This window comes from Elgaria multicarinata, chromosome 3, assembly GCF_023053635.1.
Source record: "Elgaria multicarinata webbii isolate HBS135686 ecotype San Diego chromosome 3, rElgMul1.1.pri, whole genome shotgun sequence".
Lineage (NCBI taxonomy): Eukaryota > Metazoa > Chordata > Lepidosauria > Squamata > Anguidae > Elgaria > Elgaria multicarinata.
This window is the reverse complement of record NC_086173.1, coordinates 117703261-117805091: the sequence shown is the minus strand read 5'-3', so window position 1 is coordinate 117805091 and position 101831 is coordinate 117703261. Positions and strand designations below refer to the sequence as shown.

At 43.0% G+C, this 101831-nt stretch overlaps 1 protein-coding gene across 1 annotated transcript; it reads left to right on the top strand.

Moving 5' to 3' along the window:
* Positions 1 to 17335: 17335 nt before the first annotated feature.
* KBTBD12 (kelch repeat and BTB domain containing 12) lies at positions 17336 to 84533 on the top strand. Its single transcript, XM_063121372.1, has 6 exons — positions 17336 to 17462; positions 27877 to 29055; positions 31567 to 31837; positions 38160 to 38310; positions 60597 to 60794; positions 84345 to 84533. Exons 2-6 carry the CDS (start codon positions 27986 to 27988, stop codon positions 84512 to 84514), a joined length of 1860 nt encoding a protein of 619 aa, XP_062977442.1. The 5' UTR covers positions 17336 to 17462; positions 27877 to 27985; the 3' UTR covers positions 84515 to 84533.
* The last annotated feature ends 17298 nt before the right edge of the window (positions 84534 to 101831 follow it).

Sequence of the window (101831 nt, the reverse complement as noted above, 5' to 3'; positions counted from 1 at the left end):
CTGCACGATTGTTTTGGCACTAAACCAGAAGCAAGGGGAATACATGAAAAGAATCTCTTACAAAACAGATACCATTTCCACCCCTTGTGAAATCAGAAAGCCAGTTATGCAGACCATGCGGCCACAGTATAGTTACTTAACCGACTCTTTTATGCGATGTGGACTGGCAGGAACAGAAAGAGACCAAGAGACTCTGCACCACCATTCACACACACACTGCCTGAAATATACCTCCAACCCTTTTCAGAACCCCATGTTGATGCTCTATAACAGAACTCTATGTTTGAACAAAATGAAGGGGAAAGAAATGCCTCTAAAGGCCCCATCCCAACAGTATTCTGACATTTTAAAACATTTTTCATTGATACATTTCATTTTTTCTTCCTGTTAATGTTTAACAAATGATCTCTCATACTTCCCTCTCATTTTAGACCTTTGTTTTGAAGTAAGGCATTATCCACTTGGAAGACCTGCACAGTCTCCATTGAAATGAATGGAAGCAGCATAAGAAACCATCAACACCAGCAAATTTGTTTGTATAATCCCCATTTAAATTCATGGGAACTGTGCAAGGCCATGGGCTCATCTACACCAGCAGGATATTCTAATATGAAAGGAGTATGAAAGCGGTATATAAAAGGCAGGAGCCACACTACTGCTTTATAGCGGTACTGAAGTGCACTGACAAGTGTTGGGGCCCATGACACATCTGCACCAAGCAGGATATAACACTATGAAAGTGGTATAAAAGTGGTATATGGTATGTGTCAATGGGCCCCAACAGTTGTCAGTGCATTTCAATACAGCTATCAAGCAGTAATGTGGCTACTGCCTTTATATACCGCTTTCATACTACTTTCTTAGAGCAATATCCTTCTTGGTGTAGATGAGCCCCATGTGTTCTTGTGCAGCTCCCATTCACTTCAATTAGGCTTGTGCAGAAGAACTAAACTTCAGTAAATATTCTGAGGAATCACTTCAAAGGAAGTGAGGCAGGTGGCTACTAGGAGGAGGGCTTTCTCTGCTGTGGCACCCCAGCTGTGGAATGAGCTCCCAAGAGAGGTCCGCCTGGCGCCTACACTGTACTCCTTTCGTCACCAGCTGAAGACCATTTTATTCTCTCTGTACTTTAACACTTAATTTTAACTTAAATTTTACTGTTCTAACTCTGTATTTTAATCTTATATCAATTTTTGCTGTGTGGTTTTATCCTGGTTGTGCTTTTTATACTGTATTTTGTATTTGTGTTTTTAAACTGTTGGTTGTTTTATTATGGTTTTAATTTTTGTGAACCGCCCAGAGAGCTTTGGCTATTGGGCGGTATAAAAATGTAATAAATAAAATAAAATAATAATAAAAATAAAAATAAATCTTTGATATTACCTTTTAAAGGGCCATCATTTTGTTTTGTTTTTTAAAAAAAGTTTTTAGAAGATGGAATTTATCTGGAGCAAGAGGGCGCAACATAGTATTTAGGCAATATCTGTTTGTGTTCTTTTCAACACAGCTTGCATGGGAGTCCTGCACATGCCAGCTCCAAATGGATGGAGCTGAGTAGTATTTAATGCAGTGTAGGGAAACCGTGCCAATGCTTACGTTTGGGCACAAGAGGGCGCAGTAACAACTTCACTTTGCCAAGGGTATCCACTGACATCTTGAAGCATCTTTGTTTTTATAAGCCTCCTCTGCCATGTGCTTTTCTTGTGTTTCCTTTCTCATCAGGATCTTTTGACTCGACCTGCAGAAGCTTCCTGTGTCCCTCTACGTCATGCAGTTAGCGTCTCTGCCGCATCGTTTCCTAAACCAGAGGAGGGCTTAAAGGAAGTGCCTGGAAGGAGATCTAAATGTCTTCATTGTGGATACAGACATCATGTTCAACAGATCTGTCCTTTGATGACATTTCCCCTGTTGCCATGGCGGGGCTTTGGGAATTCTGAGAAGCTGTCAATCACTTCATCCGCCGCAGTAGTTTTTCAAAACATCTTTCTATTCATTTACATTTATAACTTAGCCTGTCGCTAACGTTCATCAGCATAATTTTGCAACATATAACACAATACTGAACTTTAGCTGTGCATCATAATTATTAGTTGAGGGCCCATCATTCTGTTGAACATCCTGCATGGCTTGACTTGTTGCTGAGCCTATTTTGCTCTCACTTTTGCTCAATGGTTCCCTAAAGACAATAAAACTCAACTAGCTGTTCCAGTTACTTGAAGCACACAACTCAGATTGGGGCCTGCAAGTCTCTGGGCTCATCTACACCAAGCAGGATATTCCAATATGAAAGTGGTATGAAAGCAGTATACAAAAGGCAGGAGCCACACTGCTGCTTCATAGTGTTATTGAAGTGCACTGACAACTGTTGGGGCCCATGACATAGCTACACCAAGCAGGAAACAACACTATGAAAGTGGTATGAAAGCAGTGCCAATGGGCCCCAACAGTTGTCAGTGAATTTCAATACAACTGTAAAAGCAGTAGTGTGGCTCCTGCCTTTTATATACCGCTTTCAAACCACTTTCATAGTGGGATATCCTGCTTGGTGTAGATGAGCCCTTAGATGTGGGTCTTTTGTTAATCTTGCAAATAAAACATGTGCAAGTTTAATTCACACACCCATCACTGACACGTCCACTGGCTGCTCCTAGCTCTGGAGCTCTAAGTCTGTGTTGTCACAGGGGGCCTTGCAGGACTTAAGCAGCCCCCAACTGGTTGATCTGGCACCGCGGGAGAAACCCTTAAGAAACTGGCTGCACATGAACTGCTGTGGAAAGCAGCTGGTTTTGACGTTAGAACCCAGGAGGCCTCTTTCCCACTGTTATCGCAGCAGGCAGGCAAGGCCAGATTGGCTTGAAGCACAGGCTTGCTCCTTGCTTTTCCCTGCCTGCCAGAGAAGGAGAAAGCCCCAGCAAATCAAGAAAGCAGGAACAGCTCATCACTTGAGAGAGAGAGTGAGAGAGAGTCATGCCATTGTTTTTTGCTTTTGGCTGGACTTTCCCCCCTCTCCATGTTCTGCAAGCTACTCCACCCCCAATCAACACAAGACAGTAGTGTGACATCTCTTCAACAAGGGCCTATTCTTACTCCATTAACTCATGAAGGTTCTTTCAGTTTCCTGGAACAGCAGAAGAAGCCGAGGGTTGAGTCATCGCTTCAGGCTACTTTAGCCTTCTCTGCTGCTGGAAACCTTGGAGGTGGGATTATAAAGAGTCAGGGCTGGCTATTTCCCACAACCGAAACCACAACACATTCTCATTTCCAGAGGAGCAGTCGTGTTAGTGTGTTGCAGCAAAGCCAACAAAGAGTCTAAAGATTAAAAGATTAATAATCTCTTTAAAAATTATTATTATTATTATTATTATTAATAATAATAATAATATATTTCTTACTCGCATCTCCAATTGGATCAAGGCGGGGAACAAGCATAAAATACACAAAATACGAATTAAAAATACAGCATACACTGTCAAAAACATCCTAAAAGCATATTAAAAGATGAAAAAATTATTCTGGCATAAGCTTTTGTGGACACTGTCCACTTCATCAGATGTAGTCAAGATTCTCATTTCTCATTTTGTAAAAAGGTAAAGAGTACTCTGCTCCAGTCATCATCCTAGAATCATCGAAAAGTAGAGTTGGAGGGGGCCTATAAGGCCATCGAGTCCAACCCCCCAACCCCAGTAGAATGGGATAGCAGGATGGAGATGGGAGCTATATTCTAGACTGTTACATTTGTAGCACTAGTGAATCTAGACTAGTGAATTTGTAGCACTGTTACATTTGTAGCACTAGTGTAGCACTAGGCCATTTCTACACCTAAGGGTGATCCCAGGAAAATGGAGGGATCATCCCTGGCTGCTCCCGGGATCCCCCATGTGGCATTTGGATGCACAGGAACAATCCCGGGACAATCCTGGGATATAGGGCTGATGTAGACATAGCCTAAGAGAGAATTAAAGTACAATTCCATGGACACTGGAGGGCATCTCATGGGCCATAGGATATTGCAGACTGCCCGGTCTGTGGGCAGAGAAGGAAAGTTGTACATGGCAGCAAAGTTTTCCTTAAGGAGGCCATAATCTTTCAGCATCAGCTGCCCCATCACTGAGATAATGACCAGGAGTCACTTTGAGCACTGTAATGTACAATCTAAATGCTATTAGTAGGAGTAGGGATGGAATTCCATTTCTGTTCAGTATTGATAAGAATCCACCAAAGTTCTCCATATTCAGGCAGGAAAGAACTTGAGATTTTTTAAAAAACTGAATGTGTGAGAAACCAAAACCAAAGTTGACATATTCATCCATCCAGGCTCAGAGAGTGCTTTGCTTTTAAAGTCTGGGTTTGAATCCCTGTCTATTAAAGCATCTTAGTGCTTAATTAGAGCAGCCACCACTTTTTTCTGGTAGGTTCCTCATCACTAATAGCTATATGGCAGACAGGTCCATCATGGCCTTCTTCATGCCGAGAATAGCTGTAACTATTGAATTTGGCTGGTGCAGATGGTGAGGATTTCCTTTCAGTTTGTTGGGTTTTTTTAATAAGAATTTACCAAAAATTCACAAAGTTCTTTGTATACAGGAGGGAAAGGACTTGAGATTTTAAAATGTCAGGCCTGGCCCAAGGCAGATCGCCACCTGAAGTGAGATCTGCTGTGCCACCGTATCCCCCCACCCAAGAAACAGCCACTCACTTGACGCTGCCGCGCCTCCCTGCCATACCTCACGACTCTGCCGGCTTACTTTCCCTAGTGCTGGCTTGCGCGCTACCTGTAAGATCTTTCGGCCTTCAGCCACCTGCATGTCCAAAAAAGTATTGCGAGAGATCCCAGGACTTCCAGCGATTGCCCAACCTTGCGCAGGTGCAGCGCAGCTCCTGAATGCAGAAAAACCTTACAGGCAACGAAAAGGCCTGCGATAGGGAAAGTAAGCTGTCTGGTGAGGTGGGAACGCAAAGGGTGCAGCCAGCCAGTGCGTGGCGAGGGGGTGTGTGTGAGTAAGCAGGCGGAGACTGATTCTTGATCCTGCCAGCTGCCTGCATGGTCAGCCATGCAGGTGGCCAGTGGGACCAAGCAGTGGCAGACCCTTTGGAGGGGGGAAGCACCACTCTTCCCATCCTCCACTGCCTACTGCGCCTGCTTCCTATTGCTTCATCATAAGGCTGGCCTTGAAAAAAATCAAATGTGAGAGTAAGTAAAACTGACAGATTCACCCATCTATAATTAGTAGTAAGGCTACACGCTCCATCACACCGGGGGTTAACACGCTTCCTACCTTTGCTTCTCTGCCCGTGTTTTCAAAAGAGGAAGTACCCAACGAGCACAAGGCCCATTGAGTCCACTGTTCTAATGGTGCTGCTTCTCCTGCACACAGCAGGAGAGAGCAGCAATTCCGAATTTAAAAAAACAACGGACTTAATGAGGGTATTTTTTGTCACGCGAGGAAAGCCAGAAGGGGAGGAAGGGGCACGAGAGGCAGATGACGTCATGTGAGGGACCTAAGCAGTTTCTTCTTCATTCTAAAAGGTTGAAATACTTCTTCTAAGGCTTATCGAAGAGCTTTAAGTGAAGATATGCTGGGTCTTTTTTTCTTTTGGCCCTGCTCCCGTTCTGCTTTTGGCCCCGCCCACCACTGGAATGCAGCTCCTGACATCTTCTCCAAAATGGAATTCAGCTCTTGGTCTGAAAGAGGTTCCATACCCTGCCTTAGGATAAGGACTAATATACCTTACAAGTAATATCAACTATGAAGAGGCAGAGTTTGTGAAAAGCCAATCAAGGAATACAATTCAGTGATGAGGTTCCCATCTCCCATGCTGCCATTTCAAAATTCAAAGCAGCAAGAAGGGTATCTAATTTTCACCCCTCTAGGAGGCCAGGAATTGGGACATTCCTTTGAGAGATTAAAGATGAATAGGCAACCATTCACCATTTGCCGTACACACAGTAGAAAAGGTAAAGAGCTAGGTTTTGCTGTCTGGGTAATAATAAACAGTATATAATGAACAGGATGACTGTGCAGGCTTTGTGGTCTCCCAAAATGGAGCCTTGTCAAGCTCCATTTATCATCGTACCACCAAGAAAGATGAAATTTCGAATTCTGAACTTTGTTAGAGGCAGCCTTGATACAGGCTGCAGGGGAAGTTGCTACTGCACTTGTCCTTCCTATGGGCATCTTGGAACCAAATCCTGAAGTAGAAAGGCTTGTGGACTGATCCAGCACAGCTCTCCTATTGCTCCTACGTCCTTATGGATTAAATGTTTCAGGCTCTTCCCCAAGCCCCAAGCATAGTTCATGATTCAGTTGTCCACAAAAGAAATAGATTATCTTTGAAATATTAAATTCATATGGATAAATATAAATTATCTCAAGTATTTATAGTTTTTCCTTTCGAAAGTGCTTATTTATGCTTTGTCTCATTTTTAATACCGTGGAGGACTCCATAACCTACTTTACAAGTCCCACAAAACTAATATAACAGAGAGAAAGCGGGAAGAAATGGTAATTCTTTGTTGGACGGCATGTTGCCGCATTTCAGCAGTCAAACTGGACACAATCAGACAGGAAAGGTTATTATTGTGCAGCCTGCCTCTCTCCTGCTGCTTTCCCAGTTGACAGAAGTACCATCCATTACGCTTTGCATTCCAAGTTTTCTGTGTGTTTTCTTTTCCAGCTCATCATAACACAATTATGACTCTTCAGTTTCTCCCAGCCAGGGACCGATACTTTTCTTCTACTAAGACAACAGCTGCACAATACAAAGTCGACAAATTGGCAACAAAGGTAAAAATGTGTCTGAAACGTGTCTAGGGTTATTTCCCATATTGCATACTTTATAAATGCTGAGACGTGGCATAGGTGATTTTCAAGGAAGTGGTCCTTGCCTGCTGGGAGATCTTAATAGAAGAAGGGGTGGCAAACTTCACAGAGGAGGTTGCTGACGATCGCCTTCTCAGCTTCTCTAGAGCTGTCCTATTTTGTGAAAATTGTAGCAGCAGGGAATCAGATGCTTGCAGCAGAATCAAGGAGCAGAAGACAGGCCAGTAGCATTCACACACCCAAGGAAGATCAGTGTCCTGCAGATGCTTCTACATCCCCATGAAAGTAACAGCCACCTTTTACTGGGAGGATGAAAGCCACAGAAAAGGTTAACTACCCTAGTAAGCCATGGGATTTTGGAGAAGGTTTTACCAAAAGGACTACGTTCACTACTGTTAGGCACTTGTGATGCATTGTCAGAGAAGAGAGGACAATTATTGTGGCATGTTATCTTTTACACTTAGGGGTGACCACATTACACCAGTTTTAAAATCTCTTCACTGGCTGCCAATTAGTTTACGGGCGAAGTATAAAGTGTTGGTTATCACCTTTAAAGCCCTACATGGTTTGGGTCCAGGCTACCTGCAGGATCGCCTTCTCCTGTACAATCCGCCCCACGGATTGTACAGCTCAACTGATGGGGAAACATTATGTGAAATTTTTTGCAGACAGTGGTGTCCATCTCAGTATTGTTAACAAGACATTATAAATGATAGTGAATGGATATTAAGAACAAGAGGGCTACTACTTCTGCCTCGCCTCTTGCTTTCTCGTCTTCTCTTTCTCACTGTGAGAAACAGGTTGCTTGGCCTTAAATCTGATCTAGGGATGTTGGAGAAATCCATTTGGGGTGGTAGTGAAGTTTGACACATTTTCCTAGGCTTGGCCCCCTGGATTTCATTTTAGTTCCCACTGTGGCACCTGACACAATCTGCAGCAAATCGAATCAGTTTGTGGACTTTCCAAGAATTTTGCATATGGTGGGAAGGTCTTGAATTTAAGCCAATTTCTGAGCAATTTGTGGAAATTACAGCTCAATTTGCGCAAATTATGCAAATAATGGTCGAATTTGCATATTTTGTGCAAATTTGACTGTAATTTGCACAAATTGCTCAGAAATTTGCACAAATTGCAGAACCTTAAAAGAAATGCAAAAAAAAAGTCCCCAGAGTTTTGGGAACAGGCCACAATTTAGCTCGCAGACACCAAGTGAGTCGTATATGCTGTGGTACTTCATTGAGCCAAAAAAGAAACGGATTTCCCAGCGACAGACACCCCTAATGTGGCCACTTACACATGGTCAAAAAAGAAAACAAAAGAGGAGAAAGATTTGCGTAAGGTTTGCATATGCTAATTTATATGTATAGATGTTTATTTAGAAATAATTACTATACAATACATCTCACCACAGTGGAACAGACTTTGACCAGTTGAAATGTGCACCTGCTCTGTTTGCTGGTGGGCAATTTCAAGGCCATAACTCTCTCTTCTTATGGTTCTCTGAATCGGATTTGGACTGGTTCTTTAAACCATCCTTCAAACAGAAGACACCTTCAAACAAAGGGCTATCCTCTGTAAAGCAGTACACATTGCCACTCTAGATCCAGTGGGGGGGAATCCGCACATCGTTCCGAGATCGCTTCTAAGCGACCCCAGTGCGGCATGAAAGCGATCATGTAACTGGCCTTTGGAAGAGCCGATGAAGAGACGTCCTTCCCGCCGCCGCTGCCACCCACAGACCTCCTCGCCGGCTGGGATGGAGAGCTTGGGGGAAGAAGGCGGGGTGGAGAGCTTCTTCTGCTCTCAACCCCGCCTTCTTCAGCCGAGCTCTCCTCGCCGGTTGGCGAGGAGGTCTGTGGGTGGCAGCGGCGGCGGGAAGGACGTCTCTTCGTCGGCTCTTCCAAAGGCCAGTTACACGATCGTTTTCACGCCGCACTGGGGTCGCTTAGAAGCGATCTCGGAGCGACGTGCGGATTCCCCCTGTGGCTCTTCTTATGCCCTTATGAAGAAAGAGTAAGCCTTTGCCTGACTGAACTGATGTGGGAGATAGTTAATAAAATCTGAGAAGATCTGTGTTAAAGATGGTTGTGGACCTTTAAAGGCACTGCTCTGAGAATCCTGAGCTTTCACCTCACTTACCCAGAGAATTCTGTGTCTGAATACACTTTACTGTGGCACAATGCCAATGAGAAGCTGCAGTTGTGCTTTCTGCCTGGCTTGCTGCCCTCACTATAAGCTTTTGAGCAAGCAAATATCAGCTTTTCATCTATCATCCTGTAAGTTCATTGCTCCTGGGTTTATCTTTATTTTATTCTGCGCTGTTTTTAGTTTACATTTTAATGTATCGTACACTGCCCAGAGATCTTAGGTTGTTGGGCAATTTAAAGGTAAATAAAGAAATACTTAATAAAATAAAATATATACTAAATATACAGAATGGAATGCTGTGAATACATAATTTAAACTGAAATCCTATGCACATGCCCCCGGAAGTAAGTCTCATTGAACACAGTGGGGTTTACTTAATGAGTAAATATGCAGAAGATTTGGCTGTTAATGTTAATATAACTATCAATATATTGCATGGCTTTTGATTTTTGCATCCCTACCCAGTTTTGCCCAGGAAAAATGCACATAACACCTCACCTGACTCACATTGCTGCCCACCTTGGCTGCCATCAAGAGCCATCTGGCTATTCTAGGCATTGACTGGAAGGCCAGGAATTGAGCAGCTACTCCCTCCAGCTGCTACTTGTAATGTTACCAATCTGGTCCTCAAACTGGCACTAAAAGAGTTTTCCCATCACTATATAGAATCAGTATATTTCCATGGTCAGCAATAATTTTTTAAAAATATTCTGAGTCAGTACGGTGTAGCCATTGAAATGTCAGAGTAGGACTGAGGAGATTCCGGTTTAAATCCCAGCTTAGTTGGGTGGCCTTAGGTCATACTGTCTCAGCCTGAGCTATCTCACAGGGTTGTTGTGAGGATAAAAAGGGAGGGGAGAATCATGTACGCCGCCTTGGAGAAAAGGTGGGATAAAAAATGGTAATAATAATAATAATAATAACAATAACAACAATAAATGTGGTGCCAAAAGCATCTATTGCAGTATACCTTTCATTGTTTCATTCTAAAACGGCATTCATTCATACCTTTTCTCCCTTCAGTTAGTAGAGATGTGTATCATTTGATCTGAGAAAAGAAAAGCTAACCCAGGAACAATAAGGACGATGAAGAGACCAAATTCCTCTCAGGTGCACAATATTTTCCTTCCCAACACCAAACTGACAGTCATTAATAATTAGTTGTAAGTAAATACACCCCTGGCACCTGAAGCAGGTTTCTAAATAAACAAGCTTACGCTGCTGAGCCATTCCAGGGGTACATCTGAGTTCACATTTTTCCTCCCCCTGGTTTGGTGGTTTTAACCCCAAAATGAAAAAGCTGATATGATGCAAACAGGTCAGTCAAATGAACCCTACCATGGAATGTGAGGACAATGGAGCTTGCGACCATGCAAATAGGCAGTAGGCCAGCAAAGCCACACACATGGTGTGTGTTCCGTGTATGTGTTAGGGGGTGGGGGATCAGATGTGTTTCATGAGTGCCTTTGATTCCTAACTAAAGTTCTGTACCAAAATATTAAAGTGCATGCTTTAATAAGATGAGTTAATTTTTTAAAAAGTAATATGTGGCAATGATAGAACCTGCTATAAGAGCATTTCCATATTAGATTATTTCAGATTAGTGCCAATTTGAGATTTCTGTTATGCACATCTAGGTCTAAACTACACCAAGCAGGATATTGCACAATGAAAGCGGTATGAAAGTGGTATATAAAAGGCAGGAGCCACACTACTGCTTTATAGCGGTACTGAAGTGCACTGACAAGTGTTGGGACCCATTGACACATACCATATACTGCTTTCATACCTCTATATCCTGCTTGGTGTAGCTCCTGCCTCTTATATACTGCTTTCATAGTATCCTGCTTGTTGAAGATTAGGCCCTAGAGCAGTGGTTCCCAAAGTGGGCGGTACCGCCTCCTTGGGGGTGGTGGGATTGCATAGAGGGGCATTAAGAGGCAAGGGGGCGGCAGGGAGGTACTCGAGGTGGTCTTTTCTGAGAAGCGCCTCTCCAGAAGGTCTTATAACCCAGAGACATTTTTATGAAAGAAGGAAGTTTGGTCCCAAGCCATATAGGGGAAGAATCCACACATGTATTAATACCGTTTAAGAACAGTCCTTTTAACGGTGAATTGAAATGTTTCAAGAGCACCAAAAAACTAATGAAGAGACATACTCTGCTTGGTGTGCCTCGTCATGCTGGCTGCAAAACAGAGGCGTTCACTCTCTTTTCCCTCCCACCCTCGGCAAGCCTGCGGTGGGTGCTTCGGATTTTGAATAAATATTTGATTAATTGTTACTATTTTGAATTTTATTGTTATTATCTTCCTTAGTGGGTCGTTGAAAACCGCTATTCTGAATAATTATTTTTATAGTGTAGGGTAGGGGGCACTGGGCATGAGTTTGTGGAACCAAGGGGACGGTTACCTGAAAAAGTTTGGGAACCACTACCCCAGAGGCTCATCAGACAGGGGAAATCATGGGAAATCATGTTTCCTTACCATGGGGCTCTCTTGCTGGTTCACTTCCACTTTTGAAACGAACACTTTTCATGGAGAAGAGACAAGTGACCACATGGCATGTAGATTTCAATGGGGACAGAGCCCTCTAGCAGGCATTTTATAGCACAATCTCCTCAGAAGAGTGAGATTAAAACAGGTTTATTTTGTGACCCTGAAACTGACAGAAGAAGCGAGAGACGTGCAGGAGGTGGATGTGATCGTCAAAAGGACCCACTAACATATGTAAGTGGCCAGTAACGAGCGTGCTATAAAATGCTTGTCTGATGAGGTTCCTAGTCTGCTGCATTGCTGACACTATACTACCCATCTGCTCTATTGCCCTCCCCCAAAGGCAGCTGACTGCTCTACCAGGGCAGGAATGGGAACAGAATTATCTTTCTTTCCTTCTCATAGAAAGGAAAGAACTCGATCCCTCTCCTGGGAAGAGGGCAGTCCTCAATGACTAGAAACAAAACAAAAGGTTGAACAACAACCTTTAATTTCACAAATCTCAGCAGAGACTTTAAAGCAGGGGTGGGCAACTTGTGGCCCTCCAGATGTCTTGGCCCAAAAACCCCATCTTCCCTCACCATTGGCTATGCTGGCTAGGGCTGATGGGAGTTGCTAAAACATCTGGTGGGCCACAAATTACCTGCCCCTGGATTAAAGAAAGGAAAAGAGATTATGGATAGGATAGGAAAGAAGCTGTGGTCAGACATCCCCAAAGATACCCCATTCCCCCATGCCAAGAAGACGCATGATAAAGCAAATATGTCAGAATCACAAATTATCAGGATCATATCCTTTTTCGTTTTGCTTTTTTGAGAAGATTAAATACACCTCATTTTGTATGCAGAGTCACAGACACCACTTGCAAACTGATCCTATGCATATTGACCCAGACGCATGTCCCACCGTGCTTAGTAAGGCTTACTCCCAGCTAAGCATGCATAGGAATACATCTTTAGAATCATGCACTGCAGAGGATCTACCGCTGGTGGAGGCAGGATCATGGGCTGCTAGCTGTTCAGTTGCTGTGTTGTTTGGCTTAGAGACGTCACCTGCAATTCAGCAACTACTTCCTCATGAGTAGCTTTCTAGCAACAGCTGCATAAGGGCCTTGCTTCACGGTAGTCCCAATATGGATCCAAGTCCACCAAATATCGAGGCACCGCATGAACACAGCAGCAAGCACTGAATTTGCTGACGGGATTTTGAAACTCTGGACTGAAGATAGAAATGCCTGTACATGCTGGGCTTGTGCGCGCAGGGCCTTTTTATACCATCAAATAGCCCCTTGTGGGCACAAAGGGATCAATCCATGCCCAAACATCATTTTCAGCTTGCAGATCACTCCTTTGTTGAATAGCAACTACAGATTACATTTCATGTCAAAATAAACAGGTGATTTTAAAACTACAACAGAATCAAAACATTAGGTTTGATCCCATTCATTTTTTTAAATTGTTCACCATTGTACATGGTGAAACTGTAGGCAGTTTCATGCGAGCACTTTTGACAGCTGGTGACATTGTACTCCCACCCTTATCCTATCCTGCCCCATAGGGAGCGAATATAATAGTACGAGGGCACAAAAGAAAACATGTGGCTGTGTAATGCGCTTTTCAAGAGCATGTAGATAAACCCATACAGCCATGCTAAACCAAGACAAGTAAAAGAGCAATGAGAGCACTACAGAAGTAAAAGAAATGAGTCATAAGTTGTACAGCATTGAGATCATATGAATTTGCCTTATACGAAGTCAGATCATTGGTCTATTCTAGCCAAGACGTGACTCCTTTGACAGCTCTCCACTCTGTCATCTCAGTCAGAGGTCTTTCTCAGGGCTGTTAGCTCTGAGATCGTTTTAACTGCAGATGCTAGAGACTGAACCTGGACTTTTGCATGCACAGTATATGCTCCATCACTGAGCTTTGGTACCTCCACATGCCGACCATAAAGGGCCAAAGCATAGTAGAGGACCGAATCCCTAATGAACGAATGAACCAATTCTTTGGCTCCAGTCTTCTCGTATGGGGACAGAACACAGAACCAAAAGCAAATGTACTTTCTCATCAAGGGTAGGTTTTCACATTACAGACTGATATAAGCAAAAGCTGCTTTAATCTTTCCAATTTTGTGCCTTCCAGTGCAATAGCTCTATTCTAGTCATTTATTCCACTGCAAAGCATTATCAGCACAGACTTTAAACAAAGGGAAGGAGACTCAGGATTAGAAAGAATCATTTTACCAAAAAGAGGAGGAGGAGGAGGAGGAGGAGGAAGAAAAGGAGAAAGCTATTATTAGTTCAGATTCTGAGCTATTTTCATGTTTATGGTTGTTGTTTTAAAAAAATGCACGTGAAATGATCCAAGTATTACATTTAGAAACAGAGACTGTCCACCAACTCTCAAAATGCCTGAGGATGATTTCGTATCTTCCAAAGAATTTTTTTAACAGAACATACGTTGTTGAATAATAATAATAATAATAATAATAATAATAATAATAATAATATATTTATTTGTTAGCCGCCTCTCCCTCTGGACTGAGGCGGGGTACAACACAAATAAAAACACCATAAAATACATAAAACTAATTCAAACATTTAAAACCAGTGCATCATTATGGCTGATGGGCAACTCACCATGGACTTAGTAAACTTGCTTCCTGGTTTTGCTTCCTGCCCACCTGCAAAAACTAAATGGGTTGTCAATCATCTAGCAGGCCACAGGCCTGTGTTCAAGTGATGCAGGCCTGGTTTAAACACAACTAGGTCATCTCACAATTTTAATAGGCCACGAAGAACCGTGCAACTAGTACCTCCAGCCAAAAGGGGTCTTTAGGCCTGTGCTCCTTCAATAGCAGCTCCCCATGCTGCATGACAAGCGGCTTCCCAAACTGAAGGGAGCTTCAAAAGTGGTTTCTGTTATGGAATGGTGGCCTGCTGTTCTATGGAACAAAGATGAAAATCCCACTGGTTTGTGCAAGCCCTTGAGCATGCCTAAAAAAGTTCTCTGAATACCAATTTGCAGGCATGGTCATTTATAGTTTCCAGCAAAATCATCATCATGATATTTAGCCTAAATAATTTTTTTATTAATAAACCCACTACTTTAACTTAATACTACATGTTACAAATATATAAAGTTACAGTGTGAAAAGACCAACCTGCCTTTTTTTGTTACGTCATTTTGCAGTCTTCTGCAATGCTCTATATTCACAGTTGCAAAGGAAAAGACATTCACAGCTAGAGCTTAGGAGCAGTAAGAGTCTGTAAGATAACAAAGCCAGGCAGAAGGATAGATTTTGGAAAAAGAAAGCCAGGCAGAAGAACAGATTTGTGGGGGGGGGTGGGGCAGATTTCAGAATCAATGTTCTGAGAAACTATTATAATGAATCAGCTGAGGGCAAAAGAGAGGAAGGAAGGAAGAAAAAAGAAAGAAAGAAAGAAAGAAAATACTCAGTTTTACATTATGAGAATTGCTTATCTTGTTAAAGAAAAGATGTGGGTGGGTGCTATATTAATAAATTGAGTAAGGCTAATTCTAAATTAATTTTTCTCTCTTACTTGTTCAAAATATATCGAAATGTAAATGTGAAAGGCCTGTGCGTTTCCCCCCAATGGCATTACTAAACTGATCCAGATGGTACAAAATGACATCACTTGGTTCATTTGGCTCCTTAATCTCAATGGAAGTACTTCTGACTTGCACCTCTGAGAACCAAGGGAGAAAATTTAGTTTCATGTCTACACAGCTAATTCTATGAGCTTAAAGAAGCTTTCCCCTTTTGTGGGTGTTTCTGCTCAGAGCTGATCTTTAAAGCGTAATCTTATTATGAATATATCTTTAATCTTTAATTATGAACAGATCTCCAAACCAACATTTTCTTTCTAGTTTAATCCCCACCCGCCTCACACTCACAAACATGGCTACTACAAAATTCCATGAGCTAAGCAGGTGGGAGAGAGGATGCATTCATTGTCTGTTCAATCTTTATTGTATTCAGGCTCCATACAATTGTTGGCCAAAAAAAGGGGGAAATGCATTGTCAAAAAAAGACAATGACAGCCATTTTGTGATGGTGCCCATGACACGCTATCAAAATTCCAAATGTGCCCACTAATCAAAAATGATTGGGGACCCAAACATCACTCCATAATGGAGAAGACTATGACTAGGGTGCGTCTATCTGGCGCCACTTAACCCACTGATAAAACCCTGTAGTATTGCTAATGCAAAGGGGCATCCATAGGGTTATATGGCAGGACTGAGCGCAGGCTATCCAGCTAGGAAAATTTGCAGCGCTGTTGCCATCAAATATTGAGGGAGTGAAAACCACCAAAACCTTTTTTTGGTTTGTTTTCTGCCAACTCTGCATAACATTGTACCTTTGAAAGCCTGCATCTGCACATCTGCACTGCTAGTTCACTGAATTTATGCATTATGCATAATAACTACCCTTAATTTAGTTCCAGACTGTACTATCACCATGGCGGCCAATACTAAACTCGATCCCCGCCTTGCATTCCCATGCCTACCCTACACCGAGATCCACCTTCTAACTATGCCCACTCTCTTCATCCGAACTGAAGCCACCACTGACACATGAACAAACAACCATGGTGACATTGGAGCAATGTAAAAAGTAGTGGTAAAACGACACATCAAAAATGCGCATCTTCACAGGAAATAGCATGATGTAGCTGTGAGTTGGCGTTGGTGTCATATAAACAACGGGTCGCAACTGCACAGCCACGATGGGGCATATAGACAAGCCCTAGGTGATCTGTGCCTGCTTATCCCAGGACAACTGAGAGGTCATCCCCAGTTGACCCCGGGATGCCCTGTGCGTCATTTGGACGCACAGGGATGACCTCGGGATAAATGGCAAGTGTAGATTAGACCCTAGTCTATGTGAAGAGAAGGGAAGGGATAGAAATGCCGGATATATGCCAACTTTTAGTAGGGATCAGGCAATATTTATTTAGACGTGTGACTCAGTTGCCACCTTTCTCATTCTTTCCACCCTTAACTGTTTATAGTGTAAAAACTGCACAGTTGTCTGATGCTACATAATGAATCAAATTCCTTAACTGCCAATCCAACCAGAGCAAAAGTTGCTAGATGGATGTGGAAGTATGACAGAGTTCCTTTCCCACTATGGCCAGGATGGCTTGATGCAAAAGAGGTCAGGGCTCCTGTCACTTTAATAATTGTACAGAAAGGAAGATTTCCCTCTTCTGTGTAACTATTAAAGGGCCAGGAGCCCTGTCCTCTTTCGCATCTGGCCACCCTAATGCCGGTACAGCAACAGCATGACTAACCTGCATCGGTAATTACAATCCAGTTTCTGGACCAAGTTCTGATACAGTCTCTTTAAATGGGTTCCCCAAAGATTATTTTCATAGCTACATGTCAACTTATACAGTATGAATAAGGCAATATTTATTTAGATATGTGACTCAGTGAACATCTCTGTCACCCTTTCCAAATTTCCAGAAAGCCAGTATGGTGTTGTGGTTGAAGTGCTGGACTAGGGGTTCTAGTCCCCAATCTTCCATAAAGCTCACTGGGTGACTTTGGGCCAGTCATTGACTCCCAGCCTAACTTACCTCACAGGGTTGTTGTGAGGATAAAATGGAGAGGAGGAGGACCATGTACACCACCTTGGGCTCCTTTGAGGAAAGCTGGGGTATAAATGTAACAATTAAATAAGTACAGGAAAAGCAAAAAATGCCAGTCTGTCAGTGTCTCGCTGAGTCCCAATGTGCCCCTTTTATGTGACATCAATACAGAGCCAAGTCAAATAATATTGAGTCACGCCTATTTATATCTTCTGGCTTTCATTCCATCCACATGAGACTCTGATGTAAGCAGCAGGCATAGGAGGCACGGCTTCTCCTTCTGTGTGTTCAGTCCTTGCCTCTCTACCTCTCTGCTCCTCCCATCTGGTTTTCCAAAGAAGTAAAGAGCCAGACGGAACAACAGACAAGTGGGGGGGAAAGGTAAATATGCCTCTCCTTTTGAAATGAATAAATGAGGTAGTTTATCATTGAAGGCCAGAATAATAGAAGGCTGTGATGCTGAAGGTTGTTTTTAAGGCAGCAAGGTGATATTGTTATATACTAGACTGAAGTGGAGGCTGTAGGTAGGCCTTGAGAAATATATAAAAAAATAAGGGCTTGCTCTATTCTACAGGGAGGAGCTTGTCAGCATGTAGGGACACTTTGAGTCTAGGACGACTGACAAAGATAGCTATTTAGAGCGTTCCTTAGCAATGATCACTATGAGGCCTTCTCACTTGTACATAAGCTGCATGATAAGTTATACAACACAGCCCTTTAGATTAGATGAGATTGCTGCAACTGAAGACAAAATTAGTACGTTTGTGCCTGTACAACCCCTTACTATTTTGTCAATTGCTCCCATTCCATGTACAAAAGGCAACTGAATTAGCAGTCGAATTTTACTTCAACAGTGGGGATGGGACAGCGCCTAGTTAAGCTATGGAATTCGCTACCAAAAGACATGGTGATGGCCACCAATTTGGATGGCTTTAATCACTGATGCCTGTACTGATGCCTCTATGCTACCTCCAGAATCAGAGGCAGTATGCCTATGTACACCAGTTGCTGGGGAACATGGGCAGGAGGGTGCTGTTGCACTCATGTCCTGCTTGTGGGTTTCCCATTGACAGCTGGCCAGCCACTGTATGAACAGAATGCTGGATTAGATGGACCCTTGGTCTGATGCAGCAGGGCTCTTCTTATGTTCTTATCCTTCACAGCACCTGAAGACCATAGGCTAGCTTAGGGAGCACAAAGCAGGCCACATGACACACAGCTCTGTTGCCTCCTAGCATCTCCCACCTGAGGTGACTGCTTCTTTGCCTAATGGTAGGGCTGGCCCTGCGGGAAACCCTGCCCCAGATACAAAAGATGAATTCCTAACGCTACACTAGTTGACAAGAAGACAATTAGAAACACAGGCATTAATTTCCTTTACAGAACTGCTTTCACAGGCAAGGCTCTAGGAAACCCATTTCTCTGTAGCAACTTTGCCGGTCATGATCATAGAATTGTGAACTCAGCTTGAGACCATTATTGTGCAATGTGAGATTACAATACGCACGGATAGGTGTGTTATGTGTTATTTTATTGCTATATTTCTGATAATGCTGGTTATAACTTGTGGGTAGGTTACAAAAGGACTAAAGTTACATATACATGCCAAATACTGCCAGTGGTAAAAGAACAGCAACTGACAAAATAGTAAAGGGTTTTTTTGTTATCAAGAAAAATTAAAGGACGTGGCTGCAGAAATGCTCCTTCACAGGAGCCATTGCCAAAAGTTGTGCAGCTGTGTTAATTCATTGTGTATATGGCAGAGGTTCTTTACTACACATGGTGTGTGAAACCATTAGCTAATGAAAATCCTGGAAATGTCTGAAATCTTTATGTCATGTATCAGCTTTTTGAAATTTATACTGATGTCGTGCCATATATCATTTAGCTATAAATAGTGGAAATAGGGGCGACATTTGGAAATTTATTGAAGGCACTGAGGCTAGATCTACACCAAGCAAGATATAGCACTATGAAAGTGGTATATAAGAAGCAGGAGCCACACCAAGCAGGATATATCGGTCTGAAAGTGGTATGTGGTATGTGTCAATGGGCCCCAACAGTTGTCAGTGCACTTCAATACCCCTATAAAGCAGTAGTGCGGCTCCTGCCTGTTATATACTGCTTTCATACCGCTCTCATGGTGCTAAATCCTGCTTGGTGTAGATCTAGCCTGAGTTTGCATTTTCTGATATTTTCCAATGAGCTTACTGAACTGTTAGGATGTACCAGTAAATGTCAACGTTCACCAATTTTTTGACATATACTGTAACACATGCCATTCTCTCAGGAGTTAGCAGTACTGGTATTATCATTACTGTAAAGCTGTATATTTGAATCCAATGGGTTTTCCCCCCCAGTCTGAGAGTACTGGGACATCTAGGGGAGTAGGAAGATTGAAATAGTAATGATTGAAAATAGACATTGCTTGAAAACTGGCAACAACATTTTGGAAGTTGAAAACGTTTCTTAAAAAATATTTATTTATTTATTTATTTATTGCATTGCTATATCGCCCAATAGCTGAAGCTATGTTTGAATTACAGCTAAGATTATCTTTAATACACTGCTACCACAGTAAATATCAAGTCAAATGGGTATGGTTTACTCGTTTTTCTGATTTCAAAATAATATAGGCAGACCGATGCACCTATATGAAAAACTAAAGTGCTAGTTATTGCCTATAAAGCCCTGAACAGTTTGGGACCAGGATATTTTAAGGACTGCCACCTCCCATAGAAGTCTGCCCACTCGCTGCAATCTTCATCTGAGGCCCTGCTGTACATTCTGTTGCCTTCATAGCTTCAGCTGGTCAAGATGTGGGACATGACTTTCTCAGCTGGTTCACAACCAGGTTGTGAAACAGGTTGCCTTTGGTTGCCCAGCTGGCTCCCTCTCTGATATTCTGGCATTCCATAAATACCCTTTTGTTTCTTCACTGTGCTTTTGCTTTGTTTTTCTCCACTCCTGTTGTATGTTTTAACATCTGGCTTTGGGTTTTTTTAACTCTCTGTTCTATTTTACTGTTCAGGTTGTGTTTGTTTTAATCTTACTGTAAGCTGCTTTGGGCCTCTGGAGAGCTAGATAAGATTAGATAGCCAAGATCTGACCTAGTGCCCTTCAGCACTAGAAATCTTCATAAACCATGAAAATTCAGGCTGAATCTTCATTTTACCAAGAGGTTTACACTTGAGTTTTATCATGGTAAGAGTTAAAATAAAAGTTTCTCAGCTACAATGAAATCAATAGCAGTCTATATCCATTCCTCTGATCTGATTCCTGTCAATAAATTCACTTCAGTGTGTCAGATCACTCGAAATCCTTCATTTGAAAATGAACCAGATCGTCAAGTCTTCAATGTACACAAGTATACCCAACATTACAGTAAGCAACCACTGAACTCCCTTATGGGAGTTCTGCTGACCTGCACCATTCCAGAAATGAGCATTTCCGCTCATTTCCAGTTGCTCCTGGAAGCGCTAAATCTCTGTTGCATAAGTGGTGGGATCTGCCTGCATAACAGACTCAGTGGGAGGTGCCACTCATGCAACAGACCCATTGAATTTTGTGTGAGTGATGAAGAAATCCTCCAATCCCTCTAATACATGGCAGATACCCTGCATAGTCCCACACAAACTTACATTTTCAATACATTTTTCCCTCCTGGCTGAGATCCAACTGAAAATTATAGTCTAAAAAAGGCAAAAGAAAATACACCAGCAATGCAATCCTATGCAAGTCTATTCAGAGGTAAGTCCCACTGAGTGATTACTCCTAAATAAGTATGTATAGAATTGAAGCTAAAGAGCATCTAAGCTCTCAGACAGAACTACACATTACATTACCTATTGCCCAGATCTTGTGAGATTTGCTGGAGCAAGCAATGTTAGAGCAAAATGATACATTTTCAACAGTGATTTGCTGGGCTAGACTATTTTCTAGAACAGAGAAAGTGTAGCTGTACAGTTATAATTGGAACGTGTTGTTTGGGAGACAAATTTGTACTTCCCTACTGGATATATGCTCTCAAGAACTACCAGACCCAGTGTTCCTTGTGCTGCATTGGCATGAAGGCAGGCAGTGGTAGGAAGAACTAAGCACCATAACGGTCAGGGATATTGATCCCAGGGACAGTGGAAGGCAGTGTTTCTGATAGAATTTACCGGACCAGCATATATGTGAGTAAACGCAAACACACACACACACCATATTGCATATTTGATTATAAATACAAATCATTGGATTGTGTGTTTGTGATGGGAAGTGGTATGTATGAAGGTTCATACTGCAAGTTTGTACTGCCCACCCACTCCAAATTATGCTTGGGCTCTGGTCAGATCAATTGTCCATCCAGCCTCATACGGTGGCTGGCAGGCTTTCTAGAGATGTAAAAAAAACCAGAACAAAAACCCACCTCTGTCTGAGGAACTCAAGCAGAGATGTTTCACAGCCCCGACATTTGAAAGCCTTCAACTGGAGATGCCAGGGATTTAATTTGTTTACCCTCTCCATGCAAAGCATGTGCCCTACCACTGTGTCATGGCCCTTCAACTAAACACTAAATAAACAATTCATTGCAGAAATAAGGGCAATATTACAAGGTTCTACAATTACACTTGTACCTGGACAGCACTGAGGTATTGTACTAGCAATTTCTTAATACTAGCCCTCTCTCCTAATTGTAAGTACAATTAGTATGTTGTAAAATAACAGTATGAAACCACATTTTTGTGTGTGTTCCCATTTATCATCCCTTTAATACATACAGCATCAGAAAATATCAAAGTTTCATTGTCTTTCTAGAAGATAGGCAACACCCTGACAGTTTTATGATGTCATAATCAGTTCAATAATAATGGTACCCATCCGTTACTCTATGAAAGGTGCTTAAGGGGAAGAAATGCTGATTTTATTCTCATTTCCCTTTCACACTTTTCACTGTAATCATGGACAGTTCTTTGCACCATTGTTTATTTTTCAGCACAGCTTTGATAAAAGTATAGTGTGTGGGGCAGTCTTTAGACAAAATGTAAGCCTTGTCCTCACCTTCAGTATGTGATTGGACATGACTCCACAAAGATGTGGAGGAGAGCCCTTATGCATATAGCTTTATGCCCATAGAGCCCCATTCAAGCTCTCTTCAGTCATTCAGTATCTGTAGATACTACACACACGGGGGTGCAAACTATGACCCAACCTACTTACGTTCATTCAATTGTCTGTAGAGGGTACCCACATATATGCTGGTACACATGGAGGGCTCTCTACATGCGAACAGGATCCAGTCCTGTTCCTCTTCCACATATTCTTAAGGTGAAAAAGATAAGAATGTGCTCTTGAATCCCTTTGATTGGAGATCCTCCCCCCCCCCGATGTACAATAGGTGTTCAAACAAACATCCCTTACATGTTAGTGGGGAGAGTGGGGTTTTGTCCACCAGTCACACACACACATGCTGCCCATATGTTCCTCTGTCCATACGCATGTAGAGCTCTTCCACGTGAGGGGAGATCTTGGGCCAATCAGGATCTCTCTTTGCATGGAGAAGCTCTATGCGCATATATCAGTATGCATGTGGAGTCTCTTCTCACAGGCACTGAACGCAGAACTGGTGGGATCACGGCCGCCAGGCACATTGACAGTGAGGGCAGGGCTAGCCCATAGACCCCAGAACCCTCTCATCTGACTGGGTAGTGAGGGGAAAGTACAGATAGAGTTACACTCAGATGCAGAAAAATTGTCTTGCTCCAAGCTAATTCACCTAAAGCAAATCATGGATCCTCAGACTGGTGAGATCCTGACAAAATTGTTATACTTCCATTGCTTTGGCTGTATCTTTTTCTGTTGCTTTGAGTAGCATCACATACGTAGCTGGAACATATTTGCTCACTCTCTGTGTATGAAGAGGATTCATGAATAGAATCAAAGAATAGTAGAGTTGGAGGCTATCGAGTCCAACCCCCTGCTCAGTGCAGAAATCCACCTTAAAGCATCCCTGACAGATGGCTGCCCAGCTGCCTCTTGAATGCCTCTAGTGTGGGAAGCCCATGACCTCCCTAGGTAACTGGTTCCATTGTCAAATATATTCTTATGGCCCTATGAGGTAACTTAAGCGGATAGTGACTGGCCAAAGGTCACCCAGTAAGCTTCATGGCCGAGTGGGGATTTGAACTGATGTCTACCCGGTCTTATTCTGATACTCTACTACTCAGTAGCATTAGGGGGTTCACTTGAACACTCATATGTGTGGGTGTCCATGCAAGGAGAAATCCTGGACCAATATGTCTATGATACCTGGCTTGAGAGAAGATATAGGTTTCACCTTTATCACAATCCTATACATGTCTACTCAGAAGTGAGCCTTACTGAGTTCAGTGGGACTTACTCCCAGGTAAGTCATACAGGATTGCAGCCGTATAATTTTATTTTTATATTTCTAAACAACGTTTTGAGTATTTCCTAGCAGTATTCATGGAGAGGAAATGTACAGAATACTGTCAAGGCACAACTGCTAGGGTTGGGTTAAAGAATGTGAGAGCCTGCTGTGTTAACTACCCTAATAATTACTAAATTTAAAACTGAATTACTAGAAAGAAAACAAAATTAACATTGTCAGGACACAAAGGGCAACTAATAAAAGTAATAAAGAGGGAGCTTGCAGCCTTTTTTTCTTTCCTGTGTATTAAGATGTTCACTGTGCTATTTCCATTGTATTTATACACAGCAACCTAGGTTTTGTAAGCCCTTCAGGACTTAGCAATTAGCATACTAGGGAAATGATGGTATGGCAACTGAGCAGGGCGTTAAGTGAAACTGATACAGCATTATAGTATATTGTGCATGAGACGTAGACAAGGATTTCTATGGTGCCATTCAGAGACTGAACTCTATTCACACTTCAAGAGGTTCTCCATGGTTTGATCCAGGAAAAGTCCAGAACAAATTTGGAACATATCCATACAACTATTTCACACATGACCAAGCAACACTGCTCATAGAAAAAAGCTAATTATCATTGCAAGCACTACCTGGACCATTACTACTTTTGTCATAACTAATATTGTAAATATAATTACAAAAATTACAAAGCATAATACTGAGACTGCAGTGGGTCCAAGGCATATGCAGCCACCATTCTGCATATCCAACCCCTGCTTGGGGGTTGCCGTGTCGTGTGAACCCAGCAAATGTGGATTATGCAAGGGTTAAACAACCCTTAAATAACCCCAGAACAGACTATGATTTAAACAATCTTCGAAAGGTTTGCACGCTACAACAACCCCCGAGTGGGGGTTGGAGTGGAGCCCGTGGGAGCCGCAGACCCACGACAAGCCATACCATGTCATGTGAACCAGGTCACTGGCTCACTCCTTGGAATCCATTGGACTGGCCTTGCTTTAAATCCTCTTTTTCTAGCAAGTTGGATCATTTGTGACCTTTTTGTGATGACTCCGATATTGTGGGTTTTTTTACCCTGTTTTGGATATAAGTAATCACCACCACAGAAAATAAATCATTTATAGAATGAGTAAGGGAGTTAAAATAAAAACCCTGTATGAGGCAATTCCAGAGGGGCAGACAAGAAGGAATTTATAGTTTTAAAACACATGGATATGCAGAAGAGGCGGGGATGTATGACAAGAAAAAAGTTCATACGTGCTAGATTAGATTAAGACTAAATAGGACCCAATTCTCTCCACCTCACTGACTCACTTCCTTATCCTTATTCTTTACTGGTTCCAATATTCTATTCTAGTAAATCACAGAAAGTCAGTATAGTATTTTTATATTATACTATGTTGTTCATGAGAATTATTTCTCCCTCATACTTAGTGTAATGTAAATTGATTTGTCATGCAAATAGGGAACAGTATGAAAACTTCGAATATCAGCACAAAGCAGTCTTGCTTAAATCTTTTTAAGAAATCTTATTATCTACTGTAGTTCATTTTCCTTGTACTTGTCACGAGATTCTATCAAAACTTCATATCTTACCTGTTCCAGCCTCAGCTCTGACTCCTTTCTTGGCTGCCATCCTTGTTACGTGTTCTGTTCTCTGATTAATCTCAGAGGAGAGGCCTCCAGAAATGAGAAAGCCAAAAGGAATCTGCTGTTAAATACCCTGAGTAAAAGGTAATACAGCCTTATGAGTGTCCCTACTGGCAGGAGGACAGAAATGCAGGGCATTTCCCCTCCAAGAACGGTGAATATGTGGTCTTTCTTGACCATATGATAGAGAGCCAGTATGGTGATTAGAGTGTTGGGACTGGGATTTGGGAGATCTGGGTTCTAACTCCCCACTCACTCATCAAATTCAGTCACTGACTCTCTGCCTAACCTACCTCATAGGGTTATTGTGAGGATAAAATGGAGAGGAGGAAGATCATGTAAGCCACCTTCAGTTCCTTGCAAGTGGAAAAAAGGTGAGATATAAATGTAATAAATAGCTATGGTTTTCAGTCAGCCTATGTCAGGTTTGTAAACAATATACTTAACTTGGTCTGGTTTCAGTTTTGAGAAATAATCAGCATGACTAAGTAAGGGCATTGTAACATGGCTGGAATTCATCATGGACTAACTCAGTAAGCTGCCCTAACCATGCAACAAATCACGCAGCCTAGTTCAGGTAGCACCATGGGGGAAGAGTGTTAGATGAATAGCTGTAGATGGTCATAGGCTGGCACTGGACTGACTGAAAATATTTTTTATTTTATTTATTAATAAGGCCCATAGGATACTTTTGGAAAACAGTTTCATCTGTATTTGGTGTTCTTCAAGAGTTCCTTGAAGAAGTTGGTGTTGGAAATTCCTCTTATGTTCTGTTGTCAGCAATGCAGTCTCCACCAGCAGCTTTCCAGTTTCTATGCTAAGATACATTTGTGTAAGCCCTCCATATTTCTGGTTACCAGATTTCAAGGTTTGGCCCAAAGTTTCAGGATTTTAGCCTCCTTTTCGGGATCTTCAGGGTCCAGAACGTTCAGAACCAAGGGGGTAAGCTATTTTCTTCAGGGCCTATTCCTAATCCCCCCATTTTAAAATTTAAACTGCCCTCCTTTTCCAGCATGTTGTTTCAATCCTAAGAAATGGAAAGATCTCACTGAAATCTCATGGTTACATAAGAATGCAGAAATCATATAGGAGGAATGAGATCATGTGGGACCAGGTTAGCCTCTTATGGCTGCAAACCGATTCCTATGCACAGCTACTTTGGAATCAGCTCCTTGAAATTCAGTGGGAGAATTCCTCTCTGCAAAAACAAAAAAAAAACAAAAAAACCCGGCATAGGATTGGGCTAAATACCGAGAGCGTTCTGAGATGGAGCCATGAAGGAGTGACGCAATCACATTGTTCTCTTAATGTGCAAATGTGCAAATCGGATTGTGTATTCAGGAACTTGATCTCACATCTTTACTAGTGTTTTGTCTCCCATGGCAACCTTCATGTCCAGGAATAAAATAGTATGGCTTATAAATCCCCAATCTAGTCGTTCAGTTCTCTCCTCGTTACTAGCTGTGCTGTTATTAGTCCATAACAAAGAGATGATGAAGGAAAATTTGTTATTTCCTTCCTTCCCCCTCTTCATTTTTTCCCATGAGCTGTTCAATTCTCAGTTTTACCTAGGAAACTCCCTCAAACCAGGATGTCTAATGCAAAATATTATCAAAATGTTATCTCAGCGGGAGCCTTATTTCCATGTATTAACAGCTCTTTTGCAATTTGTATCCAGGAACTGCACTTTGGCGGGGGGGCGGGGGGGAATGTCTAGCAACCCTCTTCTTTCATTACTGAAAAGACAGCAAAAGTAGGGGGAAGTACTTTCTGGTAGATGATGATGATGATATTATTATTATTATTATTATTATTATTATTATTATTATTATTATTATTATTATTATTATTTGAAATCTGTCTTGGCCACCATTCAGGGTAGAAGCAAAGACCTAATGCCAGGGTTTTGACCGGTGTGTTCCACAAATAAGCACTGAGCCTTTACTTGTTTAATAGTGCAGAGCTTGTAGATTGGTTCCCTTAGGCTGCAGAATCAACCAAACTCAATTAGCTGAGCTTTTGCCCAAGACAATTTATATTGGATACAGGATGTCAGAGTAAAGTGGCAACATCAGTTACAGCTCAGTCAGTATGTTTGTGCCAATAGTTCTTTTTGCCAAAATCTACAACAGATTTGGAAGCTAAGTAGGAAAAGAGTTTCTTTTTTAGGCATGGATATATAGATCAGCGAATGCTTTACAAAAATGCATAGGCATTTTGATGGATAAAGACTGAAGGGTTTGTGTTTTGAGTTAATTAGAATCCAGATTTGTATACTGGGTTTCGTTCAACATTCCACAAATTCTTATATTCACAATATGAATATTTATGCATTTCTATTCATATATAAAGCTGTTTGACATTAAGTAATGGAATAGTAACAATCCTTAACAACAGAACATTAACAACAGAAATTAATGAAAATATGGAAAATAAACCACCTCCAGAATCTAGACATTGTTTGTTCCTGAAAATCTAGAGTATGTTGTTGCTGTTGTTCAGTTGGAGATGGAAATAAAATATTTGCTCAATTTAGTACATATGAGAATCTATGGGTTGTATCCATATTAGTCCTACTTAGAGTAGACCCTTTAAAATGAATGGGACTTAACTCAGACTAGCATTGGATACAACTCTTACAGTCCACCCTCTTTAAGGATTTACTGCCTTTAGACTCTGACAATAACATTTGATTGTCAGAAGATTTGTTCACATTGTCTAATTATGTTTCTCCTTCTCCCTACAGGAACACGATGATGAAGGAAATTAACTCCGAGAGCCCTTGGACATCCAGATAGTCATTTCAAAACACAGCACAGCAGAAAATCTTAAAATAACAACACAAAGGTTTTACCATGGATTACAAGTCTGAGAGCAAAAGGAAGCAGCAGCATAGCTTGAATTTGCTGGATCAAATAAAAAGTATGAAAAATTTAACGGAAATGATTGATGTGGTTTTAGTAGCCGAAGGTGAAAAGTTCCCTTGCCACAAATTGATGCTGGCTGCTTTCAGCCCCTATTTTAAAGCAATGTTTACCTGCGGTTTGATTGAATGCACACAGAAAGAAGTGGCACTCCATGACATGTCAGCAGAAAGTGTGTCCACACTTCTGCACTACATGTACACCGCTGAGCTGCACCTCACAAATTGCAATGTACAGAGTGTGGCCATCGCTGCATTTTTCATGCAGATGGAAGACGTTTTTAGCATCTGTCAGGCATACATGATGGGCCACATGGATGCTTCCAACTGTGTAGGGATTTATTACTTTGCGAAGCACATTGGGGCTGAAGAATTGTCTGATCAAGCCAGGAAGTATTTGTATCAACATTTTGCAGAGGCAAGCCTGCACGAAGAAATATTGGAGATAGAAGTGCAGCAGTTGCTTGGTCTGATCAGATCAGATGATCTGAATGTGTCCAGAGAAGAGAGCATTTTGGACTTGGTCCTCAGGTGGGTTAACCACAGCAGGAAACTGCGTGCGGATCACCTCCATGAGCTCTTGAATCAAGTAAGGCTGGCGCTTGTAAGCCCCTCATTTCTAGTAGAGGCTCGGAAACGGAACACGGTCCTGCTGAGTAATTCACTGTGTTACGACATGATTGAGGGAGCACTGGAAACGATCAAGAAATCCAACCAACCTTCTCTCAGTCTCCGCTACGGCATGGAGACCACTACTCTTCTGCTTTGTATCGGAAATAACTCTCAGGGCATAAGATCGAGGCACGGTAACTACGCGGATGCCAGCTTCTGTTATGCTCCTGCAACACAAAAGGTTTACTTCATTTCCTCTCCGAAATACGGAGAAGGCCTGGGATGTGTATGCACCGGTGTGGTTAATGAGAACAACGACATCATTGTGGCAGGAGAGGCAAGTGCTGCCAAAATGTCAAGACAAAAGTCCAGGAATATTGAAATTTATAGGTTTGTATCCCCTCTGCCCTGAAGAAACTAAATACAACTACAGCCCCCTTTAACCAAATTGCAATATGTACTTAGAAGTAAAGGTTTTAAGGGCTACTTCCCTGTAATTATTTCATGCTGTGTGGCCTAAAACTCTTCCTCTGGCTCAGGTGTGGGGAACCGCAGGACCAGGGGTCAAATGTAGCCCTCTTGGCAGCCAAATCCAGTCCTCCAATTCCCCAGATGGCCCTACCTCCTTCCCCCAGTCCCATCCCCTTTTTTGCTGACGCTTATTATTTTGTGGTTTCCTGGTTTTTGTGCATTTTCCCCATTCTAAAAGTTTTAAAAGTCTCTTGTAAGGCTCAGTTACAAGAGTTTTAAGCTACAATATGCTGGCATTTTTTTATTTTATTTTTTGTATCTTTAGCCCCAGCCACAACTAGAATCTGGCCTCTGTCTCCAAAAACTGGATTCTGAAAGAAGTTCCCCACTCCTGGGCCATGGCTAGACCTAGCAATCTAGCACGACGGAGGGGGAAAGAACTCGTGATTTTATTATCACAAGATCTCCCCCTCTGTCTACACGCAGCGCACGACGTCCTGGGAGAAGGATGATGTCACAGCTGCCATTTTGTTTTTGTTTTTAAAGGGGAAGGAGTGCTCAAGTGCTCCCACTCCCCCACCCCACCCCCAATGGGCACAGAGCTCCTGAGGAGCTCTACGCCCATGCACAGTTCCCGGCTCCTTGCAGTTACTCGCGAGGAGCCAGGACGAAACTGCGACGCCCGGCCACACATCCCACTGTCTCGGAATCATCCCAAGATAGCGGGGAAAAGTGGGATTAAAGGCTATGCCGATATTCTGGGGCAAGAGAGGGATCATCCCTACCTGCTCCCCGGATCCACTGTGCATCATGTGGATGCACAGGGATGATCCCGGGGTGATCCCCAGGATATCCGCAGGTCTAGCCTGCCCCTGATCTAACATTATGATGTTCTTCCTAAGTTCAAAGTTTGGGGAATCAGTGGCCTATGCATATCATGTAGTACTGGTTAAAAAGCAGGGAAATGTAAATGAATTCATGAATTATTTTGGATATCTTTAATTCTACCTTCAACTTTATAATGGTCAGTTGTGGAAAATTAACAACACCTCACCAAGGGCAGTTTATTCATTACGCTATTGCAGAATATCAATATCTTTCATTGGTTGGATGTAAGCATGCAGGTTGTTACCAAGTTGCGTGGCTAGACTCAGAGGACTTTTACAGAGCCCTCACTTGGTTTGTAGAATATATTTAGTACATCATATACAATATGCATATAAAATAGAAAATGGAGTTTCTTCCGTTGAGGACTAAATCATTATTTGTTATCCCATTCATTGATAACGCAATGGGTAGGGCTACAGTGCCCTCTATGTGCCACATATAATTCCATAGGCTACTAGATTTTTCCCCTCTGCAATTGTTCTATCCTTGTTCCTTCACAGTCAGGCACTGCAAAATGTATCCTTCTCCTGCTTGTGTCCTGCTTGCTCACTAGTACTGTTACTATTACAAAAGCCTTCTTCAGGAAAACTAAGACTGCAATCCTATTGGAAGCAAGAGAAATTCCTTTGAAGTAATCCTGGCTAGGAATGAGCTATAAGCATATGTATACACACTACTCACTTGGTTTTTACCTGTTCGGAGAAAACTCCTTAGATACTAGCCTTCCTTAACCGGTGCCCTCCAGATGATTTTAGACTGCAATTCCAATGTTTTGGATTTAAACTCCCAGAAGCCCCCAAGCCAGCATGGCCAATGGTCAAGAATGCTGAGAGTTGATGTCCAGTTGATCTACTTTCTGCCCACCTTTGCTTTAAGGTGTTTGGCGGTACCTCACCTTGTCCTTGTTTATCTCCCATCTTGCCTTTCTCCTTTGTTCTAAAGGTATACACCAGAAATGAGGTAGTGCTGGTGAGGAACTAAGAAGTGAGGAAGTGCAATTATGTACATTAAACTTAACAGTAGTAAGCCTAATTAAAAGGAAAGGTAGTTAGAGATACGTTGCTATAGATCATAGCAGGAAGGTGCTATTGCCTTCATGTGCTTGTGGATTTCCCATAGGCATCTAGTTGGCCATTGTGGAAACAGACTGCTGGACTAGATAGGCCTTTGGTCTGATCCAGCAGGGCTCTTGTATTCTACGTCTGCAGTTACCTTTTACAATCCCTTAAAAAGGGGTAAGTTATTAACTTCCTATCCTGTGTCTGACCTTCTCTACAAACACTGTGCATACACACACACACACACACACACACACACACACACACACACACCTTAGTTTTCCAGCCTGCAAAATATGATGTAATCATTTCAAGGTAAGAGTCTATGAATCTATAAAATTTGCTGAAAATAGAACTCTCTTTTGATCCATTTTGATGTTACTGTAAAAATAAAAATGACACACAAGGAGAGGTACAAATTAGATACAAATGTATATGAATTCCTCTGTGACCATGGCAATTCTAATATTAGGCTTTCTTGCAGGTACAACAGTCGGGGAAATCAGTTTTGGCAGAGTCTATGTACGGCCCAGTTTCGTGAGCTCTATGCTCTAGGCACCATCCATAATGACCTCTATATCATAGGAGGTCAAATGAAACTGAAAAACCAATATCATATCACAAACATTGTGGAGAAGTACTCCATGGAGCAAGATAATTGGAGAAACCTGGCTCCTCTCCCGGTGCCATTAGCCTGCCATGCTGTGGTAACAATGAAAAACAGGCTGTATGTAATGGGAGGTTGGACACCACAGGTAAGGACCATTACTGAGTATTTCAGAAGATACACTGCACTCCAGCTGTATTACTTGCACTTATTATGGATACCTGCACATTTGGCACATAATAATATTAATAATAATAATAATAATAATAATAATAATGATAATAATTTTATTTCTTACCTGCCTCTCCATTTTGATCGAGGCGGGGAATAGCAGTAAGTATAAAATACATAAAATACTGATTAAAAACATAGTATACATTGTTAAAATATCCTAAAAAACATTCTAAAACCATCCTAAAATTCCACTGGATAGGCCTGCCGGAAGAGATCAGTCTTTATAGCTTTCTTAAATGCTAAAAGACTGTTAAAGTTGACAAATCTCCTCCGGCAGGCCATTCCACAATCTGGGAGCAGCAGAAGAAAAGGTCCTCTGGGTAATACCTGTCAGCCTAGTTTTGGCAGACTGAAGTAGATTCTTCCCAGAGTTCCTGAGTGTGCGGGGTGGATTATACAGGAGAAGGCGATCCCGCAGGTAGCCTAGACCCAAACTATGTAGGGCTTTAAAAGTGATAACCAACACATTATACTTCGCCCAGAAACTAATTGGCAGCTAGTGAAGAGATTTTAAAACTGGTGTAATTTGGACACCCCTAGGTGTACCAGTGACCAGTCTGGCTGCCTAGTTTCTGGACTAGGCACAAAGGTAGCCCTATGTAGAGCACATTGCAGAAGTCGAGCCCCGAAGTTACCAGTGCGTGCATTACCGTCTTTAGGTCTTCCGACTCTAGGAAGGGGCACAGCTGGCATATCAGCCAAAGCTGATAGTAGGCACTCTTGGCCGTCGCATCTATCTGGGCTGTCATTTGGAGCAATGGATCCGACGCATAATACAAATCATTTACCATACATAGAAATTACTACGCCTATAGCTCAGGGGTGATGAAACTCTTTTAGCTCAAGGGCCAAATTCCATTTCAGCGAAGCTCTTGGGAATCGTATTCCAGTGGTTAGTGAGGCCAAAGGCAAAAGGACTGGGGCCAAAAATAACCAGCACATTGAAGCTTACAGTTCTTACTACCACTAATAAAGCCTCAGGAGAGGCATTTCAGCTTTTTAGAAAGGCGGGGGGGTGGGTAATTGCACCAAAACCAGGAAAACACTAAAATTTGGTGGTCAGGAAAAAAAGGGATGGAGTGAGAGAAAGGGGGCAATGCCCTCTAGGGATCCCCAGGCAGGCCGGATTGGGACCACAGGAGGGCCAGATTTGGCCCCCATGCTTGAAGTTCTGCACCCCTGCTATAGCTGATTTGCTCACCTCCATGCAATTGTGCAAGACCTATTTTCTCGTGGCTTATTTATACTATTCACATGGTATGGTTTTAATACATAGGAACATCTACTTATGCCAGATCAGACTATTTATCCATTTAGGCCAATACTGTGTATTCTGATTGCAAGGGGCTCAAGCAGAGAACGTCTCTCACATCACCTCTTACCTGAGAGCCTTTTAACTAGAGAGGCAAGCAGGGATTGAACCTGTGACTTTCTGCCTGTAAAGCATGTGATCTACCACTGAGCAATTCGCTTTCTATACCCCTTAACTTTTTGCGGCTTATTACTGTTTTGTATTGAATTAATCTTGATGTGTGTTTAAATGCTATATGCCTATAAATACATGAGCCAGAAAATAACAAGCAAAATAACAAGCAAAATAACAAGGATAGCCATCCAACACTTTGACAAAATTAGTTCGGCCTCCTTTCATCCACTATAAAAGGAGTGTTCTGTGCTGTAGAAACATGGCTATACTTGGTATAAATGCTAAATTATCTGGCAGCTGTTTCTGACTGGAATTAAAAAGACCACAGTTGGATGTGATGTTTACATAATGATACTCAGTCCTGTCTAAATGTAATAACGAAAAGCAAACTGCCCCAATCCAAAGATGCCTTGTACATGTGTCGCTATGCACCCCACCCCCTAGATGTCTGTATGCATATTTTTCACATAATAATAATAAGCATTTATATAGCACATTTCAAGAATTCCAAGAATTTTACATACACAATCTCTATGAATCTTAAAACAATTCAGTATGAGAGCCAGCCCAATGCTGAAAAAGTGGTAGCTTACCTATGTCCTCAGTAGCATGGGCACATGGCTAATGTGAAATAAGAACTGTGGATTTCCTAGCTCCAGGGCTGGCTCTGCCATTAGGCAGGACGAGGCAACTGCCTCAGGCTGCATTTGCTGGGAGTGGGGGAAGCCACCCAGCTTTCTTCATGAACCCTCTAGCTGTTCCCCTCTGTTGGAGGAAAGTGCTGTCTATGCTGCACAACCTGTCCTTGGGCCCCCTAAGTTAGCCTGCTGCCTCAGGTATGGTATCCCATCACTTGTGTTGAAGTAAGATTCAACTGCCAGTGCAGTCAACTTCTGTATATGGACTGGGAAGAGGGCTCCAACTTGTCCTTTGCTTCAGGCAGCAAAGGACCCTTCCTAGCTCACTCTTTTGGCCCTTACACTGCACCAGATGCTCTATTCTGTTGGTCGGAAAATTGCTTTGTCTGCTCAGTGCCAATTTCTTTGGGAGTTTCTGCACCAAGTTCATGTCCAGGTGGTAGCTTGCTGTGTTATCTGTATGACACTTGGGACAGGCTTACCAGGAGACAAGGGCCCTTTCTACACTCAAAGATTATCCCAGGAAAATGGAGGGATCGTCCCTGCCTGCTCCCGGGATCCCCTGTGTGTAATTTGCATGCACAGGGATGATCCCGGGACGATCCCTGGAAAAAAGGCAGGTGTAGAAATGGCCAAGGTGAAGTGTCTTGCCTCAAGTTGGAAATGTTGGAATCTTGTTATAGGGAGAGCAACTTGTCAATTATTTCAGCTCCTTTTAGGTGGCTTCTGTTAGAGCTACTAGTCATTCCTCTTCTGTTATAAGCTACTGGGAGTATTGTACTTATTCTGTGTGGGCATCCTATATTCCATCCACACCAGTGGCAATGACCTAGCTGCTGTGGCTGGGGAAGTCCAATTCACTTGAGTGTTGTTGCTGTTTTTGAAGCTCGTGCTAATTCACTATAACCTTTGTGGTGGTTGCCATTTTATCATCCCATTTATTTTTCAGAATTGATCTTTTAGTGCTAAAACCCATTAGCTATATATAAAACATTGAAATATTAGTGAAATGCTACGTATGTAAAATTAGCATTATAATGCTAATTAACAATAAGGATGAAATAAACAAAAACTTTTTGCCATTTTAGCAACATGGTAAATCATGGTGACCAAAAAGGTGTGTGCGCCTCCCCCCCACCCATCATTTTAAAAAAAACTAACATTATTGCTGGAAAAGTCTTTTAGTACTAATCAAAACTATCAATTGCAAAAATGATGCCCCCTGAAAAGTTTGTAGTAAATGGATGCTGAGTTGTGATATATTCATGTGCCCAAAACATAACTGCACACAAACAAACCCTGCCTTTAAAAAAAAAGGAAAAGAAAAAAAGTTGGAAGAGTAGCACTACGTTTTGAGAAAATGTGGAAGAACCACAGGGAAAATGCTGGTCGACAATGATTGGATGACAGCATTGTGTAGATCTCCCATAAAAAGTGAGTGAATGAAGCATGGCCATTCCACACTAAACACCTCGTGTGGTAGCACCATTTCCTATTGCATTCTTACCACTGTGAGTGGGCTCTGTGTGGATTCTCTACCAGAGACATAAAAATGTCTTGGGCTGTTTCAGCTCTTGGGAACTACATTTGACAGGTCAGCAAGAAACATTGTTTCCTCCTCCCTCCCAATCCCCTTTCCTTTTATGTCACGATTTTTGTTTTGTTTTTTTGTTTAGATTGTAAGCCTGTGGCCAGGGATTGTTTTAAGAAATACTTATTTATTTATTTATTTATTATTTATTTAATTACATTTATATACCGCCCCACAGCCGAAGCTCTCTGGGCGGTTTACAACATTTAAAAATAGTAAACATTAAAAGTATACAATTTAAAAACACACACACACACACACACATAAAAAACAGTATAAAAACAACAGTATCGATTTAAAAACAACAATTGTGGGGTCCATTAAAAACAAACTTAACGTTGTTAAATGCTGTTAAAATGCTGTTAAAAATGCCTGGGAGAAGAGAAAGGTCTTGACCTGGCGCCGAAAAGATAACAATGTTGGCGCCAGGCGAGCCTCATCAGGGAGATCATTCCACAGTCGGGGGGCCACCACTGAAAAGGCCCTCTCCCTTGTTGCCATCCTCCGAGCTTCCCTTGGAGTAGGCACTCAGAGGAGGACCTTAGATGTTGAGCGCAGTGTACGGGTAGGTTCATGTCAGGAGAGGCGTTCCATCAGGTATTGTGGTCCCAAGCCATGTAGGGCTTTATAGGTTAAGACCAGCACCTTGAATTGGGCTCGGAAACATATAGGCAGCCAATGCAAGCGGGCCAGAATCGGTGTTACATGCTCAAACCTCCCTGTTCCAGCTATCAATCTGGCCGCCGCATTTTGCACAAGCTGCAGCTTCCGGTAAATACTTAACCTTGTAGGAAACATGCCTAATGAGGATGCATAGGATTGCAACCTGGAATAGGTTATTCTGCTAGGGTGCATACCAATGTTTCCATTTCGGTGATTCAAAATACACAAATGCAAATTCAAAAGTCAGAAATACATTTTGAGAGAAGGAGCGCTTGTTGTTTTATTGTTGCATTACTCCCAATTTATGCACGAGAACAAAAATAATATAGAAGATAACACTCATTTAATCCAGGAAGGATAAGGCCTGGAAACCCGTAGGGTATTTAGGCTACAATCCTTTACACTTACATGGGGCTTAGCTCAGTGGGTCTTACGTCTGAGTAGACATTGATATGATTGCACTGCAGATGTGGCAATGAAAGATAAATAGAAGTGAAGACAATAAAGCAACTTTCAGCCATCACAAAATTAGTCTTAATTTAGCTAACAAATCATTATATACACAGCTGCACTAGAATAATTTTGTGAGGTCTGAGAGCATTTCATCCTTAACAAACGAGAGACAGTTAATCCAATGTCTCTGGGTAGTCTTTCCAGAAAATCGTAGGACTTTGACCATGGCCAACTGATTAGCCACTGAATTTATCAAGGAAGAAATTCATATGATATGTACTGCTCTTTGTATGTAGAAAAAGCAACACCCATTATCATAGTTTAATCTCGAAGGACTGTTTTGGTTGAGTAGGTATGTGTACTTTAGAGGCAGAGATGCCCACTCTGCCAGATCAGATGATACTGCTGAAATTATGTAACTTTTAGAATTGGTATTTGAATTTGATTACTTTCCTCTTCCCTCCCCATTGCTTTCCCCTTTATATTCTGTCTCTAGATTTTAAACCTGATGGCAGGGGTTGGCTTGTTTCTAATATCTGTACAACTCTTGGTAAATTTCAGGCACCTTATTATACTCTAAATAATATCAGAGTATGTTTAGGCATTTCTACGGCATGTCAAATATAAAACCTAAACAGCATGCCCATGATTTCCACAAAGGCACTTAATTCTCATGCAATGTGATATCCTACATTAAAAATGCAACTCTTAACCTTACACTTACATGATTGAATCTCAACAGCCATTTTAAAGCTTCAGCCAGTTGAGTTGTAAACATTGATTGTCAAAGGTTCCAATAGGAAATCAAAAGTAAACACAGGGTTGTACCCCATATTATTCCTAATTAGAGAAGACCTATTGAAATGAATGGAATTTAAGGGAGACTGTGTGTGAGTGAGAAAGAGAGCATGCAAGATCGGAGAAAAGTACTAGAGTTTAGTAGCTTCAAAATACATGCAAAATGGGAAGAAATGTGCATGGTTTTGTTTTTCCGTTGGTATTATATCATTCATAAACGATTCGCCTGAGAAAGGATTCTTATACAATTTTTTAAAGTTCATCTAGAAACTTGTGGGTTACCCAAATAACAACCTAAATAAAAAATTCCATCTGTGGGGAGAAAATAAAGAGGTTTTTGCTTTCTTCTTGAGATGTCACAGCAGCCTTGTAAAAAGAGCTATGTTCTGTCAGAGCTGAGTCCATTGATGGTTTGTTATTACCCAAATTCTCAGTTCTCTTGCTGCAGAATATAAATGTGTCGTTATTCATGTGCCTTCCACAATGTACTTCCCAACCACAAGTCATGGATGCTGTTAAAGCCTAGTGAGTATGAATCACTTCGCAGCTATAATTGATGTGTTTATGTTATTTATCTGCTCAGCTGTCTTCCGTGATTAATAGCATGCAGGCGTGTGCAGAGGGCTCCAAATGTTGTATTATTATATGGCTGTCATATTTCATACAGATGGATCTTCCTGACGATGAGCCTGATCGATTAAGCAACAGAATGTTGCAGTATGACCCAGGCCAAGACAAATGGATGGAGCGCACTCCGATGAAGTACTCGAAATACCGCTTCAGCACAGCTGTAGTCAACAATGAGATTTATGTCTTGGGTAAGAGAAAACAGATTTTTAACAGATAGGGTGGCCACTTTTTATTTTTCCCAGCAATTTGCTTCTATGAAATGAAAGATTTCACCCTCCCTCCTTCCCTACTGTAGGTTAAAGAAGACACAGAGACAAAAGAAAAGTATCCTTTCATTAGTAATAATGGAAAGCTTCCTTAAAAAAGTTTCTATCTATCAACAAGCTAAGCATATCCAAACCTTCTTTTTGATAGTAAGGAAATATATATAGGAGAACTGGAAAAATAAGAACAGCTCTCTCCATTTTATGCATTTCTTTAGAGAGGAATGAGATTATTTTTAATTTGATTTGATTTAATTTATTTTCTGAAAGCAGTGCACTCCCTTTCTCCAGCCCTGGGGCATACCTCTGTCCTGATATTTTTTGAAATGGGGAACAGCAATGTAGCTAATCCAACCACAAAATGTCCCTATCCATTTATGTGAAGACTGTGTGTATGTATTACCTTGGAATTGTGATTTACGAGATTAGCATGCAAAAGAAAACATGCATTTAGGGCAGAGGATGCAACCACTGATTGGGGAAAACCTAACTTTGCTGCAAGGTAATCTGAACTAAACATTAGGAAGAACTTCCTGACAGTACAATTTGTTTGACAGTGAGACGGACTCCCTCAGAAGGTTGTGGGCTCTTCTTCGTTAAAGGATTTTAGGCAGAGGCTAGTTGGCCACTTAACACAAGTATAGTAGCACTGGCTTTCCTGCATCAGCAGATGTTTGGTCCAGATGAGGGGTGGGGAACCCTGTGGCCTTCCAGAGGTTCCCTAGCTCCCATCAGCCCCAGCCAGCATGGCCAATGATAAGGGATGATGGGAATTGTAGGCCAACAACATCTGGAAGGCCACAGCTTTCTGATCCTGAACTGGAAGATCTTTGAAGTCGCTTATGACTCTATCATTCTATAATTACGTAGCTTCCGTTTAAAGGCAATACTGATGGTTTCCTGGCTTGACAGACAGAAGGACAGATCATGACACATTGTAAAAACAAAACAAAACAAAAGGTTAATGGTTTCTTATTTTGGCTAGTGCAGCTCTTGAACCTGCTTATAGCAGTGATGAGAGAATGAGAATTGGAAGAGCTGGAGATGACAGGCTAAAGAATGGTAGCTGTTGTGAGAAAAGCAAACTCACAGCATGCTCCAGGGAGCTGTAATTCCTGGAGACATTAAGTATTTCACAGATGGCAAATAGTAGTGTTCAGAAAAGCATTGACAATTTCCCCCCAGAAGGCAAACTGAGAATTGCCACTGATGGAAGCATTCTGTGTGCTGCTCCTTCAGCAGTTCGGTGCTAAACTGGAGGCATGGTAAGCCATACCAGGGAAAAGAGGTACCATGGGCTGATCTACACCAAGCAGGATATAACACTTTTAAAACAGTATGAAAACAGTATATGTAATTTGTCCTGGGCCTGAACAGTAGTCATAACCATTATAAACCGTTATAAGCAGTAGTGTAGATCCTGCCCATGTTTCAAGGGGTTTCATCTAACATTCCCCACACATATTGATCCCACAATTAATTCTGTCTGTCATGAGGGTTAAAGGGTATCCAGGTGTCTATCATGTCTTCACAACCAGTAGCACATGATTGCATCAATGGCAGGAGCCGCACTACTGCTTTATAGTGGTATTGAAGTGCACTGACAACTGTTGGGGCCCATGATACATCTACACCAAGTAGGATATAACACTATGAAAGCGGTATATGTTATGTGTCAATGGGCCCCAAGAATTGTCAGTGCACTTCAATACTGCTATAAAGCAGTAGTGTAGCTCCTTCATATATCGCTTTCATACTGCTATATCCTGCTTGGTGTAGATTTGGCCAATGTTAGTTTATTTGTAGAATATGTATGTTCTTCCCTTCCACTATAGAAACAGTGCTCAGAGTGGTTTACAACAAATTGAAAATGACCTCAAAAATGTTTAAAACATTTAAAACAGAAAAACAGTAAGAGCAGAAGAGGCTGGGGGCTCTGATGTCAGTGGGGCAGTGAATCCACTCTGGGTTTCAGTCAGAACCAGTTCAGAATTCTAAAGGAGGTGTGAAGCTCCTTTAGAGTTCTGACTAGTTCTGAGTGAAACCCAGAGCAGATTCACGACCCCACTGACATTGGAGCCCCCAGCCTTCACTGGTAAAAACAATAAAAACAGAGACAGAGACAGGGAAAACTCCTAAATCCCACAGGTCAAGTGTCTGCTAGAATAAAAATGTTTATCAGAGGGATCAAAAGTGGGCCCAGGGAGGAATGCAGAAGAGTGGTGGTTCATGCCAGCAAGGGCAGAAGAAGATGGGTTTTTTTTCCTCTCTCCTCTTTTTGTGCTGTACAGCACTATGCTACGATTGTTGAGGGGCCCGAGGATTGAACCCCTCAGGGGATTTGCAGGTCTTTGGATCTCCAAAGCTGCCAGCACCCTATCCCCCACCCCCACCCCACCCCACCATTTCAGGGCTGTCAACTACTTCTGAGGGTGCTTCCATGGCGTATTCCATGGGCAGAAAGGGGTTGCTGGGTTTGACAGAGCCCTCTGCCCCCTGGTGGAGTTCCTTTCTATTGGTGGAGGCTGATGGAGGTGCCCTTCTGCCCGGTCTGAACTCCCTCCAGAGAGGTAGCTCCGGTGGTTTGGATTGCACTCTTAGGTGGTGGAAAGCACTGAGAGATGGGCCAATGGACCACCTGGGACAGGGACAGAGGCTGATGCTGCCTTTTTACCTCATTTCCCCTTGCTCATACCACACATGAAATGTTCCTGGCAATAGAACACTATAAAACTACCTGCGGATTAAAATCACAACTAAGTGAATGTTGTGACTAAATGGAGTAGCATCATGGGCATGTCAGGGTGTAGGGGCTAAATCTCCTCCCAAAGTCATTATAAAACCCAGAAGAAACCATGCCCCACATTTTTTATGCTAGGCAGTCTGTTGACCTACCTCCAGTGATCTATGTGGGACTCATTAACTGGTCTCAAAGCTGTTTGCTTTGGTATTCTTACACTCCTTGCCTCACGGCTTCTGATTTTGGCTCCTTTTGGACATAAGATACTAGAATAGATGGACGCAAAGCTGATCCAATCTGACAGACCCTACATTCCTCTGAGAATCATGCTCAGGTTACTTGGGCATATGATAGCATTATTAACTGGGAACCTGTGCAGTGTCTTTGATCAGATTTCCTCTCTTGACGCATTGGTTAAAATTCCTTGAGACTCCCTTGTTACTTAAATGGCAAGTAATCTTTTGAAGGAAATGAAGAGCATTTCCTGAGGTTCTAAATCCTTTATTCTATTCAAAGTATTTGAATGATCTTAGCTCTTTCTCTCCATATTTTCCCAGGAACATAACTATATTTGTTCAGAAGCCCAAGAAAGAGTGGTATTGTGTTCCTAATGACAGAGCCAATTGAATTCAGCCATTTTTTGGAAGAAAACCAGATGGGGGAAGGCACTGTTTGAGGTCATGCATTTTAATCTCTTGCATTAAAAAAAAAAAAAAGGAAGGCAAAAATCCTTCACAACTGAGTCTGTGAAAACTCATTACCAGCAGTGGGCAAATTAAAAAAGGCCTTGCCAAGGGCACAAGCTCAAACACTTGCAGAAGAATGACAGTCTGTGAAATATAAGTCATCAGCAAGGGATATAGCCTCGCCATTATGGGCATTCATGCTGCATTGTTTGTCTGTTATGTAATCCCTGATTTTTATAAATAAGAACATACAGAAGGAATTAAAGGAGAAATCCTATTAGAAAAGATTTGGAAAATCAAAGAATCTTTGTTTATCCTCCTCAGTCAGGAATTCCACCTCATTAAAATCCAGTTTTCCCTGGAGCTCTTGCTGAGAGCTTCTTTTTAAAGTTTTAAGCAGTTAAGTGAGGTTCAATTAAATTCTGAATATCTCCTTCATAAAATTCTTATTTGAAATGGTATCGAGGGATCTCTCCGGAAAGAAAAGTTAGAATAAGGAGGAAGTGGGAAGAGACTTTATTTAGCCTCATTCCTTTAGTGTGAAGGTTTGTTTTGAATAAATTATTTCTAAAGTAAATGTATCACTATATTGATTTAGGTGGGTGGGTGGGTGTGGGTGTGGGTGTGTTTTAGAGGGATAGATGATCAGCTCAACTCTGGTCTGTTTGCATGACAGTGAAGTCAATGATTTTATCAAGGGGCTGTCTAAACATCATCTTTGCCCCACTGTGCCTGTGAATTGGAACTTCTTCAGTTATATGATGCAGCCACCAATTCACAACCACTATGGGGCAAAAAGACTCTGCATTGAAAAGCTCTTCTGTCGTCTGTCCTTGATCTAGTGTCAAGCTGGGGGGGTGTTCGCAGGCAGGAGGCGACCTCTGATTGGTTGTCGGAAGCTGGGCGGGGGCAGGGAGCAGGCTCGGGGAGCCAAATGGCTGCCAGAAAGCCCACACTGCCTCCTTTGTGGGGATTACCTGCTGCCACCCCACAACAGCAAAACTGGGGTTTAGTGGCAGCATGGCGCCAAAGCAGTGCTGAGAAGGCAGGCTCCAAGAGCTGAATTTGAAACAGTAAAAGCTGTGATTATGAGCGTAATCACACCGGGAGGGGGGTAACGTTTCCTTACTGTTGCTTCTTTGCCCACACATTTGTTCCTCATTACTTCCTCTTTTGAAAGAGGAAGTAAACAACATGCACGTGGCCCGTTCAGTGGGCTGTTTTGATCGTGCTGCTTCTCCTGCACACAGCAAGAGATAGAGGCAAGTTCTACCTCAAAAAGTAAGTCGGATTTACTTGGGGGCGGGGTTGTTGCACAAAGAAGGCTAGAAAGGATGGGAGGCGCACGGGACACAGACGACGTCATGAGAGCGACCTGTGAAATTCTGTGAAAATGCTCATCTGATGATGCCCAATCTCTTTCATTCCAGGCCCCCGTCTTGATGGTGGCGCTTCGGTGCCTTGAGGCGCCTGGCTCCCGCACTTGCGTTCCTTCCCAGCATCTGCACGGGAAGGAACGCAAGTGTGAACTTTTCCCGCTGCGCTGAAGGGGAAAGGAACAAGGGGCCAGGAACGAGGCAGCCAGGAGGACGAGGAGAGGGACGCCAGGCACCCAAACCGCCTCTCCTCCCTCTGACCTCCCTCTGGCTGCCCGTTCCTTCCCCCCTTTTATTTTTATTATCTGTATCTGCGCAGATACAGATAATAAAAAAGAAGGGGGGAACAGGCCCTGTTCCTCTCATCCCTCGTTTTTTAATTTTTGAAGAGGCATGGGGGCCGTTTCTCTCCTCCCTCTCCCCATTTTTTAATTATTTTACACTGGACGTAGGGCTCTCCTGAGGTTCTTCCCCTTCCCTGTCCAGCCCATAGTGACCAATCAGGGGGAGGCATGGGCTGTGACAAGTCTCCACTGCCAAAAAAGTTGGGGTAAGTGCCCAATTTTTTTTCAGTGGAGTTTCTGGGGTTTTCCCCCTGGATGGCTTTGCAATGGTGGCTGCGTTATGTAGATGATGTGCTGCTACTGCGAAGCCACCCCGGAGCAAACTCTTCGTGTAGACATGCCCCCAGGTTAGAAGGACACTATCAAAGTTTTTGAGAAAAAAATAGAGAAAATGTTAATGTAGACCTCTGTTTGCTTTACCTATCCCAATTTCTCTCTCTTGTCTTGCTACCAACCTTGCTACAGGAGTTGCATAGCTTAGCACACCCTTATCCTCTGATCCTAACCACATTTACTTGGGAGCAAGTCCTATTGTTGTTAGTGGGATTTACTTCCGAATACGCATGGGCTGCTGCCTTTAGAGCCCAAGGGGCAAGCGTAGCAAATGGAAATGCCTTTCCCTTTTCAATTCTGCAAGAGCCTGCCAGGTCTATCTTTAGGGCTTCTTTATCCCTTCATGAAGCCAGTTATGCAGAGCTGGTTCACAGAGAATGAAAGAGCAATGTATGTGCTAAGACTCTCAGCTTGACTGCTGTTAAGCACTAGTGAAAGGAAACGTTACATGAAAGATTACAGCTATTAAACCTATTGTGCATTCCAAAGATCAATTTAATAGTGAATTATTTTGGCAGAAAGAGAAAAAGAAAAAAAAAAGATTAGATTTCTCTTGTTTCCCCACAAACTGTGCTTGCTTGTGGGTGTTTCCCCTCTTTTTCTTCTTTTTCATTTAAAAAAAGACCCATAGAAAACACTAATAAAAAATGCAACTCATTGATTGCAGTGAATGAGGTTAATAAAGTCAGAGTTGTTGTTATAGTATCATTTGACATGAAATTTAAGGGTTCAAATACAGGAAGTGGACAAATGACCAAGCATTTTAAACATGTGTGAAACGTGTAGCTTTTGCTGAAGCCAGCCTGTTGTAATGTTATACTGCACTGGGGAGGCCAAAGGTTGTTGCTTATGCTATTGGCCAGTTCACTGTCTAAGGCAGGGTTGTGCAGATCTATAATGGATTGCAGGCAGCTTGGATGCATCTGTGCAGAGTGACAATTGGCCATTGGGTGTGCATGAAACTGCCACTCTTGCAGAATGGTCATGGATTTAATGCAGTCATGGGACATGTCTTGATGGCAGTGCATTGGCGCCGTGAGCCCTCAAACCCCCGCATTTGTGCTCCTTTGTGTTATCCCCATGGCAAGGGCTGAAAATGCAGGTTTTCAAACCTCACCAGGTGGAGGAGGAGGAGGAGCTGCCCCCCCATGCACCCTATTCCTCTCCCTGCAGGTTTTTCCCCTCCTCATCATCCTGGGGCAGGTTCTGGGACAGAACAAGCATCACAGGGTGTCCCCCAAACTTTTTAAAAAATAACCTTGCTGGCACTGCGCCCATGCATGGCCTCGCAACTGAGCATCATTACATGGGTGCCGTGGTGCGTCCCATATACTTGGTGGTTTTTTTTAAAAAAAATCTTTATTCTAACTTTTCCCCCTTTTATGTGCTTCTCCAGCGTGGGTGCCCTTCTGCCCAAGCCGGAGAAGCGTGGAGGAATTCCAGCGGCCATTCAGCTCGCATGTCCGCCCCCTCCCTCCCCCTTCCCGGCCATGGCGACCAATCAGGGGTCACCATTGGCCAGGACATGCCTCTGCTGCAAATCTAGAGCAAGGTGACAGATGGCAAATGCATGTCGGTGCCTTGCTCACAGCAAAAAATCGTGGTAAGTCTGCGACTTTTTAAATTCGGAGCTTTGGGGGAATGCCCTGGGATGGTTCTGCGATGGCGGCTGCATCGTATAAATGACCTGCCGCCACTACAGATCCACCCCAGGGCTTTCCCCTCATCAAGACAAACCCATGGTGTCCGTGGCTGCACTCTGCTGACAATATTCTGTTGTCGGATTATTAACTGCACGGCTATATCAACACACCTGTAAGAGTGCAGCCCCAATACAATGGCAGCCAACCATTTATTATTTTTTAAAGGTGGTCACGTCAAATGCCACTTTACATGCTTATTTATAGTACTTATAACCTACTTTATAGCTCCAAGAAGCTCTCAAAACAGCTTATAGAAGATCCTCACAATAAAATCATAGACAAGTACAGTGCAATAGCAGAAATTGTGTGGTGTCCATACGGTGCTAGATTTATTCAGGTAATATTTCCTGTCCTTGTCCTTGGTTTTCCACCTAATAGGAAGCAGTTCCCACCAAGGTCCTCTGTGGAAAAGAGAGTGGGACTAAGTTGGTGGAACTCAACGAGCCCATGACAGAAGTTTAATGTGCCTAATGCACAGTCTCCCCCCTCACCCCCTATTCTCAGGGGTGATTTTGCCTTTAGTTAATTTTTATTTATTCATTTTATTTAAAGCATTTCTATAGTGCCGCCTCACCATTTCTGGCATCGAGGCACTTTACAATAACATATAAAACAATTCCATTAACTAATATAAAGAGTAGACAGCAGCACAACACTGGAGAAGGAAGCAAGAATGGAAGTCTCACGCCATAGCCATGGCCTGTTCCTGCCAGGTGTGCCACAAACTCCCACCACTGATGACACTTCTGGCACCTTTGCTGCAAGCTGGCCACCCATGCATCAAAAGGCATACAGCAGTGAACACCTAGGGCTCTTACGTTCTTATCACAGACAGTGCTTTGCACTTTTGCATCTAAAGGTTGCTTTTTAGTGACTACATCCTTCCCATTTATATGTGTATTTTACAAACACGTCTTTTTAAAAAATTAGAACACACACACACACACATTACACTCACCATCACTTCCAGAGTGAAAATGCTTTTGATTTTGGAGCTGACCAAGCATGATATTGAAAGTTCTGAAGCATTAAATGCTTTGATAGGGTGGCTGTAGTAACTTTGAGCATCATGACAAAGGGGAAAATCGTGTTTCCTTAATATACTTTCTCTGCCCGCGTGTTTGTCCCTCATTACTTCCTCTTTCAAAAGAGGAAGTAAACAATGTGCACGTGGCCCATTCAGGGGGCCATTTTGATCACGCTGCTTCTCCTGTTTTTTTCTCCTTTTTTTTTCTCCTGTTGCACAAAGAAGGCTAGAAGGGGTGGGAGGCACATGGGATGCAGATGACGTTGTGACAGGGTCCCGTGAAAATCCATAAGTGCCCAGCAATGAGCTTGCAATAAAATGCTCATCTGATGACGCCCTTTGTGACATATGAACTATTTCCCAAAAAGAACAAATAATGGAAGGGTTCTTTCTTCACACTGGACAAAAATGTATTTTTAACACCAGGGAGCATGCTTTGGACTGAAATTTTCCTCACATTTTACATGATAAAAGGTCAAGCACTGAAACATTGTGAGCCAATTCAGAAAGTCAGTCTAGAAAGCTGTTTGGAGGACAGGGCTCCTGTATCTTTAACAGTTGCATAGAAAAAGGAACTTCAGCAGGTGTCATTTGTATATATGGAGAACCTGGTGAAATTCCCTCTTCATCACCACAGTTAAAGCTGCAGGGGCTATACTAGAGTGACCAGATTCAAAAGAGGGCAGGGCACCTGCAGCTTTAACTGTGGTGATGAAGAGGGAATTTCACCAGGTTCCCCATATATACAAATGACACCTGCTGAAATTTCCTTTTCAATACAACTGTTAAAGATACAGGAGCCCTGTCCTCCTTTTCATATAGCCACCCTAATAGAGTCCAGCACTAATAATCACAACAAACATGCCAGCTGGGAGGGGAAAATGATGTTTTCCCAGCAACAAAATATTGCATGTTGAATGCTGGAGAAAATATGATAATTCACAAAGCAGAAAAATGTGATAATTCACATAGCAGAAACATTACTCCAAGGAAGAACATTTGAATCCACCATAACAGATGTGCTACAATGCCTGGAAAACCCCTATATTTGTATAAATACCACCCAACAGCTATTTTTGAAGTTACATAAGAGAAAAAAATACCTTGGCGCGTGGCTAAGAGAGAGAAAGAGAGTTTTCTTTGATCATAACAAGTCACAGACATGTTTAGGTGTGACCTTTTTGAAACTGCTTGCGGAAAGGTTTGCACAGTGGTGAGCTGCCATGCAGCAATCAGCATGGCTATCCAGGAGAGGGTGTAGTCTTTGTTGCAGGTAGAAAACCATTCCATCCAGGGATCTTTGTTCTGTTGCATTGAGGATAATATCTCTTATTAGGATTTAGGCTGGAGTTGTCTGCTTCCATAGCAACAGAACAAAGCCCAGTGGGAACAAAAGCTTAGTCTTTCCCTTGGGTATTCACCTGTTTTATTCCCTGATTCTAGAAGTGTTTGAGGAATTTCAGGCCATCCCTTACAAATCCATAGGTAGGGCTGAGGGGAAATTTTTATTTGGCCTGCATTTTTAAAGGAATTTATCTAATTTGCACTTCCTGAACTAATATGCAGATTGGAACTCCATTATCCTTTACTCTGCACAGTTCTAAATTTTATAATTCGGTTCTTGGCTCAAATATTGCCATTTTATAATATATATGAAATGTATATATTAAGGAAAGCTGCATACAAAATGTGCATAGGGGAAATTCTGTATGAAAATAAATGCGATTTTACATGCATTTCTTTTTTTAAAAAAACACGAATAATTTCACAACCAGATACAGAAATGGAATGAAATTGATTTATGGCTGAATACATGGGAAACTGACAGAAGCCTTATACAGGCATTATTATAAATGGTAGAACTCAGCACCCAGATGCCCCTGACATCTCATCACAATCTGGCTCCACACAAGTATTTTATACTTGCTGTTGTTCCCTGCCTCGATCCAAACGGAGAGGCGGGTAAGAAATAAATTATTATTATTATTATTATTATTATTATTATTATTATTATTATTGGCATCCATGCACACAGTGTGAATGCCTGCAGCAAGGAGGCCTTCATGTGGACAGTTGTACTATTATTATTATTATTATTATTATTATTATTATTATTATTATTATTTTATTTATTTATTTATATAGCACCATCAATGTACATGGTGCTGTACAGAGTAAAACAGTAAATAGCAAGACTCTGCCGCATAGGCTTACAATCTAATAAAATCATAGTAAAACAATAAGGAGGGGAAGAGAATGCCAACAGGCACAGGGTAGGGTAAGCAGGCACAGGGTAGGGTAAAACTAACAGTATAAAGTCTGCACAACATCAAGTTTTAAAAGCTTTAGGAAAAAGAAAAGTTTTTAGTTGAGCTTTAAAAGCTGCGATTGAACTTGTAGTTCTCAAATGTTCTGGAAGAGCGTTCCAGGCGTAAGGGGCAGCAGAAGAAAATGGACGGAGCTGAGCAAGGGAAGTAGAGGCCCTTGGGCAGGCGAGAAACATGGCATCAGAGGAGCGAAGAGCACGAGCGGGGCAATAGTGTGAGATGAGAGAGGAGAGATAGGAAGGAGCTAGACCGTGAAAAGCTTTGAAGGTTAACAGGAGAAGTTTATAGTGGATTCTGAAGTGAATTGGAAGCCAATGAAGAGATTTCAGAAGCGGAGTAACATGGTCAGAGCGGCGAGCCAAGAAGATGATCTTTGCGGCGGAGTGGTGAACAGAAACCAACGGACTGATGTGAGAAGAAGGAAGGCCAGAGAGAAGAAGGTTGCAGTAGTCCAACCGTGAAATAACCAGTGCATGAACAAGCGTCTTGGCGGAAGAGACAGACAAAAATGATCGAATCCTGGCAATATTATACAGGAAAAATCGACAAGATTTAGCTACTGCCTCAATATGAGGAATAAAGGAGAGCGAGGAGTCGAATATAAAGCCAAGGCTACGAGCTTCCTTGACCGGAGTAAGCGTAACATCATTGACAGTAAGAGAGAATGAGAGATGAGGAGAAGGTTTAGGAGGAAAAACGAGCAATTCAGTCTTTGCTATATTGAGTTTCAAACGACGATGAAGCAGCCAAGCTGAGATATCTGAAAGACATTTATTTTATTTATTTATTTAAGTATTTTTATGCCGCCATTCAGCCAAAAAAGGCTCTCATGGCGGCTTACAAAAGTATTTCTTGACAGTCCCTGCCCACAGGCTTACAATCTAAAAGACATGACACAAAAGGAAAGGGGATTGGGAGGGAGGAGGAGGAGGGGGGAAAGGAAAGCAAATTCAGGCACTACAATCTTAGTTGGAAAGTTCAGCAGTTACAGGGGACAGCAGGAGGGAGGGGGCTCCCAGCTGGAGCTGGACCCAGGCACGGTGGAGAGATGCCTGGCTGCTGCTTCCTCCCTCATGATGGCCTCTGCAGTGACAGTTGGTAGCAGGAGGGAGGGGGCTCCCAGCTGGAGCTGGACCCAGGCACGGTGGAGAAATGCCTGGCTGCTGCTTCCTCCCTCACTGGTGGCCTCTGCAGAGACATGCCGAGATACGATAGTGAACATCAGGAGAAAGTTCCGGAGATGACAGATATAGTTGTGTATCATCGGCGTACAGATGATATTGGAGGCCATGAGATTGAATAAGCTTGCCCAAGGGCAACATGTATAAGGAAAACAACAACGGGCCAAGCACCGAGCCTTGCGGAACCCCTACTGAAAGGGGAAAGGAGGAAGACGAGCTGCCATTAGCCAACACGCTGAAAGAGCGACCCACTAGATAGGAGGCAAACCAGTTATAGACAGAGCCACAAAATCCAAGGTCATGAAGGGAATCTAAGAGAAGATCATGATCAACCGTGTCAAAGGCTGCAGTTAGATCATGCAGAAGCTTCCACACAATTTGGAACTTTGATTGCTCAAGGTTCCAAATTGTGCGAAAGCCTCGATGCGTGAATGCCTATGGACGGAGCTATATTGTGATGTGATGTTGGGGGGCGGGGCTACTTGGCATGTCCCAACTCCCAGGATGAGTTTCACTAATCCTAATAATGCCTGAATAGGGCTAATATAACAAGGTGATCTGACAGATTTGGCAGCTGGGTCTGTCAAGAGGGAGTTTGATAGACATTCAATGAGGGGAGGGAAAGAGAGCCCAGTCTCTCAGTGACAGTTGGGACATGTTGGTTGGGAGGAGGAGGCGGCGGTTCACCTGAGACAGAGAGAGTGGTGGATTTTATCTAAGCCTGTGTACTGCCCATTAAATGACTTCAGGGTTAAAGCTGGTGTAGCTAAGGAGCATAGCACGTTTGTTCTTTTTGCTTTTAAGTATGTGTTCTATAGGTTGATCCTTGTTTTCCACCTGTAAACCCTGACTTTTTGCCTCTGAATAAATAAGTCCCGTTTTCAGTCTTTAGTGAATCCTACAGTGAGAATTTAGAGATTGCTTCCTTGCAGACCTTATCCTCAACCCGTTTTTCTGTATCTGGATTTATACAAATCAAGGGTGCTTCTGGCCCAGCTGGTGGAATATAGCAGACAAGAGAGTGGTGGCAGCCTTTGAGTATAATGAGTTATTTATTAATATTGGAAACCCTCCTAAGTCAGAGGAAAGTGGCACAAGTCACAGCTGTGAATTGAAAATAGACGGATTCATTAATCCCTATGCGCAAGGAATTGCAGTAAAAGGCTGAATGTCTTGAACTATGAACATTTCTAGACAAGGCTTTTATTGTGTGCTCACGATTCCTCACTCATGGTAGTTTGCAGGTGCTTTAGATGATATTGTGGTCCTCCAGGGCCTCTCTAAGCATTATAACAGGTTTTTTATGACAGGAGAAAATACATTTTGGGGAATGACGGAATGAAATGCTTGTGTAGTTGTGCTATTCTACTATACCATAGTGCCATCTCGAGGTTATGTAGTGGAACGTACAGAAAAGCAGAAAAAGAAACCCCCACCTGGAAAAAAAAGCTGTGTGTAGAAATTCAATCTTAATCCCACAATGGAATAGAGAAGCAAAAATAGTGATAAAATGGCAGGTTAAAAGTCATGTCTAGAAATGCCCATGGAATCAGAATACTGTAAAAGAGCATTATTAAGTCATTCTTTTGTAGGGTTAGCTCATCACCACTTCCAGTACATCAACAAACCTTTGAAAACATCACCTGATTCTCCCCCCCCCCTTATAATTTTATATTTGTCAAGCATTGACTTGAAATGGACTGACTGTGATTGAATGAAACCAGCTGGATTTTTCTGTCATATATTTTGGTCACGGAAAAGAAGCAGATATTCTGGAATCAGATGATCTTTCCCATAGGAGCACACCTTTAAGGCAAATGAAATTTCAGCTCTATTTTAGAACTATTTTATTTTATTTAAAGTTTTTTTCCTAAACCTATTATGTTTTGTTTTCATATCTTCAAAGAAACCCCTAAAGTAGCTGAAATGTGGTTCCTTCCAAATAGTTACCATAGTTTTGTGATGAGAAGGCGTGCTTCCAGATGAGGACTTTATTGTAAAATCACCCTGCTCATTCACAGAATTTTAAGGGAGTGGAGGGGGAGGGAGCATGTCAAGAAGTCATCCGCTTCTCTCCTCCCACACACACTTACTTCCCATCATTACCGCTACTAATCCGTTAAGGAAGGGGAAATGGAAAAGCTGCACAATGTTTTTTGTTTGATCGTGCTAGCGATCCCCTGTCTAGAAGCACCCAAGGCTCTGCCCCCAGAGTTACTAACACAAAGAGTTTTGAATGTCCTGTCAAAACAGACTTCTCTGCTGTTAAGAGTACCTGTGTGCATTCAATTCCACTTTAACATAATTCACCCTTTATGTTCTTTCCAGGGCTACAATGCTGCAAAATTATTGTACTCTGATGACAATTTTCATAGTTCATAAAACCTTTGAAATAAGAACAACAATTGTCCTTATGAAGTGCCAGAGGGCAATTCTGCAGGGAGGGGTCTTGGAGAAATGTGTATGGAGTAAAGGAATGAAGGAAACTTGAAGGTAGTTGCCTTGATTTATATGCCACTCACAGCAGAGGACTTTCACTTCTAAGATGATGGTGCCTTGTAACACCAGATGCTCCTGTCCTCTAAAGCACCATGTGTGTGTGTCTTTATTTCACGCACAGGGGCTCCATTGTGTACCTAAAGTTCTATGCTTGTGAATCATGTTATTCATTTCACATGGGCACTTTCCCCCAACACTGAATGAGTGCAAATGCTATGGCTCCGATCCAACAGATCGCTCATCTGTAGCTATTTTGAAAAAGATGGAATCCCACCTATCAGCTGTTTGAAGAAGATGTGTGTGTGTGTGTGTGTGTGTGTGTGTGTGTGACTGAAGGAAGTGATTGACTGTGAGCTTCTCTGCATGAGTGACATATTGTACGCTTATTCGTGGAATTTTACGGGTCCTTTACATGACACTGCAAACCTCCAGACATTTCCTGCGCCTTCCCCTGATAATCTTGCTTTAAAAAACATCAGAGATAATGCACCTAATTATCGTGGGATATCACAGGATATCCCCAGCACTATAATACAGCCACTAATTGGCCGTGTTTCATTAACCGTCATGGAGCATTGCTGAGAGGGGAATTTTTCAATTGTCGATGTCAGAAGGAGCCATAGTAAATGCGAGAAAAAAACCAGAAGAAGAAAGCCTGGTAAGGGTGCAGGTTTTTTTCTTTAATGTAGAGATGCTCTGTATTTCCTTGTTTTTTCTCCTGAAGAGCAGATCAGCAGGTGTGGGACTTTTAAGAAAGGGCTATGCTGAATGGGTTGGAGAATTGCACATGCAATGCTTATTTGTATGCCTGTCTAACGTGTACAGCCTCTACTTGGATTGTTACAAATTGACATATCTACACTATAAACAGTTTAGTTTTATACCAGTGTAATTATCAATGATTATATCTAATGGTAACCATTCACCAGTGGAACAGACACCCTGTGCAACCCCCAAGAAAGCAATGTCTGGTGGATCACCCTTGGAAGTTTCCAATTTGTCAATAAGGTCTAGAATTTCATCTCTTATCACCACTATTTGCCTCGGTTCCTCAGATTCTCATCTTGAAAATATTATTTAAGGCACAGATATCTGCCCGACATCTTCTGCAAGGAAGGCAGTTAAAATAATTCCTTCAGTTTTTCCGCAATCTCCTTATCCTCCTTCAGTATTCCTTTAAGTCCATTGTCATCCAACAGCCCAATGGGCTCCCTCCCCAGTTTCGGCTTCGGATGTAGTTCAATAAGTTTTTGTTGTTGGTCTTAATGTTATTAGCAATATGCTTCTCAAAATTCTTTTTTGCATCCCTTATTGGCTGCTTGCATTTCCCTTGTGCAAGTTTGGGTTCTTTTTTGTTCTCATTTTGGCAGGACTTCAATTTTCTTTTCTCTAACAGCTTCCTTGACATTGCTTGTTAAACATGCTGGTGACCTCTTGAACCTTGCATTACCTTTCCTGACCTACAGTATACATTCTAGCTGAGCTTCTATTATTGTGGTTTAGAGTAACCCCCAAGAATTCCGCAGCGATTTGACCCTCTTGACTTTCCTTTTAGAAAGGATGTGATCAGCTAAATAGGATATGAGAAGCTTAGCCTGGTGCATGCATGTAAATGGCCGAGCCAGTTGTAGGACAGATGTTGTTAAGGAGCTTTTCTTCTCTATCTGACTAATTTTCCAGCTGATCCAGCAAAAGAACTATAAATCTGAGAAATGACATCTACTATATACTCTGCAACTAGGAAGAAAAGATGAGACATGAAAACAGCTTGTTCTTCAATGCTGTACATATTTATTTTCATCCTGCCTTTTTGCCTCCAGGGAGCTCAAGATGGTGTTCATGTTGTTTTTGCTTGCACCACATTTCATTGTCACAACAATCCTGTGAAGTAGTAGGTTTGGCTGACAGTGACTGCCCCAAAGTTACCCACTAAGATTCATGGCAGAGCATGGATTTAAATTCCCCAGTCCAATGGCATGCCAGCTATTGTTCCACACTGGTTCTCTCACACAGGTTTAAACTCTGGGATTTGAGGGTTGGGGATGGAATTAGAATAGTCAAAACAGCACTGAGGATATGTTTGAACCTATGTGCGTCTGCGTCTATGTGTGCATATATGAGCACACACACATAGAACTTCTTTATATGAGCAATTTATTGCATGCTCATGCTTGGCCACTCACTGAAGTTTACGGGTCATTTACATGACGATGTCAACCTCCAGGATGTCTCTCGCACCTCCCCCTAGAAGTCTCACTTTTAACCCCCCCCAGAGATAATCCGTTACGAAAAATAATCATGGGATTAATTCTGCCACTGGGTGGTGCTGTTTCATTGAGCTTTATGAAACTTTTGGCCAGAGGGGAAGGTTTCAATTACAAATCATATGATCGCGTCTGAAGGAGCCATAGTTAATGCGGAAAGGCCAGAGGGGAAAAAAGGCTGGTAAGGGGGGGTGTTCCTTAAAGTAGAGACGCATATTGGATGGTGTATTGTGTTTGCCAGCTAACATGGTGAGTTAGAGCTCTAACTGATATTCCAATATTACAGCCCAAGGCATCATCATTGTTGTTGTTGTTGTTGTTGCTGCTGCTGCTATTAAATACCAAATGAAAAATTGAGTAAGTTAAATAATGGCTTGAGAAAATGAGCTAATAATTGCAATGGTCTTGTTGAGATACTAGCCAACAAATTGGAGTAGACATAGTTTGTGGAGATAGACCTGACTGGGATTATGGTCTTTGAGTGAGTACACCTGAATGGTGTCTGTGACACCCAAATGTTAGTGGCCTAAGTTGATGAAGGTGGAATGTAGCCCACAGAATGCCATGCTCCAAGGAAAGGCAGCAGGCTTGGCTCATAGTATACTATTTATACCAAGCTTGGCCAATCCAGGGGCTGCCTGATAACTCCTGATCATGTGCATCTCTATTTCTTTCAGCGCCTGAAGAGGGCTCTGAGATTAGAGCATACATAGTCATGACAATAACTGAGGTTCCCTAATGCTGAGCAAAAGAAATGAGCAAGTCTTTTCCATGGGTTTTTGTGGCATGCCCCACTAAAGATGTTTAGAAATAGTATCTTCAAAATGTACGTTTTGTTACCTCAAAGAACCTCAGAATTCAGTACACATTAGTAAAGTTGTGAGATGCAGTTAAAAAATAATAATCAGAGAATACTGAGTCAGTCAAAGACAAACAATTAGCAGATCAGCTCCAGTGTTGGGTACAAATTCAATATACTTCAGAAACAAATACACATGAAATGTTTGCATTTTAAATAGTTATCAATTTTCAAAGGAGCGTACTATGAGCAGAAAAACACACACACAATTGCATCACTGGGAAATCCCTCGTTTTATTGCCTCCTAAAATGAATCCTCATTTTCTTTCATAAATGAAGGATCAAGAACTCTGGTTGGAGACAGTCGTGCCTCCAATAGATAAGGGTGACAAAATAAGCATCCTGTAAGGTTAAATGGAAGTCAGGGGGTGAGTTGTTAAAACTTTACTAAAATTGATAGGCTTGTGTCCCTTGCTTGTCCAGCCAATAGTGACCAATCAGGGGTTGCTATAGGTTGGGGCATGCCTCCGCTGCAGCTCCGAAGCAATCCACCGGTGCACCCCACTGATCCCTTCCAGGCACTCCATCCTTCCAGTCTGGATTTGGGACTGAAAGACCCAGGAAAAGTATGGGTGCATGGAGGGTACATTGTAAGCAAGCATAATTTGTGACATTGCACAACATCATGACTGATCACGGGGCACATCAGATACAGCATCCACCTTAGCTTCCAATTTCTTGGCTTTGTAGAGTCTGGTCCAAATTAAGAAAGCCTTAGGTTCCGGCCTTATAAACTGGCAGGTTTTTTGATGATTGAATTTAGATAATTTGCTAACTACTTCTTCCTCACAAGACTGGCTTCCAATATTTAGGGTCAATGCTAAATAAGCATCTGTTTTGTTCTCACTCCAAAATTCCAAAATGTGTATTCTGCTAATGTAGGAACATATTTGAGACACTATTTAATATTTGGCCCTCTTGCAGCCATCTGAGAGCACAGCTGTCATTTAATGTTTAAACTGGTCACCAAAAAGAATCATAAATCAATTGGCGTGCTCATTGCACGACATTATATCCAGCAACACAGATGCAGAAATGTTTGATGCAGAATGTCAGCACATTAATTTCTACAGCTTAAAGATTGTGTATTGCCCATCTAGGAACCACCCAGGGAGCTTTGGCTATTGGGCGGTATAAAAAGGCAATTAATGGGGGAATAAATAAATATTAATAAATAGGACTGGTTATTGGAAAAGGAGTGTGGATCACAGTGGCTATTATCCACACTCCACCTGCTCCAGTTAGCCTATTAAATTCAGTGGGACTGTTACATAGTAAATCATATTGTGTAGTCCAGAGTCCACCCCAATCTTTTTGTGCAGTCCATGGGCACATTTGGAATTTTGAGAAAGTGCTGTGGACACTGTCACAAAATGGTTGCCATAGGGGCGTGACCCATCACAAAATGGCTGCTGTGTGGGTGTGGCTAATCACAACATTTATTACTGCAACAAACACCTGTTTTACAGAAGGCAACCGGTCAAGAACCTGAGTTCAAGGCAGAAGTGGGATCTGAGCCCCAGAACATAAAACCACTACAATGAAGCATTTTTCCACTTAAACACAACCACCATATTACAGAAGGCAAATCAGTGAGGCTAAAAGATGAGTAACTTGCCCAAGACCATGTACAGCCTTTCTCTTAGGATCACTTCCCCTAATGCCCCAAACTTCCCTAAACTCTGTTTCTCACATGCATTTCCCCCCTCCAACACACACACTATCCATCTATTTACACAAGCACAAGTATGCACTGCCTTCATCCATCACACACACACATACACGCACACACACACCTGCCTTCTCCTCTCTCCCTTGCACAGTTGTCCCACTGACCTTCCCCAAACCCCTGTGACTCCCCACTGTTCTCCCCAATCCCCCAAACAGCAATGTGGGGTAGTTTTCTTTCACTCTCTCTCTCCATAAAGGAGGAGGAAAAATAATTTTTGAAAGGTGGCTGGGTTCCCACATAGGACCCAGAGGCAACATGGTGCATGATTGGAGGTGCTGTTGCTTGCAACAGCTCCGGCTGTGCCCAGCAAAATAAATTAATAAATCAGAATTAGGGGCGGTCAGGTGGGCCTTGCAGGTGCTGTACTGGGAAAAGCAGGTGCAGTCTATGGAGTGCTAGCATCTCAATCTTGATTTGGCTACAATTGTAAAAAAAAAAATATTCAAGTAGAGGGTTATGCTGAAACAGAGTTGAAACAGGCCATAACACGACACGTGCTTAACTGTACAGGGAGAGTTAAAGATGTGATCCGATATAGTGCCTTACCTCTTGCTGGGTCAAAATCCAAGAGCACATCTTTGGAATCTGCCATGGAGTAGATCGCTAAAGCTTTGGATGTAACAGGCTTTGGCTGTGCTTCTGTGCCTGTGAGATGTGCAGGTACCTATGAGAATCTGAATGCACTGTGGGACATTCTGCTCGGAACAAGGGCAACACGGATGCTTCAGAGTGCAGCGTTAGTAGCACAGAGGGAGTTTATATAGAAGATGTCTCTGTGGTGCTGCAAATCTCTCCTAGCCAATCAACACCAAGATGCAGAGCTCAGAGTTCTCAATTAATTTGTAATTGGTAGAGTTTTATTTTGTTCGATGGTAGAATTATAATGAGGATGCCTCTTACTGTTTGGTGAATTGTTATAGCACTGGCATAAAGTTATATTGTTATGTAGGCTTCCATTTGGTGGAAGCATACATTTTTCACTGTAGCAAGTAGTGCATCCTTATATCTGATGGAGAGTCTAGAAACATTTATTATGTGCCTCAATCATATCACTTATGTACAGGAGGGGGCATAGCTCAGTGGTAGAGCTATGCATACACAAGGTCACTAGAGCTTTGCACACACCAACCCCTAGGTTAAGAACGTAAGAAGAGCCATGCCGGAGTAGGCCAAGGGTCCATCTAGTCCAGCACTCTGTTCACACAGTGGCCAACCAGCTGTTGGTGGGAAACCCACAAGCAGGACAGTAGTGCGCAACCCTTCCACCCATGTTCCCCAGCAACTGGTGCACATAGGCTTACTGGCTCTGATACTGGAGGTAGCACATAGCCATCAGGACTAGCAGCCATTGATAGCCTTCTCCTCCAGGAATTTGAATAAGCCCCTTTTAAAGCCATCCAAATTGGTGGCCATCATCACAACCTCTTGTGGTAGCGAATTCCATAGTTTGACTATGCAGTGTGTGAAGAAGTACGTTGTGTGGTTCTGTCCCTGGCACCTCTTATTAAAAGGAACTGAGGTATTAGGGCTAGGAAAGACATCTGCCTGAGGCCCAAACTAGATAAGACTTAAAAAGTAAAGAGCAAGTGCAGGGACCCCAGTCTGAATCAGGACCGAGGCATGGAGAGTGGGGCTAGCAGCTTTAATGCAATCCAATCCCAATTATGGGATAAGCTGCCCTAAGCCTGCTATTTGCATTAGACGGAAAGCTCCTGTTTATGCCAATGTAAGCTTTTCTTCCAATGCAATTGCAAATTGTGTCAAAAATGTTGTGTCTAGTTTTGAGACTCCACAGACACTGGCAAAAAGAGTACACTAGCCTTCCCCATCCTGATGCCTTTGAGGTGTGTTGGGCTATAGTCCCCATCATCCCCAGCCAGCAATGGCTTTGATGGCTGGGGGGGTACTGTAGTCCAACACATCTTGAAGGCATCAGGTTGGGGGACTGGAGTGGGCAATACTGGCCAAAATAAAAAATTGGCCTGACTTGGCAGAGTCACACATTTACCCACAAAGTAGCTACATGATCAGCTGTAGATTAGCTGTTATATGTAGCCTACTTCAGCTGACAGAGAGCGTCAGGAAGCAGAGCTCCATCAGACGAGTGTTTTATTGCATGTTCGTTACTGGGCATGCAAAAATGGTTACATTTTGATGGTTACATTTTGAGGCCCTCGTCCATTATTCAGGATGTGGCCCTTGCAACAATTTGAGCTGCCTTTATAACTTCAACCAGCACTGTGACTACATCCTAATAATCTTGGCATTTTCAAAATATACTTTCTTTTCTCGTCATATTTGGAATTGACAACTAGTTGTGGGAGTTCATTTGTTTGTTTGTTTTGTGAACAAACCATTTAAATAGCAACTTTTCTACTTGATGTATATGTGTGCACGCGCATTCATGCGTATTCCTGTGTGTACATGTGTGCAATAAATGTGCATTTGTTTCTTAACTGTTGCACACAATCTATATCCTTCCTTCAAGGGCTCACTTTTGTTGTGAGGAACTTATATTTTCCCAGTACTCAAACCAAATGTTTTGGACCTGGGAAAATAAGGTAATTCCCCTCGGTAGCACATTCCTTGCTTTCATGATGGCGACAAAGAATGTGCTATCTCAGGAATGGCAACAAATGTATTAGGGGCACATTTATTATTCAGAGCCTATGTGCTGCCCTGCTGGATTCGTCCAGCAAGGGAACAAACACTTATCCAGGCATCTTCGTGTTTTTAAGGGTTTCCTCCATTCTTCCCATCGTATACTTCACCATTTTGTGACTCTTCACTTGTTCACTCATCCGTCTTTAATTCTTTAGAGAGGGTGTGTTCCTTTCCCACTCTCTTGCTTTGGAGTGGAAATCTGGCAGATTTTAAAGGAAGGTTGAACAATAGCACAAGATTCCCCAGCACAGCAAGGCCATTTCCTCTTCCCCTCCCCCAATTATACACAGGTTGAACGTTGCATTATTGCTTTTGCGAAGGGATGAGGGAGCAAGCTGCTAAAGCTGAGGCAAGAGAGAGAGAGAGAGAGAAAAGGAAGGGGAAGCCTAGCTGCTAGAAAGCCTGTGGAACTTAATGCACGTCTCTATTGTTTTCTGCTCTCCTACATATTGATGTCTCTCTGTCTCCCCCTGCAGGTGGGATTGGATGCCTCGGTCGAGACAGAGGGCAAGTACGACAATGTCTTGATGCAGTGGAGATCTATAACGCTGATGGGGATTTCTGGAGAGATGGGCCGCCCATGCCTCACTCTCTTCTCTCTTTGAGAACTAACTCTACCTGTGCTGGTGCAGTGGAAGGGAAGCTCTATATCTGTGGTGGATTTCGTGGAGCAGGTACTGGAGAAATTAAAAAAGAATGTGAATGCATTTACAATGTGCATGAGGAGCCCCCAGGGGCGTTGCTACTGTAGGTTCTTAAAGAATCCAGGGCACAGGCCCATAACACAAATTTGCATGTGCATATATGTTCGAATTGAAGCGGGGTGTGTGAGTCAGTGTCAGTACACACTTCTAATACGTGTGTGTGTGTGTGTGTGAGAGAGAGAGAGAATGTGAAAGTGAATGGATAGATAGATACGTTAGAAGTGTGCACTGACACACCCCAACCTTCAACTCAGACCTTTCATTCAGCAGTTTGGAAAACATCTTGCTTCTCCTTAGACCAATTTGCAGTCAGTCCACTTCAGAAAACAGAGTCTTTCCTGGGCCCTGTCTATACAACAACGGGATTGCACCTCATTGAATATAAACCCGAATTTTCGTTGATTTGAATCTAGGCAAAGAGTGTCAGACTGCAGCAGCAACAGTGATTTATCTCCTGAATTTTTTTTGGTACTGCAGTTATTAATGCGCACATGCGCAGATACGATGCTACCGAGGAGAGAGGAGCACAGCTATACATTTTATCTGCGGACCTCCGCAGATTCATATAAGAGAAAAACAGAGAAAAACAGAGAGGAAGGAGAAAGGTATGAGGCAGCAAAAGAGGACGTGAGTGAGGGGGAAAGTAGCACACTACAAAGGACAACCCTCCAAAACGAAAATGGAGGCTTTTCTCCAAGGAGCGCCTGTTCCCCCCTCTTTGTTTTAATATTATAACCTCTATCTGTGGAGTTCCGCAGAGTCATATAATTTCAAATGAAAATGGCGGGAAGGAACGAGGGAGCCAGAGGACAATGCGATAGGTGGGAAGGAAGGAAATCAGCCAATCACTTTGTCCTGCCCTGAAAGCTCCACCCACATGTCAAAATGCGATTTAACTCCCCCAACAACACATAACTATAACACGGTGCAAACTCGGACATTGCTCCAAAAGCCATAGTAAATCTCAAATGCGAATATGCGCATTATTGCATTAAAAACCCGGCACTACGGTGAATGGATGGCTGTGTCATGTGACCTGAAACGCGAATCTGTGTGTTTAGGTAAAACAATCTGTATAGACAAGCCCCTGTTGACCATTATGGTAAATTAAAACAACAGCAACACTGCAATCCCGCCTCCCCCCCACCCCCCGTCAGAACTGGATGATACTTGCAGGCATATTACAACTGCCCAATGTCAGAAAAATAGATGAGGTGTTTTTGTGCAAGGTTTTGTGCTATATTTTGATTTTCTTTTAACATTTTTATTCCTTAGAAGAATTGGATGAAAATTTCAGGATTCATTGCGCCATCAGAGGAGGTTGTGTCTGCTAAATTACAGAATGATAGCCAAAGGGGGTGAGGTTGTGCAAGGGTAGCTTTGACATTTTGAGGGTTTCCAAAAGAGGACATACTTATCTACCTTATCCCTCCTTGTTCTGAAAATTGCAGACAGCCTAGAGGTGTCCCTAAGGAAGAAACCAGCAAAGTTTCAGAAGGATAAATGCAGTAGTTAGTATGGAAAGAGAGCTCTCCAATTTGAGGGAAGGGGTGATTTCCTTTCCCTTCACTACCCCCATGCTGTTTTTTTGGGTAAATGTGTATGAAAATGCACAGGCCATTAGAGGTGTCCCCCAGACAAGAAATCTACAAAGTTTCAGAAGGATAGGAGCAGGCACAAGGGAATTATGATGCTTGAAATCCAGTTTAAGGCTGTTCCATAGTTAAGTGTGTGTGTGTATGCATGCAAATGTAGGATTACTGGAATTTATTTACATTGTACCAATAGCAGCAGGAGAACATAGGTGGAAGAGTGTTTTTGCACTCATGGCCTGCTTGTAGGTTTTCTATGGGCAGCTGGTTGACCTCTGTATGAACAGAATGCTGAACTAGATGGAACTTGGTCTGATGCAGCAAGACTCTGAACATACAGTATGCACAATGCTTTTCTTTCACTACTGAGCACTTACTTTCTTCTCCTACCAATTCCGTTCCCCTCCATGCAACAGTCCCTCCTCATTCTGCCATCCTCCAACAACTCTTCAATAAAAACAGGTGTCTTCATAAAAATAGATGTCTCCTCTACCTCCTCGCACAAGTTCTCACTGTATCTTCCTCCCCATAACTTCATTTGTGCCAAGACTTCACCAGGATTCAGCCAAAGAGTCTGTTTTCAAAACTAGCGCTAAGTTATGGAGAAACTCTGAGCACGTACTAAGTGCCTTTCCCTCACCACTGAAGCTAGAGTTCATGCAAAATGAAACATAAATCACAAATCATGCATAGGACTGGGCTGAAAGGGTAGTCAATTCATTAGACTGGAATTGGGTGTGCAGTGCATTAAGTTTGCAGTACCATACTCACAACTCAGGACAGAAAGCCCCATCACATCTAGGTCAAAATGTGCGGCTCCCGTTGCTTCTCTGCCGTCGCTCCGAAATCACTTTCTGAAAACTGGAAGTAATTAGGCCCATTCAGTCTGGTAGGAGAGAGCAGCAACCAGACTTTTTCTGGGTGTGTGTGTGCGGTGCAGCGCAACAAAGGCCAGAAGAGGTGGAAGATGCGCGAGAGGCAAACAACGTCATGTGAACAATCCGTGAGTGCCCAGTAACAAGTGTGCAGTAAAACGCTCATCGGATGGAGCTTTTATTCTGAGTAAATACGTGGAAGACCAGGCTGCAAACGTTCCTACAAAAGTAACTTGTGCTGGAATCCTATGCGCACTTTCCTGGGGGAGAAAAATAAACCCTCTTGTCTGTTTGTATAAAGTCAAATACAGTTCAGCACTTCTCTTACCTACCAAAGAGAAAGCAACACACTTGATTCTAAGTACTTTTATTAGGAACTAAATTCCATTGATTCCGATACAATTTATTTCCAAATGATGTGCTTAGCATCGCTGCCTTAATGCTGAACTGCACTTGTTTGTACACAGCAGTCAGTGCTGGCTCCAGGTCTCTGAGGGCTGTTGGGCAAAACACCCTCAATACCCACCCACCCACCCCTTCCATCCTTGAGTCTACCTTCTCACAGCCATTGTCACAAGTTGCTGTTATTGTAGCTCCTCCTCCTTTTTTCATCATTATTCCCACTTGCTTGGTTGACGGCTGCTCTTCTTTCTCACCACCACCACCACCACCACTGCCTGGGCCAGAGTGAGATGTAGGTGAAGAAGGAGGTTGCTATGCTGAAGAGTAGGAGCATGTCCGGGGGGGGGGCTCTTGTTAGAGGGGGCAGCTGGGATGTGGCCCCTTGCCAGATGCCCAGCTATGCCTGCCCTTGACAGTGATACACGTCTGCGCAGAGTAAGGGCTGCCTTACACAAAATGGCTGCCATGTGGAGGACACTTTAAAAGGCTCCCTGGGAAAGCTGACTCCATACAATGGGAAATGCTCAGCATTACTCAGCAAACGGCTACACACAAGTGACCTGCCATTTAATGTGGTTCCGCTGGGCCAGAATAGATGAAATGGAAGCAGATCCATACATTTAAACCCAGGTCTGAAATCATGTAAAATGTGGTGAGCTAAAGAGACTCCAAAGGTAAGCAGTGCAGAACCTTCACTCTAACCATTGCTTACTGTCCACAGAAAAGAAGCGCCATCTTACGAGCGTTTTATTGCACACTCGTTACTGGGCACTCATGGAGTTTGCTCAGGTCCCTCACATGACGTTGTCTGTCTCCCGTGTGCCTTCTGCCCCTTCCTTGCATGACAAAAAACCCCTCGTTAAGTCTGATTTGTAAAAAAACTTGGAATCGCTGCTCTCTCCTGCTGTGTGCTGGAGAAGCAGCGCCATTAGAGCAGCGGACTCGTGCTTGTTCTGTATTTCCTCTTTTGAAAAGAGAAAGTAACTGAGGAACAAAAACACGGGCAGAGAAGTGAAAGTAGGAAGCATGTTAACCCCTGTTGTGATGGAGCTTTATCACTGCATGTCACTTTCCCCTCAGCTGGGCCCCTATAACAGAATCATAGAATAGTAGAGTTGGAAGGGGCCTCTAAGGCCATCGAGTCCAAACCCCCACCCCCACCCCCACCCCCACTCAGTGCAGGAATCAACCCTAAAGCACCCTAAACAGAAGTGAGCCCTGGTGAGTGCAAAAGTCAGGGCTTAAATACATGGATCTGTCACCACCAATCATGTCTGGCTTGGCCTTATTCAGGACTGGCCCTACCATTAGGCAGAGTAAGGTGGTTGCTTCAAGCTGCTAATTTTGGTTTTCACAAAAGGGCAAAATGGTCAGATAATTCTTTTATCGTTATATTTTTACTGCCAGGGAGCTAGGGTGACCATATGAAAAGGAGGACAGGGCTCCTGTATCTTTAACAGTTGTATTGAAAAGGGAAGTTCAGCAGGTGTCATTTGTATATATGGAGAACCTGGTGAAATTTCCTCTTCATCACACCAGTTAAAGCTGCAGGTGCCCTTCCCTCTTTTAAATCTGATCACTCTAGTATAGCTGCTGCACTTTAACTGTGGTGATGAAGAGGGAATTTCACCAGGTTCTCCATATATACAAACAACACCTGCTGAAATTCCCTTTTCTATGCAACTGTTAAGGATACAGGAGCCCTGTCCTCCTTTTCATATGGTCACCCTACAGGGAGCAGGAGAGGTACTTGTGGAATTTTCTGCCTCAGATGCTAAAAGAACTTGAATGACCTTGCATACATAAGCAACTAGATTTGGTGGGGAGTGGCACCATTTTCTGCCCCATCTTAGGCAGCAAAATGTCTCTGTAATGACCACTTGATGTGTACCTGCCCCTACTTAGGATTACACCAGAATGCTGAGGAAGTTCAAACTCCCACTTGCTATTAAATTACTGTATGTAAGTCTTCATAATCTTATAGCATTGTAACTAAAATAATAATAATGCAATGCCCTTGACCAGACTTTCTCCCCAATATGCAATGTGTACGGTTATCTGTCCTTGATACTATAAATGAATGCTTTGTTTGTATGTATTTGTGTTGCTGTATGGAAGGATAAGCATTATGTGAGTGCAGAATACTACAATGACAGCTTTATCATTACAGGTGAGGTTCCTCGTGAAATTATATTGCTCCCAAAAACAAAGAATTAGTACCCAACCCTACAAGGGAAGCTTTCCCCCACAATATAGTGTGCAACACTATATTATCAGGCCATACCATCAGTTTTTCATTGTCATAGCAGCAGCAATATAACCAATTAGAATCCTTCCTTTCATCAGCATACTTGGATTTGGTTGGTTAGAAATATTTTTTCAAGTGGCTTCAGGCATGCAGCTCTTAATACTGTGGTTGTTTGGGGGCAGGGGTTCAGCCCCTGATATATATAAATATGTATCCCCACCTGACACAGCAGCTGTTGCTATAGTTCCTTTCACAGGGAAAAGGCAGACAGGCAGATGCATTAACCAGCACTAATGAATGTCAAGTCAGGTTAATTATTTCCCAGATTCTTTGCTTAGGAACACGATAAATCATGTATCCATCTTTTACGGCGCAGTAGTTCCAGCTGGGCTGGGTTTCACTTGTCTTTCACTTCATTTTAAAGCCCTGTGTACAGGGCTCCTGTATCATTAACAGTTGTATGGAAAAGGGAATTTTAGTAGGTGAAATTTGTATGCATGCAGCGCCTGGTGAAATTCCCTCTTCATCACAGCAGTTAAAGCTGCAGAAGCCCTGCCCTCTTGACCAGATACAAAAGAGGGTAGGGCTCCTGCAGCTTTAACTGTTGTGCTGAAGAGGAACTTTCACCAGGCGCTGAATGCCTGCAAATGTCACCTGGAGCCCGTCTACACTTGTCTAGATGAAACGTAACAAGTTGGCAGAGATGACATCAGCAGTCACATGATGCTGTTGTTGTTACGTTTCTTCTGACTTTTAAAACCGTTCCACTTTCTGTTAAAATTGTTTTAAAACTAACAATGTGCCCCAACCTTTCGTTGTATTCAATGCCGTCTTTCAGAGTCATGTCTCATGACCATGGTCTTTGCTTCCTGATTAGGACAAGTGAGGGCTTTTCTAGGGGAGGGAGAGCTGGCACAACACGACGAGGGGGAGGGGGAGGGGAGGGGGAGGGAGGGCGGTGAAAGAGGGGACAGAGGCTTAATTTTTTTAAAAAAACGCTTATCTTTCGGGGCGCACGTGGCCCCTTTAAGACGCTGCAGGGCTTCCCTCGTCCCTACGCGTCGCCTCGTCTCCCTGCCGGCTTATCCCGGCAGGTCTAGCTCAGAGTCACCGGAAGAAGGAGGTTTACTTCAGAGCCGGTATGAGCATAATGAAGAACGTTCTAAAGAAGAGTGTGTCGGGGTAAAACAATAGAAGAAAAGGTATTTCGATTGACTGGGCTCAAGTTGCATTTTGTAACGTAGCAAGGGAGGACGCAACAATGCACATAAACAACGGTGTAATGAATAGTGTAGATCCTGCCCTGCTGAAATTCCGTTTTCTATATAACTGTTAAAGATACGGGAGCCCTGTCCTCCTTTGCATATGGCCACCCTATGTATTTCCATAGCAAATAACACTGACTGGCTGTGCTGTTGTGGTAGCACTGAACTCTTCAGAGCCCAGCTTCTGTGAGTTTGAGTATTTAAATATCTCGCAGGAATTGTTGGGTTGGGATTAAAACCTCATAGAGGGACAGAGAAGAGATCCTGTGACATGGGAAAGCTGAAGGGTCAGCAAGTCCAGATATAAGGAGGTGGAAAGAGGGTTGCAGGCAACAGAGAAATAGGAATTTGGAAGAAGAATATGTGGGGAAGGAAGCTTGAGGGAAAGGGCAGAAAAGATCGGGAACTGAGGCAAGAAGGAGCTAATTGGAGAGAGGTCTGTGATGAAACTTCACAGTGCTTCAAACGCTAGAGAAGCTGCTGATGAGACAGGCTGGCAAAAGGAAGTAGAACAAAATAGGCAGTAACCTGAAAAACATGAACTTGAGAAAACTAATAAAGATGGAGATAAAGAAAGGGAGATCTAAGGAGAACACAGGAATGCAGAAAAACAGGAAAGTAGGACTGCATGTGTTATTACACGGGGGGGGGGGGGAATCATATTTCCTTACTGTTGCTTCTCCACCTGTGCGTTTGTCCCTCATTACTTCCTCTTTCAAAAGAGGAAGTAAACGACGTGCACGTGGCCCATTCAGTAGGCTATTTTGATTGCGCTGCTTCTTCTGCATATAGCAGGAGATAGCTGCAACTTCTATCTCAAAAAATAAGCTGGACTTACTGAGGGTTAGAAGGCTAGAAGGGGCAGGAGGCACCCGAGATACCCACGAAGTTGTGAGAGGGACCTGCGAAAATCCATGACTGCCCAGCAATGACCGTGCAATAAAACACTCGTCTGATGATGCCGAGAGTGTGTATTATTAACAGGATGTAGGAGGGGAGGGGCCATAGCTCGGTGTGATACAGCACCTGCTTTGCCTGCAGAAAGTCTCAGGTTTGATCCCCGGCTTCTCCAGGTACAGTGAGGAAAGAGTGCTGCCCGAAACCCTGGAGAGCTGCTGCCAGTCAGTACTGACAATGCTGGTCTAGATGGACTAATGTTCTGTCTCAGTCTAAGGCAGCTTCCTACGTAGGGAAAGTTTGGATGGCTGGGGACTGTGTGCTAGGAAACCCAGAAGGGATACAGTTGCCAGGGCTGTGTCTATATGAAGTCGCATTGGCGCTTCATTATCCGACATGCCACAGTTGCACTCCTCCAGGGTAATACCCATGGAAAAGAGCGCAAATGCAGGTTTTGGAGGCTCACAGGGCTGCTGCCGCCCCAGCGCCCCCCCTTCCTGAACATACCCCTGTTGTTTCCCTCATACTCCTCCCAGTGTCCGAAAACAAGGAGGAGGAAGTTGGCTCCTTGCCCCTTTGTTGTTTTGGATTGTTGTTGTTTTAAAATACCATTTGTTTGTAATTGCGCAATCCTAGAGAGGCACGGAGGTGAACCGCCATCTCCCCACTTTCCCAGTGCGCCCGTGGTCCATTTGTATTTCTTCTTCTTTTTGTATTATTTATTTTTTGAAGGGAAGCTCCCCAAGGTCCATGGAGGCGGTCCAGAGGCTATTCCACTCGCTGGACCGCCCCCTCCCTGGCAGATGGTGCCCAATCAGGGGGTGCCATTGCCCTGACCACGCCTCCACTGTAACATGGGAGCAAGGTGACAGATGGCAAAAGCAAGTCTGGGCCTTGCTGGGTGGAAAAAGTTGGGGTAAGTGCCCAACTTTTTAAAAGTGGAGTTTAGGGGAAATGCTCTGGGATGACTCTGCAATGGTGGCTGCATCATATAAAGCCACCCACGGGGCTTTTCCCCTCATCAAGGTGTACCCTAGGTCTAGAGGGTGGGTGGGTGGGTGTGGAATGTGGGACAAAAGTCAGGACAGGAGGATGAGTTTCACATACTCATTTGAACTAACCAGCCAATTCTTCACCTGCTGAATGAAAATAAAATATGACTAGGAATTGGCTGGTTAAAAAAACAAAAAGCCTAAACCGAGTGGGTGAAGAAATTCTGAATAGTGATGACATGCACCAGTAAATGAAGCAATTAGATTCAGTATGACTAACAGACTTATCATACAGTTTCTGAATGAGGGCTTCTGTATGTCAGCAGAACTGCCATGAAAAACGCATTGTCAAAAACGGCACCTCATTTGTTACCACTGAGAGACATCTGGAGCTGGGATGGGGGCTCAACCTTTCCAGAATTATGGGCCCTAGGTCAGACCTGTAGCACATTAATGGGACAATATGGTGGATGAGATCTCTGAGAATCACTTCTGTAATTAATTCTCACCTATTCATCTTTACCTACCCTGCACCAAATTATTCTCTCTACTCTCAAATCCAAACCACACATTCTATCAGAGAGATAATCCCATCCCAAATCTTCTTTCTGTACCACAAATTCACAAACCACATGCCCCCCACCCCATATGCACGTATCTACGCAAAGCACATTTTCCAAGCAGATCCCTTTTCTGGGATAATCTTAGTCCTCATTGATTCCCTCACAATTTTAATCTCATCCAAATCCTTTTCTCACTCAGTGTCATACAGCCATTCTCTTTCTCTTATAATCATTGTTCCCCCACTTCAGTACAGTCCCCACAACCTTTAAATCCTCACCAGAATCTCAGATCAAACACTGAACCATCATTTCCCCTTGAAAACAAGTCTTAATTTATATGTAATGTGATGGATCTTCCCATCCTCATAATGCCTACATTTGTCCATCCATATATCTCACTTTTCTTCTAGATGCTGCTGGATTAGAAAAAAAAATCAAACCTTTCCCATCTTGTCTTCCCTCTATTGCTGTCTCCAGATGTAGAACAGTCCTACATGTCTGTTCTGAATCTGAATCAAGATGCAATGGCAGCAGGAAGAAAGTGTGTGGAGTGTTTGGGATTGCTCTCTCAGTACTTGGAAAGGTTTCATCAGCCACCAGGGGCTTGTCTGTACACGATGGGTTGCCGCTGCAATGCTCCCAAACCCCACACTTTCACTGCAGCAGGGTGGTAGTGGCTAATCCCGATGCCACAGTGAAAGCACGGGGGTTCTGGCACTGGGCATGCCCCCTGTCCTCTGCCTGGGTGTGCCAGAAAGCCTATTTCTATATTAATGTGAATCCAGGAAAAGGCAGGGGGAACATCCCCCTAAAGCAAGGTCAGGGAAAGAAAGACCCAACTGGTGCAGCTATCTGCAGGACAGCTGTCCAAAGGGTTGGGCTCTTCAACGAGGAGGTGGAGAGAAGGCCCGGGTCGATGTTGACCAATGGGAAGTCACATTCCATCCATGAAAGCCCCCATTGTGGCTCCAGAGCAAGGGAAGACTGGTGGAAGAGCCAGGTTGGCCTCGCTTTGGCTGGAAAAGCCGGGGTAAATCCCTGACTTTTCAGCTGCAGATCTTCGCCTCTTTGCCCCGGGGTGGCTGTGAATCAGTGGCTGTGTCATATAACTGACGCAGTGCCAATTCGGCGCCACCCTGGGGCAAAGATGATGTCAAGACAGCCCCTGTTAATTGTCTTGATCAAGAGAAAGCCAGAGATGACACAATAAGGAAAAAGGAGAGTGTATTTGTAGATAATGGTTTGCTATAAGGAGGGACTTTAACATCTTATCACTTTAAAATGCCTTTGTATGATGCAACCCACAAGGTATTTGTTTTGGAGAGTTCTTAGAATAGCCCCATAAACTTCAGTAGGACTCCCATGAGTCTACTATAAAACCAATGGCTTACAGATGACAACCTTAGGGTTATTTAGCCCCCTACTCCTTGCTTTCGGGAATGTGCACATATCCAGTTCTAAATGACAACTACAAGTTTCTCATTAGTACACAATGCAGCACTATTGGACAGTCTTACCAGAGCTCTCCAACACTACCAGGCGCTTGTGAAGGCAGTTCCAAGTTAAAAATGAGTTAACTGAGAGCTCCATCAGATGAGCGTTTTATTGCATGCTTGTTACTGAAAAAGATTTTCACGGTTCCCTCTCATGACATTGTCTGCCTCCCACCTCTTCTAGCCTACTTCGCGTGACAAAAAAACACCCCCGTAAGTCTGACTTATTTTTAAAGATGGAAGTTGCCGCTATCTCCTGCTGTGAGCAGGAGAAGCAGCGGGATCAAAATGGCCCCCTGAATGGGCCACATGCACCTTGTTTACTTCCTCTTTCAAAAGTAATGAGGGACAAATGCGTGGTGTAAAAGCGACAGTAAGCAAATGTGATTTCCCCCTGTGTGATGATGCTCTAAGTCAACCAAAACAAAAATGTGTATGTCACCTTTTCTCTCTCTTTCTTCCTTCAATATCTCTTGCATTTATATCAGGAATTGTTTTCCACTATTCAGACTTGTTAGGGAGAAAAGTTGAAATGTAGGACTAAGTCATTTGTAGGGGAGGTTATGTGCGAATAGTAGAAGTATGTATTCGCTAGTTCCCAAATTAGTGCTGGGCAAGAGTGAGGACCACACAGTTAGCATGAGCACACAAAACTCACTGACCTGGTTCGCACAATTGTGGCATGGTTAACAAGCTACACTGGGCCGCTGGTTTTGAAGGTTGCTGTTCACCCCAACCCCCAACAAGTCATGCCCCCTCGGTTTGGATGACATGGCAAGCTGAACCAGTGAGGGTAATAAAGGAAATCGAGCTGGCAGGCACAGTGGGGGAAATAAGCCACCATGGCTCACTTCCTTCGCCGTGATCGTGCAACTGGGCCATTATGTGTTTGCACGGCAGAGTCAACAAAATGAGGCCAGAGTCCTTGGCTGCTGGTTTTCAGCTTGTGCAGTCATTTAAAATATCTGCAATGTCATTACTAATATTATTTTATTAATATTTGAGAATCCCAGGTAGCACTTGAGCCTTGACAAAAGTATGACTAGTTCCCCCTCGAGCCCCAGTGGACATGAATGCTGGCTGCAGATTCATGCCCTCAAGTCTCCTTCTTTGTCAAATGGATTGAGATCAGAACGGGGTCCAGTTGGCCCTGAGCATGGAGGCTGTTCAGAGAACCCCAGAGAGTGCAGCTAAGCATTTCTGTGCTTGATTTGCTGCTTAATATAGGTTCATCCTTGCTATTAGTAATTGCTGTCTTCCCATTATACTATACGACTGAAGCATTAAGAGAGCTCATTACAAGTAGCTTGAAAACCCTGCTAGAAATCCTTTTTTCCAATCTGCTTTGACATCAGCCAGGAATCTACACTCTTTTCCCATTAAAGCAGTAAAATAGTGATTCGCTTATTAACGGTGCTGATTCTGCTAATACAGAGTAATGATAACATTAATGAAAGGAGGAATCAATCTTTTTCTCTCTCTCTCTGACAGTTCTCCCTGCTTCCCCCTTTCCACCACCTCCCCAATTACAGCCTGGCGCCACAAACAGTGATGCCCTCCAGTTGTCAGCTACATTAAATCCACCAGCGGGAGGTTCAGCAATGCTGTTTTGCATTAGAATCTTTGTGTCAATTACAGTGTACAGCTTTGCCTTCCCTAAGAGGCAATTTCCTTTAAATGAACATTCAGAACTGTGCAATGGGCAAGAGCTACCTAGTTTTCCAAGTGGGCGTACTGCTAAGCGTTCATCATCTACCTACTGATTTCAAGGCAGGTGTTGCAGATTGGCAGCGTGATACTCTTCTTAATGCCTTTTCCTACCAAGCTAAGCCCCGAGGCCTGCTGAGGCTGGCAGCTATTACAGCTGTGGTTCGGAGCTGCCTGGCACAAATTGTCACATTTAACATGCTCCATTCAAGGAAACGGCAAGCACTAGCTTCAGGGAACCAGACGTGGTGTACATATTTATGAAATCTTCCCTAAGATAAGCCTCCTTTATCTTTGATCAATTCTGAAAATGCACAACTGGACAACAGTGTTTCACGCATATGTGAATGAAATTTAGAGAAGAATTATATACTGATACCTTATTAGAAACATTTATACATGGTACACATGACTTCCTGATTCAGGCTGTTGTTAAGGTAGGGCGATCATATGGGAAGGAGGACAGGGCTCCTGTATCTTTAACGGTTGTGTAGAAAAGGGAATTTCAGCAGGTGTCTTTTGTATGCATGCAGCACCTGGTGACATTCCCTCTTCATCAGAACAGTTAAAGCTAGTTAGAGTGACCAGATACAAAAGAAGGCAGGGCTCCTGCAGCTTTAACTCTCTCCTGCTGTGTGTATGAGAAGCAGTGCGATTAGAACAGTGGACTCAATGGGCCCCCTGCTCATTGGAGTAACTGAGGAAGGAAAACATGGGCGGAGAAGTGAGGTAGGGAGTGTGTTAAGTCCCAGTGTGATGGAGCTTAGCGAGTCAATAGCATTAGCCTTAATAGCACCTCTTGATGATGATCTCAGGATGCAAAATGAAGGTTGATGGCATCTGGTGCTCATATAGATCTCACTTCCAGGAGTTCAGGGAGTCCCATGTTACCCTATGTTACAGCAGAACAGTGACAAAAAGTGGCAAGTCTTATTCATACATGCTTATAGAATCATAGAATAGTTAAGTTGGAAGGAGCCTATAAGGCCATCAACCCCCTGCTCAATGCAGGAATCCACCTTAAAGCATCCCTGAAAGATGGCTGTCCATCTGCCTCTTGAGTGCCTCTAGTGTGGGAGAGCCCACGACCTCCCTAGGTTCCATTGTCATACTGCTCTAACAGGCAGGAGGTTTTTCCTGATGTTCAGCTGTAATCTGGCTTCTTGTAACTTGAGCCCATTATTCCGTGTCCTGCACTCTGGGATGATCCTCTTTGCCATTTCTATGAAGGGCAATGGGAGAGAAACATCCTTCTTAGCACTACTGTGGGACCGGGACTCAGTCAGCACTGGCAGCTTGACAAGTGTACAAAGAAAATGTAGGACACGGATTGAAGGGAGAGAGAAAATTGTTAATTCCTATCCCGATTTTGAATTGCAGCCTGGAGACTGCCATGCACATAGAGATAAACAGATAGATATATGGAGTAGTGAGATGAACTACACAAAATTACAGTCATCAATTGATCTACCCAATTTCACTCAGAATAAAGGAACCCATTGTGTGAATGGCAGGGCACTGCTGAGAAGGAGAGGTAACCATGCATTGTCAAGTACCTCATCGGCACCAAATAAATGTTAAGGTTAAGGATGCTAGATTTAAGAGGGGACAGCTTTTGCGCTCTTAGCTGTTGCACATAAGGGAGATTTTCGTTACCACTATAGCTGTATGATGAGAAGAGCTTGTTTTGCTGAAAATCTCCCTTCCACACAAGTGTTAAAGGATTGCACCCTCTCTTAAATCGGACAGGTAAAATTACCAACACCACTGCCAGCAGCAGCTTATCAATGGAATCAGTTACCTAGGGAGGTTGTGGGCTCTCCCACACTAGAGGCCTTCAAGAGGCAGATGGACAACCATCTGTCAGGGATGCTTTAGGGTGGATTCCTGCATTGAGCAGGGGGTTGGACTCGATGGCCTTGTAGGCCCCTTCCAACTCTGCTATTCTATGATTCTATGATCACATAGGAGGGGCTGAATTGATGGTGACCTATCTGTAGGAGTGGCATTCATTTTGCTAGACCCAGGGTGCACATATTGCAGCTTCTGCTTTTTGGAGATGGGTGTGGGGGAGAGATTGGGTCCATGGAAGGCACTAGGGCAACTGGTAGGAAGGAAGAGCACAGCTAGAATTTTGTTGGCCTGTTATAAAAAAGAAAGATGTTGCAGGACAATGACATGGGATTGGCAACACAGGAACAGAGAGAGAGAGAGAGGGAGAAATAATACCACTGTGGAACACTGTGAAATTGCTATTGGGGCTCTTTGAGTGTCTCTACTTTAACAGAAAAAAAAACACTCTAACTAGGCTTTCTTCTTTCTGAGACTTTCTGAGTTTATGACTGGCTCCTTTAGAAGGCGATCATGTGATTTGGAATTGAAAACTTACCCTCTCGGTAATGCTGTAGTATGTTCAATGAAACATCGCCATTTAGTGGCTGTGTTATAGCCCAACAGTGGCTTTACATACTGCGGATATCCCACAAAATTTTTAATAATTGCATTTTCTCCGATCTTTTTAAAAGTGAGATTACAGGGGGGAAAGGCAGGAGATGTCCTGGAGGTTGATTATGTCATGTAAAGAACCTGCAAACTTCTGTGAGTAGCCAATCACGAGTGTTAATAAATCGCTCATGTAGAGAAGATCTCAGACTCAATCTCATAGAAATTTCGGTGCCAAAGGACTAGATCTTACCATTCTGAACTATGCAGTAGACTTTCAGTTTGACAATTTTAAAGTAATTTATTCTCTATTTCTCTTCTGTCAAATTTCAGAGCCACATCACAACAGTCTGGACATTTAAGGCACATCGGTTTCTATGAGTTATGGCACACAACAGAATAACTTGAACATCATCATATACAACTACTTTGACAAACCCAACCCTGTGGGTTCAGTTACTTTTCACAGTTCAGGGGACTGGAAGCAACCATATAGCACTAAAAATAAGGTTCTAACCTACAACTTTTAAAAAGTAGTCATTCCTTAACCATGACTTATTCTGCACGGCTGTTGCATGGAAGAACATACAAAAACTACATGACCACTCCACTATTATTACATTGGAAGAAAGCTATAAAGTTGTGATTTTCCATTCAAACTTGGTATTATTGACAGCGGCATTTTTCCGTAACAGAAAAGGATGGAAATAAAAGAAGCAATCGATATGTGGGAACACAGGGATAACTGTAAACTCTAACCACATATGGAATGCAATTTCAAAGATCAGAAAAGCTGATTAAATATTTATACTCTAGCCTAAAGCAATCTGTCAGCCCTCACATGCAATGGACAGTATTGAGCCAAGCAGACTGAAAAGTCGTACAGCTGTTAGCAGCAAAACCCACTCCAGTTATGACTGAATAACTGGCAAACTGAATGGCAAAACGTATTCATACTTACAGATGGAAGCTCATGAGCCTTTGAGTAGTGCTTTGCCTATAACAGAAGAGATGCAAAATATGTTTGGCGATACTATGGCTCAGAATACTAAACCAAGATGTTTCCTATTAATAAATAAAACAACCTCTTGGGCAGGATTCACTCTTAGTGGTAGACAGAGAAGGAGGCGGGCCCAAGGGTCGATTACCAGCTTCAAGTGAGGGGTTTTCCATTGGGGCTCTGGCAAGGGGAGAAAAGATTTTAGAAAAGAAAACACACAACACCCTTCCTGTGTGTCATGTTCCCAATCCATCTTGAGCCTCCTGCAGTTGTTCTTTTTAAAGTTAAAAACAGCCATGTTGAGTTACTGCGAGCTCTAGGTTTTGGGGCACTTTGGCCAAGATGGCTCAGTGGGCTCATCTCTTTCTGGTTCCTGTCCCCACTGCCCATTCCCTCCAGCCCAGTCTTTACACCCATCTAGAGGGTGGGTGTGCAGCAAGAATATAAGAATTCCCTGGCTCAATTTGGCCAATGGCCTATCTAGCCCAGTGGCCATCCAGTTGCCCACGGGAAACCCATAAGAACATAAAGGCAACACCACCCTCCCACCCATGTTCCCCAGCAACTGGTGTACATAGGTATACTGCTTCTGATATTGGAGGTAGCATAGTGACATCAAGAGTAGTAGCCATTGATAGCCTCCTCCTCCATAGATTTTTGTAATCCCCCTTTAAAGCCAGCTTGGTGGCCATCACAATATCTTGTGGTAGTGGATTTCATATTATAACAATGTGCTGTGTGAAGAAGGCCCTCTTTTTATCTGTCCTCCTGAATGTCCCATCATTCAGCTTCATGGGATGACCTTTATTTACTTTCTCTCCACCAAGCAAAAAAGCAACAAATTCCAGCCTCCCCAACCTGATGCTCTCCAGATGTTTTGAACTTCAACTCTCATTTGCCCCAGCCAGTGCAGCCAGTGGTCAGGAATGCTGGGAGTTGTAGTCTAAAAAAAATTTGGAGGGCACCAGGATGGGAAAGACTGCTCTACGCAATTCTCTCTCTCTCTCTCTCTCCCTCCCTCCCTCCCTCTCCGGTTTGTGATATTTGTATGGAAACATTAAAAACTTCCCTGATAGTACAAGACACTTTTTTTCTACGTGAAAATACACCGTAGTTAGAACTGTATCTGATTACGTTTTAGGCTAATACCTGAAATTTTGACTCTGAGTCTGTAAACATTGAGATAGTTATTTCTGTCTGTAACTAGTTGACATTTTGGAGTTACCTAACCTACACATTTAAATAAATATACATAGTAATTAATACTCTGTAGTTTCCTTCATTAAACAAATCTATTTCGCTGGAGATTTATTCCAAATTAACCAAAATCAAAACAGGAATATGCCAGCTGAGTTGTTTCTTTAGTCAGAAAATAGAATACTTGTAATATCTGGCCCATCCTCCCATAAGCTGATGCCCTTCAGGACCATGCTGATTGGGAATGATGAGAGTAGTAGTCCTACACACCTGGAAGGCACCTTGTTGCCCCCACAGGCACCATGTTGGGGGACCTCAGTGTTAAATCTTGGCTGTGCGTCTGTGTATGCATGGCATGAGGGGGCTATGGCTCCCCTTGATCTCTCTGTACCTCTGTGCCCTGTATTGTCACACATAGGGGGCTTCCTCACCTGCTTTCCTTGAGTTTTCCTCTGTATGTGCTTATGTTCATGTGTTGTGGTTTTGGGGGGAAAGTCAGAAGTCCTCAGCGCCTGGAGAAATACCCTGAGAAACTGCAGGGCAGAGAAAGGGAGACAGTCATCCTTCCACCCAGGGCTGATCCTCCCATGAGATGTAGTGAATTCTCCACCTCAGGCAATGGATTCTGTGCACCTACTGCCAGGGGAGCCACCGCCACGGCTGCCCTAGGCTTCTCAAAGTGAGGCAGACAGTAGGTGGGCACTCCGGAGAGCCCTGCTGGCCACTTTCCTGCAACAGCAAATGCTGCAGCAGGAATTAAAGCAGCCATTGCAAAAGCTGCTGCAAGAGAGCTCCCAGTGGGTACATACTAAACCGAAGGACACCGAATGGTCATTGAAATGCATTGGTTCATTCTGAATGGCCATAGGAAATCATTGGAGGAGTTTAGGGGTCATCTACAAATCAAAATACCTAAAGGAGTTAAACATTCAGTTTTCATAGAAAACCACACAGAATCAAAATACAAACTAACAGAGCGGTTTTAGGGAACAATTACTATGACACACACCCCCAACACTGTGGTTCTAAGGATCATCCCCAACTTCAAGGAGAAATCAGAATGCAATAAAAAGAGGGTAATGACAGTTTTATACACTGCTTTATAAGCACCAGTTCTAAAACACCCAAATATGAGAAAGGAATTTTGTCGCAACATGCCAAACGTTATTTAAATGTTTATATATGCCCCCTCCCAGCGCCCACACCTTACAACAGGCTGGTTTCAAAATGGCCATAGGAAAACATTGGGCTGTCAGGCAGTCCCACAAAAAAGAGGGGGAGCCACCAAAATGTTCGGGGAGGTTGGTAATAAGACTGTAAGCGCCATAAGAGTCCCTGTTGAAGGCATGCTCCATTGGAATGGTGCCCACATTGCACACAGGCACTTTAGGTTCCTTCAGAATGGCCATAGGAAAGCACTGGGCTGTCAGGAAGCCCCAGAAATAAAGGGGAGCCCCCAAATTCCCATGGAGGTTTGGAATAAGACCCTAAGCATCCTAAGAGTTTTTGCTGGAGGCGTGCTCCACTGGAATGGTTCCCACTTTGCGCATGGCCACATTAGGTTCCTTCAGAATGGCCATAGGAAAGCACTGGGCGGTCAGGCAGCCCCAGAAAAAAAGGGGGAGCCCCAAAATTCTCATGGAGGTTTGAACTGAGACCCTAAGCATATTAGAGTTTTTGCTGGAGGTGTGCTTCCTTAGGATGTTCCCCACTTTGTGCATGGCCGCATTAGGTTCCACAGCCCAGTGCTTCCTATGGCCATTCTGAAGGAACCTAATGTGGCCATGTGCAAAGTGTGGACCGTTTCAATGGAGCACGCCTCCAGCAAAAAACCTTAGGATGCTTAAGGTCTTATTACAAACCTCCACAAGAATTTTTGGGCTCCCCTTTTTTCTGGGGCTGCCTGACAGTCCTATGTTTTCCTATGGCATTTTGAAACCGGCCTGTTGTAAATTGTGGGTGCTTGTGGTGGGGCATATATAAACATTTAAATAACATTTGGCATGTTGCAACAAAATTCCTTTCTCATATTTAAGTGTTTTATAACTGGTGCTTATAAAGCACTGTATAAAACTGTTATTACCCTCTTTTTATTGCATTCTGATTTCTTCTTGAATGTGGGGATGATCCCTAGAACCATAGTGTTGGGGGGTCATAGTAGTTGTTCCCTAAAACCGCTCTGTTAGTTTGTATTTTGATTCTGTGTGGTTTTCTATGAAAACTAAATGTTTAACTCCTTTAGGTATTTTGATTTGTAGATGATCCCTAAACTCCTCCAATGATTTCCTATGGCCATTCGGAATGAACCAATGCATTTCAATGGCCATTTGGTGTCCTTCGGTTTAGTATGTACCCTCCCAGTGGACTCTCCACAGAGTCTGCTCAATCCAAATGCCTTGCTCTGAGGGGTTCTTCCTCAGAGCGAGGCGACTGCCTGTGCTGCCTCCCTGGTAATGCCTTGCTTTGAAAAACAACCCCTCAGAAAGCTCCATCCGACGAGTGTTTTATTGCACGCTTTTTACTAGGCACTCACGGAGTTTGCTCAGGTCCCTCACATGGTGTTGTCTGCCTCCCCTGCACCTTCCGTCCCTTCTGGCCTTCCTTGCACGATGAAAAAAACCCTCATTAAGTCTGATGTATATTTAAACTCAGAATTGCTGCTCTAAGCAGTGCCATTAGAGCAGCGGACTCAATGGGCCTAGTGCTCGTTGGGTATTTCCTCTTTTGAAAGAGGAAGTAACTGAGGAACAAAAGCACAGGTGGGGAAGCGAAGTAGGGAGCGTGTTAACCCCCGGTGTGATGGAGCTTAGAGTGAGTTACTGCGGGGAAGACAGGTGGCGGTGGGTGGCAAGGCAGCTCACACTCCCTCCTGGCAGCAGTTCACAGTAGCAGCTCATGCTCTCCCCTGGCAGTGGTGCCCATCCTCCATCCTCACACACACGGCAGCAGCTCACGTGGTTCACAATCCCTCTTCCCCATCAGTGGTGTGTTCTCTTGCCAGAGGTAGTGAGAGGTCTTGCACTGGCCCTGCTTCCATTCACACTGCCTCTGTTAGGTCTTCCCCTTTCTCTTTCCAGGCTCCCTCTGTCTTCTCCATGCGGTCCAGTCCTTCCTCCCTCCTTCTCCATGCCACTCACTGAGCTACTTCACACGGGCTTTTAGGTGTACACCTAAGGGCTTCCTTTGAATACCTAAAAGGTGGACTGTGAATTCAGCAAAAAGTTACTTGGAAACATGTGCAGTGCTCAGGAACCCTCGAACTTCCACTGGGATTGGGTAGGGATCCCTGCTGTGAGCACACAGCAGCAAACCCAAGTATGTTGTGGTGTAATGTGTGTGAAATAGCTCTTCTCTGCTAAATGAGTCCTCTTCAGTCTCAGTTTTAGTCAGGCTAGATAGAGATTCTTCAGGACAGAGTGTTTAGAAAAGGAGAAAAACTTACCCACATTTTTTGCAGCAGTAAAAGTTGGGCTTAAAGTCTCTCGGGTAGCTTTGAAATCAAAAAGAACAAGTAGGGGGGAATATAAAGAACTTCTCATTTATACCAAAGAACTTGGTCTTTTGTAACAAGTGTCAAAAAGCCCAGCTCCTATGCTTAAAAATAAATGGCTCTTCCGTCCTGTCCCTTCTTCTAAAAAAGGAACACTGAAGCAAAATTCTCTTTTGCTTGGTGGTTCTTTTGTTACTGTACGATTTCTCAGCCTTGGTTAAAAGCTGCTCATTGTAAGACTGGCTTTGATTTAACAGGGTTGCTTGAATCTAACTGCTCTTGCCAAATCCATCAGTTGTTCCAAATAGGAAAAGTACAAGAGAGGCACTGGAAGTTTTACTAACGTCTCCACCCTGCGTAGGAAGTGGATAGTGGTGCCCACAAAAACCAAGCAGCCCACTTTCCAGAAGCCTTGAGGGCATTTTCTTACAGGACACTAAAACATTTTCTTACAGGACACTAAAAAGCACATCTGAACCACTCTCGTGTTTTTGTGTTCCATTTGAACTCTGGGGAGAATCTGAAAAAGAAATTGAATGTACATTGCAACCAATATCAGATTATCAATTAAATTCTGAGCTGATTTTTTTTAAAAAAATAAAAACTTGATTTAATCCTCACATGTGAAAATGTTGATCTACAACAACAAAATTATATAAAGTAATCAGACTGATATCTTTATGTTATTGTATGTACCTTCTGATGCAGATCTAACTGTTGCTGACTCTGTTCCCAAACTAACATCCTCTCTAATTAGTTAGTTCAGTTCTATGTGGTTTGCAGCTCCCTGCAGAAGTGATTAATCTTTTTCCATGACCACATTGAACACTACTAGGAAACTATCCCATATACACTGGAGTTTGTTTTCTTCAGGGTCATGCAATTAAACACAACTGAGCATCCTAGTCATGGCAAAGTGATGGGCCTGCAGCCAGGTGTCACTTCTCATTGGGAACTTCTGTCCTGACATCTCTCATAGCACTCCATTTTTGCCTTTGGGAAATGTGAACCACTAAATTAAAAGAAAAGGATAGTAAAACTTTTCTTTTTTGCAATGTAATAAATATAGTGTTCGATTTTTTTATCACATGTGAGTGATGTTAAATTATTAAACATGCCAACAATATGTTATACATGGTTTACTATGAAAGTAATCTGTCCCCTGAATTCTGAGGGTAAAATGTGCAAAGAATTGTTAATCAAGATTTACATTAATTCTTTCCAAGTTGGCAAGAGTAACTGTTTTATTTCCGCATGAGCCCTTTTCTTTGGAATAGCCACCCTTCCTTCACTCTTCTTTTTATAGAGAATCCAGATGTCGTCATTGCTGGGTAATTGCATTCTGCTATTTTCTGTGTTGTTTTTCCATGTTTTTCCAGATCTAATTTGTGGGCACACTGTTGTTTTTGCAAATAAATAAATAAATAAAATGCAAGTGTAGTACCAGCCTGTCCAGTGTGGGTAGCCAATGCACTATTGAAGCTTTTAAAGAGGTAGAGTCCTTTTAATTAAAAGTTTCCTGTATGCAGTTTATGCCCTTTTTAGTGTTTTCTGTTTAGAATGGCTGGGGAACTGGTGATGAATGAAATTTAATAGGGATAAATGCCAAGTTCTACATCTAGGAAATAGAAACCAAATGCACAGTTACAAGATGGGGGAATACTTGGCTCAGCAATACTACAAACGAGAAGGATCTTGGAATTGTTGTAGATCACAAGCTGAATATGAGCCAACAGGGAGGCAAAGAAAGAAAGGCAAATGTTATTTTGGGCTGCATTAATAGAAGTATAGCTTCCAAATCACGTGAGGTACTGGTTCCTCTCTATTCGGCCCTGGTTAGGCCTCATCTAGAGTATTGCGTCCAGTTCTGGGCTCCACAATTCAAGAAGGACGCATACAAGCTGGAGCGTGTTCAGAGGAGGGCAACCAGGATGATCAGGGGTCTGGAAACAAAGCCCTATGAAGAGAGACTGAAATAACTGGGCATGTTTAGCCTGGAGAAGAGAAGATTGAGGCAAGACATGATAGCACTCTTCAAATACTTTAAAGGTTGTCACACAGAGGAGGGTCAGGATCTCTTCTCAATCCTCCCAGAGTGCAGGACACGGAATACCGGGCTCAAGTTAAAGGAAGTCAGATTCCAGCTGGACATCAGGAAAAACTTCCTGACTGTTAGAGCAGTCAGCAATGGAATCAGTTACCTAGGGAGGTTGTGGGCTCTCCCACACTAGAGGCATTCAAGAGGCAGCTGGACAACCATCTGTCAGGGATACTTTAGGGTGGATTCCTGCATTGAGCAGGGGGTTGGACTCGATGGCCTTGTAGGCCCCTTCCAACTCTGCTATTCTATGATTCTATGATTTAGGATGCAATCCTATGCAGGTTTGGAGAGAAAGAAGTCCTACCACTCCCAGCATTCCCTAGCCATGCTATGATTGCACCGTTAATTACTGGTTTACTTTCTTTATTCCCCCTTTTCTTTATTTCTACAATAAAAGAAAAAAAACTTCAAGAAAACTAAAAATTAAAAGGTCTCACCTCCACAAAGAACAGACGCCGGCTAATTAAAGTGCAGATCATCACTAAACTTTCAGCCACTCTGAACAGGGAGCAATAAAACAGGCAAAACCTGCAAGGAGGAAGCTTTTAATTAATGTTGCAGAGTAACTTTGTTGAACAGGACATACTTGAGAGTATATATTAGAGAAGATATTGGCCATGGAGAAGAGTGATTCTGAATAATATAGCACTATATTAAATGCTATGTGGTTCCTCCATTTTAATTCCACTTCCAGCTGATAGCAGAAAAACAATGCTTCGCAGTGCTAAAGGGCTCTAATGCAGAAGCATCCTTGGTTTCTACAGTAGGACTCTGTCTAGGATTGCTAGAGTGCTCAATCTTCCACAACTAGTTTCAGCAAGGAATGAGATGGGACATGTGCAAAAGGTCTCCAGGAACATTTCCCATACTTTGTGAAAGTAGAGAAGAAGCTTCAGTTCGAATGCAGAATGATTTGTTTTATTCTGATTAGAAATGTAATAACAAATAAAAATAAATTTTAATTACTACTTCCCCCCCCCCCCCATTATTCTGATGTAACACAGGAATCAGCTTTTTAAAGACTCAAACTGGATCAGCACAACCTGGCAAATTGCAAACATCTAGGGGTAAATGTTGGGGGGTTTGCAAACTATGCTTCAAGCACTGTCATAGCTTCTTCTAATCTAAATATAGCAGAACCTACTGTAGGGATTGTTATTTACATCAAAGACAGAACTTGGTTTCCAGACTCCTTTGTTGATTCTGCATCTGATTCCCCCCCCCCCTATCTTGTTTGGTTGTTATTATTGCTGCAGCTCGGCATGAACTTATTGCCAAAGAGATTCTGGAGCTGGACACTTGGGAGAATCAGTGGAATGTGGTGGCTGTTAACGTCCTCATGCATGACAGCTATGATGTCTGCCTTGTTGCTCAACTGAACCCGCGTGATCTCATCCCTCCCCCTCCTGATTTAGCGGAGCAATAGGTATGCAGATTTCTCTAGATGTTTATTTTTTTATTTATTATTGCATTTATATCCCGCCTTTTTTCCTCCAAGGAAACCATGGCAGCATACATAATCCTCCTCCTCTCCACTTTATCTTCACAACAACCTTGTGAGGTAGGTTGGGCTGAAAGTCTGCGACTGGCCCAAAGTCACCCAGGGGGTTTCCATGGCCGAGTGGGGACTAGAACCCAGATCTCCTGACTCCCAGTCTGGCACTCTAGCCACTACGCCACACTGGCTCTGGGGAGCATAGAACAGAGAATTCCATATAACTGTTCAGCAATGGCCCTTGGACTCCTAAGAGCTGAATCTACCACTTGGCCTTAATACACAGTATTCCTACCACGGTTATGCAACTTGACATATTGGAAACTCAAATTGTATTAGTTGGTTCAATATAACCTTCCTTTTCCAGTGCATTTTTGTATTCATTTATCCTAGGTGACAGATTCCTACTTCCTTCTTTTTAGGTGTATGAATTCTACCTCCCCTAGCAACATGGAATGCCAGGGCAACTGTTGGTTAAAGCATCCGGAGCAACTGGGAGCAACAGCAGGTGCTTAAAAAATTAAGAAACATTTCCACATTTAGAATTCTTCATTCTGTACTGACAAAAACACTGTGAAACCATTGGGAGGGGATTTAGCCATCAAGAAGGTAAAAATATAAGGCCTTACTCTTATAAACAGGTAGAATTGCCCTCAACATCAGATTGTATTGGCCCTGTGTTGGTGGTGGAGTATGTAGATAAGGATTCTTCTTTCTTGTGGTCCTGTGTACAACCAAAACAGTCTAGATGTGGAACCTCAGCTAGGTCAGATATAACATCAATTATCCTGGCTTTTGGAAGGAGGTACCAGCATCTGTGGCTCCTTAATGTTTTGGATTGGTGCCTCACCTTTCACAATGAAGGATTTTGCTTGCCATTAAGCTCCAGAAGGTTGTTCCTAATTGGCTATCCACAGTATAGCCGGATAAGAAACATTAAAGGAAGCTTCCTTATACCAAATCAGACCATTGGTCTAGCTCTTTATTCTCTATTCTGACTGGCAGCAACTGTCCATAGTTTCAGATAGGAGTCTTTCCCCAGCCTTCCTTGGAGATGCCAGAGACTGAACCTGGAACCTTTTACTGGCAAAACATATGCTCCACCACTGAGCTGTGGCCCTTCTCCCAGTTGGCCTTCTGCTACCAATAGGCAGGTATTTCATTAACTATATGGATAATTTCTTAATGGTAGGTTTTTAGCTTTAATCCAGGTTCTTATATCCCTATTTTCTACTAACTGTGTTTTTCTTAGCTTCCTAAGGAGCCCAAATGCACAATCGCAATCTTTCCACCATGCTTAGAAAACAACTCTTTTGAGACTTTCAGGCCTTAGCTAGACCTAAGGTTTGTCCCTGGATCATCCCGGGGTCGTCCCTGCCTGTTTCCAGGAACCCCTGTGTGTCATTTAGATGCATAGGGATGACCCCGGGACGATCCCGGGATAAACCTTAGGTCTAGCTAAGGCTCAGTTGATCTTGTTGATCCTTTTCCCATCTTTTGACCCACCTTCTGTCCTGCATTTGAAACCAGAGCATTTAGGGGAAATACTGTTGCTGCCATCTCCACTACTACTATGTCCTTCTGACCATCTTGGGTGGTTTTACTGGGGCAGGAGGAAGGAGAACTAGGGGCTGTCTCCGCCTTAAGCAAAACCCTGCGGTTTCTCTGCAGCAATGTGGTGGTGGCTAAGCCCTATGCAGAGGGAACGCACAGGGTTTCCAGAGGTTGTTGGCCCACTGTGTCCACCCAATCAGGAGTCACCATCTGCCTGGGAACGCCTCTGCCACAACTCTGGAGCAAGGATAGACAGCGGATGCGCCATACACGCCTTGCACCGGGTCGGGGGGGGGGAAGTCTGGGGAAGTACCTGACTTTTTAAAGTCGCAACTTTGCAGGGAAGCCCCTCGATGGCTGCAAGGTGGCTGCGGTGGGGCTTTCAGACTGTCTAGGCAGCCCCCAGAGTTGTGGTGATAGATGTAGCATCGGCAAAGGCCATGCAGGTCATAGGACATAAAGCTCCATCCGACAAGTGTTTTATTGCACGCTCATTACTGGGCACTCATGGAGTTTGCTCAGGTCCCTCACACGACGTTGTCTGCCTTCTGCCCCTTCTGGCCTTCCTCACACAACAAAAATAACCCTTTTTAAGTCCAATGTTTTTTAAACTCAGAATCTCTGCTCTCTCCTGCTGTGTGCAGGAGAAGCAGCACCATTAGAACAGCAGACTCAATGGGCCTCGTGCGCCTTGGGTACTTCCTCTTTTGAAAAGAGGAAGTAACCGAGGAATGAAAACACGGGCGGAGAAGCGAAGGTAGGGAGCGTGTTAACCCCTGGTGTGATGGAGCTTTGAGAAAGAGTGGCAGTGCAGTCAAGGGAGAGGAAGGGGGAAAGGAGTATGGATGTAAGGATCCAGACTGAGCAGTCTAAAACTCTTTTCAGCAGCACCCAGAGGTTGGGTGTAACATACAGTATGCCCTGCCCATATTTACAATTGCTCTTGCAGGAGTTTGAGTAGACTGAGTACATATTCTTCCTACTTTGTTTATGACTCATCAGCTTTACCTTGAAATATCAATCAACGTTTCATAAAACACACAAAGGCAGCAGAAACTACATTAGAACTTGCTCGATACAGAGCACAGTGCTAAGGTTGAATCAGCCTGTGTGTCTTTTTAAATGGAAAGAATACATCTAGGAAAGAAGTGATGCTGTGATCCACATGACTCAACTTTTTCCTTGTAGATAGGATGTATCTGACAATCGAAACACTCACATTTGTATGCATCATCTCTGTACTGTGAACACTCGAAGAAAAGTTTAGCATATAGTCCTGTGATGTGGATGCTGCTTCCAGATATTATATTGAGTCTTGAGTCAGCTGTAGACAAAAGCACTTGACTGCCAGGATGCATGAAAACACACAAAGTACATTATGTTCTGTTTGGAATGTCCAGGAGGTGACCAACAATATTTAGGAACTTTCACCACCAAAGTCCTCCCAGAAAAGCTTCTTAAGGCTTGATGCTAGCAACTTCTAACCCATTTGTCCAATAAAACCTACTATATTTTACCTCCTACCCCACAAAGTCTCTCAGTATTGTTTTAAGTGCTCTTTGCACATGGAAGTCAAAGTGATGACAGAGCTGAGCTTAAGCAAGAAAAGAAAAAAACAGATAATTATTTTTACATTCTGTAAAAACGTTATTAAAGCAAACGCAGCTGCTTGACTATCACTGTGGTTGTCAGTTCTAAATAAAGATGTATAACTGTATGCATAACTTCCAGATTGTTGGGGAATATGGGGCAGGTCCCCTGTGCTTTGGGTGCAGACTTGCAAATAATCTCAATGGGGTAGTTCCAGTACTCATACCTTGCTCCATCCACCTGAGCACCTATTGTGCTGCCTACCACCACCACCCCCGCCCCCCATGCTGCGGGCCCATTCCTTCTGTGTGCCCATTTCCCCTGCACTCCCAAAAAACAGAAAGGGAGGTGGCAACTCTCATTAGCAGAGAATTTTGTTTCCATGGTACCGTGCTAACAGCATTCTCCTTTCCAAATTTAACTATGGGCTCTAACGAGTGATCAAGGCAGCAGATCACCTCAGCCATTTATATGGTCAACTCATGGGAGGGAAGAAGCTGTGAAACTGATCTGCACAGTCTGTGTGGACCAAAGAATTTTGGGGAAGCAGCAGGGAAAGCAGTTCTAAATTGGAGCTTAAGGGATGCAGTTGCTGCTCCTGGAGAGTTTGTTTCTTACCTGCCCATCCTGTTCATTTGTAAATAAGCAGGGATTTCAGAAACGACACATGTTTGCAATGCTCTGTCCCTTTTAAAATGGCCCTAGAATGCTTGGGGAAGTGTGGGGCTTATAATAAATAAAATCCGTATCCACTTGCAGCAAGAACCTCTACTTGCTGCAATCTAATATAATTAGGGCAATTAAAGAATTGTGTGCGGATAACTTTAGATACAAAAAGTGCTTTATCTTGTAAGAGCATTTATCTTCGTATCTTGTAACAGAATTTACAGATACAATTTGTCAGGGATAGAGGTAAACACGGACATCACTGGATATGTTGTAGCCAATGACAGTATGTTCTGATGCTAGGAGGTCTGTGGATGGGAGCAAAACAGGGGGGATGAGAACTAGGGAGTTCTCTACACAATGCTTTGATCGTGCGCTCGTGATTGGTCACTCATGGGAGTTTGTGGGTCCTTTTCACAATGTTGTCAACCTCAAGGACCTCTCCTGTGCTTTATAACCTTTATCCCAGCTTTTTTTTTCTTAACAGGACAATAAATTTAACCACGCTTTGCAGTGTTCTAATGGCTTATGAATTTCCAGAATCCTGCTATATCATCGTGCCATCTTGTGGCTGTACAATGAACATATAGAACTTGCAGAGAGGAAATACCTGGGAAAACAGCACATGTAAATGACCCGATCTTAATCCCATAAAGAATCTGGAAACAGAAGCCCCAGTAAAGGTGCAGTCTAAAAGCCTGGTGTAGAGAAGCCCTAGATAGCTGGGGAAGCAGAACATTGGAACTTAGTACTATTGCTTTCAGCCATCTACTTCTGATTGGCATTGGGCTCAGTGCCAACCAGCATAGTCTAGTGGTGCAATTAAGTATGGCTGCACAAGGATATTTTATTTTTAATACTAGTTTGTCCTTGAAATTCAAGGGATTTGTTCCAGCCAAAAATACTTGTTTCCCCCCCCCCAAACTAAGAGTTGCTAGAAACATTTCTCAGATAAAAGCAAACGGTACAAGAGCACTACCTGCTTTCTGTCATTAAGAGCCATAAACAGAGCCGCCACACTGGAGGAGGAAGAAATGAGGCAAACAACTTATAGCGAAGTATAGTGCTGGTCCAAATACTTTCTCCGGAACCTCTGCAACCTGCTGGCACTTCCACAAGTTCACAGTTAATATGACCCTGAATGTTAAGTTTCTTGATTCTTCTTGCTTATAGCAGGAAAGCTCTCAAAAAATTCGTGACTGTGCCAACTGCCATGCAAATTTGTGGAATTTAGTTTTTTTAAGAGTGAAGTTATCCATAAGAACCTGCGAATTTCATTTCCTAGAGCAATTTTGTAGCCTTCACATCTCCAAGAAACGAAAAGACCTTTAGGGCCCAATGATGCTAGGATGCTATACATGTTTATATTTTTAGGGAGCCAATGATGTTAGGTGGCTAAACATGTCTAGCAATGATGCTACACATGTTTAGATAGAAAAAGTCCTGCAGTTCCCAGCATGCCCCAGCCATGGCTGCTGGGGCATGCTGGGAGCTGTAGAACTTTTTTTTCTGTTGGGAGTTGTAGGCCTTTTTTTCTTTGGTTTTCCACAGATGCGCATCTGTGCAACAGTGGGAAACTGAAGGATACTGGCTTGCCCCTGCTGCAGCCCTGTATGTTTCACTTGAGGGGGGATTAGTAAGGGTGAAGGGGTGGTAACAGCCCCTCCAGGGTGCCATTTGGGTACCACTGGAGGAGCTGTTACTGGTAAGGGGGAAAGGGCACAGGGAGCAGCTTGGCTACTTCCCATTGCCCTTTACCCACGATGGGTTGGCATGTCACAGTTTGCATGACACAGCAACCCACCATGGGTGAAACGACCCCTACGGTAGATCGTTGATTATTGGGGTGGGTTGTTTTGGAAAAACACCCCCCTCCCCCAATAAGAATGGTTTGGGTTCACATGACACGCTAACCCATTGTGGACAGTCAGTGTGAGTGTGTTGTGGGTGTGTGGGTGAGTGTGTCGTGCAAATCCAGTACACATCTTTTTTTCACTCAGCTGAGAGCTACCCATGGTCCTGCTCACCTGCCAAGACTAAGGCAGTAGTGGACTGGTTTGCCTTGGCCTGACTGAGTTTAACTTGGCTGGATGTGACTTGGCTGACCTTAATCTGATGTACTTAACTAGGCCTCAGTTGCAGTGACCTGATTGATTCAACGTGATCTGCTTGAGCCAATCTGATTTACTTCACCTGGATCTGTACGATATAGCCTGCCTATTCTCTTGTGGGCTCCGAGCCCTGACAACCAATTGCAGAACTGAGGTTGTTTTTAAAGTACATAATATTCAGGGTTCTTAAGGGTAGCTTTTTATATCCCTGCCTTACAGCATGTGCATCACTCCAATTTGTAGTACTCCAGCAAAAGTCCCCAGCATTATGAAGGGTGGAGTGTGTGTGAGTATTATGTGTTGCCAGGTTTTGTAGGGTCCTCTCAACACCAAGACACACTCCACACACATCCCTGTCAATGAAGGCTGAGCTGCCTTATCTCCAGGGTCGAGGGAGCTCTTGCCACAACTTTATCCTCACGTGCAGAACTTTATTTCCTCCCCACACCCAGGAGCACATAGCAACGATTCACTTACATGGGAGGAAGTAATCGGGTGCATTTGGAGACACTAGAGCAGCGGTTCTCAACCTGTGGGTCGGGACCCCTTTGGGGGTCGAATGACCCTTTCACAGGGGTCGCCTAAGCCCATCGGAAAACACATATTTCCGATGGTCTTAGGAAACTGTATCGACTGAACTATGTCCTGTATCATCTTTTGTATTATTAAAGCTATTGTTATGTATTATTTTCATTAGCAAACCATCCCATGACAATGGATCGTGTAGAGAAGAACGAAAATAATTTTATGGTTGGGGGTCACCACAACATGAGAAACTGTATTAAAGGGTCGCGGCATTAGGAAGGTTGAGAATCACTGCACTAGAGGGATAGGGATAAACTCACCCCATGCTTCTGGTAACCCGAAGCATCAAGTAAAGCCTGCTTTTATCTGCAAGGATTAAGGGTATGTGAACCAGCCAAACTTGAGCTTGCTAAAGTTCTCCAAATTCAGTCTCAAGACTCATTCTGACTTGAGTTTCTATCAGATTGTAAGCTTAATTTTTTCTTCTTGCATTAAAATCCATGTGTATTTTCCCATGCATTTTCCCACATGCCTGTTGTGTGCATCTTTGGAACATACACATTCTTCTCCCATTGATTAAAGCATATTTGTGTGCATTTTTCAAAAGTCACATTTTTTGAATATACGTATGCTTTCAAACATTTTTCTGGAGATCCACAAATCACATTGCAAGCTCTGAAATGTATGGACTTTGACCACAGATTGCGTCCAAGATAGTGTTCCGTCTAGAAGTTACAAACTGGGCAGATCCTGATTTTTTTAAAAAATGAACTGAAACCAATTTCTCATAGATCCCTAGCACAGACCCAATCTAGAGTTGTGTTCCTTGGTCATATTAAAGAATGACAACAACGTGGAGGCAGTGACAGACTTTGTATTTCTGGGTGCAAAGATTACTGCAGACGCTGGCTGCAGCCTGGAAATCAGAAGACGTTTACTTCTTGGGAGGAGAGCAATGACAAATCTTGATAATAGTTAAGAGCAGAGATACCACACTGACAACAAAGGTCCACAAAGTTAAAGCAATGGTATTCCCTGTAGTAACCTATGGCTGCGAGAGCTGGACCATAAGGAAAGCTGAGCGAAGGAAGATAGATGCTTTTGAACTGTGGTGTTGGAGGAAAATTCTGAGAGTGCCTTGGACTGCAAGAAGATCAAACCAGTCCATACTCCAGGAAATAAAGCCAGACTGTTCACTTGAGGGAATGGTATTAAAGGCAAAACTGAAGTACTTTGGCCACATAATGAGAAGACAGGATACCCTGGAGAAGAGGCTGATGCTAGGGAAAGTGGAAGGCAAAAGGAAGAGGGGCTGACCGAGGGCAAGATGGATGGATGATATTCTGGAGGTGACAGACTTGACCTTGGGGGAGCTAGGGGTGACGACAGCCGACAGAAAGCTCTGGCATGGGCTGGTCCATGAAGTCACGAAGCATCGGAAGCGACTGAACGAATAAACAACAACAACAAATCACACCAGCATTATACTGTGTAATCACTGCGAATTGCATGCAAAGGACTCCGAAGTTTTCCAGTTTATAATCTGCTTTTATTGTGAAGTACTCCCATGCATCCTGCTTTAATTGTGCTTCAAAGACAAAAGCCACGCCCTATTTTGCTACTAGTTTTTGAGCGTATCATTTGTTGTTTTCCAAGCAGCCACTGGGGCGCAGGAGCAGGATTTGAAGAAAAATTAAACAAATGCTTACATCTGCGTAACCTTTAAAGATAAAGACATCAAAATTGGCACAGTAATAGATATTAAGGAGAGCTTTAAGCATACCAAATTTGAATTAGGTCATCCGTTGATTTTTTAATGATTTTTTTTACATTTCCCCCCTTAAACCCATTTCCTGGTATGCAAAGGATCTAGCTGCCCAGTAGCAACAACAACAACGGTGACAACTTAGTGCTGTAGGGGATAATTCAAGGGGAAAATGTACGTGGGATAAAACTCACTGTTGGAAAACCGGAACAGAATATTGCAAATGTGTTGTTGTTTTTTGTATAGAATTAATTGCTTTCTTCATGCACACCTACTTTAATGAACAATTAACATTTTTCTTCTTGATTATATTGTCATTCATTTATGCTAATAGCCCTAAACAACATTTTATGAAATGAACCCAATTGGTTGGATTTAGATCATGGTAGATTCCAGATGTTTGGAACTTTACATCCTAGAAGCCCATCCTAACATGGCCAATGAGCAGGAATACTAGTCATTGTAATCTGAAACATCTGGGGATCTACTTTATGCCCACACCTGATAAATTAGTTGCACTTAAGTCCTATTAAAATACATCTGGAATGTCTGTCGATGTAAGACCATGGATTTTTAATGGAAATAAAGTCCCACTAATGTAGACGGATCCAGCTTATTAGATGCAACAAGACATTAAAATTTAACCTAAAACACTGGCATTCATCTCAAAAAGTACTACAAAAATTAAAGAAAACAAGTTATGGTGTTGCAATTGACATTAAAACACATACTACAAAGTGTATTTTTTTCCTTTCAGTTCCTCCTTTTTTTTCTTTCATTTTCTCATTTGGGTTAAGCCAAGGACAGCCAGAACTGAAAATAATATGCACGTACCATTTGTGTCATTAGACAGTATGGGTTTTTAACACATGTAAAAACATCAGTCATAGCTAGGCCATTTGACATCTGAATCTCCACTTGCACAAACAACACTGATTGCTCATCTGGTCATAATCACTGCGTACAGAAAATGGATTCTGACATAGGCAGCCTGATCTGCTGATGTTGCCAGTACTGGGGCACTTCTCCCCTTTCTTCTTTCCTTGCATTTCTCTCTCCCTCTCCACTGCTTCTTCCCTACCCACTGGGAGCTCTCGTCCAACAGATTAATCTTCATGCACAGTGCTGCATAGTGCTGAGGACCCCTGTTGCCAGCATTACAGAAAACTGAGCATCACATTGCAAGTGTGTAAACTGAACTCTGAAAGTCTGGCAATTAGGATATAAATTATGCGCCCCCCAACCCCTTGGGCTAGTGCTAACAATACCGTTATGCATTCCCTATCAGATTTCTGTGAATAGGACTATCACTGCGGGTTACCTTAAGGCAAAGGTGGGCTGTGTTGCCCTCCCCGCACCAGAACCCACCAGGGGCCATGCTCCACCTCTGCTAAAATTGTTACTGCCACCACCAAAACCACCCCCAAATTTGTGGTTGCAATGGCAAAAGCCCCAAAGATTTTGCAAGGTGTTTGTGAGCAGAAGCTTGCTCCTGGGAAGCTTCCAGAAGTGCAATTCTGCTTGCAGACAAATCACACACTCCCTACATAGGAACATAAGGAGTGCCCTGCTGGATCAGACCAAGGGTCCATCTAGTCCAGCACTCTGTTCACATAGAGGCCAACCAGCTGTTGACCAGGGACCAACAAAGCAGGACATGGTGCAACAGTACTCTCCCACCCATGTTCCCCAGCAACTGTGCACACAGGCTTACTGCCTCTGATACTGGAGATAGCACACAACCACCAGGGCTAGTAGCCATTGATAGCCTTCACCTCAGGAATTTATCCAACCCCCTTTTAAAGCCATCCAAATTGGTGGCCATCACCAAATCTTGTAGTAGTGAATTCCATAGTCTAACTATGCACTGTGTGAAGTACTTCCTTTTATCTGCCCTGAATCTCCCACCAATCAGCTTCATGGGATGATCCTGGGTTCTAGTATTTTGAGAGAGGGAGAAAACTATCTCCCTATCCACATTCTCCACACCAGGCATAATTTTGTACACATGCCTTGTTTCCTTACAAAATCACTGCATTTTTGCTGCTGCCATAGTGAAATCAACACTAGCAGCAGGGGCAAGGGACCCACAGAAACGGCCATGGGGACCACATGTTGCCTATCTGGCCTTAACGCAATGCCTGGGCAGCGTCTTCGACTTAAAAACGGAATGTTAATAACCTGTGATATTCAGGTGATGTGTTTCCATGGAAGCTAATTGTTAGACAATTGCTTTTTGCTACTGGACCACTCAAGGATGTTATAAATAGAAAAAGCAGAGAAAGGGGTAGGGGACAACTTTCCCTCTCAGCTAAGGATGATGGAATGTAGGCTTCTGTGTGAACAGAAACAATAGAAACTGCAGCTTGAAGCAGGGAGTAAAACGGAGAGGCACAGAGCTGAGTTTTTGAGGATCTCTATGCTATTAATATTACTATCATTATTATTATTATGAATTACATTTCCATCCCACTTCTTTTCCTCTTGCAAAGAATCCAAGGTGGTGCACATAATCTTCCTCTTCTCTATTTTGTCCTCACAACAACAACCCTGTCAGGTAGGTTGGGCTGAGAACTCAAAGTCACTCAGTGAGCTTCTGTGGCTGAATGGGGACTAGAACCCGGATCTCCCAACTCCCAGTCCAACACTCTCAACACTATACCACACTGGCTCTCCTAACAGCTTTGGAAGTGCTCTTCTCTGGAGATCCTATCTGGGGGCAGTGGATTTGACTATATGATGCAGTGTTTAAGGTGCACTTCCACCTATGCGCTCTCTCTCTCTCTCTTTCTATCTCTATTTCTATCAAGAAATTTGAAGAAGCAGATTTGGGTTATGTATTGCAGGCAGTTAATTGTTTTGGGTGTTTGCTCTCTCTCCCCACCCCATCCCCTTCTCTCTCTCTCTCTTTCCACATACACCCCCCTATATGCACGGAGTGTGGGACAACCAAATACAGCTGGGTCTGCTATGCTGTGAGGGCTGACCTTACCATTAGGCAGAGTGAAGCAGCTGCCTCAGGTGGCAGATTTGGGATGTCATAAAACAGCAGCAAATTATTAGTTATTTAATTTGTTATTGTTGTATTTTTACTACCATGGAGGGGGAGCGCTTGTCAGATTTTCTGCCTCCAGTGTCTAAATAACTTGGCTGGCTTTGGGTATTATGTACCTTGACCTAGGTTGGTGTGTGGGAGGGGTGCCATCTCCTGCTGTGCATCAAAATGTCTTAGGCCAGCCCTGAATGCTAATCCTCAAAGGCTGACCTGCTCTGTCTATATATATGTTTGCATTGGGGCTTTTTCCTGGGCCTTGTTTGAAATCCATCAAGCTAGATATGGCAGGGGATATGGAACAAACATATGGTCAATATTCCACAATCACATCCAGATTTTGTGGCTTTCTTGAGCATTAGCGTCTATTCACAGTACAGGCTGATAAAATATTACTGACATTTCCCAACTGCATGATATCTTGTGATTATTATTACCAAGTGGCTCAACAATTCTTAGTCCTTGAACCAAATGCTAATAAATAAGGCGGTGGCTGGCCATATTATTGGTACCAAGAGATTTCCGTCTCTTTTTCCAAGTCCTGAGTTTACAGTGATAGTTGAAGACAATATTTATATCCCACCTTACATTAACAGTTCAAGATGACTGGCATATTTTTGCAGAAGCCATGGGAATGTTTTAGTGTAGCTTCAATATTTATTTTCTACACTTCATCCCACCCTTCCTCAAAATAGCTGAGAGGCTTACATGATTTCCCCCACCCCCATCTTTTAGCCTGACAACAAACCCATGAGATAGCTCAGGCTGAAAGATAGTGGTTACCCCAAAGTCACACACCAAGCTCCTTGGTGGAGTGGGGAGATTTGAACCTGGGTCTTGGTGGTCCTAGTCCAACACTCGATCTCACTAGCACTTTCTAGTGGTGATGTCCATGGGCCAGCTCATCAGAGGCACTTGGCCTGTGTATGCTTTTGGCTACAAAAAATGCATTTTCACCTGCCCTTCTAAGCAGATACCTTAGTAGGGTAATCTTCCCTCCTACCTACCCACACAGGTCATTGCAGCCCACCTGCCCTATCTCCTCCCTGCCTTCTGCAACACACAAGGTTCCTGTGCTGCAGTATAAAAGGGATGCCTCACCTCAGGCCAAGGCAATGCTGTCAGCCCAATAGGCCAGAAATCAAGCCGATTTCCTCACATGTCTCTCAAGCTGCCTCTGCAGGTTTTCAAGTGGATCTGATATATTGTTTTCCAGCATTTGTTCAAATGGATGCCACTCACTTACCAGCTATGCTCAGCTGGAGCTGATGTGCTAGCATTTTATTGTCAGTCCAAATCTGGAGAATGAAAGAAAAGGGTGTTTAGAAAACCGCCTGTGAAACACACAGTGCTCTTTGGTACTCTTCCCTTATTTTCGTTGGCTTCAATTCCGTGTGTGGTTTATATACCAGCCCTTATGTGTGTTTGATGGAATGATTTAATAATATCCTCTGACTTCAGGAGGGTGTGAATGCCACAAAACAGAAGTCTCAAAAGAGCCAAGTCTTAAAAGTCTCAGACTCTACAAAAGTACAGTTGAAGTATTATAAAAACAGCCTTTGTCTGCTGGAGCATACAATTCTTTTACAAAGATATATAATCAGATATTCAGAGGCATATTTACTGGCATTGTGAGAGAGGGCCTTCTTGGTGGCTGCTTCCAGACTGTGGAACTCCCTGCCTAGAAAGCCTGGAGCTAGATTCATTCCCTTTCTGTTGTCCTTCACTGGCAGGTCAAAACTTTTTTATTCAAGAAGGCCTTTGGCATGTAAGTGGGCCTGCTGGGTTGGGTGCTGTTTTTATTCTGCTGTTGCTGAATTTTATTGTATTTTAATGCATTATTTTAGTATTGTTTTGATCTAGTTTTATTTATTTTTCGAAGCACACTGAGTGCCATTTTTCTTAGTAGAAAGGCAGGGTACAAATACAATCAATCAATAAAATATTGCTTTATGTTATTAAAGTATCTCTCATCCTCACCTTAAACTGATGTGTGGTTTTGTTTGTTTGTTTTAAAAGATAACATCTTCTTATTTGGTTAGCTTGCAAATAGCCTGATCCTTTGATGTGCTGTGCAAAGCAAAAAGTAGATAGGATGTGGGGCAGGGACCATTATTAGTGGTGCAATTGCGCCAGACAAGGCCTTGCAAAATTCCAATGCGAGAGGGATAGAGATACGGCATCACCAAGGAAAATCCTATTAATTTCAAATGAATTGACCCCTTCCTATGGTGTTGTTATATTGCAGCCTTCATTAGCTTGACTCAGGCCATGCAGGGAGTATATTAGCACTCTTGCAATACCCTTGTTCAGGTGTACATTTAGAGTTGTGACCCTACAGAACAACAGAAAGAGCATATCAGCAGGTTTTATTTTTTTTAATTAGGAAATTATATCTTTTGAAAGCACTGCATCTGAGTGCTGCACTTTAAGAAGGATGTAAACAAATTGGAATGGGTTTCAGAGGAGGGCAATGGAGATGGTCAGCAAAGCCAAAAAAGAAGTCCCATCAGGAAAGTTTGAAGGAATTGGATATGTTCGGCCTGGACTGAAGGGAAAAATGATAGCATTCTTCAAATACCTGAAGGGCTGACACATAAAAGAGGGTAAAATCTTCTTCTCACCTGCTCCATAGGGCAGGACTAGATCTAAGGAGCTTGTTACAGGAGGGTAGATTTTGGTTGAACATGAGGAGATCCATTTTAACCGTAACAGAAGTCTGGCAATGGAACCCCACTGAAAGACTTCAGGGGGTGGAAAGCCATCTGTTGGAAATGAGCTAGCTCTGGATTTCCTACGTTGAGCAGGGCGGGGGGTGGATGAGGCAGCCTACATGACCTCCTTCAATTCTATGATTCAATTAAGCAGCAGCAGGAACCAATAGATGCAACAGGCAGAAAACAGAAGGTGGTTTGTAGAAATGCAGCAGACGTGGCTGGTTAAGTGATACCTGAGCTGAATTTAGACTACACGCCACATCAGCTTTGATTAGGAAAGCAGCTGGCGAAAGTCTTGTGGGACTTCCGTGAGGAATATGCGTTTGCAGCCTTCTTATTCTGGCCTCTGCTGCGGCCCAGACATTACGTGAAGACTGCTTATTAGGCAGTGTGAGGTCCCAAGACTTATACACTAGGACCTATTCACGGAAGCTAATAGAGTTGCACCACAAGAGAATACAGGAGAATTCTGCCCTCTCTTTGCCCCTTCCTTAAGTATAGGTTTAGGTTCTTAAATGTTAGCTGCGCGCCATAGCATGGGCTGCAAAATGGAAGCACTCCAGGGGGCTTACAAACATCGGCCTTCTGTACACAGAAAGACAGTGTAGTCAGTAACTTTTAATAAAAATAAAGGTAAGTAGGTTGGTCTGTTTCCCTGCAGCTTACAGAAATAAAATAAACACAGAGAGCGGATTACCCAGTGAGAGAGGTTTGATCTTAATTAGGAAATTGTCCACCTTATTTTGTTTCCTTTCTTGATTTCTTTTAAAAATTGGAACCATATGTGAGAATTATCTTGAGAAGCAGCAGCAGCTGCTAGCTTTGTGTGGTGGTGGTGGGCTTAGGGAGGAGAAACCAGACAGCTTCCAGCTAAAGAACTGACTGGTTAGTTCATTTCAAACCAATATGTGAAATTCAGCCCCTACCGCATTGCCTTTTGATGAGGGCTCTCACTGACCCCTTTGTACATCCTGTCTCTGTGGGGCAGTATTAGTAGAAGCCAAAGATGGCAGAATCCTCCGATTTGTAATTCTTAACAGCACAGGAATCCTCAAAGAGTCTGGCACTGGCAACCCTGGCCTACTTGACTTCCTGAGCCTTGAATCCTCACTCGTCTGCTTGTTGCACTCCTGCCCTTTGCTTCTTTGTCCTACCCCACTCATTGTCTCCCTAGATTGCATTTCTTCTATGCCTCTTCTCCAGTAGCCATTTGTTTCTTCCGGTCCTCATTTTTCAATATTTCTTGCCCTCTGAGCCTTCATGCGCCAGTTTCTCATGTGCTTGGCCCCTGTGTGAGGTTTTCTCCACAGTCGCCCCTTCTCATTAGCCCCTTCTTTCCACAACTCCTTGTTTCCCTTTGCCTTCTTTTCCTCAGGCTCTGTCTCCTCAGCCTAGTCTTTCTCCAGGTTCCTTTTTCTTGCCTCACTGTCAACTCCATCTTCATCCTCAAGCCACCTGACTTTGGTTGCACTTCCAGTCAGCTTCTCTGCTTGCTGGGACCTCTTTCCACTCAGTTTCCCAGGTCTTAAGTTACTCACATCTTGCCTGTCTCCAGGGCAGGGGTAGGTAACTTGTGGCCTTCCAGATGTTTCGGCCTGCAACTCCCATCAGGTCTAGTCAGCATAGCCAATGGCAAGGGATGATGGGAGTTGTAGGCCATAATATCTGAATGGCCACAAGTTGTCCACCTCTGCCCTAGAGCCTAGTTAAGGTTCTATTTTTTATTCTTTCTCCTCATTGAAGCTGGACTGTAGTATAGTGTGCTACAGAAAGCTTTGTTCCTTCACACTGGACTCTCTCTGTGTGTGTGTGTGTGTGTGTACTCCATGCTAAATAAATGGACACACTGGAACTCTTTCCCCAGTCACTGAAAATCTTATTCTGACATCTTTCTGGCTTCTGAAATCTCAGCACACTTTCAACCCTATCTTTGCTGGCATACTGCTGTTGGGCGATATAAAAATGCAAATAATAATAATAATAATAATAATAATAATAATAATAACAACAACAACCAGAAATTTGCTTTTATTTCTCAGGTAGTTGATTTTTGCATTTACAATGCCCTTCTGCATCCCTGAATGTTCAGTTCCATAACGCCAGCTCAAGCTATCAATGCCAGAACTTCACTATTATGAGTGCAATACAATATTGACACCAGTATTACACAGGGCTGCAGGAGATATGGTTCCAATATGAATCTCAGCCATAGATACATACATTGTGATGCATTACATAAACCACTTGCTCAACTTCAATTCCCAAACAAACAATGACAAAAAATGAAATGATAACCTCCCCCCTCAAGATTTTTATGAGGAAAAATAAAACAAAGATTAAGAACTTAAGAGACATACTGGATCAGACCAAGGGTCCATCTATGTCCAGCATTCTATTCACACAGTGGCAACCAGTTGTTGACCAGCAACCCACAAACAGGAAGTGAGTGCAACAGCACCCTCTTGCCCATGTTCCCCTTCAACTAGTGCACATAGGCATACTGCCTCTGATACTGGAGGTAGCATACAGCCATCAGGACTAGTATCCATTGATAGCCTTCTCCTTCAGGAATTTGTCAAGCCATCAAAATTGGTGGCCATCATGACATCTTGTGGTAGTGAAATTCCTAGTCTGCACTTTGTAAAGAACTACTTCCTTTCATCTGTCCTGAATTTACCACCAATCAGCTTCATGGGATGACCCCGGGTTCTATTAATATGAGAGAGAGAAATGTCTCCCTGTCCACATTCTCCACACCATGCATAATTCTGTACACCTCTATCATGTCTCCCCTTAATCAAGTCAATCAAGTTATCGTAACAGTATGAAAGGTCAGTGTGTTCAAGAGATAATGACCAATTCTATTCTCACCACACTGAATCAGGCAAATGCCAGCAAAACAAAAGGAGTAGTTATTGTATTATATGAACAAAGATGGAAAGAGGTGGAAACACTTGGGCCAAAAGTCCCTCCCTTGTTTATTCTTGCAGTAACAGAAAAAACCAATTAAATTCACAAGTAAGTGAATTCCAGAGGGAAACTAACGAATATGATGTAACCTTAAAGGAAATGTTACATCAACTTTAATCTCTGAGACACCTTGTCAACACACATGCAGCCTGATCCATCCTGTGCTATGATCCACCATGCAGTTTGCAGTATTTTAAGGATTATACAGAACTATGACCACAGGATTTGAAGTTGTTTCATTAGGGGACTTCTTCCACTCTTACCTTCTTTGCTTTGTAATTTTGTCAAGTGCAACCAG

What these genes read in the sequence shown, in the direction of transcription:
- KBTBD12 (XM_063121372.1), top strand. Translation starts at nt 27,986, where the DNA reads ATGGATTACAAGTCTGAGAGCAAAAGGAAGCAGCAGCATAGCTTGAAT. An exon ending in AGGAATATTGAAATTTATAG is followed by an intron (nt 29,056 to 31,566) that starts GTTTGTATCCCC and finishes GCTTTCTTGCAG; the next exon opens with GTACAACAGTCGGGGAAATC. An exon ending in TGGGAGGTTGGACACCACAG is followed by an intron (nt 31,838 to 38,159) that starts GTAAGGACCATT and finishes TATTTCATACAG; the next exon opens with ATGGATCTTCCTGACGATGA.